We start from the raw sequence: 144,179 nt of genomic DNA, 5'->3' as shown, positions 1-144,179 counted from the left end.
TCAGAGTCAAACATATTATTAAACGAAGGAGATAGCTTCTGAATTGTAGAAAGAGGATTTTCCAATGATTGAGTCTATGTAAAATGTTGGAATTGATTCCTTCAATAATGCCTTAGTTGTAAAATTGTCCCGTAGCTACCACCTAAATCATTGTCTTAGGACGCCCTGGCTGCAGAGATATCAAGGAGGTTTGTTCCGGGATTTAGAGAAAATGATGTTTTTTGGAAGGTTTTGCCTTGTAACTCCCTTTCTTTGCTTCTATCTTAGCAGTGCAGTATTAACTTATAGACACAAAATATTAAGCAGTGTGCTCTAACAGGAGCAGTCAAAGGGTTTATTAGGCTCTGCTTCATGATGGAAGGGATCTTTAAGCTCTATGATTCATCTAAGGCAGAAAATCCACCTAAGAAGTTAGAAATAAAAGTTAGAATGCCAAAATGTTTGATTGTGTTGTATGTCTTTGTGCACCTCTTGCATGAATTTGTAGCAACCAAGGATAGTATAGAAGATATTTGCATACCAGGTCTTAGAATTGTCTTTACTTCTCCTTTAAAGAAGAAAGGTGACATACTGCATACACGTGAAGCACATATTGCTTCATTGCTTCAGTCCCTATTTTGGCTGTCATAAATCTGTCACATAGACACTTTCTAGATTAGGACATTCATAAAATTATTTTCTTGTATTATTTATGTTGAAAAGAAAATTCAAATGTACTCATTATGTATGTAATGTTTAAAAAATCCCTGTTCATAATATCACTAATAATTTGATAGTTGATAAAATGTCCTTCAATGCATTTTCTTACTTATTTATATTAATATCCCTACAGGATGGAGTTGTATGGATAAATTCAGGGCTAAAACTTTAGTCGTTCTATTCAAACATGTTTCCAAGTTAGCAGACTACTCCATATTTATAATCTACTAGTCAATTGCCATTTTTAAGGTATTAAAAACATATTCTCAGACATTTAAGTGCAAAAGTCAAACCTATATAAGATTCATTAGCTATTACAGTAAATAGAGAGAAGAGAGGCGAATAATGTTTGTGTGTGTATATGTATATGTGTGTGTGACTGAGACCAGGTGAATGTCAGCCTAGAAATAAAATGAGAAAAAACAGAAGTCTTAAATGAATACCTATGCTCTAAGGTAATTTTCTAGTTTGATTTATTTTATCTTCATTTCCTTGATCCACTATTTATCTCATATTTATTAAATATTAGCAAACCATAAAAGTCATATCAATGCCAGGTGAAGATGGAAGGGCAACATCCTATCAGCTCCCAAATTTGAGTGATTATATTATTGCAATAGGATAAAATAAAATAATTTCTAGTTTTGATATTACATAACAAGACCTCTATAAATACTAGTGTACAGATTTTTGTGTTAACATACATTTTTATTTCTTTTGGGAAAATATAGAGATGTAGAATTACTGGGTAGCATGGTAAGTTTATGATTATATCTCCTAGAAACTGCCAGACTATTTGCCTAAGTGCTGGCCCTGTTTTGCTGTCCACCAGTCATGCAAGGTAGTTCAATTTCTAAGCATCTTTACTAGCACTCCGTATTTTACTATTACTACTACCACCACTACTACTACTGCCTCTGCTACTATTATTTTGTATCCAAGGCACTATAATAGGTGTGTAGTGATATCACATTGTAGTTTTAATTTGCATTTCTCCAATGACCAACGATGTTTAGTTCCCTCATATGTGTTTATTTGCCACCAGTATAATTCTTGGTGATTTGTCTATTCAAATTTTTTGACTTGTAAAAATTATGTTATTTCTCAAAATTGAAGGTTTAAGAAGTTTTCATGTATTCATAAGTGCTTTATCAGATATATATATATTATAAATATGTCTCCTAATATATGTCTTTTCAATTTCTTAAGAATGTCATTTTAAGACCAAATGGTTTTAATTTTTTTTAAGTTCAGTTTATCAAATTTTCTTCCATGGAGTATGCATTTGGTGTCATACCTAAGCCATGTTTTGCCTATTCCAAAGTCACATTGCTAAATATTTCTCCTATATTTTCTGCTCTTCCACTTCCTCTTATACCTTCCCCTCTTATCTCTCCTTTAGTTTTAGATTTTTCATTTTAGATTTATGATCTATTTAGAATTAATTTACATTTATCATGCAATAAATTATAAGCAAAAAATACAAAAAAGTCAAACTTTTTAAAAATGTGTATATCCAAATATCCTATCATTATTAATTTAGAAAAAAATTATTTCTTAATGGATTTACCTATGTATCTTTGTTGAAAATCAATTGACCAAATGTGTGCACCATGATTTCTAGACTCTATTCTGTTCATTTGTTCTATGTCTAGTCTTTTGCTAGTACCACACTGTTTGATTACTGCAAGCTTACAGTAAACTCTTAAAGAAAAGTACCTTCCAGCTTTTTTCTTTCTTTGTTGTTGAAAATTGTTTTACTGTTTTTTGTTGTTTTATTTTTGAATATGAGTGTTAAAATCTGTTTGCTAATTTCTAGAAATTCCTGCTAGAAATGTGATTGGAGTTGTGTTGAATCTATAGGCAAATCAGAGCAAATTGATTTTTTTAAACTATTGAGTGTTTAATCTATGAAAATAGTATGTTTATTAATTTTTTAGGTTTATTTTGATTTATTTCATCTATGTTTAATACTTTTAACTATATCTATCTTGTCCACAAATATTTTAATATTTCTGTTACATATTTTCATATATATGTTACAAATATATAAAATATATATCCCCATACAATTACAAAAACAAATTCAAATTTGTAAATATAATTTTATATATTTACTTTGTATCTTGCAAACTGCTAAACTTATTTATTAGTCTTGATAACATTTTTGTAATTTTTAGTATTTATTTTAGATGGACAAATAATATGCAAATAGATACAATTTTATTATTTTTAAAAAATCTCTATGACATTGATTGCTTTTTCTTATCTTATTGCACTGACTAGGGCCTTCAGTACAATAGTAAATAGATATGTTTTTGTTCCCTGTGTAAGAGAAAACCTTTTAGTCTTTCTACATTAAATATTTTAGACATAAGCTTAATGTGAGTTTCTCAGCCTTTATCAAGTAGAGGAAGTGCTACTTTCTTCTCAGTTTGCTGAGAGTCCGCCTGTCTCTGTGTGTGCGTGTGTGTGTTTATGTGAGGATGTAAAAATTTGCTAAATTTACTTTCTACAATGTACTTTTGTGTCTGTGGAGATGAATATATGGTTATTCTTTTTTTTTAATTTATTTATTATTATTATTATTATACTTTAAGTTCTAGGGTACATGTGCATAATGTGCAGGTTTGTTACATATGTATACTTGTGCCATGTTGCTGTGTGGCACCCATCAACTCGTCAGCATCCATCAACTCATCATTTACATCAGGTATAACTCCCAATGACATCCCTTCCCCCTCCCCCCCCTCCCCATGATAGGTCCTGGTGTGTGATGTCCCCCTTCCCGAGTCCAAGTGATCTCATTGTTCAGTTCCCACCTATGAGTGAGAACATGCGGTGTTTGGTTTTCTGTTCTTGTGATAGTTTGCTAAGAATGATGGTTTCCAGCTGCATCCATGTCCCTACAAAGGACACAAACTCATCCTGTTTTATGGCTGCATAGTATTCCATGGTGTATATGTGCCACATTTTCTTAATCCAATCTGTCACTGATGGACATTTGGGTTGATTCCAAGTCTTTGCTATTGTGTATAATGCCACAGTGAACATACGTGTGCATGTGTCTTTATAGGAGCATGATTCATAATCCTTTGGGTATATACCCAGTAATGGGATGGCTGGGACATATGGTACATCTAGTTCTAGATCCTTGAGGAATCACCATACTGTTTTCCATATTGGCTGAACTAGTTTACAATCCCACCAACAGTGTAAAAGTGTTCCTATTTCTCCACATCCTCTCCAGCACCTGTTGTTTCCTGACTTTTTAATGATCGCCATTCTAACTGGTGTGAGATGGTATCTCATTGTGGTTTTGATTTGCATTTCTCTGATGGCCAGTGATGATGAGCATTTTTTCATGTGTCTGTTGGCTGTATGAATGTCTTCTTTTGAGAAATGTCTGTTCATATCCTTTGCCCACTTTTTGATGGAGTTGTTTGTTTTTTTCTTGTAAATTTGTTTGAGTTCTTTGTAGGTTCTGGATATTAGCCCTTTGTCTGATGAGTAGATTGCAAAAGGTTTCTCCCATTCTGTAGGTTGCCTGTTCACTCTGATGGTAGTTTCTTTTGCTGTGCAGAAGCTCTTTAGTTTAATGAGATCCCATTTGTCAATTTTGGCTTTTGTTGCCGTTGCTTTTGGTGTTTTAGACATGAAGTCCTTGCCCATGCCTATGTCCTGAATGGTATTACCTAGGTTTTCTTCTAGAGTTTTTATGGTATTAAGTCTAACATTTAAGTCTCTAATCCATCTTGAATTAATTTTCATATAAGGAGTAAGGAAAGGATCCAGTTTCAGCTTTCTACTAATGGCTAGCCAATTTTCCCAGCACCATATATTAAATAGGGAATCCTTTCCCCATTTCTTGTTTCTCTCAGGTTTGTCAAAGACCAGATAATTGTAGATGTGTGGTATTATTTCTGAGGACTCTGTTCTGTTCCATTGGTCTATATCTCTGTTTTGTTACCAGTACCATGCTGTTTTGGTTACTGTAGCCTTGTAGTATAGTTTGAAGTCAAGTAGCGTGATGCCTCCAGCTTTGTTCTTTTGACTTACGATTGTCTTTGATATGCGGGCTCTTTTTTGGTTCCATATGAACTTCAAAGCAGTTTTTTCCAATTCTGTGAAGAAACTCATTGGTAGCTTGAAGGGGATGGCATTGAATCTATAAATTACCTTGGGCAGTATGGCCATTTTCACGATATTGATTCTTTCTATCCATGAGCATGGTATATTCTTCCATTTGTTTGTGTCCTCTTTTATTTCACTGAACAATGGTTTGTAGTTCTCCTTGAAGAGGTCCTTTACATCCCTTGTAAGTTGGATTCCTAGGTATTTTATTCTCTTTGAAGCAATTGTGAATGGAAGTTCATTCATGATTTGGCTCTGTGTTTGTCTGTTACTGGTGTATAAGAATGCTTGTGATTTTTGCACATTAATTTTGTATCCTGAGACTTTGCTGAAGTTTCTTATCAGCTTAAGGAGATTTTGGGCTGAGACAATGGGGTTTTCTAAATATACAATCATGTCATCTGCAAACAGGGACAATTTGACTTCTTCTCTTCCTAACTGAACACCCTTTATTTCTTTCTCTTGCCTGATTGCCCTAGCCAGAACTTCCAACACTATGTTGAATAAGAGTGATGAGAGAGGGCATCCCTGTCTTGTGCCAGTTTTCAAAGGGAATTTTTTCAGTTTTTGCCCATTCAGTATGATATTGGCTGTGGGTTTGTCATAAATAGCTCTTATTATTTTGAGGTACTTTCCATCAATAGCGAATTTATTGAGCGTTTTTATCATGAAGGGCTGTTGAATTTTGTCAAAGGACTTTCCTGCATCTATTGAGATAATCATGTGGTTTTTGTCTTTGGTTCTGTTTATAAGCTGGATTATCTTTATTGATTTGCGTATGTTAAGCAGCCTTGCATCCCAGGGATGAAGCCAACTTGATCATGGTGGATAAGCTTTTTGATGTGCTGCTGGATCCGGTTTGCCAGTATTTTATTGAGGATTTTTGCATCAATGTTCATCAGGGATATTGGTCTAAAATTCTCTTTTTTTTGCTGTGTCTCTGACTGACTTTGGTATCAGGATGATGTTGGCCTCATAAAATAAGTTAGGGAGGATTCCCTCTTTTTCTATTGATTGGAATAGTTTCAGAAGGAATGGTAACAGCTCCTCCTTGTATCACTGGTAGAATTCAGCTGTGAATCCATCTGGTCCTGGACTTTTTTTGGTTGGTAGGCTATTAATTATTGCCTCAATTTCAGAGCCTGCTATTGGTCTATTCAGGAATTCAGCTTCTTCCTGGTTTAGTCTTGGGAGAGTGTAAGTGTCCAGGAAATTATCCATTTCTTCTAGATTTTCCAGTTTATTTGCATAGAGGTGTTTATAGTATTCTCTGATGGTAGTTTGTATTTCTGTGGGGTCGGTGGTGATATCCCCTTTATCATTTTTTATTGCATCGATTTGATTCTTCTCTCTTTTCTTCTTTATTAGTCTTGCTAATGGTCTGTCAATTTTGTTGATCTTTTCAAAAAACCAACTCCTGGATTCATCGATTTTTTGGAGGGCTTTTTGTGTCTCTATCTCCTTCAGTTCTGCTCTGATCTTAGTTATTTCTTGCCTTCAGCTAGCTTTTGAATGTGTTTGCTCTTGCTTCTCTAGTTCTTTTAATTGTGATGTTAGAGTGTCAATTTTAGATCTTTCCAGCTTTCTCTTGTGGGCATTTAGTGCTATAAATTTATCTCTACACACTGCTTTAAATGTGTCCCAGAGATTCTGGTATGTTGTATCTTTGTTCTCATTGGTTTCAAAGAACATCTTTATATCTGCCTTCATTTCGTTATGTATCCAGTAGTCATTCAGGAGCAGGTTATTCAGTTTCCATGTAGTTGAGTGGTTTTGATTGAGTTTCTTAGTCCTGAGTTCTAGTTTGATTGCACTGTGTTCTGAGAGACAGTTTGTTATAATTTCTGTTCTTTTACATTGGCTGAGGGGTGCCTTACTTCCAATTATGTGATCAATTTTGAAATAAGTGTGATGTGGTGCTGAGTAGAATGTATATTCTGTTGATTTGGGGTGGAGAGTTCTGTGGATGTCTGTTAGGTCTGCTTGCTGCAGAGTTGAGTTCAATTCCTGGATAGCCTTGTTAACTTTCTGTCTCGTAGATCTGTCTAATGTTAACAGTGGGGTGTTGAAATCTCCCATTATTATTGTGTAGGAGTCTAAGTCTCTTTGTAAGTCTCTAAGGACTTGCTTTATGAATCTGGGTGCTACTGTATTGAGTGTATATATATTTCAGAAAATTAGCTCTTCCTGTTGAATTGATACCTTTACCATTATGTAATGGCCTTCTTTGTCTCTTTTGATCTTTGATGGTAAAGTCTGTTTTATTAGAGACTAGGATTGCAACCCCTGCTTTTTTTTTCTTCTCCATTTGCTTGTAGATCTTCCTCCATCCCTTTATTTTGAGCCTATTTATGTCTCTGCATGTGAGATGGGTCTCCTGAATACAGCAAACTGATATGTCTTGACTCTTTATCCAGTTTGCCAGTCTGTGTCTTTTAATTGGAGCATTTAGTCCATTTACATTTAAGGTTAAGATTGTTATGTGTAAACTTGATCCTGCCATTATGATATTAACTGGTTATTTTGCTCGTTAGTTGATGCAGTTTCTTCCTAGCCTCGATGGTCTTTACATTTTGGCATGTTTTTGCAATTGCTGGTACTGGTTGTTCATTTCCATGTTTAGTGCTTCCTTCAGGGCCTCTTGTAAGGCAGGCCTGGTGGTGACAAAATCTCTAAGCATTTGCTTATCTGTAAAGGATTGTATTTCTCCTTCACTTATGAAAGTTAGTTTGGCTGGATATGAAATTCTGTGTTGAAAATTCGTTTCTTTAAGAATGTTGAATATTGGCCCCCACTCTCTTCTGGCTTGGAGAGTTTCTGCCGAGAGATCTGCTGTTAGTCTGATGGGCTTCCCTTTGTGGGTAACCCGACCTTTCTCTCTGGCTGCCCTTAAGATTTTTTCCTTCATTTCAACTTTGGTGAATCTGGCAATTATGTGTCTTGGAGTTGCTCTTCTCGAGGAGTATCTTTGTGGCGTTCTCTGTATCTCCTGGATTTGAATGTTGGCCTGCCCTACTAGGTTGGGGAAGTTCTCCTGGCTGATATCCTGCAGAGTGCTTTCCAACTTGGTTCCATTTTCCCCCTCACTTTCAGGCACCCCAATCAGCCGTAGATTTGGTCTTTTTACATAATCCCATACTTCTTGCAGGCTTTGTTCATTTCTTTTTCTTCTTTTTTCTTTTGGTTTCTCTTCTCGCTTCATTTCATTCATTTGATCCTCAATCGCTGATACTCTTTCTTCCAGTTGATTGAGTCGGTTACTGAAGCTTGTGCATTTGTCACGTATTTCTCGTGTCATGGTTTTCATCTCTGTCCATTCGTTTATGACCTTCTCTGCATTAATTACTCTAGCTATCAATTCTTCCACTCTTTTTTCAAGATTTTTAGTTTCTTTGCACTGGGTACGTAATTCCTCCTTTAGCTCTGAGAAGTTTGATGGACTGAAACCTTCTTCTCTCATCTCGTCAAAGTCATTCTCCGTCCAGCTTTGATCCGTTGCTGGCGATGAGCTGCACTCCTTTGCCAGGGGAGATGCGCTCTTATTTTTTGAATTTCCAGCTATTCTGCCCTGCTTTTTCCCCATCTTTGTGGTTTTATCTGCCTCTGGTCTTTGATGATGGTGATGTACTGATGGGGTTTTGGTGTGGGTGTCCTTCCTGTTTGTTAGTTTTCCTTCTAACAATCAGGACCCTCAGCTGTAGGTCTATTGGAGATTGTTTTAGGTCCACTCCAGACCCTGTTTGCCTGGGTATCATCAGCAGAGGTTGTAGAAGATAGAATATTTCTGAACAGCGAGTGTACCTGTCTGATTCTTGCTTTGGAAGCTTCCTCTCAGGGGTGTACTCCACCCTGTGAGGTGTGGGGTGTCAGACTGCCCCTAGTGGGGGATGTCTCCCAGTTAGGCTACTCAGGGGTGAGGGACCCACTTGAGCAGGCAGTCTGTCCATTCTCAGATCTCAACCTCCATGTTGGGAGATCCACTGCTCTCTTCAAAGCTGTCAGACAGAGTCGTTTGCATCTGCAGAGGTTTCAGCTGCTTTTTTTTTTTTTTTTTTTTTTTTTGGTTGTTGTTGTTGTTATTTAGCTGTGCCCTGTCCCCAGGAGTGGAGTCTACAGAGACAGGCCGGCCTCCTTGAGCTGCTGTGAGCTCCACCCAGTTCGAGCTTCCCAGTGGCTTTGTTTACCTACTTAATCCTCAGCAATGGTGGGCACCCCTCCCCCAGCCTCGCTGCTGCCTTGCTGGTAGATCACAGACTGCTGTGCTAGCAATGAGGGAGGCTCCATGGGCGTGGGACCCTCCCAGCCAGGTGTGGGATATAATCTCCTGGTGTGCCCGTTTGCTAACACCCCTAAAGCACAGTATTGGGGTGGGAGGTACCCAATTTTCCAGGTGTTGTGTGTCTCAGTTCCCCTGGCTAGGAAAAGGGATTCCCTTCCCCCTTGGGCTTCCCAGGTGAGGCGATGCCTCGCCCTGCTTCAGCTCTTGCTGGATGGGCTGCAGCAGCTGACCGGCACCCATTGTCCCGCACTCCCTAGTGAGATGAACCTAGTACCTCAGTTGAAAATGCAGAAATCACCTGTCTTCTGTGTTGCTGGAGCTGGGAGTTGGAGACTGGAGCTGTTCCTATTGGGCCATCTTGCTCCGCCCCCCCCAACCTTACATTTTTAAAATAAAGCATACTTGGTTGTAATATCTTGTCCTTTTCTTAATTTATTGGATTGATTTGCAAATATTTTGTTGAGGATTTTTGCATATACATTCATAAGGAACATTGATCTGTAGTTTTATATTTTTAATAACTTGTTTTCCAATTTTGGTACCAGGGAAATGTTGCAATATCATATTATAACAAGTTTTGTCTCATAAACTAAAATATTTACTTAGTATTTAGAAATTTGAAATCTAAAGTAAGATATGATAAACTTATACGGAAATAAATAGCTGATATTGAGACTTTTTTAAATAAAGGACAAAAGTGGAGAACATATAATACTAGATATTAAGATATGTGCTTTAAAGTTTTAGGAATAAACACAAGGTGCTGTTAAAGTAGGAACATCCAAGAACTCTGGATCCTCTATTACAATGATTTACTCAAATAATGTATTTGTAAAAAAAAAAAAAAAAAAAAAAAAAACTGTGAGCTTTGCTTCTGCTTTTCCTTTGTCTGAAATTATTTTTTCGTAAATAACCATGTGGAGATTATTCTCTACTCTTTTAGCTTCTGTTCAAATATAACCTTTTTTCACTTTCCTTTATAAATTATCACCCATCGCTATCTTGCTGTATGTTTCCTGTGCATATTTTGTTCTCATTGCACGTATAGTCACCTTCCATACTTTAAGTTAATGTATTTGATGATTGTCCATACCCCCAAAAATAGGTAAGCTCCATTGAGAAAAGTGATTTTATATTATTTATTTAGTATGTTAGTTAACTAGTTTTTATTACTTTTAATTTCTATACCCTAAATGCCTACATTTTGGCCTGTTCAAAAAACTATAAAGTCAATAAATTTATTAATAATGAACAAACTATAACCCGTAGGGAAAAATGTCAACTAATTTGATATGAAAAGAAAATACAATTCTATACAAGTTTGGAAGATAATATTTGCAATTTCTAAAACTAATTATACATTAATATAATATATTTTTAATCCTGAAAAAAACTAAGAAAAATAGTAAATATATTAGAAAAATGTTCAAAGGACGTAAATGGCCAGTACATAAAAGGTAAACAGGTATAAAATATGTCTGACAATATTCTTAGGGTAATAAGCAACACAAATATGAGCAATACTAACATAACACTTTAGCCTGATAGGATTCAAAGAAGTAAAATTTTGGTAATGCCAAATAATGACAATGATATACGTATTTGACAACACTTTCCTTTTCCTGTTATGAGCAGATGACCTTGATATTAATGTAAATTCTCTACATACTTACTATCTCAAAATTGTATTTATATGCTTAAATTTAGTAACAGATCATTTTAGGAATAGATATTGATATATTCTTGATAGTAATAAGAGGGGTGGCAGAAATTTAGATACAAAGTCTATTAGTGGGAGCATGAATAAAAGTAAAGTGTGCTAGGTATGTAAAATTGAATACTGTGATGCAGGCAAGCACAACTAACTGGATGTGTATAGAAAAATAAAAAGGGTAAAATTTAATTTTATGTTAAAATATGATTCATAAAAATACTGGTTTTGAAAATAAAATATAATTTAATTCTATACCTTCAGAAGATATTTATATATATAAAACTATGTCTTATTTTAAATAGAGCAAAGTAGGTGTCTATATATGGAAGGGGATGGGAATTGGGTTTTTGAATGAATATCAAGGGTTTTTGCAGGAACAAATGAGAATGAATAATTCAACTATTTGCATATGTGATCTACAACTTTAAAAGAGAGTTTAAATATCCAAGGCAAAGAGAGACAAGCTCATGATGATATCGTATGTCTAGAGTGATTTAGTTGGGAGCCTGTCACGGCCTATGTGTTTAGTAATTGTGTTAGAAAGATCGGTATAGTGAAGATGAACATATCAGTACATGTCAGCCTTATAATACAAGTCATCAATCTACTTTGAATTAGTTACATTGATAATCATTGAGAAAAATTCAGATTGTAATTGGCAATTCAATTAGGTTGGAATATAGTAGCAGGAAATACTGAGTGAGCACAAATATCTTGTTTGCTTATTACATTTCTTTTTAAAAAATAAATGTGAAATTTATGTTTTAAGTACATGTGTTTCTTATTGAGGTAGTTTCCATGAGCGGACTTGGGAAGCTGTTTTTCTATTACTGAAATAATAACTGATTTTCCAGGATTGCAATGGTAAACAACAGACCCTGGAGTTTGGGGACAACACCAAGGTCCTGCCATCCTCGGGGAGGAGCTGGCTTTTCTCAGGTGAGATACCCCTCCGTTTCAACATTTCTGTTCCATCTAGGATACCATTTCCTCTTTAGGTTGTAAGGTTAAGGTAGGAATCATAAAAAATTAATTATTAATATCTTAATTAATATTTTAAAATGGTGATTATTGAGATACACATTAACACCATAGTAGCCATTTTACATCTCATCAAAGAAGGCGTGTTAAAAAGGTAAAAACTGGAAAAAATGACAGAGGAAATATTATTTTTCCAAAAACCAATAATTTTTTTGTACAAAACTTGCATTTTACAGAGGTTGCAGTGAGCCGAGATTGCACCACTGCAATCCAGTGTGGTGACAGAACAAGACTAAAGTCTAAGAAACAAAAAATAAAACAAACAAACAAAAAATCCTTGCCTATTCATTTACCTCTATATAAGGATTACTACACTCCACATTTCCTCATCTCACATGAAAATGTGTATATACTTGTATCATTTTAGCTTTAGAAAAATATTTCAAAAGTGGATTGTTTGGAGTAATCTAAAAATCGATAAGTTGTAATATTTATAAACTGGTGGTTTTAGTTTGTTTGTGCCATGTAAGTATTTTGTATTGTCTGCTGAAAAATATTTGGACTAGCACTTAAAAATTAGCATTCAGACATTTGAAATAAAACAGTTCGATATGCATGCAAATAAGAAATTTGCTGTATTAGTCCAAATTCTTGCATGGTAACAATTTCAGAAGACCGTTTTTGGAAGGAGTATTTACTCTTTAGTTTGCTAAAATTGTCACCTGATACATTTAATTAACATAAATTATCTATTACATCTCTGTGGGTATTTGAATCTGTGTCTCATAGTCAGACTAATTGTTTAATTTCACAGGTGAGAAATTAGAGTTTAATTATAGTCAGAGATAGGTGACCTCACTGAAGATGATGGTGATGAAAATTGGTTAGAACAGAATAAATCTTTAAGTTTGATTTATGTTTCTATCATACAGTAGTAATTCATCCATTCTTACAGTTTGAAAATTTTAAGCAATGTCTTTTGATTATTCTAACAGATACCCATATTTTAAAAATATAAAGTTAATTGTCAATCACTCTTAAGAGTAATTGTCATTCTTAAGAGGTACCTTGGCTAGGATACACGTTAATTTATTTAAATAATTTAATGAGAAACAGAGTAACATTGTGGATTTGTGAACTTTACTTCAATTTTCTAATACTAATACAGTGAGAAGGTATAAATTCTTACAGTGTTTAATGATTGGTGAATTTTTAAAGGTATAATTCAGCATGTAAGAATATATCAATAAAGTATAGAGAATAGGTTTTATATTGTATAGTTTTGCAGATAGGAGAATACTCTGTTTTAGGACATTAATTTAATTTTTTAATAATAATAACAATTTGTATTAGAGCCTTACTGCCCAGAAAAGGGTGAAAAATGGTCTTCACCAAAACACAATATTTTTGAACTTACTTTCAATGGGAGCAGCCCTCCATTCTAAAGCTATACACCGTTTTAGTTTATCGACAAGGCAAATCTAAATTACAGACAATTTACTATTTTGCTCAAGTTCACAAAGCAATTTCAAGTACAAGAAGCAAATACAAACTAAAACCTCTGTCTCATAAAGCTCGCAGCCATGGCTCCTAGAGTTCCCAGTAATTTTGTTCCTTATCCTTCCTCTGGAATCTCCTACCACCCAGTTGAAATACGTGTCTCCTAAACCTTTCTTTTTTCTGATTTGTAGATAAGTTAATCTCTCTCTTTGCTCTTATGTATTAGGTCATTAAATGAGATAATATTAAATCTATAATGATTTCACTTAACTTTGAAATGTGTTTTGAGATGAATTTTGCATAAAAAAATGTTGTAGAAAGTAACACTTTATTGTATTGCATTATGACCAGTCATTAGGTTTGGTGAATTGATTCTTCTTGTTCATGTTTGTGTTAAATTAAAAACACTAAATTGAGATAATCATGCATGAATCCTGCATGAGGCATTAACAATTTAATGCTGGAAGCAAAACTGATATCTATTGCACTATAACTAGTCAAAGGGGAAGGAAAAGTTAATGCTGCAAACATTGTATGATACTTTCAGCTCCTCTGGAAAGAAAAAAAATAGTATTATTTCAATTCCAACAATATTAATATGGTACAGTGTAATTAGGAAAAATATAAAGGTAAGTAACTACATTCAGGTAAGCCAAAAACAAGTATGTTTCTGTAGAATTACTATTTCCAAGTAATGAAAGATCTGTTAACTACCAAGGTTTGCTACTTCAATTTTTTTTTAAATAGAAAAGTTTTTTTAAAAAGTAAGAATTAGCCCACAGCAGCTTAATCACATGGCATGCTCCTAATAAATACAAATCTACTAATAATGTATTTGCCCTTGGGAGCTTTGCAAAGGCTTACAGTACTTGCTCATTCTAACAGAGTCATTTCATTCATCTGTTACCGTTTGGGTTGTTTTCCTGTCTACTGACTTTCAATCATTGAGATTGTATACTGCACCCACTCCCATCTCTGCAAACATTGACCCTTAGCTTTGGTGGCACTTGCCATCTGGAACCGTCTGCCCTCCTCTCTTCACGTCACTGGAGACCTAATTCACTGTTTGCTAAAGTACAAAACTCCCATTTAGCTCGGTGGGAGTTTGAAAAAAGATGACTGGTAGATTGAACACTGATGATCTCCTGCCCAGTTTTGAAATGCAGCCAAAATATCTATACTTCTCTAAAATAGGGACCTATTTTCCATGTCAGGAATGAGCATATTTTTAAAGAAAATATGACATCAAAAATAGTAGTTGATCAATCATATTCATCTTAGTCATTTGGAAACATATCAAGCACAAATTACAATGCTTTTATTTCTGTGATTGAGGCAGTTGAAGAAGTAACCATCACATCATGAAGTTAAATACTATAAATCACATATGTCAATTAGGTGAGCCCTTGTGATTTATAAGTCACCAATACTTTTGTCTTTATTCGAAAAAGAGAGAGATTCATGATTATCTCAATTGATTCAGAACAAGCCTTTGATAAAATTTAACACCCCTTTATCCTAAAAACTCTCAATAAACTAGGTATTGATGGAACACATCTCAAAATAATAAGAGCTATTTATGACAAACCCACAGCCAATATCGTACTGAATAGGCAAAAGCTGGAAGTAGTCCCATTGAAAACTGGCACAAGACAAGGATGCCCTCTCTCACCACTCCTATTCAACACAGTATTGGAAGCTCTGGCCAGAGCAATCAGGTAAAAGAAAGAAATAAAGGTATTCAAATAAGAAGAGAGGAAGTCAAATTGTTTCTGTTTGCAGATGACATGATGGTATATTTAGAAAACCCTGTTGTTTCAGCCCAAAATCTCCTTAGGCTGATAAGTAACTTTGCCAAGTCTCAGGATACAAATTCAATGTGCAAAAATCACACACATTACTATACACCAATAATAGACAAACAGAGAGCCAATTGTGAACTCCCATTCACAACTACAACAAAGAGAATAAAATGCCTAGGAATATATCTTACAAGGGATGTGAAGGATTCCTTCAAGGAGAACTACAAATCAATGCTCAAGGAAATAAGAAAGGACACAAACAAATGGAAAAACATTCCGTGCTCATGGATAGAAATAATCAGTATCATGAAAATGACCATACTGCCCAAATTCTCATCAAGCTACCACTGACTTTCTTCACAGAATTAAAAAAAAAAAAAAACTAAATTTCATATAGAATTTTTAAAATACAATTAAGAGCCCATATAGCCAAGACAATCTTAAGCAAAAAGAACAAAGCCAGAGGCATCATGCTATCTGCCTTCAAACTATACTGCCAGGCTACAGTAATAAAAACAGCATGGTACTGATACCAAAGCAGATATATAGATCAATGGAACAAAACAAAGGCCTCAGAAATAATGCCACACATCTACAACCATCTCTTCTTTGACAAACCTATCAAAGCAATGGGGAAAGGATTTCTTCTTTAATAAATAGTGGTGGAAAAACTGGCTAACCATTTGCAGAAAACTGAAACTGGACCCCTTCCTTACACCTTATACAAAAATTAACTCAAGATGGATTAAAGACTTAAGTGTAAGACTAAAACCATAAAAACCATAGAAGAAAACTAGACAGTACAATTCAGGACATAGGCAAGGGCAAAGACTTCATGACTAAAACATCAAAATCAATAGCAACAAAAGCCAACATTGACAAATTGAATCTAATTAAAATAAAGAGCTTCTGCACAGCAAAAGAAACTGTCATCAGAGTGAATTGGCAACCTACAGAATGAGAGAAAAATTTTGCCATCTATCCAACTGACAAACAGCTAATATCCAGGATCTACAAGGAACTTAAACAAATTTACAAGAAAAAGAACAAACAACCCCATTAAAAAGTGGTTGAAGGCTATGAACAGACACTTCTCAAATGAATACATTTATGAGGCCAACAAACATATGAAAAAAAGCTCATCATCACCATCATCACTGGTAGTTACTGAAACAGGAATCAAAACCACAATGAGATCCCAACTCACTCCAGTTAGAATGGCAACCACAAAAGTCAGGAAGCAACAGATGCTGGAGAGGATGTGGAGAAATAGGAACACTTTTACACTGTTGGTGAGAGTGTAAATTAGTTCAACCATTGTGGCAGACAGTGTGGTGATTCCTCAAGGATCTAGAACCAGAAATACCATTTGACCTAGCAATCCCATTACTGGGTATATACCGAAAAGACCATAAAGCATTCTACTACAAAGACGTAAGTACACATATGTTTATTGCAACACTATTCATGATAACAAAGACTTGGAACCAACCCAAATGTCCATCGATGATAGACTGGGTAAAGAAAATGTGGCACAAATACACCATAGAATACTATGCAGCCATATTAAAAGGATGAGTTAATGTCCTTTGCAGGGACATGGATGAAACTGGAAACCATAATTCTCAGCAAACTAACACAGGAACAGAAAAACCAACACTGCATGTTCTCACTCATAAGTGGGAATTGATCAATGAGAACATGGACACAGGGAGGGGAACATCACACACTGAGGTCTGTCAGGGGGTGGGGAGCTAGGGGAGGAATAGCATTAGCAGAAATACCTAATGTAGATGACCACCATGGCACATGTATACCTATGTAACAAATCACACATTCTGCACGTGTACCCCAGAACTTATAGTATAATTTAGAAAAAGAGAGATACTCTGACATAATCTCAAGTAACAACAGTTTTATCACTATATACAAATCAATTCTTACTATACAACTTGGTCTTTCAATAACCCAGAATAATCAATAAAATTAGGCTTCAGGGGAATAAGGAAAAAAAATAGAGCTATCAGATAATATATCTTAATCAGTATCTAAAATTCACAACAATCTCACCATCTCAGTTTTAATCCCAGCACAAAATATTTTGTTCATTATTAATGATTATAAAATAAACTAATTTCATCAGATACACTCTATTCTCTGTGTGTGTGTTTGTGTGTGTGTGTGTGTGTGTGCACGCACGTACTGATCCTAGGTTGTGAGGACCCAGTACAAATATTTTTTTTCCGGGGTGTCTTTCCATATCTGTGTGCTCATGGAGGTATATCAATTTGTCAATGAAAATGTTACTGTTTCAAGCTTTGTTACTTGTTTTTATTGATAATAGCACAAATTTAAGTTTTACCTAGAGTGTGCTTGAAAATGTGGATGATTATTTATTTTCTGGTTATGTTATATTTACCACTGGAATATTTCTAGCATAAATGTAGAACAGTATATCCTCCAACTATTTATTCCATTAGCTTGTTTCTAGTTTATCTTCCTGGATATTCAGTTTTTCCTTATAGACCTCAATAAGCTCAGAAATGTCACTTCATAGATTCTACAAAAAGAGTGTTTTGAACCTGGTGAATCAAAACACAGGTTCAATTCTTTGATATAAAACAGCACATCACGAAGCACTTTCACAGATAGCTTGAAATATGCAAACTGTAACCACTGCCTTTTATATGGATTATATAATATATTTTTATAATATATTTTAATATTGATGGCATCATGATTCTGGCACCATATGAGGAAAATGGAAGGGATTCATGAAGAAAGCAAAAGAATAGCTCCATTTGTGCAAAAATGTACATCTCTTAGCCAGTTCAGATGAAGATCTTCCCAGGGTAGTATAGCATGATCACAGGCAAAAGTAAGCATCACTGGAAGTTATCTGTCTAGTGATTTTGTAAACCAAAGCTTTTGAAAGTCTTTGAGGAAACAGGCATGACCTCTTACAGAGGATAACCTGAACGAATGTAGAGTCTGTGATGGGGTTAGGGTAAGTTCTCTGGGTGTCCACAGAAGGTCCCTCCAGTACCCTCTAGAGGGTAGAGACAGCCAAGAAGGCTTTCCATCACCTCTGCCCTTCTTGCCAGCCATGTAGTGGAGGCAGCATTGCAACCACAACACAGATGGAAAGTCAATCCGTACCATCTCACACACAACTACGCAACTCAAGTTCAAGAACTGATAGCAGACTATTGGACATCCAGGCTAATGTCCTCCTTTTGACCTCTTCCTTAGAGAACAATATTGTAGGTTGGGGAATCTCTCCCACATTGATGGCCATTTTATTTTTATTTTTTTACGTTTTTCAGATTTATTAAGGCACAATTGGCAATTAAAAATTATATATATATTTAAGCTGAATAACTTGATAATTTGCTATACCTATGCATTGTGAAATAATCACCAGATTTGTGAATAAGGCTACTGTTTTATGATACACTGGAGAAGTGATAGTATGGATGTATTTCATTACAAGTTTATATATGGAAACTGAAATTTAACTTCATACAATTATCAAAAAAATATTATTTCTTTCATTTATTTTCAGACTTTAAAAGTACAAAGCTATTAGCTTGCAGGTCATTTCAAAAATAGGAGGTGAACCAGATTTAGCATACAAGCTGTGGTTTGCAATTCTTGAGCTAAGCCAAAGGAAACCAAATATACATAGCTTAATTTAATTTAATTTAAAATAGTTTTAAATTACATAAAACACAAAATTAAAGCATTATAACATATTACATATAGATAATAACATTATCAAATAATGTAAAATTAAAAATAAAATTACTCTTTCTATATTCCCTGAAATAGATGGCATCACTTTATTTGTTGTTGTTTTTTTTTTTTTAAATCCTATCAATGTACATGCACACATATTAGTTTTTAAATTATAGTACAAATAGTATTGTAATCAAAAGCAGCAAATCAAACACCAATGTCTCATCATTGAATCGCCCTTTACTATTCTTCTTATTCATTGTTCTATCTTAGAAGAAATATTATTGTGATATGGGAACTTCAAAACACCATGTTCTAATTTTTTTTTTTTATCATTTTTTAACTACCTTTTGAGAGCTGAACTTGGCAGTCTTTCAAAGTATCCAGTTCAAACATCCTCATTTTCAGTACTTCAGATAATCGTGTATGTCAAAATAACATGATTAAATTATTTTTTGATTTATCAACTTTCCTGTGCTCTATATTCAACCTCTCATCAAAGTATCATCTTTTCATTTATTCATTAAATGAACTTTGAAACTTTGTGATATTTTAAAATTTTTAGTTCATATTCTATTAAATATGAATAATTCTTTTCTTCATAGCCAACATGTTTTTATGACAATCATAGATGCTCTACTATACAAAACAAAAAGTATAGTGTCAAAGTAGGATATGTGTTTTATTTATTATTATTACCAAATTGCTGTTAGCAATTATTTTAATGTTTATCATTTCTGCTAAGATTATAACACAGAAGAATTAAATAAAAGATATAATAGTTAATAAATCAAATATCAGTGCTTTATTTCTGTGCAACTTTTCATTTTCCAGGCTGCTACATAACAAAAATCCTTTGTAGTGGCAGTAGGCAGGTTTGGGCTTTTGGTGTGTCATGTGTATGCTGCTGATATATGTTTATAGCTGAACTTCTCCAGTGTATCACTCAATGAATCAGTGGCCTGCAAGGGTCATCCAGGAATCAACCTCTTGTTCTAATCTGGATGCTTTGATATCTATGATTGAAGCACAACTGCAACCTTGGAATTTCTCTAATCTGCTTTCATTTGTTATGGCTACTGTTTTATGAACCTCGCATCTTCTTGTTTTAATTTATTTCCTTGAATTGTTAGAAAGCATCTTCTGGTAGCTTCCTATGAAAGTATGCATAAGAGGTAGATTTTTTTGAATCATATCCTGTCTTTATTTTATATTTACCTTTGGAGTGTGTAACTAGACATAAATGGTACACTAAAAATCATTTTCCCAATGTGTTAGTCCATTTTCACGCTGCTGATAAAGACATATAAAAGACTGGCAATTTACAAAAGAAAGAAGTTTAATTGGACTTACAGTTCCATATTGCTGGGGAAGCCTCACAATCATAGCAGAAGGCAAAGAGGAACAAGTCATCTTACATGGATGGCAGCAGGCAAAGACAGAATGAGGAAGACGCAAAAGCAGAAACCTCTGATAAAACCATCACATCTTGTGAGACTTATTCACTACCAAGAAAACAGTATGGGGAAGCCATCCCCATGATTCAAATTATCTCCCACCGGGTCTGCCCACAACACATGGTAAATATGGGAGTAAAATTCAAGATGAGCTTTGGGTGGGGACACAGAGCCAAACCATATTATTCCACCTCTGACCCCTCCAAATCTAATGCCCTCACATTTTAAAATCAATCATGCCTTCCCAGCAGTTCCCGAAGGTCTTATGTCATTTCAGCATTAACCCCCAAATCCACAATCCAAAGTCTCATCTGAGACAAGGCAAGTCCCTTCCACCTATCAGCCTGTAAAATCAAAAGCAAGTTGGTTACTTCCTTGGTACAATGAGGGTACAGGCATTAGGTAAATACAGCCTTTCCAAATGGGCAAAAATGTCCAAAACAAAGGGACTACCAGCCTTATGCAAGTCCGAAATCCAGCAGAGCAGTCAAATCTTAAAGTTCCAACATGTTCTACTTTGATGCCATGTCTTGCATCTGGGTCATGCTGATGCAAAAGGTGGGTTCCCATGGTCTTGGGCAGCTCCCTCCACTGTAGCTCTGTAGGGTATAGCCTCCCTCCTGGCTGTTTTCAAGGTCTGGTGTTGAGTGCCTGTGGCTTTTCCAAGCACATGGTGCAAGCTGTTAGTGGATCTATCATTCTGGGGTCTACAGGATGGTGGCCCTCTTCTCACGGCTCCAGTAGGCAGTGCCACAGCAGTGACTCTGTGTGGGATCTCCAACCTCATTTTTTCCTTCCACAGTGCCCTAGCAGAGGTTGTCAGTGAGACCCCCATCCCTGCAGCAAACTTCTTCCTGGGCATCCAGGCATTTCTCTACATACTCTGAAACCTAGGCAGAGGTTCCCAAACCCCAGTTCTTGACTTCTGTGCACTGTCAGGCTCAACACCAGTTGGAAGCTGCTAAGGCATGGGACTTGCACCCTCTGAAGACATGCCCGAGCTCTATGTTGACCCCTTTTTGTCATGGGAAGAGCAGCTGGGACACAGGGCATCAAGTCCCTAGGCTGCCCACACACAGCACAGGGGCCCTAGACCCAGACCATGAAACCGCATTTTCCTTCCAGGCCTCTGGAGCTGTGATGGGAGGGACTGTCATGAAGACCTCTGACATGCCCTGGAGATATTTTCCCCATTGTCTTGGGGATTAACATTCAGCTCTTCATTACTTATGCAAATTTCTGTGGCAGGCTTGGATTTCTCCTCAGAAAATTAAATTTTCTTTTCTATTGCATTGTCAGGCTGCAAATTTTCTGAACTTTTATACTGTTTTCCTTACTAAACTGAATACCTTTAATAGCGCCCAATTCACCTCTTGAATGCTTTGCTGCTTAGAAATTTCTTCCAGCAGTTCCTCTAAATCATCTTTTTGAAGTTGTAAGTTTCACATATCTCTAAGGCAGGGGCAAAATGCCACCAGTCTCTTTGCTAAAACATCACAAGGGTCATCTTTTCTTCAGTTCCCAAAAAGTTCCCCATCTCCATCTGAGACCACCTCAGCCTGAAACTTATTGTCCATATCACTATCAACATTTTTGTCAAAGTCATTTAACAAGTTTCTAGGAAGTTCCAAATTTTCCCACATTTTCCTGTCTTCTTCTGAGCCCACCAAATTGTTTCAACCTCTGCCTGTTACTCAGTCCTGAAGTCACTGCCACATTTTTGGGGTATTTTTTCAGCCATGCCCCATTCTACTGGTACCAATTTGCTGTATTATTCTATTTTCAAACTGCTGATAAAGACATACTTGAGACTGGGCAACTTACTGAAAAAAGAGGTTTAATTTGACTCACAGTTCCATGTTGCTGGGGAAGCCTCACAATCATGGCAGAAGGCAAGGAGGAGCAAATCCCATCTTACATGGATAGCAGCAGGCAAAGAGAGAATAAGGAAAATGCCAAAGCGGAAACCCCTTTTAAAACGGTCAGATCTCACTAGACTTATTCACTATGAAGAGCACAGTATAGAGAAAACCACCCCATGATTCAAATTATCTCCCACCGGGTCCCTCTCACAACAAGCAGAAATTATGGGAATATAAATCAAGATGAGATTTGGGTGGGGACACAGAGCTAAACCGTACCATCCAGCATGCCCCCTTTGTATCCTATTTTCTAGAGTGGAACTTTTTTTTCTGTAAGACACATGTTCTTCAGTCTTCAGGAAATTTTATTATACTATTTTAATATATTAATCTTCTCCTTCTTATTCATTGTTCTTAGAAGAAATATTATTGTGATATGAGAACTCCACAAAATCATTTTCTAATTGTCATATTTTCATTTTGTCATTTTTTTACTACCTTTTGAGAGCTTAACTTGGCATAATCTTTTAAATCTTCTATTGAGAAATTCCTTTTTAAATTGTAATATTAGTTTTCTTTCTTAAGAACATCTTTTCATTTTGTATTTGTTTTGCTTGTTTTGTTTTGTTTTTTGCAGAATCCTGAATCTATTCTTAAATTCATGGTGCACATCTTTCTTTGCCATCCTTAGAGTCTAGTTTTATTTTAAAATAAGATCTCTTTTTCTTTCAAAATACATTGCTACCTCTAAATTATTTTATTCCTCATCTTGTAGACTGTCGTGTTTGGATATTTGCTCTCATAACTTCTGATTCTTGATTATCTCTTTCTACTAAAAAGAGGAAAGTACTAAACTAATGAGAAATTTATGGCTGTGCATAGGGACAGTCAGCTTGTAGGATTCACTGCATTACAATTGCTGCAGAGTAAACTACTTTAATGAGGTATCCCCCAGATTTTAGAAGATGGAAGTCTTTTCTTTATACTTTTTGCTTTCTTCTTATAACATCCATTTGTTAAGTTGCTTTAGAAAGAGCTACTTTAGTGTCTGTGTTCTGCATAAGGTGGAGGAATCTAATTATTCAATATGTTTTCTTTTAAATTGGTGTTTAATGTACATGCAATAAAGTACATGAATATTTGCCATATGGCTCAATTAATTTTATGTATCAATATTATTTACAGTCACCATATACATTAGGATAGATTAGTATCCAAGAAGGCTCTAGCACATCACCCTATAGACAATATGTCACTTAAATTAACCACTTACCTGACCTCTACAACCATAGATCAATTCTTTCTATATTTGAATGTAATACAAATACAATCTCACGACATATGGTCTTTTATGTTGTCTTCTCTCATTCAGCATTATTTCTGCAAAATTCATCCATGCTGCTGTTTCACCAGTGGTCTATCCTTTTTTACTGATATGTAGTATGACGTTGTGTAAATGTACCAAAACATACTTTTTTTTTCCTTTTTTAAAAATTTCTGTGGGTTGTTTCTAGGTTGGAATTTTAGGAATAAAACTGGTATAAAAGTTTGCTGCACTTGTTTGTATGTTTGTATTTTGGTGAACTTGTAGTTTCATGTCTTTTGGATATATAGCTATGATAAAAATTGTGTGTCACTGTGTAAGTACACATTTTATTAGAGTCTGATAAAGAGTTTTCTAGAATGGCTGTAGCAATTTATAACCACAACAAATCTATGAGAGTTTCAGTAGTTTCAGTACCTTTTGGCTGATCTAATTTGAAATTGAAACACAGTATTTTGACTAGTGTTAGATTTTGTTTAGTAATTTGGTATGCCATTATTCCTAGGATGCAGATTGGAAGATTCAATATTGCTAAGATGCCAATTCTTCTCCAAATCATCTATAAATCCAATGGAGTTTCAAATATTATTCCAGCATTCTTTTCATTACTGATGTTGAAATTTCCAAGCTGATGATAAAATTTATGTGGAAAATAAATGGGGCTTTATAATATCCAAATTTATCTTGAAAAAAGAAAAACTTCCTAAGACTCACTGCCTTACTCCAAAACTTATTAAAAAGACCCAAGAATAGACTTAATATGACTAAATAACATTGTCAAAGTTAATAAGACAACACAAGTTAAAACCATAACATATTTAATAGACAATACAGTAAAATACTCCCATGACGACAACCCTTTTGTACACTGGTAACAGAAAGCAGCAAATATAAAGAAAAATGTGATAAAATGGAATTGAACAAAATTAAAAATTTCTACTCAGCAGAAGATGCAGATGCAGTTAGAAAAATAAATATGCAGATTTGGGAAAATATTAATATAATATATATCTGAAAAAAGACTGGTGTTAAGGATATTAAGAACCCGTGCAAGTCAGTTATGAAAGGCAAGGAAAGTCAGAATAATTCAAAAGTAGTTGGATAAGTGGAACTACTTACTCTAAGTGCTTGGAGAAATGGAAAGTTTTTAATCATCTAACAAGGAGGAATAAGAAAAGTTTACTTTAGGTCAAATACTTTTATAGCTAAAAGCAAATCTTAGACTAATGATTTTTGATAAAAATGTATCCTATTATTTAAGTTAAAGAAGATTTCTCAACTTATGTTTATATTTTATGATTTTAGCATTTATTTTAGATTTGGGGGCATATTTGCAGGTTTGTTACATGGATATATTACATGATGCTGAGGTTTGGGATATGAATTATCCCATTAACCAGATAATGAAACTGGTACCCAGTGGTTAGTTTTTCAGTCTTTGCCCCTCTTTCTGCCTCCCTGCTCTAATAGTCCCCAGTGTCTATTGTTGCAAACTTTATATCCATGAGTACCCAAAGTTTATCTCTCACTTGTAAGTAATAACATACAGTATTTTGTTTCCTGTTCTTGTGTTAATTCCCTTAAGATAATGGCATCCATCTGCTTCCATGTTGCTACAACGGGCAAACTTTTGTACTTTCTTATGGCTACATAATATTCCATGGTGTATATGTACCACATTTTCTTTATCCAATCCACCACTGATGGACACCTAGGTTGGTTCCATGTATTTGGTATTGTGGGTAATGCTACAGTGAACATACTAATGCACGTGGCTTTTTTGTAGAACAATTTATTTTCTTTCAGAAATACACCCACTAATGGGGTTGCTGGGTGAAATGGTAGTTCTAAGTTCTGTGAGAAATCTCCAAATTGCTTTCCACAATGGCTGACATAGTATACATTTTCACCTATATTACATAAGTGTTCTCTTGTCTATGAAGCCTCACTACTATCTGCTGGTTTTTGACTTTTTAAAAATAGCAATTCTGACTGGTGTGAGATGGTATCTCATTGTGGTTTTGATTTGCATTTCTCTGGTTATTAGTGATGTTTAATATTTTTTCATATGTTTATTGGCTGCTTCTATGTCTCCTTTTGACAAGTGTCTGTTTATGTATTTTGCTCACTTTTTAATGACTTTTTTTTTTTTTTTGCTTAATTGTTTAAGTTCTTTGTAGATTCTGGATATTAGATCTTTGTTGGATGCATGGTTTGTGAATATTTTTTCTCTTCCTGTAGGTTGTCTGTTTAGTCTGTTGGTAGCCTCTTTTGCTGTGCAAAAACTCTTTAGTTTAATGAAATCCCTTTTGTCAATTTTTTTGTTACAATTGCTTTTAAAGACTTAGTCATAAATTCTTTGTCAAGGCTTATGTATAGTATGGTGTTTCCTAGGTTTTCTTCTAGAATTCTTACAGTTTGATATTTTACTTGTAAATATTCAATCCGTCTTGAGTTAATGTTTGTATATAGTGAAAGGTATGGGTCCAGAGTCATTCTTCCTCATATAGCTAGCCAACGATCCCACCACATCTGTTGAATAGCAAGTCCTTTCTCCATTAGTTATTTTTGTCAATGTTATTGAAGATCAGATGGCTCTGGATGTGCAGCTTTATTTCTGGGTTCTCTGTTAAATAAGATTTTTGAAATTTGAAGGGCTTGATTATTTTTCAAATAGTTTTCTTTACATACCAATTATAAAGGAATTAGAATATGATGAAATCTACAAGAAAAGCTATATTTTTAAATAATCGGGGCAAATTTTGCAGTATTTGAAAGTTTAGTGAAAAAAATGGGAATCTATTGATATAGAGATTCTAAACTAGGTATGGAAAATTCAAATGTCTGTTGTGGCTACACTGAAAACATAATTATAAAACATTGTGAGAGTACTGCATAAAGAAGTGGTAGTCTGTAGTTAGAGTAAACTGTAATCCCAGTTTAGAGGTATTAAAAGTATTCTTTGTAACCATTGACGAGAATTAAACACTTGGCCAAATTTCCAAAAGCTTTCCTACATTAGCACACACTGCATAGTTACTAGATGTATTAGTCAGGGTTCTTTAGAGAAACTGAACTAATAGGATAAATTTATATATAAAGGGGAGTTTATGAAGGAGTACTGACTCACACAATCACAAGGTCAGGTCCCACAACAGGCTGTCTACGAGCTGAGGAGCAAGGAAGCCAGTCTGAATCCCAAAGCTAAAGAACTTAGGGTACGATGTTGGAGGGCAGGAAGCATCCAGAATGAAAGAAAGGTGTAGGCCAGAAGACAAAACCAGACTAATCTTTCCACAGTCTTCTATCTGCTTTTATTCTGGCCCCACTGACAGCTGATTAGATTGTGCCCACCCAGATTAAGGGTGTGTTTGCCTTTCCCAGCCCACTGACTCAAATGTTAATCTCCTTTGGCAACATCGTCACAGACACACCCAGGAACAATACTTTGTATCCTTCCATCCAATCAAGTTGACACTCAATCTTAACCCTCACACTAGATTTTTAGCTGCCAAAATTATAATTCAAACTTTCAGTTCTATCGTATTGAAATACTTCCCAAACCAACATAGTATATTCTTTCTCTACCAGAATAGAAGTTTATGAAGCAAGTGCATGTATACACACACACACACACACACACACACACACACACACACACACAAAATGAGGTTTTAGTGTGTCCCAAACTATCAGGAAAAAACAAACAAACAAACAAACAAAAAAACAAGAAATGTTGTTGATTATGAGCACATCATTATGGCATATTAAGAAAACACAAAGGGAGATTGCAAGAGTAGTTCTGTTCCAGAAGCTACATAATATGTCTATAACCTGTATTACATGTAAATTTTCAGAAATATTAGATTTTTAACTAAACTTCAGAGTATCTCTCTATGTAAAACACTTTAACTTGTTATTAAAGTGCAAATATTTTTAAATATCAGTGGACTATCATGAAATAACACATCAATGTTGAAAATACTTTTTCAACTTAACAAATTAAGAATGCTAATTCTAAGAACATTTTCTAGGAAATTAAAATGGCCAATAAGAGTTTCAGGATACATTTATGCACTATTAACAAAATAAAATATAATAATAATTTTTAAGTTTAAAGAATATAAATAAATCTAAAGGATAAAATAGCATTTTAAAAATGAACTTAGTTAGACATATTTTTTCTTACAAACAAATCCCTAAAAGTGTCACTATCATCATAAATAAGAAACCTATAAAATAAGACCTAACAGTATTCAAAGTATGTAAAATGTGAATATATTTTATCAAATAATATAAATTAAAATACATGTATAAATTCAAAACAAATATAATATTTATGTTTCAAATATGTATTTTTCTTCTAAAAACAAAATTTATCTTTACAATTAAAAGAAAACATGCAAATACATTATAGTACTTGAATGTCAAATGTCCAAATCAAAATTATTTAAATAAAATTATTTTAGAAAAATAAAAAATATTTACATAGTACTAGGGTAAATTATAAATAAAGTTTAATAGTATAAAACTCTTGTATGTTATGATCCTCAACTCATTATTTTTATTGCTTTCAATTTTTTTATAAAGATGAAAGACTCAAAGAAAAGCCACTGAGAAGCCTTAACGAAAATATACTATCTTTACTTCAAACCAAAAATGTTCAAATATACAAATAAAACTTACAACCCCTCTATTCCAAAACAGAATCGTTTAGCACAATATTTCTGTTAATGATGTCATCATTCTGTTATGACTTAAAAAATATATATTTTTTGAATTTTCTGTCTTTCTTCCCAACATGCTGTTTGTAGCTACGAGATTTAGATTTACTAAATAATCTAAGGCATTTCCCTGAGAATCTCTGTGTTTCAGTGTTCTGACAATTTACATCATTAAAATCATGTTTGTGTTAAAATTCTATGCATTACCAAATTTGAAAATGTTTTTAACTATTAAATGATGTCAGGTATTGTTATTCTCATAGGAAACACACACTGTACTTTCTTTCTTTAAGGGATATGTAAGGACTTAGGACAATGTTAGCTAGAAAGTTTACCTTTCAGCTCATTGCCTGATTGTTTAATTCTTAAAATCACATTCCCCTGTAGAGAGCCTGAATGTTTTATGATGCATAAAGAAAATATTATTCCAAATGATTTGATGTATTATTAAAAGTTTTAGGTTTATTGTCATATTGGGAGAAGTGGCACAATTTAGAAATAATATGGTTGTAGTTTTGAAAGCCATAGAATTTAATTTGAAAAATATAATATTTACTGTATAAAATCTAAAGGTAATTAGAAAAAATAAGTGAAAGAGATGAATATTTCTTGCTTAAAAATAAGATCTAGAATTTACTCATGATTTAATATATACTAGGAACTTGGCTAAGTGCTGTATTAGCCACATTATCTCTGTAAAACTCTATTATCACCTTCACTTTACAGATAAATTGAGATATTGAGACAATAAGTAACTTGCTCAAAATCACACAGGTAATAAAAGTTGAAAATAGGGTAACATTTCAATATTGGTGATGATAAACCTAACACTTTTAAATATTACACCTAATTTTTTCAGAAGTGTCGTCTTTCAACCACCAATACCATAACTAACTGGAGTGCTTCTTAAAAATTCCCATTTCTAGGTCCCACACAAAATTTTAACTAAACTTACATATTGAGGGAGAGAGCCAGGGAATCAGTATTTTAAAGGTGATCTTAAGATTGTACACATTTGAGAGTGAGATTAGTATACTATACTCTGTAAATTAGCACATCATAAGTATTAAAAACTCATAGTGTGAAATACATAATGTGTGACAAAAATATATATTCAAATTTTACTGTTATGTAAAAATAGGAGAGTTTGATTTTGTACTTTCAGGTAACTTAATTAGGTTAAAGCATCTAAGTAGAGAAGATATAACCTGGAATACAGTTTATCTTTTCATAAACTTCATATTGTTTCCTTAGAAAGAAAAATAGATATAAAACAAATGATCATACACCAAATATAACTTAAATTGGTAATAGATGATAGATAGATAGATAGATAGATAGATAGATGATAGATAGATAGAACTAAAATAAAAGAGAAAGTAAGGCAATAAAACGTCAATCTAATGGGTATAAAGAAGTAATTTTATGGTGGAGAAACCTGACAAATGTTACCTAAATCAAGGTCCACTTCTACAATAAGTCAGGCTTAGTATGATCTCATGGAAATGAAAATTTACCTCTGTAGTCTTCTTATCCAACACCTATCACAAAAAATGTAATCAAAACAAAAACATCAGACAAATACCAATAAAGGAACATTGCACAACATTTTGGTCAGTGCTAGTAGAAGAAATTGTCTAGGTAATCCAAAAGAAAAGGAAAGAAAGAAAAGGAAGAAAATAAGATAGGAACGGATAAAAGAAAGGAGAAGATAGGAGAGGAGAAGAGAGGGGAGGAAAGGAAAGGGAAAAAGAAAGAGGAAAGGAAAGAGGAAAGGAAAAATGAAAGAGGAAAAGAAAACTGAAAGGAAAAAGAAAAGAAAAGGAGATAAAGAAGAAAGAAAATGAAAGAAGGAAGGAAGAAAGAGGAAGAGAAAGAAAGATGAAAGAGAGAAGAAAGAAAGAAAGAGAGAAAGAAAGAAAGAAAGAAAGAAAAAGAAAGAAAGAAAGAAAGAAAGAAAGAAAGAAAGAAAGAAAGAAAGAAAGAAAGAGAAAGAAAAAAGGGAAAGGAAGGAAGAAAAGAAGGAAGGAAGGAAAAGGAGGGAAGGAAGGAAGGAAAGAAGGAAGGGAGGGAGGGAGGGAAAGGGGAATGGGAGAAAGAGAGAAAGAGACATAGAAAAAGGAAGAAGTCTTTAGAAATTAACAGGAGACATAACACCTAAATATACTGTCTTTCCCTGGATAGTATACTCAAACACAAAAGTGGCATTAGGTACAAACTAAGAAAATATGAAAAAACATTGACTTTAGTTAATAATAATATATCGATATTGGTTCATTAATTCCATGTATCATACTGATGTAAAACTGATTGTAAAAACACTTGGAGATAATCTAGAACTTTTATTTTCGCTTCTCAGATTAAAATACTGAATTCCATTGAGGTTATGTGACATTTCTGAAGTCTTATTGTTAGTTGTTAGCAAAATTGTGTGGAATCCAGGCTTCTGGCTATATTCTCACTAAAATATGAGGTTATTTGTAGCCCATACATAATCTGGTAAATATCTTGTATATTTAGAAACATTTTACTTTCATGTTTAAGTTAACCAATAGAAGAAAATCTGTTAAAAGTAAAACAGAAATTTTTGTGTGCTCTTCCTGCAAGTGATCTAACAGAGAACAGAAAATAACCATGGGCAGGCCAGGGGAGCAGAAATTCTCCCTAACATTATTTAGGGAGTGAAAGAATAAAGGAAATGTAGTGAAATTTCAGCAGAAAATGTAAAATAAGCTAATTATTAAAATAAAATATGATTAATAATTTATTTAGATAGTAAAACAAATATGGGATATAATAAACCAGTTTTTATTTATTGAACTATATTGAAGATACTGCAGGAAATTATCTTTTAACTTAAACATGTGAACAGAAACAATGTTGTTAAAAATACTATATAAACTTCAAGCAACTTTTATCCTCTAAGCAGCTTAAATAATTTAGCATCATTGTCACCAAACCACCACACACTCACGAATACATTTTGAGGACTGCTCTGTTCACTGTGGAAATTTAAAGTAATAGAACCAGAGAGAGTAATATAAACATTAACTTATGATAAATGAAGATTTTCATAAGAATAACTCAGTAAGTAATCCATTCAAGAACACATAGAAATCTTAATGAACAAGTAGAACATTTTGTAAAACTTGAATAAATTACTTCTCGGGTCAAACATAAATCAGATGGGATTAAGGAAAAGGCATACTTGACATGGTTTCATTACTGAGAAGAAAGAAAATCCTAAACTTGAACTTTTATATTCCTCATAACTTTCCCATAAACTTGAGATACATTCCCTAACAAACAAACATAATATGTAAAAGTTGAAAATGTGTGTGCGTTCTCCCATTTATCTCAGCTTGTCAGTACAGATTACAAAATCTAAGCAAATGTTTCTAAGTCTATTGCAAACATCTATGAAATTCTGCTGTTCATGGCCTCCTAACAGTTATTTTCTGATCTCTGTCAGATCATTTACAGAAAGTATGCATACAAATTTCTCCTTGGTGTTTTTTAACCCAAGCCTATCATCTAACAGAAAAAGCACATTGGTTATACATTTTTTTTTCTCTCATTTTGCCATCATGAGGTGTTCTACTGACACTCATACAGTCCAGTTCTCTATCAGTTAAATGTCTCTTTTCCCATTTAGCCAGCTAGAATCAGATACTTGTTTTGAGTTTTCAATTCCTTGGTACCACAGTTACACCATGAACTAGAAAATGTATGGTTTTGGAACAAAAGGGGCTACAAGCAATATCATTTAATATAAAGAAAATAATGAAGGAAGAGTTGAATCAACAATAAAATATTAGTGTAAACAATATATGATTCAGATCATAAGTATTACCCAAAGTATTATACTAAAGAAAATTAACCAATAACAACATTTTAGACATATAACATCTTTTCAAATATTAAAAATACTTTAACATAATTTAATGTAATGAATCACATGCTGCCAGGTATGTGAAATGAACCCATGAATACAATGGGTTCAAGAATGCTTGTTCCATTTACTCATAAATGAAGCACAAATATAATAATGTTTTAATGTCTATAAAGAATTGTGAAATTTTTGAAACTGTTTGATTTACAAGAGAAAGTTTATTTACTTAATAGCTTACAGCATCTTGTTTTCTAATAAGTAATGATGGAAGCATATATGTTTATTTTAGCATATAATAGACAAATGTTCCAATGAATGGCAGACATTTCTAATATATTATAATATTATCTGTTCACATATTTGAGTCACATGGGTAACTGCATGTTTTAATTTCACGTAGCTGAAAGTGGTAATATGACTAACAAAAACCAGTAGTTTGTGATCAGAAGTAATACATATTGCTTCTCAGCCAAACCATATAATTGCCAATTTGGGAGCCTCTGTAATTGTGTAACCATTTCAATATGATGCAGTGATAAGATAATGAAGGCTTTCTTGGGCTCCATAATTTCTTTATGGAAAGCAAATGTCTAATGATTTGACTAAAATGTTATAAACAAGAAATAGTAATGTGCTATATCAGTAAGATTGCTGTATTATTGAATATCAAGTTATATCGTATCTAACCCAATGAATAAAATTGACAAATAATTCAATTAATATGTTTTTTAGTCAATTTTATTGATACAGTTAGGCTGTGTTCCCATGCAAGTCTCATTTTGAATTTTAGTTCCCATAATCCCCATGTGTTGTGGGAGGGATCCAGTAGGAGGTCACTGAATCATGGGAGAGGTTACCTCCATGTTGTACTCATGATAGTGAGTTCTCCTGAGATCTGATGGTTTTGTAAGGAGCTCCCCCACCCACAAATCACTCTGCACTTCTCCCTCTTGCCATTGTGTGAAGAAGGGCATGTGTGCTTCCCTTTCCACCATGATTGTAAGTTTCCTGAGACATCCCCAGTCCTGTGGAACTGTGAATCAATTAAACCTATTTCCGTTATAAATTACCCAGTCTCAGAGAGTTCTTTATAGCAAAGTGAGAACACACTAATACAGTAAATTTGTACCACAGAGAGTGTGGTGCTGTTACAAGGCTACCCAAAAATGTGAAAGCAACTTTGAAACTGGGTGACAAGCAGAGGCTGGAACAGTTTAGAGGGCTCAGAAGAAAACAGAAATGTGTGGGAAAGTTTGGAACTTCTTAGAGACTTGTTGAATAGCATTGACCAAAATGTTGATACTGATATGGACAATGAAGTCCAGGTTGAGATGGTCTCAGACAAAGATGAGGAACTTATTCGGAACTGTAGTAAAGGTCACTCTTGCTTTGCTTTAGCAAAAACCCTGACAGCATACCTTAGAGATCTGTGGAACTTTTCCCCTACCTTAGAGATCTCTGGAACTTTGAACTTGAGAGAGTTAATTTAGGATATCTGGCAGAATAAATTTCTAAGCAGAAAAGCGTTCAGGAAGTGACAGAGTATAAAAGTTTGGAAAATATGCAGCCTGATAATGCAGTAGAACAGGAAAACCCATTTTCTGGGGAGAAATTCAAGCCTGCTATAAAAATTTGCGTAAGTGATGAGGACCAGAATCACCAAGACAATAAAGAAAATGTCTCCAGGACATGACAGAGACCTTTGTGGAAGTCCCTATCATCACTGGCCCAGAGCCCTAGGAGAAAAAAAAAAAAAAAAATGCTTTTGTGGGCAAAGTCCAAGTCCCCCTGCTGTGTGCAGCCTAGAGACTTGCTACCCTGCATCCTAGCCACTCTAGCCCTGGCTAAAAGGGGCCAAGGTACAGCTCAGACCATGGCTTCAGAGGGTGCAAGCCCTAAGCCTTGACAGCTTCCACGTGGTGTTGAGCCTGCTGGTGCAGTCTGGAATTGAGGACTGAGAACCTCTGCCTAGGTTTCAGAGGATGTATGGAAATACCCGAATGTGCAGGCAGAAGTTTGCTGCAGGGGTGGAGTCCGCATGGAGTACCTCTGGTAGGGCAGAGCGGAAGGGAAATGTGGAGTTGGAACCCCAAAGATAGTCCCTACTTGTGAAGCTGGGAGGAGAGGGCCACCATCCTCTAGACACGAGAATGGTAGATTCACTAACAGCTGACACTGTGCGCCTGGAAAAGCCACAGGCACTGAACACCGGCCCATGAAGGCAGCTCAGAGGGGGCTGTACCCAGAAAACCCACAGAGGCGGGGCTGCCCAAGGTCATGGGAGCCCACCTCTTGTATAAGCATGACCTGGATGTGAAACATTGAGTCAAGGGAGATCATTTTGTAACTTTAAGGTTTAATGACTGACCTATTGGATTTGGGATTATCCCCTTTGTTTTGGCAAGTTTCTCTTATTTGAAATGGGTGAATTCGCCTAACGCCTGTACACCCACTATATCTAGGAAGTAAATAACATGTTTTTGATTTTACAGGCTCATAGGAGGAAGGAACTTGCCTTGTCTCAGATGAGAATTTGGACTGTGGACTTTTGATTTAATGCTGAAATGAGTTAAGACTTTGGGAGAATGTTGGGAAGACATGATTGTGTTTTGAAATGTGAGGAGTTGAGATTTGGGAGGGGCCACGTGTGAAACGATATGATTTGACTGTTACCCCACCCAAATCTCATCTTGAATAGTAGTTCCCATTATCCCCACGTGTTGTGGGAGGCACTAGGTAGGAAATCATTAAATCATAAGGGATGTTACCTCCATGCTGTTCTCATGACAGTGAGTAAGTTCTCCTGAGATCTGATGGCTTTTATAAGAGGTTCTCCCACAACCCTTTCAGTCTACACTTCTCCTTTCTGACATCATGTGAAGAAGGACATGTTTGCTTACCCTTCTGCCATGATTGTAAGTTTTCTGAGGCCTCCTAAGCCATGCAGAACTGTGAGTCAATTAAACCTTTTTCCTCTATAAACTACCCAGTTTCAGGCAGTTATTTACAGCAGCATGAGAATGGACTAATGTAGCAATGGTATCGTAAACACAAATCGATTTACAATAATTTAATTAAACATCCTGGATTTTGAATATTACTGTCATGAATATACCATGTGGTAAAAGAAAACTTACATTTGATAAAACTTGTTTAAAATACACGTTATACTATCATCACAAAATGACTTATGCAAAAAAAAAAAGTAAAATGCAAATGCTCTTCTTTCATATCCTAATGAGAATGTAAAATATCCAAATAGCATTCAGAAGAAAAAAATAATATTTAAAATATTTTAATGACACAAAATATTTCAAAGTCTGTGATATTTTTGCTAAAAAACCTTCAGAACTTTAATCAAAAGAGAATGTGAATCCTAGTAATATTGATTTAAAATGTAACATGAATGGAAAGTTTAACTGTGAGTTTTGAGCACTCAGGATAACTGTTATTTGTTCCCGTGAGATTACTTGATACCATAAACCACGATGGCACAAATATTGTTCATTTATGTCACTATAAAGTGAGATTTACTGTGGAACAATCAGTACTACTTCTTATAATATCTAGGTTTAACATTACTAATTGCATCACTATAAACCAATTTTATGGTGATATAAACATTAGAGATAATGCTGTCAGGCTCTGGTATTAATGCCTCAAAAAACACACTAATATATTGTCTGATTATATCTCCTACAAACTGATATGCAAAGACCAAGTAGTCAAAAGAAAGCCAGAATATTCTGCTATAAGTCCCAACAAAACAATGTAAAATCAATGGGTATATCTTTAAGCATTTAGTGTCACTTCTTTTAACAAATATATGAATTTGTTTAACATGAAATGACAAACGCAATCAAAGCATTATTTCCCAGAAATAGAGAAAAGGTATATATCTTCCTCTGAGTCAATATTTACTTGATGGGGGGGGAACATAATTACTTATTGATTTAAAAATTATTTAGAGTAATCCTTTTAAAAATCTTTGTCAAAAGAGAACATAGGCATTCAACATACTTTCCAATGCCTGCACACTTTTCTAAGATACACTCCACATTGATATAAAATTATTTTCAAGATGCATGCATGAGTATCTGCCACACCTTGGCCATTTATATTAAATAAATCTTATCTGTAATGTAAAAGTTGCTTTTATTTTTATTCATCTTTTCTATCATTTGTGAGATGCAGTTATATTTCAATTGTATCTGTAATATGGAAAGGAATGCTCTTCCATGCTACTTAGCTTGCTTTCTTGACAAATTTATGAAAAGGAAATTAAAATGACCCCATAATATCATGGCAAGTTTTGCTTAATACTGGGTGTTAACAGGGAAAGTCATGGTAACCACCATAACAATATAGAATAAAATGCTATTAAAAAGTGAGACATAGTTCCACAAGATAAAGTCTACTAAAGAAAGAAACTAGGCACACCCAAGATGGCTGAATAGGAACAGCTCCAGCCTCCAGCTTCCAGCGTGAGTGACCCAGAAGACGGGTGATTTCTGCATTTTCAACTGAGGTACCCATTTCATCTCACTGAGGAGTGCCAAACAATCGGTGCTGGTCAGCTGGTGCAGTCCGACCAACGAGAGCTGAAGCAGGATGAGGCATTGCCTCACCAAGGGTCTTAGCAAACTGCAGACCAGGAGATTATATCCCACACCTGGCCCAGAGGGTCCCATGCCCACGCAGCCTCCCTCATTGCTAGCACAGCAGTCTGAGATCTAACTGCAACCACAGCTCAAGGAGGCTGGCCTGCCTCTGTAGACTCCTCCTCTGGGGACAGGGCATAGCTAAACAAAAAGCAACAGAAACCTCAGCAAAGGTAAATGCCCCTGTCTGATAGCTATGAAGAGAGCAGTTGATCTCCCAGCAAGGAGGTTGAGATCTCAAAACAGACATAGTGCCTGCTCAAGTGGGTCCCTGATCCCTGGGTAGCTCAACTGGGAGACATCCCCCACTAGGTGCAGACCGACACCTCACACCTCACATGGCAGGGTACACCCCTGAGACGAAGCTTGCAGAGCAAGAATCAGACAGCAAAACTCGCTGTTCAGAATATTCTATCTTCTGCAGCTTCTGGTGCTGATACCCAGGCAAACAGGGTCCGGAGTGGACCTCAAGCAAACTCCAACAGACCTACAGCTGAGAGTCCTGACTGTTAGGAGGAAAACTAACAAACAGAAAGGACACCCACACCAAAACCCCATTAGTATGTCACCATCACCAAAGACTAAACGTAGATAAAACCACAAAAATGGGGAAAAAGCAGTGCAGAAAAGCTGGAAATTCAAAAAATCAGAGCGCATCTCACCCTCCAAAGGAATGCAGCTCATCGCCAGCAATGGAACAAAGCTGGACGGAGAATGACTTTGACGAGTTGAGAGAAGAAAGCTTCAGTCGATCAAACTTCTCAGAGCTAAAGGAGGAACTACGTAACCAGTGCAAAGAAATTAAAAACCTTGAAAAAAGAATGGATGAATGGATAACTAGCATAATCAAGCAGACAAGACCTTAAAAGAACTGATAGAGATGAAAACAATAACATGAGAACTAGGTGACAAATGCACAAGCTTCAGTAACCGACTCGATCAACTGGAAGAAAGAGTATCAGCAATTGAAGATCAAATGAATGAAATGAAGCGAGAAGAGAAATGTGGAGAAAAAAACAGTCAAAAGAAATGAACAAAGCCTCCAAGAAATATGGGATTATGTGAAAAGACCAAATCTATGTCTGATTGGTGTGCCTGAAAGTGACAGGGAAAATGGAACCAAGTTGGAAAACACTCTGCAGGATATCATCCAGAAGAACTTCCCCAACCTAGTAAGGCAGGCCAACATTCAAATTCAGGAAATACAGAGAATGCCACAGAGATAATCCTTGAGAAGAGCAACTCCAAGACACATAATTATCAGAGTCACCAAAGTTGAAATGAAGGAAAAAATGTTAAGGGCAGCCAGAGAGAAAGGTCGGGTTACACACAAAGGGAAACCCAACAGACTAACAGCAGATCTCTCGGCAGAAACTCTCTAAGCCAGAAGAGAATTGGGGCCAATATTCCACATTCTTAAAGAAAAGAATTTTCAACCCAGAATTTCATATCCAGCCAAACTAAGTTTAATCAGTGAAAGAGAAATAAAATCCTTTACAGACAAGCAAATGCTTAGAGATTTGGCACCACCAGGCCTGCCCTACAAGAGATCCAGAAGGAAGCACTAAACATGGAAAGGAACAACAAGTACCAACCATTGCAAAAACATGTCAAAATGTAAAGTTCATCGATGCTAGGAAGAAACCGTATCAACTAGCGAGCAAAATAACGAGCTAATATCATAATGACAGGATCAAGTTCACACATAACAATATTAACTTTGAATGTAAATGGACTAAATGGTCCAATTAGAAGACACAGACTGGCAAATTGGATAAAGAGTCAAGACCCATCAGTTCGCTATATTCAGGAGACCCATCTCACATGCAGAGACACACATAGGCTCAAAAAAAAGGGATGGAGGAAGATCTACCAAGCAAATGGAAAACAAAATAAGCAGGGGTTGCAATCCTAGTCTCTGATAAAACAGACTTTAAACCATTAAAGACCAAAAGAGACAAAGAAGGCCATTACATTATGGTAAAGGGATCAATTCATCAGGAAGAGCTAATTTTCCGAAATATATATACACCCAATACAGGAGCACCCAGATTCATAAAGCAAGTCCTTAGAGACTTACAAAGAGACTTAGACTCCCATAAAATAATAATGGGAGACTTCAACACCACACTGTCAACATTAGACAGATCAACAAGACACAAAGTTAACAAGGATATCCAGGAATTGAACTTAACTCTGCACCACGCGGACCTAATAGACATCTACAGAACTCTCCACCCCAGATCAAGAGAATATACATTTTTCAGCACCACATTGCACTTATTCCAAAATTGACCACCTAGTTGGAAGTAAAGCACACCTCAGCAAATGTACAAGAACAGAAATTATAACAAACTGTCTCTCAGACCACAGTGCAATCAAACTAGAACTCAGGACTAAGAAACTCATTCAAAACTACTCAACTACATGGAAACTGAACAAATTGCTCCTGAATGACTACAGGGTACATAACGAAATGAAGGCAGAAATAAAGATGTTCTTTGAAACCAGTGAGAACAAAGATACAACATACCAGAATCTCTGGGACACATTCAAAGCAGTGTGTAGAGGGAAATTTATAGCACTAAATGCCCACAAGAGAAAGCAGAAAAGATCTAAAATCTACACCCTAATATCACAATTAAAAGAACTAGAGAAGGAAGAACAAACACATTCAAAAGCCAGCAGAAGGCAAGAAATAACTAAGATCAGAGCTGAACTGAAGAAGATAGAGACACAAAAAACCCTCCAAAAAATCAATGAATCCAGGAGCTGGTTTTTTGAAAAGATCAACAAAATTGATAGACTGCTAGCAAGACTATTGAAGAAGAAAAGAGAAGAATCAAATAGACACAATAAAAAATGATAAAGGAGATATCACTACTGATCCCACAGAAATACAAACTACCATCAGAGAATACTATAAACACCTCTATGCAAATAAACTAGAAAACCTAGAAGAAATGGATAATTTCCTGGACACTTACACTCTCCCAAGACTAAAGCAGGAAGAAGTTGAATCCCTGAATAGACCAATAGAAGGCTCTGAAATTGAGGCAATAATTAATAGCCTATCAATGAAAAAAAGTCCAGGACCAGATGGATTCACAGCCAAGTTCTACGAGAGGTACAAGGAAGAGTTGGTACCATTCCTTCTGAAACTATTCAAACAATAGAAAAAGAGGGAATCCTCCCTAACTTATTTTATGAGGCCAACATCATCCTGATACCAAAGCCTGACAGAGATACAACAAAAAAAGATAATTTTAGGCCAACATCCCTGATGAACATTGATGCAAAAATCCTCAACAAAATACTGGCAAACCCAGTCCAGCAGCACATCAAAAAGCTTATCCACCATGATAAAGTGGGCTTCATCCCTGGGATGCAAGGCTGGTTCAACATATGTAAATCAATAAATGTAATCCAGCATATAAACAGAACCAAAGACAAAAACCACATGATTATCTCAATAGATGCAGAAAAGGCCTTCAACAAAATTCAACAGTCCTTCATGCTAAAAACTCTCAATAAATTTGGTATTGATGGAATGTATGTCAAAATAATAAGAGCTATTTATGACAAACCCCCAGCCAATATCATACTGAATGGGCAAAAACTGGAAGCATTCCCTTTGAAAACTGGCACAAGACAGGGATGCCCTCTCTCACCACTTCTATTCAACACAGTGTTAGACGTCCTGACTAGGGCAATCAGATAAGGGAAAGAAATAAAGGTATTCAGTTAGGAAAAGAAAAAGTCATATTATCCCTGTTTGCAGATGATATGATTGTATATTTAGAAAACCCCATCATCTCAGCTCTAAATCTCCTTAAGCTGATAAGCAACTTCAGCAGTCTCAGGATACAAAATCAATGTGCAAAAACCACATGCATTCTTATACACCAGTAACAGACAAACAGAGAGCCAAATCATGAATGAACTCCCATTCACAATAGCTTCAAAGAGAATAAAATACCTAGGAATCCAAGTTACAAGGGATGTAAACGACCTCTTCAAGGAGAACTACAAACCACTGCTCAGTGAAATAAAAGAGGACACAAACAAATGGAAGAACATATCATGATCATGGATAGGAAGAATTAATATCATGAAAATGTCCATGCTGCCCAAGGTAATTTATAGATTCAATGCCATCCCTATTAAGCCACCAATGACTTTCTTCACAGAATTGGAAAAAACTGCTTTAAAGTTCATATGAAACCAAAAAAGACCCCTCATTGCCAAGACAATCCTAAGCTAAAAGAACAAAGCTGGAGGGATCACATTACCTGACTTCAAACTATACTACAAGATTACAGTAACCAAAACAGCATGGTACTGCTACCAAAACAGAGATATAGACCAATGGAACATAACAGAGTCCTCAGAAATAATACCACACATCTACAATTATCTGATCTTTGACAAACCTGACAAAAACAAGAAATGGGGAAATGATTCCCTATTCAATAAATGGTGCTGGGATAATTGGGTAGCCATAAGTAGAAAGCTGAAACTGGATCCTTTCCTTATTCCTTATACAAAAATTAATTCAAGATGGATTAGAGACTTAAATGTTAGACCTAATACCATAAAAACCCTAGAAGAACACCTAGGTAATACCATTCAGGACATAGGCATGGGCAAGGACTTCATGACTAAAACACCAAAAGCAACGACAACAAAAGCCAAAATTGACAAATGGGATCTAATTAAACTAAAGAGCTTCTGCACAGCAAAAGAAACTGCCATCAGAGTGAACAGGCAACCTACAGAATGGGAGAAAATTTTTGCAATCTACTCATCTGACAAAGGGCTAATATCCAGAACCTATAAGGAACTCAATCAAATTTACAAGAAAAAAACAAATAACCCCGTCAAAAAGTGGGAAAAGGATATGAACAGACATTTCTCAAAAGAAGACATTCACACAGCCAACAGACACATGAAAAAATGCTCATCATCACTCGCCATCAGAGGAATGCAAATCAAAACCTCAATAAGATACCATCTCACACCAGTTAGAATGGCAATCATTAAAAGTCAGGAAACAACAGGTGCTGGAGAGGATGTGGAGAAATAGGAACACTTTTACTCTGTTGTTGGGACTGTAAACTAGTTCAACCATTGTGGAAAACAGTGTGGCGATTCCTCAAGGATCTAGAACTAGAAATACCATTTGACCTAGCCATCCCATTACTGGGTATATACCCAAAGGATTATGAATCATGCTGCTATAAAGACACACGCACACGTATGTTTATTGTGGCACTATTCACAATAGCAAAGACTTGGAATCAACCCAAATGTCCATCAGTGACATACTGGATTAAGAAAATGTGGCACATATACACCATGGAATACCATGTAGCCAAAAAAAGGATGAGTTTGTGTCCTTTGTAGGGACATGGATGCAGCTGAAAATCATCATTCTCAGCAAACTATGGCAAGAACAGAAAACCAAATACTGCATGTTCTCACTCATAAGTGGGAATTGAACAATGAGATCACTTGGACACAGGAAGGCGAGCGTCACACACCAGGTCCTATTTTGAGGAGAGGGTAGGGAAGAGGGACAGCATTAGGAGATATACCTAATGTAAAGGACGAGTTAATGGGTGCAGCACACCAACATGGCATGTGTATACATATGTAACAAACTTGCACATTGTGCACATGTACCCTAGAACTTAAAGTATCATAAAGAAAAAGAAACTAAAAAAAGCAAGATATGTTACATAAGAGCCTTAATGTGTTACTTTGATATTCATCATGCATTCTCACTTTAAAATGCATGTTTTATGTAAAACCCAAATACTCATTACAAAAACATATCACGTGATGAGAAATGAACCAAATTTTTCAGTCAGAAAAATTGAATGACATCTCTAATAGTCACTTAGAATAGTTTTGCTAAAATATATTCATTCTTTATCAATGATATGCTATAATTCATATAACTAGAAAGTGTGAGATGCAACTGAGTTGACATACTTTCTGTGGATAGAGAAGATAACTTATTTGTAGGTCCAACTACTGTAAGAGAAACAAAGTGGAACATAATCTTTATTACCATGGAATTCACAGTGTAAGAGGGAAGGCTGACCACATTGAACAATTATATCAGGAAACCTAACTCAATTTCGTGTTCAGAGAAAGCCTTCCTGAGTGTGTGACATTCAAGCTGAGACTTTAGGAACATGTAAGATTTAATCTGCAAAAGAGTGTACAGAATTGCTCTCAGGCAGAATACAAGAAATCTGTATAAAATATCTATCTGAAATAGCTGAATTTCCTAAAAAGGAAATATCAATATGGTTGCAGCTCTGTGACAAATGGGATGAGTGACACTAGATGAGGCTAAAGGGGGAATCAGGGACTGGATAACACCGAACACTATAGGGCACAGCTATTTTATTTCAATGAATACCCACCAAAGAGTTTTGCACTAGAGAATAGCATTATGTACTTTACATTTTATAAAGGCCTTTCTAGTAGAAAATGTGAAAGATAGATTGAACACAAGGGGAATGGGGTCAGGAACAGCTATTGCTATTATAGACTATTCCCAAAACAGTACTCAGAGTAATTCTACTGACAGATTAAGTCAGATTACACCAATTCTCTGCTCATAAGCCTTCAACGACTTTCTATGTCACTTAGAGAAAAAGTCAAAACTGTTCAAATAAAATTATACACCCTATTACCGCTCTGCCCTGTTACTTCTCTTGAACTCTTCTCCTTCTCCCTTGTTGTTGCTTATTCTTTACTGGGCTATTGATTAAATTTACTGAATATATTTCTACCTTAGAGCCTTGGAAACTGGCCATCTTCTCTGTGCAGAATTCTTATCTCCCAGACAACCTTATGACAGAGTCTCTTGACTCCTTTGTTAATCTTTGTTAAAATGTCACTTTCCCAATAAAGCTGTCCACAATTTTAAAAATTGCAACTTAATTTTAAAATTTAAAACTGCTTCACACCCCAACCTTCATTTCTCCTGCTCTGCATTATTTGTCATTGCAGTGTCTAGCTCTCAACAACAACAAAAAAATAGCAACTTATTGTTAAGTTTCCTGTTTATTGTCTAAATCCTTCAACTAGTATCCATAAGAGAAGTTATTTGTTTCCTTAGTTGCCTCAAGTACCCAAGATCCCAGAGTAGTACTTGGCATATATACTAACTAAATAAATATTACTAGAATAAATGAATGAATGAATGAACCCCCTGAGAAGATCCTGTGAAATGGATTCTCCCTTACAGCCTTCGGAAGGGAATGTAGACCTGCTAACACCTTTATTTTAACCCAGTGGGACCTCTATGGGTTAAACCTAAACAAATCTAAGATAAAATCTAACCTACACAAATCTAAGATAAAAATTCGTGTTTTAGACCACAAAGTTTCTGGTAATTGCCTACAGCAGCAGTAGAAAACTAATATACTAATTTTGCAATAGTGACAAAAATCCACTAAGTCATAGTATATAATTTGTTTCATATGTTGCTAGATTTAATTTGCTAACGTTTTGTTGAAAGTTTTTGTGTCTATATCCGTAAGGGACCTTGGCCCATAGTGTTCTATTCCTATGAAAATCTTTGTTTTTAGTTCTTAGGATTTTACTGCATCAAATAATGGATTGGGAAGTACTGTCTTCTCCTACTGTTTGAAAATGTCTGTGAAAGATTAGTAAAAAGGCTTTTTATGAATTTTTGTTTGTTAGATACACCAGTTTAGCTATCTGGATCTGGGCTTTCTGTGTGTGTGTATGTGAGGATGAAAGAAGTTTCTAAATTTCTAACTTAATCTTTCTGCTTCTTATAGGTCTATTCATATATATATATATTTGCTCTTGAGTCAGTTTCCATACTTTTTAGAAATAGGTTCATTTTGCTCATGATATCTGATTTGTTGCCATGCATTTGTTCCTAATATTATCTTATATATTTTTAATTTCTTTAAATTTGTTAGTTGTATCTCCTCTTTCAGTCCCGGTTTTACTAACTCAGTTTTTTTTTTCTTTTTTCTTTTTGCTTTGTCAGTCTAGCTAAACCATTATCAATTTTTGCTGATTATTTCAAATAACAAACTTTCGGTTTTGTTGATTCTCCTCGTTTTTCTATTTTTTATTTCATATATTTGACTTTTAATTTCATTATTCCTTTTTCCTTGCTTTGAGTATAGTTTGTTATTTATTTTCTAGTTTCTTAAGTTGGAAACTTTAGTTATTAGAGATATTTCTTCTTTTTTAATATAGGACTTCACAGCTCTAGATACCCTCCTAAGTGTTACCTAGGCCGCATCCCACAAGTTTGGGAATGTTATATTTTCAATTTAACTGACCTCAAAATATTTTCTAATTTTTCTTTTAATTTATTCTTAGACCAATTAATTACTTAGAAATGTTTTGTTAAATTCTCCTGTTATTGTGATTTTCCTACTCTAGTTAATTTGTAATTTTATTAGGTTTGTAATCTTATTATATGATTGAATTCTTTCAAAATTATTGAGATTTGTTTAATGGCCTCAAATATGTCAGCCCTATAAAATGTTCCATGTGCACTTATGAAGAATATACATTTTGCTGCTGTAGAAAAGGAGTGTTAAATAGAAGCCTGTTAGGTCTAATTGTTTTACAGTATTATGTAGTATAATACTGTGTGTTATGAGTTACTTCTCTCAGAATATTAAAGATCCTTTCTTTGTATTCAGCTTTTGACAGTTTGATAATGATGTGCCTATGAGTGTATGTCATTGAGTTTATACCATTTAAAGTTTGTTGAGTTTCCCAGATGTGTAAATTAATAGCTTTCATCAAATTTGAGAAAATTTTGGTAATTATTGTTTCATTTATTTTTTATATTTCTTTCTCTATTTTCTCTCCTTGAAATTTCATTGTGCAAATATTAAGCCACTTGTTCATCCTACATGTCCTGATGCTCTTAATTTACTTTATTCTTTGTCTTTCTGTTTCTCAGATTGGATAATGTTAATTAATCCTTTTTTTAATTCACCAATTCTTCTTCCAGCTTAAATTTGGTGTTGAGCCTCTCCAGTAAATTTTTGTTTCAGTTGCTGTACTTTGCAATTCCAGAATTTATATTTGTTTTGTTTTTAATAATTTCTACCTTTGTATTGATACTCTTTATTTGACAAAACACCATTCTCATAATTTCCTTTGCTGATTTAGGGACACGTAGCATAGATGACAACTCTAGAAGCCACATTCCAGCGTTCTGTGTTGTTGCTGCTGTTTCTTGCCATTGCTGTTTGTTATTTGTATATTGATTTTCCTGAATGAATTCTGTAAAGTCTGTACTATGATATGTATAATCATCAAAGCTCTGCTTATTAGTTAGTTGTCACTGATGATTAGAGATTTTTCTTAAATACCTGAAACTATTGAGTTGCCCAGCCTTTGAAAATGGGCTTCCTTTGCATGTTGAATCATATCTTCAAATGCTCCAACAGGCAGCTTACGATTATGACTTCACTGCTTGCTTGTGACGTATCTCGAAGTTAGTCAGTTGCAAGAAATTAGGGACTTCTCATGTATTTCGTGGGTTTGCCCACAGCCCTGGATATGTTTGTGTCTTTCTAGATTGCCAGAAATATATGATGCTATTTAAAGCTCTCTATGGACATGTGAATCCTCAGGTTTTACTTTTCAGTTTTTTAGCCATCTTTATGTTTTTTCTACCTGGTATCACTGCCTCAGGTAGCTGCAACTTTAGCAATTATCACTAATCATTTCTGAAATATACCATTGGAAAAAATTTTTTGCAGCTCATAAGCTCTGCACCAGGTCAAATAAAAACAAGAAGAGTTTCAAGGGAACTGCTATAGAGGTCATAATAATAATTTCCTGGGAATGGGGCTTTTGGACAAATCTAAATCTATTCTACTCCTGCTATGAGCTGATAGGCTACTGATTTACATGACTACTGTGGCTGTTAGATTGTTGGTTTTGGAAGGGGGCTGTTTTGTTTTGTTTATTTTTTAGATTGAGTCTTACTCTATTGCCCAATCTGGAGGGCAGTGGTGCATTCATGGCTCACTGCAGACTTTACCTCCTGGGCTCAAGTGATACTCCCATATCAACCTCCTGAGTAACTGAGACTAGTGCCACCATGCCTGGCTAGTTACTGTTATTATTATTTATTTTTTGTAGAGACAGGGTCTTCCTAAGTTGCCCAGGCTAGTCTTGAACTCCGGGCCCAAGTGATCCACCTGACTCCTCCTTCCAAGGTGTTTGTATTACAGGCATAAGCCACAATACCCACTGGATTGTTGGGCTTTAAGACTACAATGGAGCAAAAACGTTTGGAATGGAAATACAGCAAGTTAAAATGTAAAAATACTCACTATATTTTATTGAGATTCGGTGACTTTTTTTGACTAAATGCTTCTTAGATTGCTAAAAGATCTTAGCAAATTTCAGAGTTTTAAAAGTTGACTTTGGCAATGTTTAGTAGTATTCTTAATGACTTAATGGAGGAGAGGATTTTGGGAGATTTTTATTCAACCATATCTGTTGACATGACTTTCTGCTCTTTTTCTAAGTATGTAATGGATAATGGATAAACCACACACAAGATGTGCCAAGGACTTTTACATAAATCATGATGAACCTAAGGAATTAGCAAGTTATCCATTTACAACAAGAATTCTGAAAAGTCTAGATTTACTGTATTAAAAGACTCATTTTTGTCATCATGTGACAAACCTCAAACCATGCCATTTAAATTAGAAAATTAATGTATCATTTCTGTACAGTCCATCAATTATGCCAAATTTTATTATTTTAATCTACTTTCTATATAATATTTTCTCAACATTATTTGAAATATTAATACGTATTCTTTTTCTGTTGCAATAAAATTTATTTTTTCCTTCAGGAGGGTCACTCAGCCTTTTGGACACTTTCATAAGAGTTCTGTCACAGTGTCTACAGAAAGAGTTGAGTTATTCGTTATACATGCCATGTGTAAAAGAGTTGAGCTTTTACACGTGACATGTATAAATGTAATTTTCTTTCATGTTTGAATTGGTAGCAAAAAATTTCTTCTTTATAACAATAAAGTCATCTTATTGCTTTGAAATTAAATATTTTAAAGTCACACACACAAAAAACAAAGTATCACAAGATAATTTTTCTAGTTAGCACCCAGAGCCTTCTTCCACTGTGTTATATTATTTCTTTCTTTCATCATAATACCCTTCTACCCTGATTTATTATTTCTTTGTCCAGGTAAATTTCCTACTCATGCTCCTTTGCACATAGATTTTGATAATAAAATTTGCTTCTCACAATATCTTCTCTTAGCTAAAATTCCTGTATTTCACTCAATGTTCGTTTCTATTTCACCCTCTCTGAAGCCTCTCTTAATTTCCCTGGGGCACAAGTGAGCACTCACTTCAAAATTTCCACAATCCTTTTTTACTCCTGAGACTTGTTATTTTAAAAAGAAGGAGAAAACAGATCTGAGGAATTAAAATTAAATTTAATTTCAACTTGAGAAAACCGTGTAACTCCTATCTTTCTTACTGGAAAATGGTTATATTAATGACTACATCATAAGGCTGTCAAATATGCAAAATGGAAGTATGCATATAAATGTGACTTTTTAAAACAATTTATCAATATAAGTTAGTAATGGAATGTTGTGCATTATCTATCCAACAATATTTTTTAATTCTGTACCTGCCATACTTATACTGTACTGTGATTTATGTATGTATTAATTTATTGTATGGAAAGAATAATTTTTATAAATAAAAAAATAAAATATTCCCAAATTTCAATATAGATTAACTCCTTTAGATCTTATTAAATACAGATATATTATATATATATATACACACTCAATATGTGAATTTATTATTTTAAATCATCTACCTTATATCAAGTTTTCAAAAGTATGAATGACTTTGGGTTGTATAAGTCTATATAATGTTTTTATATTTACAGTATACTAATTGCTATTTAAAGATATGCGTTTTCACTGCATTCAAGTCAACAATGAAAAATTTTAGTCATAAGATTATTTTGATGAAAAAAACTTGAAAATTAATTTTAAAAATGTTCATTAGATCTCAGTGATAAAAAAGTTACTGAAGTATTTCATGTCCGAAGTGAGTAACATAATGGGCATTATAAAGAATACAAAGATACAAGTAATAAACCTTTGCCATAATCATATGGCGTTTTTTGTTTGTGTGTTTTTTGTTTTTTGTTTTTGTTTTGTTTTGTTTTGTTTAGTCTGAGTCTCACTCTGTTGCCCAGGTTGGAGTGTGGTGGAGCTGTTCTTCTGTCTCACCCTCCGGAGTAGCTGAGATTTCAGGCGTGTGCCACCATGCCTGGCTTTTTTTTTTTTTTTTTTTTTTTTTTTTTTTTTTTTGGTAGAGATGAGGTTTCACCATGTTGACTACTGGTCTGGAACTCCTAACCTCAAGTGACCCACCCACCTAGGCCTCCCAAAGTGCTGGGATTACAGGCGTGCGCCACTGCTCCCAGCCTTATATGGGGATTTTTAGTTAACTGGATTTGCAGTGTCATGTTTTTAACAAGAATATAAAATGTTACCACATCTCCACACAACTAATCTTTCAATACAGACTAAGACACTCAGAAACTCTATGCTTACAGTCAGGCTACAAATGACTTCCTTGATTTTCTATATAATGTACTCGCTCAAATTATTTTTAACACTCTTTTCAGATACTAGTCACTCTATTATCTCTGCAGTCATTACAGGTATTGTAGGTAAATCCAGGACAATTTTCTTAAAATATGGCCATATTTTATCTTTTCTGCATAAATTTATAAAATAGTCATTATGCCAGACACAATCAGTTGAATTCTATCTCCAAAACATTTCCAAAATGTTGTGGAATACATGTAATAAGTCAATAAAATGCTGTAGTCTTGTCTTATTTTAGAAATGGTTTGGTTAGTGTATTTGGAATGAGTATACTGACAAGAAGACATGCTCTTGGGTTTCTTCAGATACTCTGTTACTCGAGTGAGAATAAGATAAGATGAAGGAGGAGAAATCCAATAATATGACTCTGTCAAGGCTTTCCTGGCTCTGATCCTTCAAGACAAAATGAGATCTGGAGAAACTGACTCAAAATTGTTTTCTCAAGAAGACACTGTTGTCTTCTACACAGATATAAGCCAACATTCTTAGTTGCTTTTAGACCAGTTTGAATATCAGTATATTTTGACTATTAGTGCTAAAGAATTCCTTTCTACTAAGTTATTGTAAACTTAGTTAAAATGGAAAATATTTCCCCCAATTTCCCTTTTCTGTATGATTACAGTATACAGTTGCCAAAAGAGGAACTGTACAATATTAGAAGATTAAAGTGAATCGATGGTCAGTACTCTCAAAGGTAAGACAAGTGGTCAATACATTCAGAGGTTCCTAGCGGTTACTACCTCCTCCTCATTCTTCCACATCATGCATATCTCATCTTAACAGCTGCTATGCCTAGTATCCAAAACAGACTCAGTTTCACAACTAGACACTTGGATGTAGACCTCAGAAGTGATAGTTACACAGAGGCAACACTTTCCCAGGATTCTTGACTGCCACATCTGCTCCTTACACACACCTCAGGGGCTGGATGTGCTTGGGTTCTCAAATTCTCATGAAAGTCCTAACTTGCCCACACAGGTAGATACTTTTGGTAAACTGATTAAATGATTCCAGTCTCTAATTAGCCTCCACCTTCAGAACTTCACTTTCCCAGTTTTTGCCACATTGTTTAGGAAATACTGTAGTTTACTCACACATTTATCTTGTGGCTTTGCTTCTCTCAAACCCTAAATTTTCTTTTTATATAAACTACTTGTTTAGTTAGTTGGTTGTTAAGAATACAAATTTTTTTCCTCAAGATTTTAAAACATTCTTTAGATCATTATTCTTTTTCTTTTTCTTTTCTTTTCTTTTTTTTTTTTTTGAGAAGGCGTCTAGCTCTGTCGCCCAGGCTGGAGTGCAGTGGTGCGATCTCGGCTCACTGCAAGCTCGACCTCCCAGGTTCACACCATTCTCCTGCCTCAGCCTCCCCAGTAGCTGGGACTACAGGCGCCTGCCACCACGCCCGGCTATTTTTTTTTATATTTTCTAGTAGAGAAGGGGTTTCATTGTATTAGCCAGGATGGTCTCGATCTCTTGACCTTGTGATCCATCCTCGTTGGCCTCCCAGAGTGCTGGGATTACAGGCATGAGCCACCGCACCCAGCCTAGATCATTATTCTTTTATTGGCTGGTCCACTGTATATAATCTTGATACTCAGTTTGAGATTTTTGTTTTTTGTTTTTTGTTTTGTCTATAATTCCTACAGTTCATATTACTGTAAGTTCTATTGCTCAGATATTCAGCCTCCTGGATGGACCCTCTTTTTTGTTTTTGTTAATTCCTGAGATTCAACCTTTCTCTTTCCTAGTCTCACATCAGATTTTAAAGATTTATTTTTTTCAAGCTTATAGTCCCTCCTTTTTTTAAAATGAGGTCTTTTATTTTCATTTAACAGCTTTTGCTTACTCTTCATATTTCACTTTTTAAAAAATTCTTGACACTGGAAATGTGTTTGGCCCATCAATTATTAATAATCACATCACTAGTGTGCTTAACAGAAATGCAAAATTTTAGGACCCTCCCCCAAACTAATACATCAGAATCTACATTCTAAGCAAGATGCTCAAGTGAGTTTATATCCACATTAAACATTGAGAAACATAGGTCCAGATCAAATTTCATATGTATTCAGTTAAAACTGAAACTGTAAGCTTTCTTCAGTAAATGGGTTTTCCATTCTCTATTAAATCTTTTTATGCTGACCATTAAAAAATCATGTGAAGAGTCCATTCCTGTTTTTCTGGCTGTTTCTGATTGGCTGTCAATACTGTGTATCTGGTAGAAATTTAAATGTTGGTTCCTTACGGGGCCCACTTGTGAATTCTTTGTAGATTCTATGGTATCTCTTCCATACACAGTTCTGTAAAATTATATTTTTAACTGTGGTTTGACATTGTCCAATTTTTCACCTTCTTCCCTCGTGATAAAATGCGGAGTGATGAAACAGTTTATTCTCACTTTCTCTTTGTATCTGCTTTGTCCATGGATTCCTAACTCATCTCTGACAAATCAAAATATAAGCAGTTACACTGTTATGCCTTTTCCCCTCCTAATATCTTTTTCAAATGTTTTCCAAGGCTCTGATAAAACACAGGGAAGCAAGCCTGTTACCTAATCAGTATCCAAATGGGAAATAAAATGTAGATGCATATCCAGTAGCCATTCCTAATTTTAAAGAAAAAAGAGACTCCTTGGGAGCATCCCATCTAACTTAGTAAGCTAGAGGACAGAGGAAGTAATCTCCCACCAAAGCAACTACAATTTAATTAGATGATTCATTCACATATGAGTCTTCAAGGACAGGAGATCTGAGCCAAATTTTGAGGCGAACATACATGCTGAAAAAATGAGCATAGAATAATTTATATAAATTATTTGAGAAAACAGCTTTTTGAGGCTTAAATTATAGAGACAATATTTAAATATAATATGACATAGTAACTATCATAATTTTTCTGTTTGTATTAGTAATATTATTTATACTGATCGTGAGGGTATGGTTGATAATGGACTATTTCTGAGGAATAAATTTTCAACAAGTATTTTTTAATACATTTAGTCATACCCTTTGTCCCTAAAAATCTAATCAAAATTTATGCTAAGAAATAAGAAAGGATGGTCAGAAGTTTTGTAATAAAATTTGTAACAGCATAAATGTCCAACAGTAGTTGATTGATTGAATGGTTCAGGATGACTTATACGATAAATGCTTTTAGAACTTAAAAACGCTACTAAACTCTTTACAGAAGCAACGCAATACATAAAGTACTATTGCAGACACAGTATGTCAGCAGACATCTCTACCCCAATTTAGCTCTACTACCTTCTAGTAGATAACATAAATGACAGAAATTTGAATTTGCTGTCACCTGTATTGCTATAGGTGGTCCTATTTCAAATTCAGTGTGGTAAAACGGGGAAGACATCCTATAATCTTGTGAACAGGTTTCCTTCATTGACATAAGAAAAGAAGAGAGGAGCTGCTGGTACAATTTTTTGCGATTTTTACTCCTTTGAAAATGGAAATGAAACCTGGAGCTATGATACCCGTTTTTCAAACATGAGGTTACACATGTAAAACGAGGAAAAGAAAAAGAAATGTTTAGTGGCATCGAACAAGAGACAGAATCTGGATTATTGATGATATTGTAAAACTACTACCAAACCAGAAAGTATCCACCTCAATATATCCTGCAAGAATTAATTAGATATATAGTTTATTGACACTACTGTGGTTTTATATATATATATATTTTTTTATTATTATTATTATTATACTTTAAGTTCTAGGGTACATGTGCATAACGTGCAGGTTTGTTACATATGTATACTTGTGCCATGTTGCTGTGCTGCACCCATCAACTCGTCAGCACCCAACTACTCGTCATTTACATCAGGTATAACTCCCAATGCAATCCCTCTCCCCTCCCCCCTCCCCATAATAGGCCCCGGTGTGTGATGTTCCCCTTCCCGAGTCCAAGTGATCTCATTGTTCAGTTCCCACCTATGAGTGAGAACATGCGGTGTTTGGTTTTCTGTTCTTGTGATAGTTTGCTAAGAATGATGGTTTCCAGCTGCATCCATGTCCCTACAAAGGACACAAACTCATCCTTTTTGATGGCTGCATAGTATTCCATGGTGTATATGTGCCACATTTTCTTAATCCAGTCTGTCACTGATGGACATTTGGGTTGATTCCAAGTCTTTGCTATTGTGAATAGTGCTGCAATAAACATACGTGTGCATGTGTCTTTATAGCAGCATGATTTATAATCCTTTGGGTATATACCCAGTAATGGGATGGCTGGGTCATATGGTACATCTAGTTCTAGATCCTTGAGGAATCGCCATACTGTTTTCCATAATGGTTGAACTAGTTTACAATCCCACCAACAGTGTAAAAGTGTTCCTATTTCTCCACATCCTCTCCAGCACCTGTTGTTTCCTGACTTTTTAATGATTGCCATTCTAACTGGTGTGAGATGGTATCTCATTGTGGTTTTGATTTGCATTTCTCTGATGGCCAGTGATGATGAGCATTTTTTCATGTGTCTGTTGGCTGTATGAATGTCTTCTTTTGAGAAATGTCTGTTCATATCCTTTGCCCACTTTTTGATGGGGTTGTTTGTTTTTTTCTTGTAAATTTGTTTGAGTTCTTTGTAGGTTCTGGATATTAGCCCTTTGTCAGATGAGGAGATTGCAAAAATTTTCTCCCATTCTGTAGGTTGCCTGTTCACTCTGATGGTATCAGGACATAGGCATGGGCAAAGACTTCATGTCTAAAACACCAAAAGCAACGGCAGCAAAAGCCAAAATTGACAAATGGGATCTCATTAAACTAAAAAGGTTTTATATATTTATTTATTTATTTTGAGATATGCTTTGCTCTGTCTCCCAGGCTGGCGTGCAGTGGGGCTATCTTGGCTCACTGCAATCTCTGCCTCCTGGGTTCAAGAAATCTTTTCACCTCAGCCTCCTGAGTACTTGGGACCACAGGCACATGACACCATCCCCAGCCATTTTTTTTGTTTTTCTATTTTTGTAGAAATACTGTTTCACTATGTTGCCCAGGCTGGTCTCAAACTCCTGAACTCAAGCAATCAGCCTGACTCGGCCTCCCAAAGTGCTGGGAAAAAAGGCATGAGCCACTACACCCAGCCTGCCATTGTCATTGTGTTACATATAGTTGAAAACATTTCTTATAGATGCAAGGTCTATCACAATAAATCAAACTGAACAATTATACTATCATATGTTATGTTCAATTTACAGCTAAGTACAATTTCCAGAGATTACATTGGGCTGGTTGAATGATCTAAGGAATGTATTTCATATGAGGTGAACTCTAATGTCAAACTAATAACCCTAATCATTAGGGGGATATATTTTGAAAAGATTAAACACAATGGTGGGTACGAAGACTGTATACATGATTGTTTAAACCAGAGCACTTACGGACTGAAGATATCCTTTTAATAATTATATAGTGTTGCAAGTGTCTCAAACTGTCTTGGGCAAACCACAATGTGTGGTCTCACCAGTCTGGGGCCAGGGTGGTTATTCTGCAAGGTTATCTAAAATTTTTTTTAAAAAATGGATTGGCCTATGGGAGGTAACTAAGGCTTTTTGTAATCTGGCAAGTTAATAAGGTTTTTTTTTTTTTAAAAAATCAGGCATATGAGGAAACGAAAGGCTTCTGCAAAGCTCCCTGTACCGAGTCCATCTCTTTTGTTCTTGCCTGTCATCAACTTGTAGTCCAGAGGCATCTTGTTCATTTCTGCCATGAATATATTAAATATATCTTTGTTATGCTAAAGATTTGGGTCATTATGACTTTCATGTTCATAGGTGGATACCGCTCTCTTGCCAATTGAGGAAAGTTAATGTTTCCTAAAAAAAATCATAAAAGAAAAGAAAACCATTAAACAGTTGACAATTATGGGCAATTCAGTAACTTTATATAAGGGACACCCATTAACCAAATGTTGTACTTTCATATTTAAATGTCACATGGAAAATAAAACACAAGTAAAAAACAAATGGTTGCTAGAGCTCATGTTGACTGCTCAGCTGATTCAGCACAGACTGACAAGTCTAAACAGTACTAAATAATAATTGAAGGCAATCTTGCCAAAAATGTACATTCACCCCAAATTTAATTGGTTATGCGTTTTAACTTTCATTTTATTATTCTGAGATATGCCACTGGAGTCTTAGAAATTAGGTAAAAAGTAAATAATTCTTTCAAATGCTTTAGGAAAGAATGCATACATATGATTAGTGCTGTCCACAAAGTAGTACTCATTCCGTAAATCAAATATGGAACTGTCTTACTTTATTGTTTCCATATCTTCAATATCCCAGCAGGTTTCTATAATATAAATGGGACACGTAAAACTTTCCAAGCTAGATCTTGTAAACTAAGTCTTAATTTTTTTTTCCCCACCAATTTTGGAAAGCCTCTTTGCATTAATTTATTACTCCAATTTTAAAAATGCATTGAATACACGTTCTTGATTTTCATAAATCTAAAATGTTCAGGTTTTATCTATTTGTATTACAGCTATTGATCTTGTTTCCAAAACAATGCAAACACTTTAAAAAGGTCAATTTTTCTATTTCTAAAATTAAAGGACTTGCACTCTTATATTTTTTGGAAATGGTGGTTATTGGAGGGAGTTGTATTTATTTTCCTATTAAAAAGACATATTTTGATCAAGCAGGGATGAATGGACTGATTTATATCGGACTTTGAAGTGTTTATCAACAGTCTTGTCACATTAAGATAAGCTTATTACAGCTACTTCAGCTGGTTTCCGTGATAAGAGTTTGTTTAAATGTGTTGGCAATCCTATTTTTTCAAAAGAGCATACTTCTCTTTTATTTTATTTTTTATGAGTACATAGTGGGTACATATGTTTATTCGGTGTATGAGATATTTTGATACAGGCATACAATGTGCAATAATCACTTTGGGGCAAATGGGGTATCCACTACCCTAAGCATTTACTATTTCTTTGTGTCACAAACATTTTTCTGTCTGTTCAGAAGCCTTGGTACTCTTTGTCACTTACAAGTGCAACAAAGCATTTATTCCAGAGTTACTTGTCTCAATGCCTGAATTACCTGTGGCTTTAATCCAACACATGTAAGAAACTTCTAGCTTATATGTAGCTATGAAGACAAAACTATCTAACCGTTTGGTATGTGCGGAGTTTAAACAGAAAAACCTTTATAGGTCATATACGTATAATCATTGGGAAATTCTATGATGTAGGCATGCACACCATAGGATTCAAAGGCATTATCTGGGCCTCTGTATCAGCTTACAGTCAAGTGTGCTGTCTGAGGCACTGGTCACTTCCATAAAGTCGTTTGGGGATAATAAATACAAATTTTACTCATAAAATATCTAAGAAGTTAAATAGAAAAACATATTAAATGTCATAACTCATCATAATTTTAAATTTTACATGTTTACTTTTACAATTATAGCTAAATAGTTTATTAATAAAATGTCTCCATGAAAGAGCAAAAAAATTGGCATTTATTCATATTTTTGCTTTTTAGAGACAGAGTTTCATTCTGTGCAGTGGTATGATCATAGCTCCTGGCTAATTTAAAAAAAAATTGTAGAGATGGGGTCTTGTTATGTTGCCCAGTTTGGTCTTGAACTCCTGGCTTCAAGAAATCATGCAGCCTTCGCTTCCCAAAGCACTAAGATTAACAGAGTGAGCTACTGTGTCTGGCTACAGTCTGGCATTTATTATTCTCCCTTGGCACTACGTGGTTATAACTTTATCACAACAGCTTTCTTTTCAATTGTGTCTCAGTGCTGAAATGAAAAGCCCTTAATTTTGTTGTTGTCACTGTTCTTGCCATCCCTAACAAGCTGCCATACCATGTGTGACACACTCCTAGAGACAGATCATAAACAACTGACGGTAAGTTTGTTGGAACTGTTAAGTTTGGTGAAACAACAGCTCTCTTGCATAGGCATCTTTATATTTTACTCATTATAACCCTCAAAGGGTTAGACTATAATCTGCCCTTCAGCTATCTTTAACTGTATTTTTCACTAATTCACCTTTTTAATATTATGTCATTTGTATTCTTCAAATGAGCCAGACTTCTGATTACCTGATGACCTAGTACCAGGTCTTAGAATTCAGACTGTATATTCAAACGTCTCTAATTTCTGCAGCTTTTCCTTCCAATAAAAGACTTATCCCACATATTTGCAATAATCCCATTCCTGTTATCTAAAGTCAGTGTCACTTGCAACTTGAGTTAATATAAAAACTGGTATTTAAGTTTGAATGACGTCATAAGTGACCTTTAACTTTGAAACTGAGCGAATTGAGAGAGAAAGGTAGATAATGAGGATTTCTTCACTCTGGGAAGTGAGAACAACCATTCTTATGATGTAATGGCAATGAAACTAGTTAAATGATTGCTACAGTGAAAGCTTTAGGGCAGGACTTACTTTTGAAAAAAAAAAAATCGCATGTGTAGACAATTATATTTTCTTATCTCACTAAATAAACATTTGATCCTAAAGAAGCCCAGAGGCTTGCCCAGAGGTTCCCATAGTCTTTGTTTCCACCATATCAACTCAGGATTGAGGGAATAAATACACCACACACATGTCCTGATGGGGAGCTTTGTTGTGAGGGACCTGATATGAAAGCTCAGAATACTGGATACATGGCTGCTTCTTGCAACCTGTGGTAAGATGTTTCAACAAAAGGAGCTGCTTTCCAAGCTGACCTATCTGGAAACAGAAAGGAATAGCAAAGAGAACCATCCATGTAATTGGTTTTGTTAAAAATGCCCTTTCTGCTACAACCAGTTATTTATGAATGCGGAGTTGAGGGAATCGTGCATCTTTAAGATTATAAAGCTAAATCATGCGCCTCATACTGAAGTCACATGAAAAATGACAGGAATATGGAAAACTCAGTAGGAGATAAGATGAGCACACAGGAGGAGACGGAGAAATGGGGCAAGGATGAATTTTCCTGGCCCTTCAAATTAATATTCTAGACAATCATGTCTCCCTCATTGTCCCAAAACAAAATTGTTAATAGTCTTTCCTGGAAAGCATTATTTATGAAAATGTATCCTGGTGAAAAGCAAAGAGCTTTTTAAATTAATCATCATGGCAAAGTCCATTCAGTACCCTGTAACTGAGGTTGTAGAAACCCCAACTGCTTTCTAAAATAGAAATCCCCAAGGCAGGGCTAAGATACAAATAAATCAATAAACAACTGTTTTCATGGTGTTGCATTGTGCCTGCAACTCTAAAACAATAAAAGGGAGTTTTGTGATTGTTCTGTACTAGAGCAAATTTCAGGCTATCATAAACATGACCAAAGTAATTTGGACCACTAAAGTCATGTAGTACCCATTTGGGAAATGCTCCCCAGTACCCCATGCTGATATGTCCACCAAGTGTACAAAGGAAACATGAAGGAACTCACTCATTCAGCAAATAGAAGAAACCTACAAAAATCTTGTTTAGAAAACTATGGCATTTGCTTTGACCTCTAGACTGTAAAATAAAATTCCCTCATGTTTTTTCCTCCATCTGTGCTCACAGTTTCTGGGGTTCATATGTTGATGTATATTTTTGCAATAAGTTGCAGAATGAAGAGAGGCCACTTCTATAATTAATAAAAGGAATTCACATTGAGATACCGATTTGATGTTCAACACAGATTTTAGATATTACTGTGGGCATTATTTTTTGGAATTATTTAAGATTGTATGTGAATAGTTGCAATAAAGTTGGGGACATTCTGAAAATTAAAGGAAATATGCATGTTTATGTGTGTAATCATGTATGTTGGACAACCAAGAAGTAACTTGTGACTATTGACCTTTTCTGCCAGCATCTCTACCCTTCAGTTTCTATTCATAGACCTTACTTTCCTGACCATTGAGAGTTGACTATGTGGCTGATGCTGGGAGACCATGGTCAGAGAAGTACCTGTGCCTTAAGTCTCTTTCTTTTGTTTTCTTTTTGTTTGCTTGTTTGTTTGTTTTTTTGAGACAGAGTCACACTCTCTCACCTAGCCTGGAGTGCAGTTGTACGATCATAACTCACTGCAGTCTTGAGTTCCTGGGCTTGTGCCTTCAGCCTTAGTAACTATACTTCATCTTTGGGATTTTCCTTCTTGAGTTCCTGGGAAATGTATTCTTCTTCCTCTTTGGCATAAGGCTCTTTGGTATTATCTTAAGATAATAGCTCAAGAATTACCTGAAACCCTGCTGAAGCACACAAGATAAAACATGAGAAAAAACAAACAAAAACCCACTGCGACATCAAGAATGAAAACAGAGAAGAGAGATACACATGGTATCCTGAGTGTCCAGTCCCTGAGAGACCTAGAGCTGGCTCATTTCCCGAAGTGCCACTCTGAATTCACAGTTACCCCCGTTCTCTTCAAATAATTTGTGTGTGAGTGTGTGTGTTTAATCATTCTTTCTTAGGTCATGTTGACTTGGGTTTCTATCACTTACAAGTGAAGAGTCCTGAATGATGCAATTGACTTTCAACTCTGACATTCTTAGATACTAAGATATTAAGTCTATCATCAGGAATACACCCAAGACTGTTTAAGTATTTGATAAATATGAAAAAATCACTAATCAAAGCAGTCCTTCCCTGATTAAGTTTGTCACTGGTCTTTCAGCCTGTATTGTACGGCAATAATTCAATCCTCACAACCACCTTAGAGAGCGATCTGTAAAAATGAAAGGCAGTGAGAACACTTAAGGAGAATTATTTCCTACATTTATTCATCTCCTTTAATCCACTTAAAATAGTTTATGAGATTGAGTTTCATTGAAATAATATAATTAAATATAATACTAATTTTCACTAAACTAATTTTTATAAGGAACAAGAAGACCACATCTGTTTTGTTGAACTCTGTATCATATAAAAGACACTGTGTTAATATTTACAGACCTCTAAAATGATTATTTTTCACTAAGCTACTTGTTTTCTTGTGATCCTGGGCTGCTGACCTCTGTGAGTCTCAATTTACTCATCTATAAAAGTGGATATATGACAGTGACCAACATAGGTATTCAATTAATGTTTTAATCTCAGAATACAATTGGTAGAGTCAAGCAAATAAGGATCGATCTACCACCGAATACATGACCTAGAACAAGTTACTTGACCTTATCTGTGCTTTTTAAGAAAGTTTTAATTATGTGCAGTGATTCTATCCTATGTCTCCCTTCTTCATAAGTCTTGACATCTATGAACTGTTTCCTTGTCCTATTTGTTTCTTCAAAAAATTAGTTGCAAGTTGTGAGTATGATTGCAAAGCAGATCAGTTTAAATCACTCTAATATCCTGTGCAAACTCTTTTTAAAAAATAGCTTAAAAACTGCAGCCGTATGGTTCTATATTATAAATTAATATTTGTAAAATTAGTTATTTCTTACTTTTTAAAATCTTACATAATGTAGAGGTGAAAGTAAAATACCAGTGAAACAAATATAAGATTGATAAGGAATATCTTTGAATAAATGTTTAAGAGCGTGGAAATTAGATGGTATAAGTAAATCAGAACCACCTTTTTTTTTTTTAAATAAAACAAGATAAATGTGGGCTTTTAAAATTACTATTTCAAAAGAGGTAAATATAATCAGAATTCAATTCCTGGCTAATCTATGTACTGCAGATATCTGAAAACTGGAGCACGGAATGGATTATTACTCAGTAACCAAGAACTTATGGTAGTAGATCAAGAAGAGCTGAAGAAATTTTTTTTTCTGTATCTTTAATTTCTCAGTTAAGAACAAATTGTAGAAAGATAAGATTGGAAATAGAGACAATTAGTGAAGGCCTTACATTTCTCTAGGTAGTAATGTGAAAATCTTAGAAGTAGAAGGTAAGAAAGGAGGTGTTGAGAAGTAAATAAATATGTGGTTTAGAAGCATATTTTCAAGATAGATGAAAAAGGAATTTGTGGAATTATATGTTAGGGATGATAGAAAAAGAAGAAAATTAAGTGATTCTAGGACTGTGTCTTTACCAAATATGTGCAAAGGAGAGATAAGTGGTGAGAGAAGGAATTAAGATCTTTTGAGGCATCCTCTAGATGAATAATTCAAGTAAAGTGATCCAGTATATTAAGTTTGGGATGAGGGCAAGATGAGAGCTGAGATATGAATTTGGATGTTTTCTGTACATTATAAATGGTATTTTTAGCCCAGGGTCAAATGATATCAGCTAATGAAAGAGCACAAAACGAGAGAGTGTCAAGGTTTAATCTCTGGGTTATACCATCACCAAGAGATCTGCAAAGAAAAAGAATCTCCTAAGAGGAGTTCAGGTGGTCAGGGAGATCAGAGAAAAATAATGATCATGGTTTATGCTAGAAATCAAATGAATAAATTGTACTATGTACAGTATGTTCAAAAATATCAAAATCTGATAGAAGTGAAGTCATGACTCAATGACATGTTTTAATTGACCAGTGAATTTAGAAAGAAATCCTTGGAAAAGTGTACAAGAATGTTTTTGACAGTATATTGTGAGCTATATTCTTATTGAAGGAGTAAAAAAGGGAATAATATATAAGGGAAATCAGATATTGAAAATTTTCTTAAGACATTTTCTTATAAAATGGATGATGTAAATAGGATGGTAGTATCATGCATGTAAAAAGGTTTTCTTTTTAATTTTAATACTTGGTGAGCAAATTAAAACAGGGAAAAACATCAGGAAAATATCTTTGAGATGGCAAGATGGCAAGACGAGATGCATCCAATGTACAATCATCAGTGCTTCTACCTTGACAGCAAGATAAATCTCTCTTTGCAACCTAAAATAAGGCAAATAGATTATAGCATACAAATCAAGTCCTATTTTGAGGCTTTCCTAAAGTAAACAACCAAAAATTCATGTCTTAAATAATACACACAAATAGTTTTTCTAAGGGTTATGTAAAATGTTCAGCAAACTGTTTCACTTCTAAATGTAACATATTATAAGTAAACAGAGTAACAACTAACTAGGCACTTTATAGGATCTTGTTGTTTTCTCCTCATGACATTTGCTCTAAATTAGCTCTGAATACCATATGCTATTATATTTCTTAAGAAAATATGGTTAATATGCTGTGGACAAAAATATAAAGTATATGAAAATATTTACTTGATCAAAACAATGACAGCAACACTCTTCCTTGGGCGAATTTAATGGATGCTAAATACATTCATATGTTGTATGCATACAGTCCTAAGAAAAGCCTTTCATTCATCTTGTGTCCTCTTCAATTCTGAGAATAAAATTATCATTGACTTCAGTGAGTTTTCATGTTTACTGAATATATTGACAAAATAGGTCCATATACTAAAACTTATTATGCAGAAGCATAATTTTTAACTTAAATATGTTATGCTCATAAAATGATTCATACCTGGTAAAATTATTATGGGAAATTTGTTATGAGTAGTAAAAAGTTTGCATGGAAATTTTGTTTTAAGTGGAAATTTAATTATCATTTAAGTTTTTAAAATTCTATTAGCAATACAATATCTTAGCTGAAAGCACAAATTAATTGAGTTGACCTAAATATTGGCATCTAAATCCATAACTTTCTGTGTTTTTTTTTTTGTTTGTTTCTCTTGTTCTGCTCGTACAATACAAATAATTACAAGTTCAAGAGGATTTTATTCCTCAGTTTGATGACTTCATCACTGTTTATACGACCTCATCACTGATCTATATGAAAAATGTGTGTCTTTGTCATATAGGGGATGAGTAGTGATCATCAGTTTATTGCACAAAATGAATTCCGTTTTCTAAGAAAAAGGGGGGAAAACCTCTTCCCAAATCTACAATCTATTTAGTCCAATGTCCATTGGGAGAGAAAACAATCTAAGCAAAAACAGTTCAATTTCTACGTCCACTTAAATCTGGAACATTGTGAGAAATGGTTTTAAGAAATAGCAATAAAGAGCAAATACTGTTTTCTCTCTCTGATATTTTGTTTAGATACTATCTCTGCATTAAAGTAAAAATTACAAAGTTACTAACAACTTCATTTTCCTTGAGACTGTTGAACATGTACATTTTTATTTTGGGATCTGCTTTGCCAAAGAGATTATCCCGTGCTAGGAATTTTCCCAAAAGACATCTATAAAAACTTAAAATTAAAATTATACTTTATGGTAAAAGACTAAAAGCTATCCTTCAAGATTGAGAATAAAAAAAGAATAATACCTCTAAGCACTTCTACTCAATGTAGAACTGAAAGTTCTATCCAGTGCAGTAAGTAAATATAAATAAAAGTAACCAGATTAAAAAGATGAAGTAATATTCTTTTATTTGCAGATGCTGTAATCTTACATGTAGCAAATCCTAAGAAATCTACAAAAAATACTGAAAGTAATAAATGAGTTCAGCAAATTGGCAGAATTTAAAATCAATACATACAAATGAAGTTTTAGTCTATACACTAGCAATTAACTCTACAAAAATTAGTTATGAAACACTTTCAAAGTTTCATCAGAAAAATATGTTAGAAATGAAATTAACAAAGAATTTTAAGACCTGCACAATAAAAATCAGGAAGCATTACACAAATAAACTGAAGGCCATCTAAATAAATGGATAGTCACTGCAATTTCATGACTTTAATGACTCAATTTTATTAAAATGACAATTTAACCCAAATAGATAAATACATTCAATGTATTTATACCTATCAATAATCAGATAAATACCTATCAATAATCAAAGAATTTAAAGAATCATAGTAATTTACAAACTGATGTTAAAATTTACTCAGATATGTAAAGGAATTAAAATACCCATAATGATATAGTCTGGCTGTGTTCCCACCCAAATCTCAACTTGAATAGTATCTCCCAGAGTTCCCACATGTTGTGGGAGAGACTCTATGGGAGGTAATTGAATCATAGGGGCCAGTCTTTCCCATGCTATTCTTGTGATGATGAATAAGTCTCATGAGGTCTAGAGAGTTTATCAGGGATTTCCGCTTTTGCTTCTTCGTCATTCTCTCTTACTGCCACCATGTAAGAAGTGCCTTTTACCCTCCACCACAATTACGAGACCTCTCCAGTCATACGGAACTGTAAATCAAATTAAACTTCCTTTTTTCCCCAGTCTCAGGTATGTCTTTATCAGCAGCATGAAAATGGACTAATACATCTAGGAAGTTTAAAAATAAGAAAAAGTAGTTAGAGGATTTAATGATACTCAATTTCAAAATTTGCTATGATTGCGCAGTAATTAAGACACGGTCGGATTGATATATGAGGAGACACATAAACCAATGAAACAGAATAGAAAGTTCAGAAAGATAGTGTGTAATTATTTTTGTTTCTGAATTTTCTTTTTTTCTAAATTTAGTTAAGGACTTTCAATTTTATCCTTATAAAATATATTTGTAGTTTTCTTGTCTTGTTGTGACTGTCTGGCTTTAGTAAAACATTAATAATAGACTCAAAGATGAACAGGTAAATAATTTCCCCTCATATTTTCTGTAAAAGTATTCTGTAAAATCACTATTTTTACTCTTTAAACACTTGATAGAATTCACCTAGTAAAGGCATCTGGGTCTGGGGAAGTTTTTAATTACTGAATCAATTTATTTACTTACTGTAAGTATATTCAGATTTTTCATATATTCTAGAATCAATTTGACAAGAAGTGTTTTATTATTAGTATGTTGACTCAGTGTAAGTTGTCTAATTATAAAGGATACATTTATTTATAATATTCCTTTATTATATCATCACTTTGATTCTTGATTACTGTATTTGCTTTTCCTCTCTTAATTTGCTTCTCTTCTTCTCTTGCTTCTCTTTATGTCAACCTCGCTAAAAGTTGATCAATTATTTCATTCTTTCCAAGAATGAATTTTTGTTTCATTGGGTTTTCCAGTTGCTTCTCTCTTTTTGTTATATTTATTTTCTCTCTGATATTTATTATTTATTTTTTCAGCTTCTTTTTTGCTTAATTTCTTCTTCTTTTCCAGTTTTTAGGATAAAACCTCAACTGTTATTTCTTTTTTTATAATATAGGCATTTAAACTAGTAATTTCACTTTAAATATCGCATCACATAAATTTTGTGCTAGTTTTCATCTAGTTTGAAACATTTTCTAATTTCCCTTGTCAATTATGTTTTGACTAATTGTTAATTATTATATGGTTTAATTTCTAAATATCTGGAAATTTCTTTTAATATCTTTGTGCTGATAATTTTAAGTTAATTTTATTGGTTCAGAAAACATACCTTTGAATATTTCAGTGTTTATAAATGTGCTGAGATTTGTTATACAGCCTCTTTTATGGTCTATAATAATGTCCAACGTGTGCTTGAAAAGACTAAAAGAATATTTATTTCTGTTGTTAGACTAAGTCTTCTCTCTCTATATATATATTCATATACATATGTATTATACATAGAAATATATGTAAACATATATATACACACCAATTATAGATTTTTGTATCAGTTGATTCAAGTGAGTTGATAGTGTTATTTCAGTCTTGAATATGTTTATGGATATTTTTGTCTAGTTATTCCGTCAAGTCTCAAGAATGAGGTATTGTCATTACAAATCATAATCACTAAGTTATCTATTTTTCAAACATGACAGCTTTCACCTTATGTAATATGAAATTTTATTTTAGATGAATATATGATTACAATTGTCATACCTTCTAAATGTATTAATCTTTTATTATTATAAAACATTCTATTCTATAGCAATTTTTCTTATTTTGATATCTATTTTGTATTATTAATTAATATAACGATTCCTGCTTATTTACCATTATTTTTCGTAATATATTTTTCCTTTTTAAAAAATAGCATATTTAGAAATATAGTTGGATCTCATATTTTATCTGACTATTTTTCGTAATATATTTTTCCTTTTTAAAAAATAGCATATTTAGAAATATAGTTGGATCTCATATTTTATCTGACAATATCTGAAGTTTTATGGGAATTTTAGTTCATTCTCATTCAATAAAATCATCCTTGTAGTCTATTTATGCCTTTTTTTGTTTTCTATATGGATCATATTTATTTTGTGCCCTGTGTTGATCCTTTACTGTGTTATCTTTTGGTAAATAAATATTTCTGGTATGCCATTTAAATTCTTAAATTTAAATGTTGATATATTTTATGTGTACTTCTAAGTTATTTTCTTAGTTTATCAAGAAATTACAAGTGGCTATCACAAACTACTTCAGGTTAATATTGAATGTTTTTTTTTTTTTTTGGAAAATATAGCAAGCTTCTGCAAATACTACCATCTTCTTCCCTTATTTTGTTTCATTATCATAAAAATTATCGATTTCAACTGTAAGACTAACAAAACAGTGCTAGAATTATTGATTTACACAGTCTTACATAATTTTTATAAAGTAAGTAAAGAAAGATAAAATATTTAGGGGGTTTTCAAATATTTTCCAATACCTTACCATTGCCTTTGCTCTTTATTTTTTTCTATGGATTTGAGTTACAGTCTAGTGACACTTTCTTTTAGCCTGAAGGAATTTTTTGGCGTTTATCATACAACAGATCTTCTAGAAATAGATCCTCACAGGATTATTGTATTTTAAAATTCTTTCTGTGTATTTACTTTGCTTGTATTTCTAAAGCATATTTTTGACTAAGATAGAACTCTTTGATAACAGTTATTTTCTTTCACCATATAAAATATATCATTTGATTGGCTTCTGGCTTCATTTGTTTAAGATGAGACATCCACTATAAATTGTATCGAGTCAGCTGTAGATTGTATGGATGCTCCCTTAAATATGATGTCATTTTGTTGCGTTGCTATTAAGAGATCTCTGTGGCTTTGGATTTTGGTAATTTGACAATTATTTGTTTAGAAGTGGATCTTTTTCATGTTCATCTTTTTTGAGATTTAGTAAGTTTTTAAAATTTGTAGATTTTTTAAATCAAGTTTGTTTTAGTCATTATGTTTTCTAAGCTGTTATTTTTTTCTTTTTTTACTCTCTTCTTGGACTATGTTAGTGTGCTTAATGTCTTCCCACAGATCTGATACTTTGCTCATTTGTCTTCAAATGTCATTTCATCTTGGTTTTCTAGGGTTTATAATTTATATTGAATAAACTTCAACTTTTCTGATTCTTTCACTTGCTATTTTAAAAGTGTCCACCATTATTAATATTTGCTATAATCATTTGGAAGGTACTTGCATTAAGTTAAAACAGGGTATATGGTTAGTTTGAACAATAATAAGCATAATCACAGCAAGGTTTAAGTTAAAAAATGTAGCTTTCTCAAAAATTCAAAAATGTAATGCCCTAATTTTCCAATGTTGGCTGAGAAGTTGGAATTTTTCTTACAATAGAATTATGTTTTTATTTTAAACATACTTTTAAATGCAAATAACACCTATTATTGGGGAATTTTATGCATAAATCTATAATTTAATAAACATTTCCCAGTGAGTATATACAGTTTAGAAAGAAATATATTCTCTTATTTGTTGAACAATCTTGATTTTACTTTTTTTAAAGATAAAAGCTTGAGGAATCTTCAAAAGTTAGGTATTTGGGCTCTGACTAAAAATTTCTGGTAGCAAGAGCTGCCTCATAGAACAATCAATCTGATTGTTGACATGAAATGTTTATTCTAAAGATTCAAAATGAACACAAGTCCAATTTCATGTTTCTAGAAATGTGTATTATGGCATCTTGTATACAGTTTTAGAATTGCTTTTGTATTGTTGCATGAATTAGTAGTGACATAAATTGTCTTTCCATCTGTGTTGCTTCCTAAGTTTTCAATTGTTTAGATAAATGCATAGATGGAAGTTTATTCAAGCACAAAATTATAATAAGGAACTGCAAAGTTAACCATTCTACAATTTATCTAAAATGTAATTACAGGTTTTTAAAAGGACTAGTTCATATAAAAGAAAAAAAAATAAAAGAAGATATGTACAGAGCACATCAGAGTGTTGGCAAACATACCCATTGTGTTGGCTATCCACCCTCTCTGTTCACTGCCAACATTTTTCAGATTAACGTCTGACCTTAGTCCTCTTTTAAGTATATTTCTTTAAAAATTAACAAAAATATATTGTTTAAAATTTTCAAGGGATATAAATCAGCACTGTTTGAAATATGGTAATTTATTTTGAGATATTCCAGATTTCTTCTACATTCCGTTTATATTTCTACTTAGGTTAATTTAGTATTTTATTATCCATAGTTTGATTTCTGCCAATTTGACTTCCACCAAAGTATTCACTGTCTACACTGACTACATATATATGTGTGTTTGCATGTATACAGATACATATAGTATAAATACATATAGTATAAATATGCTATAGTATAAATACATATAGTATAAATATGCTATACACCTGAAAAAATGTAAACTTGTTTTAAAAGGGGCATTTCTCTAAAACTGGCTAGCAGAATTTCACTGTTTTAAATACTAACCAAATACTGTCATTATTTACAACAACCCTAGACGTAGACACTGTAGTTATTCCTATCTTCTAGTTGGAGAAACTGAAGCCTTCGAAGGTCATACATTTACTAAATGACAGAATTGGGTTTGGAATAAATGGGAATTGATTCCAGAGCCTGTGTTCTTAACCACGTTCCTCCAGAAAAACTTGTACTACTATTCTATATAATCAATCAGGCTTTAAAAATAAAGTAAACACATCCAGTGGTATCTTTGGATCAAAAGTTATTTTTTTTTAACTTAATCACTGGATCACTTAATAAAGAGGAGAAGCGCTTTCCTATGTTTAATCGGTCTACAAGCAATTCCTGGCTTAAGCAATTCCTGGCTTTAAAATGAATTTATATAATAAATCCTCCTTTATTGCTGAGGATAAAGATGCAGAAAATAACTTAGAACTGCTTTGACAAACAAGTTCATATAATTATGTAATGTCATGTAAAATAAAAATGAATGTATTTTAGTCTCCATGGAACAGAGAAAATACTAAAAACAAGAAAGGGGGAAATGTCCTTAATTATATACACCAAAGTATTAAATTGGCCATATAGGACATAGTTGGGTGGGAGCAAGGAATAAAGACTTTCTCTTTTTAATTTTCAATTCTCAAATTTATTTAAAATTATTACACCGGGCCTCTATTTAATATAAAATTAATATTTTAAATCAATAAACATAAAAGATTCCAAAAGACATGTTAAATGCATATAATATCTAGGGAGTATAAATATATTTATCATGCTGAATGTCTCTAAGCATGTGATATCTCTTTCCATTTCTTAATATGTATTTTTGTGAATTGCAACGTTTTTTAAAAAAATGACTAATTTTGTTTAAATATTTCAAGTCAACAGATACAGGACAAATAAAGCGATATTATGTAAAAGCTATATAAAATAATACTTTTAAAACATTTTGCAGTTATCTTTTGCAAATATTTTCACCCAGTCTGTGGCTTGTCTTATCATTCTCTTGAAAGTGGTTTTTGAAGAGGAGAAGTTTTTAATTTTAATGAAATCCATCTTATTTCTTTTTAGTGAATAGTGCCCTTAAAGTTCTCTGTAAAAGTCATTGTCATACCCAAGATAATACGGGTTTTTTTTCTACATTGTCTTCTAGGAGTTTTAGAGTTTTGTATGTTACATTTAGTTCTATGAGCCATTTTAAGGAAATATTTCTGAGGAGTGTAAGGTCTGTATTTATACTCATTTTTTTTTTGCATGTGAATGCCCCATTGTTCCAGCATCATTTATTGAAATGTTATCTTTGTTTCATCATATTTCCTTTGCTCCTTTATCAAAGATTGCTTGACTATATGTAGGAATATTTCTAAGCTCTCTACTCTGTTCCACTGGTTTATTAGTCTTTTATTTTGCTAATACCACACTGCCTTTATTACAGAAGCCTTATAATAAGTCTCAAAATCATACAGTGTCAGTCTTCTCACTTTGTTCTTTTCCTTCAGTATTGAGTTGGTTATTCTCGGTATTTTACCTCTTCATATAAATTTTAGGATCAGTTTGTCTACATACACAAAATAATTTGCTGGGAGTTTAATCAGAATTGTATTGAAACTATAGATCTAAATCTTGGGAAGAACTGATAAGATATATAAGTCTTCTTATCTATGGACATGGCATATCATTCCATTTATTTAGTTCTTCTTTGATATTAGTTCATTTCTAGAAGGCCTTTTAGTTGGAATTATAGAGTATGTAGCATTTTCAGACTGGCTTCATTAACTTAGCAATATGCTGTATGTTTTCTCCATGTCTTAAAGCTCATTTCTAAATAATATTCAAATATATGTTTATCACTGACTAAAACATTTAAGTTCCATGCCAGTTCATGGAATTTTTAAAATCCTGTATAAACAGAGGGGATATTCTATCCTATTAGTACTATAAAGCCTGTCTCCAAAAGTCTCCGATAGCTCATTCTGGACAGAGCTGCCCAGTGTCTTATGACATGCACTTGGACATCCTCATGAACTAGGATGCTAATCCCTCTTTTACTAACAGATGAGGTCAACAGAAGTTTAAAGTCAGATGTATTCACAGCCTGGGAGAGAAGGAATATCACATGCCAGTCAGGGCCATATGAAGGTTCATTCAGGATCAGAGTGAGCTATCGGAGACTTTTGGAGACAGGCTTTACAGTACTAATAGGATAGAATATCCCCTCTGTTTATACAGGATTTAAAAAATTCCTTGGGCTGACAGGGAACTTAAATGTGCTAGTCAGTGATAAACATACAGTTGAATGTTATTTAGAATGTAAGATGATTGCAAAAAGTTGATAAGATTTTAATGGATACCTTTATTCATATTATTCTGAAAATAAGCATGACATTTGTGGGACAGAAATAAATACATTAATATTATTATGCTCATCCTCAGCAATAACTGATCTTCCCTTTACCTCATTTGTTTTCTCCCGGGGTGATGTGATGATAGCTTATCCTATACATTCTGGGGTTAGAATTATAGGTAAAGAACCACGTTTGGTTAATTTCAGGAAAGTTTTTTTCAATTATATTTTGAATTGTTTTTCTTTGGGTTTTCACTGCCAACCCCAATTATGTATATTTTAGGTTTGCCTTTTCCTATAATTCATATCTATAATTTTTCACTTTAATATACTTTTTTCTTTCTTTATATTTGTATCATTGTATTCACATTTTTCTATTCTCTATGTTCTCGTTACGCTTTGTGTCATGTCTATTTTTTTCAATCTTTATTAATTATTCATAATTTTAAAAAATTATAAAGATTTTTCAGAACCTATTTTACATTTCATTGTACTTTACTTATCATGTTGCATTTACCGTTTAACTATTACTGGAACTCCTTTGTATCTATCTTTAGTATTACTTCATAAATCTAATTGCTTATTTTTTTTTAAGTTTATATTGGAATTTGGTTATCACTTTTTAAAAAATCATTGTTAAAACATTTTTCTGGTGAGATTTTATTATTATAAATGGTATGTTGATTATTTTATTATTCAAGTCTACTTCTATGAATCTTCGAGTATTCCTTTTCTGGCATTTGTGTTGGAATGAATTAATTTTTCTGACTAACAGCAGAAGGTTTTGTGGACTGGAGAAAAGGACTAGCTTGTGAGGCTTCGCATTTTAAGGTCTCCCACCTCTGTTATTACAGTGGTGGACTGTTTTCTTAATTCATGCCACCTGTGTGTGGCCACACTTCCCGTGACCCTCAGAACCTTATCTATTTCATAAGGACTTCTACTAATGGCCTGTGTTTTCTTTCATTTCTGTACAGTCCGCTGTTTCCAAGAGACAGAGTCCTTTTCTTTAAATGTGAAGCAGTCACTTTTAAAAGTTGTATTTGGAAGGGACTTCATGAGATCAGTCACCTCTGGGTATCCCCACACACTTTTGTGCCTTCTTTCTTCTCAATTCACAGTGATAATATTGTACTTACTACAGATTCTTATCAGGATGGATTTTTTTTTTTTTTATTCTAGGAGTGGATAGATGTTAGAGGTACTTGAAATACACAACCACAAGACGACTTTCCTCCCAAGGCTTCTTCCCATGTGGGCTTACTGACTGGCTTAGCCCTTTGGCCACATTTACAACAGATAAGGAATTTGCAAGATTTTCTGTCTCCTAATTTAGATGAAAATGTAGTTTTTATTTTTTAAAAAATAGTTTTGGTGCTCTGGTTGATTTTCTGAATGACAAGTAAAAAATTAAATTATATGTAATAAAAATAAACATTTTATCTTAAAAATTTCTGTTAAATATAAATTTAATATTTGGTGTGTGCTTTCACTTGGTTTCAATCCAATTCATTTGGTTACAACCAAGTTATTTCAAAGAAAACTTGCTATATCCTTTACATTGCAATGATCTAGATAAAAATGAAACCAAAGGCTAAAGATAAATCCTAATTTTTTCAACAGTCTATTACAATGCATGTGTCTATGTGTATAAGAAAAAAAAAAAACTACTGAAAATGTAATATTTAACCTGGTTCATATTTATAGTACTGTTAACAGTAAAAAATAGAACATTCAATTAAAATTTGTAGTATTGGAAAATAAAAATGAAAAGTACACAGTACAATAAAGAGAGAAATTTTGTTATGCACTTAATTTTAGAATGTAGGGAATATTGAGATTTTTAAAAATTTGACTCACAATAAGTATTTGAATTCTATTAACCTGACCCTAACTTGTTTTACGATTATCCTAATAATTTATCTTATTGGGGATGCCTTTTTTCACTTAAAGCTAGTCTCTCTTACTCCCTTTCATTTTCAGTCTTTCTCATACTACTATTCCAATTAATGTAGCATCTCTTATAGATCCCAACAATTCTCTCTCTCTCTCTGTCTCTCTCTCTCTCTCTGTTTTTCTCATGTTAACATTGTACTTGACGTGGCTTCAGTTGTAAAGCCCAATAATTATCTCCACATTTCAATACCATTATGTTATATAAAATGTTGCCTAAAATTCAAATATGTTATTATTGAAGTTATTCATTGGAAAGTTAAGAGATACTGGTAAAAATATGTAAAAATTATGTAACCATAATTACTTTTTCCAAATTGGTATCGTTGTTACCAAAATCAATAGCTGGGAAAATATTCAACTTATTTTTTGGAAAAAAAATAGGATAATGGTATCTTGAGAGGTAGTTGATAAAATATATTTCATTATTAGTGACACTAGAACTAAATAGTATATATATAATTATTATAAATAAAAACTTGCAAAAATAGTAAGATAATCCTAAAATCTCATACTTCTTTCTGCTGTGTAATTTTAGTTCTCAGGATTCTGAGGTCAATTCTCAATGCTACATGCTTTTCTCCCCACAATATTTTAAAAGAAGTTACTGTTCATTCGGAAGGCTGTAAAATGCTATTTAAAAGCTAATGCTGTTAGTATGTTTACCAAATGTAAAGCAGAGTTATTTAAATTATCAATAGCACAAATTCCATTCTGTATATTGCCTAAGATGACAAGACAAAAAATGCTACCATTTAAGTTTGTACTAAGAGAATTTCTATTAAAAAAGTATCTGTCATCTATGTAAAAACTGTCTATCAATGCAGGAGTGAGGCTTAAGGAAGATATGAGGGAGGCCTATGAACAGATGAAGAATATTGAAATCTCTCCCAGGCCGGGCGCGGTGGCTCAAGCCTGTAATCCCAGCACTTTGGGAGGCCGAGACGGGCGGATCACGAGGTCAGGAGATCGAGACCATCCTGGCTAACACGGTGAAACCCCGTCTCTACTAAAAAATACAAAAAAAAAAAAAAAAAAAAAAAAAAAACTAGCCGGGCGAGGTGGCGGGCGCCTGTAGTCCCAGCTACTCGGGAGGCTGAGGCAGGAGAATGGCGTAAACCCGGGAGGCGGAGCTTGCAGTGAGCTGAGATCCGACCACTGCACTCCAGTCTGGGCAACAGAGCAAAACTCCATCTCAAAAAAAAAAAAAAAAGAAATCTTTCCTGGTGGATGCCTGGATCTAATTAGGGGGGATAAAGAATCACAGTAGTCCAAATGTAAAGTTCCAAATTTTTTTTTTTCCACGTAAGTCCATGAAGAACATCATTCATGTCTATTTATCTCCTTACAAACTTAAGAACTGGTTATACCTTGGTCTTGGGAGCCATGGATATCTCCTTCATACCTGACCATGTTGCATATATGGTGTTTGGAAGACACTTCACAGTTTGTTGTTGTTGTTGTTGTTGTTGTTGTTTTCAGATTCTCTCTGTCACCTGGGCTGGAGTATGCAGTGGCATGATCTCAGCTCACCACAAACTCCACCTCTGAGGCTCAAGTGAATCTCCTGCCTCAGCCTCCTGAGTAGCTAGGATTACAGGTGTGTGCCATCACAGCCAGCTAATTTTTGTATTTTTAGTAGAGGTGGAATTTCACCATGTGGGCCAGGTTGGTCTCAAACTCCTGACTTCAAAATTATCCACAAGCCTCAGCATCCCAAAGTGCTGGGATTACAGGCGTGAGCCATTACACTCAACCTCATGTTTTTTATATCTCCTGTAATAGTCAGGACTCTGGGTTCTGCAGAGAAAGAGAACATATCTATCAATATCTCCATCCCTCTTTATCTATCTACCTGTCTCTCTATCTATCTGTCTATCTATCTACATACCTATATCTATCTAATCTATCAATCATCTATATATCTATATACAGACACACATACAGGCACACTTCAAATATACTGCAGCTCCAGTTGCAGAACACTGCAATAAAACAAGTCACACATTTTTTTTTGTTTTTTTTGTTTTCCAGTATATATAGAAGATATTTTTATGCTATACTGTAGACTGTTAAATGAGTAATAGCATTATGTCTAAAACAATCAATGTACATACCTTAATTAAAAATATTTATTGCTAAAAAATACTGACACTACCAAAGTCTTCGGTGAGAGGTACTCTTTTTGCTAATGGAAGGTCTTGCCTGAATGTTGATGGCTGCTAACTGATCAAGGTGGTGATAGCTGAATATTGGGGAGGCTGTAGCATGTTCTTAAACAAAAAGACAACAACAAAGTTTGTTGCATGGATTGGTTCTTACTTCTATGAAATATTTTGTATAGTATACTCTGCTGTTTGATAGAATTCTACCCACAGTAGAAATTTCTTTCAAAATTGGAGTCAATCCTCTTGGATCCAGCCACTGTTTTATCAGCCAATTTTATGTAATTTTTTTTTTTTTTTTTTTTTTTTTTTTTGAGACGGAGTCTCGCTCTGTCGCCCAGGCTGGAGTGCTGTGGCCGGATCTCAGCTCACTGCAAGCTCCGCCTCCCGGGTTTACGCCATTCTCCTGCCTCAGCCCCCCCAGTAGCTGGGACTACAGGCGCCCGCCACCTCGCCCGGCTAGTTTTTTGTATTTTTTAGTAGAGACGGGGTTTCACCGGGTTAGCCAGGATGGTCTCGATCTCCTGACCTTGTGATCCGCTCGTCTCGGCCTCCCAAAGTGCTGGGATTACAGGCTTGAGCCACCGCGCCCGGCCTTTATGTAATATTTAAAATCCTTGCTTGTCATTTCAACAATGTATATAACATCTTTACCAGAAGTGGATTCCGTCTCCAGAAACCACTTTGTTTGCACATCCATAAGAAGCAACTCTTCATCCATCCAAGTTTTATCGTGAGATTGTGGCAATTCAACCACATCATGATGCTCCACTTGTAATTTGAATTCTCTCACTATTTCCACCTCATCTGCAGTGACTGCCTCCACTGAAGTCTTCAGTGTCTCAAAGGTATTCATACATTTTGGAATCCACTTCTAAAGTGCTGTTAATGTTGATATTTTGACTTACTTCCATAAATCACAAATGCCTTTAGTGACATCTAGAATGCTGAATTCTTTCCAGGAGGTTGTCAATTTGCTTTGCCCATATCCATCAGAGGAATCAGTATCTATGGCAGCTATAGCGTCACAAAATTTATTTTAAAAATTAAAAAAACTTGAAAGTCAAAATTATGTCTTGAGTCATGGGCCAAAGGATGTTTTTTGTTAGCAGACATTAAAACAACATTAATCTTATTGTACACCTATCTCTTTGGTGTACAAAATATATTGTTTTCCGAATAAGATATACACATATCTCCATTCTAGCTTTTGAATATTAACGAATGGTTTATTAAATATTTGGCATGCTACATTATGGTAACTATGTAACAACTGTCAAATACACTACTAATACATAACTACTGATGAGAGACCAAGGTGACCACATTGGGAAGCTTTGGAGTGACTGGATGCATTATTAATAAGCAGTAATATTTTGAAATAAATCTTTTGTTCTGAGCAGTAGCCCTCAACAGTGAGTTTAAAATATCCCATAAACCATGTTGTAAAAAGATATGCTCAATGGGCAGGCTTTATTGTTCCATTTATAGAACAAAGGCAGAGTAGAGTCACTATAACTCTGAAAGTGCCCATGATTTTTAGAGTGGTACGTGAGCACTGGCTTAAACTTGAAGTCAACAGCTGCATGTGCCTCTGACAACAGAGTTGGTCTGTCCTTTGAAGCTTTGAAGCCAGGCATTGACCTCTCTTCTCTAGCTGTGAAAGTCCTAGATGGCTTCTGCTTTCAATAGAAGGCTGTTTTATCTACATCGAAAAATCTGTTGTTTAATGTAGCCACCTTTATCAACTATCTTAGATCTTCTGGGTAACTTGCTGCAGCTTCTATAGCCCCACTTGCTGCTTCATTTTGTACTTTTTTTTTAGGGACATGTCTTATTTTGTAAATATCATAAACCAAGTTTTTCTCACTTCAAACTTTTCTTCTACAGCTTCCTCACCTTTCTCAGCTTTCACAGAATTGAAGAGAAATAGAGCATTGCTCTGGATTAGGCTTTGATTTAAGGGAACATTGTGGCTGGAACAATCTATCTAAGCTACAGAAATTTTGTCCGTATCAGCATAAGGCTGTTTTGCTTTCTTATCATTCATGTGTTCACTGGAGCAGCACTTTTTATTTATTTCAAGAACTTTTTCTTTTCATTCACAACTTGGCTGTTTTAGGCAAGAGACATAGCTTTCAGCGTATCTCAAGTTTTTGACATGTCTTCTTCACTAAGCTTGAACATTTCTAGCTTTTGATGAAAAGTGAGTGGCGTGCCACTCTTCCTTTCACTTGAACACTTAGAGGCCATTGTAAGACTATTAGTCTAATTTCAATATTGTTGGGTCTCAGGGAATAGGGAGGCTTGAGGAATGGGAGCATGACTAAAAATAGCTGTTTAGTGGAGCAGATAGAACACACACAACATTTATGGATTAATTTTATCACCTTACATGAGCATGGCTTATGGCAGCCCAAAAGAGTGACAATAGTACCATCAAAGATCACTAATAAGGATCACTAATCACATATCACCATAACAGTTATAATAATAACGAAGGAGTTTGAAATGTTGTAAGAATCACCTAATTGTAACAGAGAGACACAACGTGATCACATGCTGTTGGAAAAATGGTGCCGACTTCCCTAACCCAGGGTTGCCACAATCTTTCCATTTGTAAAAATCTCAATATCTTTGAAGAACAATGAAGAGGTATTAAAAAAAAAGACACAAGATATGCTCATATATTTGTACAAATATATGAAATTAAAAATAAGACTTAATAAAGGAAGTGGCTTATACCATTACGGAGGCTACGAAGTTCTGTAATCTGCCATCTACAAGCAGGATACCCAAGAAAGTCAGTAATGTATTTCGAAGTCCTGAGAGCCTTACAGTCAGAGATCCAATGGTATAGATTCCAATCTGAGTCTAAAGTTCTGAGAACCAGGATCGCAAATAGAAGATGATGTCCCAGCTTAGCAGTCATTGCTGACAGTGATTTCAACTTTCCCCTGCCATTGTGTTCTATTCAGCCCCTCAATGGTTTGGATAATGCCTGTCTATGCACATTGGGGAGGGCCATCTGCTTTACTCAGTCCACTAAGTGAATTGTCAGTCTCTTCCTAAAACATCCTTACAGACACACTAAGAAATTATATTTAACCAGATATATGGCATCTGATGGTTTAGTCAAGTTAACACATAAAACTGGCCATAACATTCTCCATTTAAACATTATTTGTTCGACATATCAACTTAGAGGAAATAAAGAAACTACAATACACTTTTTTAAAGGGAAATTCTGAGATTTTTTTCTAAGTTTATTCAAAAAATAATATTAGAGAAAAACTCAGTTACTGAAAATAGAAGTATATTTAGATTTGAAATAAAAAGCCACACAAAAATTTCTGAAGTTATTTAATATTCATAAGCATACCGTATTATTTTATTTTGTAAGATTAGGATAGGCATTGTTCAGGAGAGAACACAGGTTCCCAGAGATTGATGACCCGCCCACCACTACATGTGTACAGTCAAAAAATAACTGAAAATAGAGCTTTGATTTCATAATTCTACTTCAGGATTCAGATCACCTCAGGGTTTCATGAGATCATATCACTATAATGTATGATTTATTTTTTGGACACTATTAAGTACCATTATCCTAATGAGAATATGTCCACTGTGTTTGTACAAATTATATACAGGCCATAAATTGTCCAAGAGTATCGTGTTTATCTCACATATCAAATAACTGGTCTTACATATAATCTTTAGATAATTCACAAGTGCCTATTATTAGGTTGGTGCAAAAGTAATTGTGTTTTTTGCCATTGCTTTTAATGGCAATACCGCAATTACTTTTGCACCAATCTAATAGCTACCTCTGTCTTGTAGTAAAGTATTAGTACCAACACATTTTCACACCCCTCACAAAAAAATCACAGCCTCTCTTCCTTCTTTCTTTAGAATTGTCTGGAGTGTAGAGGTGCATAGTTGATAGTTGTATAGACCTTTTAAAAATTTGTCACATCTGACATAATCATATTGGTAGATATTGTAGTGGAGTGATTCAGATTTCATTATTATTACAGCTTTTTTATCTCTTTTGCAAAGTTGTACTTCTCTCTAGTTTAGAGTTCATGGAGTGAGAAAAGGTTGAGATTTTAGTTCAGAAAGCACAGGGCTATTATGTGATTGCCTCCAATGTAAACTTCAATAACAATTTTTAAGAATATCTACCAACTCTTTGTCTGCCGTATCTTTTTCTCAAAAACTGTGGGGGAAATGAAAATATTTATAATATCATTGTCATATTTGTCATGTTTTCATCATAAGAAACATCTTTGAAAACATATCTCACAATGTCAGCTCAGAGGAGAGTTAATGACAAAGTATTTTAATTTAGAAAAGATCTCAGAAAATCTAGGTAAACTCACCTACAGGTTGAATGGTTTTTCTAAAGTTTTACAATTAATTAGTGAGAGGGTTCTGAAAGAAATTCCGGTCTTGTGACTTTAATTAAGTTTTTTAAAATTGTCCAGCAATCTGGTAATCTATTAGTTACCATTTTTAAAAATTTGAGACAACCATGAACAGAAAAGAGAAAAATAGGTTAATGACAAGGATTTTTAACTTTAAGATAAAAAAACAGGTAGGAAAGAAATCCGTGTTGGTAAAAATTCTCTAAGATGATTTCAGACTGTAACCTATGGATGGCAAAAGATTGATTGTAATAATATTGTAATTAAAAATATTTCTATAGATTGTATAAAATAGAGCTTTGTTATGTACAAGAAACCTCTTCTCAAATTAACGAAGTTTCAAAACGGAATTTCCCTTGAATGGTGGGTAAATAAAATTAATTATTACGTGAATGAGCTGAGTAACATGTAAATCTATCTTATTTTTCATCATCAAGTGCTAACGTTCCTATGTGGTAACTTGTAAATAGTAAAATAAGTGTTCTATGTAAAGCATATTAAATTTGGAGTTTTTGAGTCTACTTACTAATATGTGTCCATTACGGGTGACTTAATGAAAGCAAAAGCAAAAGCAAAAATTGAGAAATTTCGAATCCATACTATATTTGTAGTAGTCTACATAATAAAAATGTTGGACTATTTAAATACAATTTCTTATTTCTAATACAATTTCCAATTCCTTTTCATGAAACCATTGAACATCCTAAAAAAATGTGTTTTTGATTTTTCAAATTCTGCTGAATCTTTCTTGCCTACCATCATCACCTTCCATTCCAGTCTCTGCTTGGATGTTGCTTTATTTTTTAAAGGTCTTATACTCCATTTCCTATAGTTTAATCAAGTTGTTTATAATCAAGATTTTTTTTTTTATGTTGGTTGGTATGTACAGAAGTTTATTCCCTCCAAGAACAAGTTTGCAGCTAATGCAACTAGTTTTACTTTTTCCACAGTTCTGGTTTGCCTCTGTTGTACGGGTACAAATGGGAGTGATTGAGAGTTTTATCATATTTGATTCAAAATTAGTTCCTCTTTCCTGAGAAAAGCAAGAATCACATTTATTTAGCAGATTATAGAGATCAAGAAGTTACCACAGTGAAGGGATTTCAGAAACAGGAATGTGAAAATAAAAATTAAAGAGCTGGAAGATGGAAATATAGGAAGAAGAAAGAAGAAAAATTGCCCACAATATGTTTTGTAGCTTACTTATTTGTTTTGTAACTTATTTATTTGTTTATGTTTTTAATCCAGTGAAGATAAGCTTCCTTGTTTTTAACTCAGTTTAAGATACTGGGGAAATATTAAAAAACAATTGGAAATTAGGGCAATAGAGAAAGCTTTTTTTTTAAATCTGTGGTCTGGCTTGAAATTTTCTACATTGGGCAGAAATATCCTCAATATATTGTTTTCCGAATAAAGATAAACACATATCTCCATTCTAGCTTTTGAACATTAACGAATGGTTTATTAAATATTTGACATGCTACATAATGGTAACTATGTAACAACTGTCAAATACACTACTAATACATAACAACTGATGAGAGACCAAGGTGACCACATTGGGAAGGTTAATTATAACAACTATCATTTTGAGTCTTATGTGCTAAGTATTGTTTTAATCATTGCTGTGAGACTGGCGTGTCATAAAATATGCCATGTGTGTAAGCATATGTGTAAGCAAATGGTGAATTTTATGACATGCCATTCTCATACTTCAGAAGTTCACATACCTTCTGAACTAGGTGCTATGAATATTCTAATTCTATAGAAACTTAAACAGAAATATAAGGAAAAATGTCTGGAACATTAAAACCCAAAAGAATTCGTAAGAACAGAGCATTTGTACAAGACTCAAAATATGGGACTGGGCTCAGCACGTTGGGAGGCTGAGGTGGGTGGATCACGAGGTCAAGAGATTGAGACCATCCTGGCCAACATGGTGAAGCCCCATCTCTACTAAAAATACAAAAATTAGCTGGGTGTGGTGGTATGCACCTGTAGTCCCACCTACTTGGGAGGCTGAGGCAGGAGAATTGCTTGAATCCGGGAGGTGGAGGTTGCAGTAAGCTGAGATCATGCCACTGCACTCCAGCCTGATGACAGAGTTAGTCTCTTTCTCTCTCTCTCTCTCTCTCTCTCTCTCTCTCTATATATATATATATATATATATATATATAAACACTGAAATGCAAAGGCTTTCATTTCACTCATCACAAATATTGAACCTATTACAAATCTCCTATGGCCTCAGAACTTGTGTAAACAAGTATACAATGGTTGTCATGGAAACTATTCGCTCATAATAAGCTTTGAATTCTACTAAATTTCAGAATTTTAGAGATGAAAAGATGAATGACTGTTAGAGATGGAAATAACCCAGAGAGCCTCTGAACTGCTTTCTAAATTCACAGATTGAAAATCTAAAACCCAGAGAGTTCAAAGACCTTACTCAATGACAAAGAGCTAGTTGGTGGTCAAGTTTATATTAATTCTAGATTTGGCAATCCAGGGTGATGGATTCTGCATTCTACCATCGAAGGTTAAAATTCGACTGGAAGAATACTCTAGATGTTAAATCAAAAGCTAAAAGTTAAAATTTGGATGAAATAATTCATGAATTCTATTTCCATTATTTCAATTGAAAATTATTTGCAAAATAAATGTGCATGTACATTATAAATTTGATTGGCAATACTGATTTAAAATGGGGGTTATCACTATTTTTTTAAGTACCAAATGTCAGAATTGTATTGAACGTCTAAAAGAATAAAGCCAAAACAAATTTTAAAATATTACTAAAATTTGATATTAAAATCATAGAAAAAGAGTAATAGAACCTTGGATTGAGAATAAAAATGACTGTATTCTGCCTTAGAATGTACTCTTTTAAATGAACAGTAAATCCCTGAAGAAGTCTCTTTGCATATCTAAATTTAATTTTCTTCATTTCACACTAAGGTATTTGAATTTAATAATATCTATGATTCTTCCTAACACTACATTCCCATACCTGTTTGATCTTTAATTACCTCAGTACTATTGAAATTTTTCTCTAACAGTAAACCTATTTCTCTGTTTATCTTATTCTAAATTATTTTACTGTCTATTGTCATATTCACTTTCCTAAACATTGTCATGATAACAGCATTCATCCAGAATTTTTAATGACTGTTCATTCCATCCTAAATAAAACTCAAATGCATTATCTTGAAATTTAGGACATTTTTCTTTCTTTTTTTCAATAGTGGGCTCATAAACATACTTTCAACCTGTATTCACCACTTCATTTAGTTTAGCAAGATTTAAAAACTATCTATGGATATCAATAGTCATAAATCCATAGGATAAAACTACTCTCTTTTTCCTTTAATGAAAACAAATCATTCATACAAATGTATTTTTCCTTATTAAAAACACATACTTTTTGCATATTTTATATACTGAGTTGTTTTCTTCATTCACACTTATTGTTTCTAGTTTAGTTATATATATGTGTGTATATATGTATATATATTATATACACATATATTAATGTATATAATATATATTATACACATATGTACACATATATTATATTTTTAACCATTAATAACGTCATTTTACAGAGAAACCAGGAAGTAGAAAATTGTCATTTACCAGCATTCTGTAACAGAGTAACAAATTTAGGAATATACGATTTATAATTATAGAGGTATATACATTTATAAAGTATAATTTTTAGATGGCATAAAACTGTTTATTAACAGATCATATATAATCATAGTCTCTGTATTCTATAAGATGTCAAAAGTATATAATCTTAAACATATGTTAGTAATTACATTTCTGTAGTTTGCTTTATTTAGAAATGGCCCAGACATTTAATAAATATCTATTACTTAACTTGGCATAACTTTAGTTAAAATTTATTTTAAAAATTATCCTTAGGCAGATATATGATAACATTAAACATGGCTAACTATCATCTCAAGTTATTTCCCTGTTAAGTATTTCATAGCACATACATGGTATGCAAAGCATCACAAAAGCATAAACCTAAAAAGTTGAATACATGAAGTTTTGTTTATTTTTATTTCTGTGCTTGATATACATGAAGTAATGTATTTCAAGCAGTTCGTTTTTATTGCATCTTTACTTGTACATTTGTTCTTAGGTTGAATTTTTATTTTTAATAATCTTAAACATCTAATAGAAATAAAAACCTTAATTAACTAGTAAATCCAGCTAGAATAAAAATGTATGCCAATATTATAATTAATGATGAAATACCAATTTTTATTAAACTAACAATATTGAACTAATTTTATTTATCAAAAGAAGTTTACCCAAGTCATGTGAACATGTAGAGCATTTGGATTAGTTTCTACATTCCTGGAAGGCTTAGAAATATTTAATTTAGAGCCTGGTTTGGTGGCACGCACTTGTATTTCCAGCAACTGGGAAGGCCGAAGCAGCAGAAGCACCTGAGCTAAGGAATTTGAGGCTGTAGTGTGCTATGCTATCATCACACTTGTGAAGAGCCACTGCACTCCAGTCTCTAAAATATATGTAAGAAATCTTGGTGGATTTTTTAACGATTAAGGACATGATAAAAATGAACATAACACATGGGATATTAATTTGATAAGACACAAGATCATGGTTTCCTAGGCAGATTATTGAAAAGGTAAAGAAAAGTATTTTATTATCTCTTATTAAAAACAGACTAATAATCTTAGTCTGTTCAGCTTCTGATAGTTGCTTTTGGAGATCAATGAATCGCTTGAGAATCTCTGATTGGGCAAAAGGCCAAAGTGTCTGTAAGAAGCTGAGGCGCTGGAGCGGGAGCAGAAAGGTCCGCAGGGTGAATGGAGGTGAGGAAGAGGCAGAGGACTGAAGGAGAATATAGCAATGGATGCCAAAAAGCCAAATGGAAGATCGAAGGTGGTAAAAAGGAAAGGTGGAAAAGCAGAGGTAATGGTAAGAGAGAGGTGGTCTAAGAGGATTTAGTTTGGGGAGATGTTAAGTTTTCCAAAGGTGCTAAACTAGTCCCAAATACTCTTTAGTAAAATTATGCCAACAACAACAACAAGAAAAACAAGCGGACAGAGTTGGCAGGGCATATAGTTAGCAAGGATCTGAGAAGGTGATTTCAGTGGATTGAGAAGTTCCATCAGCGAAGCAGGATTAAATAGAGACATCAGAGGGAAAGTCCCCCACCACAAAAAAATACTGTTTTCCAGCCCAGAAGTCAGGGAGTGAACCCACCTCAAAACAAGGAGCCAGGCAGAACAACTTGCAGCCCAGGAGGTATCTTTCAAAAGAAGCCTGGGACTCTAACCCAGTTTTCAAGGATCTACTCCAAATCCTAAGGATCCAAATCTGTCCCTACCATTCTTCAACAAACTGTTGCCCAAACACTGACTCGGGAATTAGATGTCCTAGTGGACCCCAGATAAATCAATCAGAAATGAAGAAGAAATCTTCAAAGATACACACTTGGGGTTCTGAGTGAGAGCTCCAGGGGTCCAATGATGTGTCTGATTCTCTCTGAATCACTGTACCATAACTATAAAAAATTTATTCATAGCCCTTGTTAAATATGGCAACGAGGAATTTATTTAAGAGGGACTACTACAGTTAAGTTTTTCCATAGAGGAGAGATATTAGGTTCACCTCCAAAAATAACGAGAACAAATGGAGATTTATAGCTAAGAAGGTGGGTAGAGGTCACAGAATAGAAAATTACTAAGATATCATAATGTATAAGGATAATTTTGACTAAACCTACTTGACAGGAATTTTGCTGAAGACAGGGCAGAGTGATAAGATATCAGGGGTGGGCAATGAGGATTTAATCAGATATCAAGAGTGGATGATTTTTCCCAAACTGACCTGAAAAATTCTTGCTAAAACTGGACTAAACAAGCCACGGACAGAGCTCAAGGTTGGAGCTTTAAGGGTTTAGAGGAATCTCACTAACATTATGTCAAGGAGAGTCTTTGTGTATACACACACACACACACACACACACCACATACTATGTGATACATATAAACATAAATACACATACATACATGTGTATTTCCTTAACAATGTTTGGGAAAAGAGGAACTCTCATAGATTTTTGGAGAAATCATTAGAAGATTTAAGTGAGTAATAAGTGGGTAGAGGAACATCAGTAGAATTCCAGATGGGATCAGACAAAGACTGTATAGACGTAGAGGTGAGAGAGGTAAAATGAAAGCAGGAGACATGTAGGAGATAGGGCTCACCCTGAGATAAGGAGATAGAAGGACTCGTGAGACAAATACGGGTGAATCAAATTGGAGCAACTTATAAGTCATTGTCTCCTCCAAACTCATCCTTTTTGAACACCTGGGAAAAGTGGGATTTATCCACATCATAAAGAAGAAAATATAGATATTTGGACCCAAGAGGTTAAAAAAGTCAATGGATGACAAAGTGCCACTATTGTCTGAAGATAAGCTACAAGTATATCCCTTTGAACCTTATGTGCCATAATTTTGAGTAGTCAGAAAATTCAAGCGTATACTTTTCATTAGAAAGACTGCCTGACACTTACAGAAAATAACATCAAGAATGAGAACCTACAAAAATAAAACCTAAAAAAACTTATTACTCGAAGAAATAATCCATAGGAGTGTTAGGCATGCATGTTTGTGGCCCTCAAAACTTATGTGCTGAAATACTAGCTACAGTGTGATTGTATTATTAGGAGGCAGGGTTTTTTTTTGGAAGGTAAGTAAGTTAGTAGGGTAAAATCTCATGAGTAGGATCGATGCTATTACAAGAAGAGACACAAGAATTTTTTTTTTTTTTTTTTGATCTCTGCCATATGAGAATACTAAATGTCCATCTGTAAACCAGGAAGTAGACCCTCACAAAACACACTGGATCCGACATCTTGATATTCAATTTTCTGGCCTCCAGAACTATGAGATATACATATTTATTGTTAAGCCATTCAGTCTAAGGTAATTTGTTATAGCAGCTCAAACTGAGTATGAAAATAGGGAAAACAGAAGTTTTAGAATGGCTTTATTTAATATTTTCAAGATATTTTACAATATGTTATATACAACCAATAAATATCTATAGTACTTTTAATTTGAAAAGTATATTTTAAGAATAAAAGTTTAATTCACAGACCAAAGAGCAGAATGAACAGAGCTGAGGAATGCATTGTTGAAGTAGAAGAATGGGCTGGGAAAGGTCCAGAAAGACTAAAATAATATTCTTAACAGAAGAAAAAACAGAGATAGAAAAGGTATGTGGAAAAATACTAAGTGGAATGCTTGACTATAGGCTCTGGAGCCAGATTGCCAGGGATTAACCCTGGCTGTCCCTTAATACCTGTGTCAACTCAGGCAAATAATTTAGCTTCCCTGTTTCTTTCTCACTTTTAGAATAGAGATAATAATAATATTAATAATAACCATTCTATAGTGTTATTATGTGAATAAGTCATTTAATACATGTAAAGTCCTTAGTAATGTGTTTGACATTAATAATTATTTGGTAAATGTTAGTTAGCATCACTATTGTAAGGACAAACTTATAAAATTTTTTCCCATACCCTTCAGTGTGTCTCCTTGAAAACATCATAAACTTCAAAATTGGCCTGTTCTATTGTGTTTTTTCTTAAAAAATTCCTTAGTTTTACCGAAGTATAATTGACAAATAAAAATTACATATATTTAGAGCCTACAACATGATATCTTTATATACGTATGTCCTGTGAAAAAATTACCAAAGTCAAGCGAATTCCCATTTTTAAAAGATGCCCATCCAGGACCTGATGGCTTCACTGGGGAATTTTACCAAACATTTTAAAAAGATACAATTATTTAAGAATAATACTTCTCAAACTCTTATGAAAACTAAGGAGGAATCCAAACTCATTGTATGAGGCCAGCATTACCCTGATACCTGAGCCATAGAAGGATACTACAAGAAAAGAAAATCACAGGCTAATATCCTTGATGAACACAGATGCAAGAATCCTCAACAAAATACTAGCAAACCAAATTCAACATCACATTAACAGTATCACACATGAGCAACTGGAATTTATCCCTGGGATGGAAGGATGGTTCAACACTGGCCTATTGTTTTTAAGGCTTTCTGACCCTTGGAACTGTAAACTCTTGCCTCCAAAATGACCTCAGGAGTCTCCCAGGAATTTCAGGAGACTATTCCAAGATGCAATAATTTGTCTCTCAAAGAGATAAAGGTTTAATTTTAATTTTTCTTTCTTGTGCTTTACCGAATTAATTTATGAAAATTCTATCTAGATTTTATAGTCTCTTTTGCAGACTGCTTATAATATGCAGTGTATTCTAGATATGCTTATTCAGTAGTTAAACTCCTTCTTTTATTACGTCTTGTGGAGAGGGCTCCCTCTATCATTTTTTGTTTTCTCAACACTATATAGTTAATATTTACTAAGAGAAGTTCTGAAAGAAAAATACTGAAAGAGGAGGAAAATAATAAAAGAAACAATAAGAACAATACAACATAAATGCCTATAGCCAAACAACAAAAGGAGTTTTCACATTTAAAGGGCCTTATGAGTATCTCATTAAATGAGTGAAAAACCACCTATACTTAATTTAATTGTTGTGAAATCTCAGAACACTAAGATTTAATATTAAAATCTAAATATTGCCAGAGAGAAAACACACTACAGAGGAACTAGAATCAGAAAATTATCACAATGTAGAAAATACTACTTGAGAATAATAGAAATAGATCCAATGGAAGAATAAATAAGTAATAAATGCATATAAAATGGCATCCTGAATTGACTTATCAAATCTTTGTTTCCTAAAAACTAGCAAATTTGTTCTTTACAAGTTTGAGAAATTTCTTGACCTTAGTATGGTCTCAATTTTTCATCTATTTTGTTCTATGTCTGCTTAAATATTTCAACTATTTCCATCTTTCACATCGCTTATTCAATCCACACAGCTCTAGGATGAATTTTTTCTTTCTTAAATCATAACATTCATTATTAATTAAAAAATAAGACTCTAAAATTGGGCAAAGATAAAATTAAAAAAAAAACTGCATTAATTGATTGCTAAGACGCCTTTACTTTCTTCCTTTATAAAAATATCCATCTAGAGTGTTTTACTTCCTACCAGACAGTGGTTTCCATTTCTATTTGTGCTGTGCTGTAGTAGTTTTTTCTATGTGTCTCTTGATCATTTGTCATTATATTCTGCCTGTTGAAATAATAAACAATGTTTTTCCAGATTGTCTTTCAGTGAGGAGAATAAACTTAAGATAGTTCAGAGCTGAAAATAGATTCCTAATTATGTAGAAATATGGGCGCCACCATATCTGCCAGAAATTATCACATTTTTCTTTCAGTTGGAAAAGTTCTGGACAACCTTTAATCACTTCAGAGGCATTTTTATGTCACCACCACATGTAATTTTAGTGGATACATGTGTCTAGGTCAATGTCCCTTTCTTTAGGGACTCACCCTTCCTGAATTCCTTAAGGTCAAAGTGGATGTGTCAATGGTCATCTCTATCCTTCTCAAAAGGGACACATCTCCAAGATCACATGATTAATTCAGAAAAAAAAAATGACTAAAGCTAAGTCAGCTACATAATTTTCTCCTAAGATTAGAGGAGTAGATGCTCTTCTTCCCATAGGTTGCTAGGTAGGGAGGATTCTAATCTTCGACTGTCAATATCAACTTCCTTGTTGCAACTAATAAATGTGATAAAAGTGTTAAATCTACATACAGAAGAAGGGCATAATATAAAGGAAGAAGTTAACAGAAACTTGACTACGTTGTTTGAACTCTCAGTATCCAGTTACATCTGAAGCTATTATATCTATAGATTTTTAAAATTAATTCAGATACTTTTTTTTTTTTACTTGCACCTGAAAGATTCTCAACTAATGCAGAGATGTTTTCTCAATTTGACATAAGAAGAGACTAAGGTTGCCGGGCGCGGTGGCTCAAGCCTGTAATCCCAGCACTTTGGGAGGCCGAGACGGGCGGATCACGAGGTCAGGAGATCAAGACCATCCTGGTTAACACGGTGAAACCCCGTCTCTACTAAAAAATACAAAAAACTAGCAGGGTGAAGTGACGGGCGCCTGTAGTCCCAGCTACTCGCTACTCGGGAGGCTGAGGCAGGAGAATGGCGTAAACCCGGGAGGCGGAGCTTGCAGTGAGCTGAGATCCGGCCACTGCACTCCAGCCTGGGCGACAGAACAAGACTCCCTCTCAAAAAAAAAAAAAAAAAAAAAAAAAAAAAATATACAATCATGTCATCTGCAGAGAGAACTTCCAACACTATGAGAGAGAGAAGAGACTAAGGTTAAGAATTTAAATAACTTTCTCAATGTACATATATGCACATATGCACATGCATACACTTGTATTTATTCAACAGCAGCATTCATAATCCGAAAAATGAAAATTGCAGAACATATTGTAAAACAGACATCTTCCTAGGCACATATTTCATGATCCAATTTTCTTTCACAAAACAAACATGTAAATAAGTGAATACATATTGTATACAAGCTAAAATTATGGAAATACAATCAAGAGATCATTTGGAATAAATTATTTGCCTTTTCTGTAAAAATCATTTGGTCATTAAGATCATCTGAAAACATTAGTGTCTTAAGATATAATGTGGTGGGTTGGATTTCGTTGGATGGTTTCTGAATGGAGTTACTCTGCCACTTATTTTACCATTTATGACACCAGCCCAATTCCTTAAAATACTGGTTAATCTCTATCATATTTTGGAATATCAATGAAAATTTATGCAATATAGAATTAAAGAGGCAAAACATCCAGAAATTCACTTAATGCCTAACTCAGATAATTTTGGGATAATTTGATGTGTTTCCTCAGAAGACATGCATATATATATATATATGTCACATATATATCTGCTCAGATACATCTACTAGGAAAATATAAACCTTCATTTCTTACTCGCTGGTTCCTCAGGGTAGGGTCTTTAAATATGTGTTTTTGATTTATGAGTTTCAGCTGCTAAGTTCCATGGCTAGTCATCCCCTATATGTTTTCAGAAGTAGCCAACTATTTACCTCCCAGTTTCCTTAACAAAGATATGTAATCCCTTTCCCCAGTGTATTTACTAAGACTGATGCTGTTAAACTGTCTGTAGTCAGTATTACAGATTTTTCTACAGTTTGTATACATAATCTTGAGTGGAAAGTAATGATTTTTTTTTTCCCCCAAATTGGCTCCTACATTTTACGGATGAGATGAGATTCTTGAAGAATCCACAATTATATGCAGTAGTGGGTAATGTCACGTAGAGAACCCCTAAGTTTTCAGATCTATTTACCTCCCAGTTTCCTTAACAAAGATATGTAATCCCTTTCCCCAGGTATTTACTAAGACTGATGCTGTTAAACTGTCTGTGAGATTTTTCTAGCTTTGGAAAGTAATGATTTTTTTTTTTTTCCCCCAAATACATTTTACGGATGAGATGAGATTCTTGAAGAATCACAATTATTTCACGTTATCTATTTCTGGATGTGAGAGCTTTTGAAATTACGTTCACAAATTTTTCTGCAATATGTTTTTGTATTTGTTCAAAAATATCCATGCCCCTCCTTGATTTTATACTTACAGGGTCTCTCCCTAGAGGAGGAGCACACTTCTCACCACAGCGACCTTTGGGATTGGACATGTGGCTTGCTTTAGAGAAGGAAATATGCACAGGAGTGATATAAGCCACATCTGGGTAAAACTTCCAAGAGGCAAAATTAGAAGTTTTCCTTTGATTGGGACCCTAAAAGATAAAGGTGTTGATATGGTTTTACTGCGTCCTGCCTAAATCTCATTTTGAGTAGTAGTTTCCATGCTCCCCACATGTCATGGGAGGGACCTAGTGGGAAGTAATTGAATCATGAGGGTGGTTACCTCCATGATGCTGTTCTCATGATAGTGAGTGAGTTCGCATGAGATCTAATGGTTTTAAAAGGGGCTTTTCACCCTTTAACTTGGCACATCTCCTTGCTGCCACCATGTAAAGAAGGATGTGTTTGTTTCCTCTTCCAACATGATTGTAATTTTCCTGAGGCCTCCCCAGCCACGCTGAACTGTGAGTCAATTAAATCTGTTTTCTTTATAAGTTACCCATTGTCAGGTGTGTCTTCATTAGCAGCAGGAGAACAGACAGGTGGTAAGCTGGGCCACATTTGACCATGGCAACATATATATGACCAAGAAATAAAACTTTAATATCGTTGTATTAAGGGATTATTACTGTAGAATAACTACAGAAAGCTCACTAATATGTTCACATTATAATTCTAAGCACCTTATTTTAGATGTCTGATGCTTACTTTGGAAATCTCTTAGCCATTATTACTTTCAATATTTTCTTCATAGCTTTATAAGTAATTATCCTATTGTGAAACTTTTAATTCTTCTGGTAATGAAAATTTGGGCTAATTTTAAAAATTGTTGCCATTAAAAGAATCTGGCTGTGATATTCCCTATGATTCCTTTAATGTCTCTTTGAACCTATCCACTTTAATTAAATATTAGAATTAGAAAAATAGTTTTGTAGGCGTCTTCTCATATGGATTGTGTTAAGTACCCTTATAATTTAGACTAAGTTCCAACTAAAATATGCTGAAATTTAATGTAGTTTTACCTCTCATATTTTTTCTCAGCTATAGATTGTCAAATGATGGTTTAAGTAAACTTCCTCATAAACATATAGATATATGGTTAGTAATTTCCTCAGAAATGTTATTCAAATTGAAGCTAAGATAGTCAAGACAGTTCCTTAGAAAATAAATTTCTTCCATTTTATTTTAGTTGTCTCTATATTTTCCTCTTTGAAGACTATTTTTATTTGTAATGTCATGAGATTATGAAATTTATAAATCTACATTTTTCTTAAAATTTTTGATAGCTACTTACTGAGCATTTTCTCTTTCTCAAGGATTGTACTTGTTCGTGGATTTTCAAAAAGATTCCTGGGCAGTATGAAAAATAACATGATTTAGTGATTAACATATTATAATATTCAGAGGGCAACAAAATCTGTGAAAGTATCAAGAGGTACCTTAATCATGATGCATCATGTCATCTTTGGCAAGTCACTTAATCTCTAAGTAGCTCAGTTTTGTCAAACAGTAATAAAAATATAATATTTCAGCTTTTTTTCCCACAGAGCTGTAAAGCAAAAGCACGTGAATATACCTATTATACATTCTAACATATGAAAACTGCAAAACAAATACAAATCATGAAATTAAATATTTTTTTCCTCTGGACATTTTTATAGTAACTTATAAAAGATATTATGTATTACTTCATTCTTTTTGAAATACTATTCCAATACAAAGTATTATGGAGAAAGTGGAAACTAGATTATGAAAATGGTTTAAAATCCTGTGTGCATATGTACTCTGACACACACAATTATTTTTAGTCTTCAAAGCATTAGCTTTCTAGAAACTGCCTTAATATATTCACAACCCTCATTATCAAATCATGAGAACTAGCACAGCTGTTCATGTCAGCATTAAAATGATTAGGTTCAAATGGGTTTTGCATATGTGAAAAGTAAGAGATTTTTCTCTCATATTTTCCAAGTTTCTCACTAATCTACCTTCATTTTGTTTGAACTATGTCCATGTAAAGCCATAAAAGGTAAAACTACAAGTTTAATTTTCAACTGCTTGTCCACATATAATGATTAGAAAAATGTGAAACGAGTTTCAATTTGTCTTGGGTTTGCAATATACCCTGATACAAATGATATGAATATTTTAATATACAGCTGATAGATTTAATCACTCTGTATGCATATATGTTTAATATATATTTATTATAGATGCACATTTATGCATAAATGCATGCACATATAAACATGGCTATTATATGTGCATAATACAAGAATATGCACATGCATAAATTACAACTGCAGGTTAACTTTTACTCATAGATATATTGTTGTGCAAAACCCATTTTTCCCAAGTAAGAAGTTTTTCCTTCTTTCACATATGCCAACAAAAGTTTTTCTCAGAACACATTACTTTTTCATTTCTTCCAGAAAGGATTAATAGGCGACCTGCCTAATTGGGAGCTTGTATATATCAAAGCTACCTTTAATTCTACAGTACTGCTCTGTGTTCTCAACATTGCTTCAATATTGTTTGTCATTCTCTGGTAGGGTTGAATGACAAGTGCAAAAGCCACCATTTTTAATTTTGTATGAAAAGAGAAAAAGACAGAAAAACTTGTAAATAATTTTTCTTGGTTTCTGTAATAAAGGGGTGCATGCATTTGTGCGGCTCAGTCAAAATCTGTAATTACAGATTAGAATGACATGGACGCATCAAGGAGGATTTAGCAAACACCAAGAAGCTGCTAAGTGTAGCCGAAAGCGTTATGAATACCAAATTGTTACCCACTATGGTGCCACCTTTAAAGTCACATTTACTGGGGAAATGTAAACTTGCTGAATGCTATTGAGAAAGAAAACACTATTTCATGCTCCAGGAACTGAAAGTACAGAGCATTAATAACCATCTATTTCCAGCTTTAATCCATGCAATTAAAAAGGTCAGAAGTGTTAATGTTGATAAAAGTCTTTTAGAAAGAGAAGTACTAGATGAGAACCTAATTATTCATCATCATCAAGCAAAGTTCTGACAGCAATTACCACACCATCATGAAATAAGTATCTCAGAGGATTCCCAAGAGCATAAGCACGTTTTATACAACTAAACACAAATGTTATATTATTAAAGATGCAATGATAAAGGTACATTTTATACATTTAACACCAAAAATTATGCTACAATAGGTAAAATGTGCTATGCAGATTGAATATTTTCAGCCATTATTATGTTAAATAGAAACTCATACAATTTTCTGCTATCAATGTGTCCTCTCAAAAAACGCTCTCTGCTCAGAGAACAATATTTGCCCCAGCAGATATTTGATTTTAGCTCATTATTATGATAATATTTTGGAGATTAACTGAAAGACTCAGGGTTAATGTAGAATTTTGGCTCCAAATAAATATCTAATTTAGAAAAGGAAAGTAAATACTGAAATGTTAAAATAAAAAATCTAACCCAGAGATGGTAAATGAATCTAGAAAAGTTAGAATTATGTAATATCCTTTAAAGCTACTTATTAGCAATTTCACAGTTTGAAAAGTTCAATAGAAAAAGATATTTAGTGATAAACATATTCATTGATTCATCTGTCCAGGGAGTTTTTATTAAGGGTCAGTAAGTGTATTAGCCAGTAAGTGTACTGTTATTGATAATTTTATATAGTGTATTAACAGCTATATAAAAATATTGTGTAAACTCTTATTAGTTTATTTTACTATTTTACTATTTACTAGTTTACTATTAAACAAATATTTACATTACCCTTTGTGATAACTTCCAGTGATAACAATAAAGACAAATTCTGTGCTATTGAGTAACTCTAGTTCAAGTACATTGCAATATATTAATTGCTTTGTCAGAGTTATATTGAAGATATTATGAAAGTCTAGAGGCTACCTTACCCTAACTGATCAAAGAATGGCTGTAGAGGTAGAAACAGTCAACATGATTCTGAAGAATTAAATAGGAAACCTCCAGCATACAGATGACTAATGCACTTCAAGTGAAGGGAAAACCAAGCCAAAGGTGTCAAAGTTTATGGACTAGTCAGACGTATAGGGAGTATGATGTCTATAGAGTTTAAGTTTAATGTCTCATGACTGAGGTCATGGAAGATGAAATCATAGAGGTCAGACAGGTTAAGTTAGTATAAAACTGTCAGATTTGTGTTAACTTAAGAGATTAAAGTGTAATTTATATGCAGCAAAATGTATCTAAGTATATAATTTAAGAATATTCAGTAAATTTAAAGATTTATGCAATCATCATTAAAATCAGGTTTTAGACCATTTTCACCATGCTCAAAAGTATTTCTGTGTTCCTTTGCATTTAAGTCCTATTTCCACCCAGCCTAAGCAAACATTGACAGACTTTCTTTTTCTCTGTTTTGGATAGATATTCTGTCTCTATAAATCTAACTTTTAAGAAAATTTCAAATAAATTACATCACATATTAGGTAGTTTTTTAATCAGGCTCTTTTCACAAAGCCATTTTTGAGATTTTTCTATGTTGTAGCATCTGTCAGTTTGTTCTTTATTGCTCTATAGAATTCTATTGCATGAATGTATGGATTTTATTTATCCAGTTACTTTTTGATGAACATTTGGATTGCTACAAATTTTTGTCAAGACAAGATGAATAATTTCTTCAGAGAAGTGGAAACTTACAGTTCCACTGTAAGTGAAATCGAACTGAATTGCTAAAAATAAGGCAAGAAAACTATGAACATAATTAAATAATTATTTTAATGAAACCATTAATAAATTCAACATAGTTGAATAAATAATCAGTAATTTGAATATAGGTAAATAAAAATTACCCCACATGCAATGCATATAGAAAGTTTCTTTAAAAATTCCAAAAAGAATGACACAATATAAAAAGGATTATTATATGTGTAATTGAAACTGGGAAAAGGCAGGAAAAATGTGGAAGAAGAAACATTTAAAGACATGTACACGTATGTTTATTGCGGCACTATTCACAATAGCAAAGACTTGGAATCAACCCAAATGTCCATCAGTGACAGACTGGATTAAGAAAATGTGGCACATATACACCATGGAATACTATGCAGCTATAAAAAAGGATGAGTTTGTGTCCTTTGTAGGGACATGGATGCAGCTGGAAACCATCATTCTTAGCAAACTATCACAAGAACAGAAAACCAAACACCGCATGTTCTCACTCATAGGTGGGAACTGAACAATGAGATCACTTGGACTCGGGAAGGGGAACATCACACACCGGGGCCTATCATGGGGAGGGGGGAGGGGGGAGGAATTGCACTGGGAGTTATACCTGATGTAAATGACGAGTTGATGGGTGCTGACGAGTTGATGGGTGCAGCACAGCAACATGGCACAAGTATACATATGTAACAAACCTGCACGTTATGCACATGTACCCTAGAACTTAAAGTATAATAATACTAAAAAATAAATTAAAAAAAAAGAAATAACAGCCAAGAAATTTCTAAACTTAGTATCAGTTGATTATAAGACATTTTCCCTAATGAGTATTACCTAATATGATGCAAGGAAAATAGAATTTCCGTTGTATTCTCCCCGAAAATTCTAACTCCAACATCGTCTTAAGAAATTGTTAGATAGAAGCATATTTAGGGACATTCTGTAAAATGCTCAATGACTAATTCTTCAAAACTAATGAATTTATAAAAAATAAAGACTGAGAAATTAATATGTGTTGGAGAACTAAAGGGACATGACAACTAAACGCAATGTAATATTCAGGATTAAGTCTTGGCACAATCATAAAAACCCTGGAAGGCATCCTCGGCAATACCGTTCATAACATAGGCATGGGCAAAGATTTCATAACGAAGATGCCAAAAGCAATTGAAACAGAAACAAAACATTGACAAATAGGACCCAATTAAAAGAGGAACTTCTGCACAACAAAAGAAGCTATCAACAGAGTAAACGGACAAGTTATGGAATGGAAGAAAATGTTTGCAAACTATGTATCCAACAAAGGTCTAATGTCCAGCATCTATAAGAAACAAACCTGCACGTTATGCACATGTACCCTAGAACTTAAAGTATAATAATAATAAAAAATAAATTAAAAAAAATTGAAAAGAAAAACACAACCCCATTAAAAAGTGGGCAAAGGGTCAGGCGCGGTGGCTCACACCTGTAATCCCAGCACTTCGGGAGGCCGAGGTGGGTGGATCACGAGGTCAGGAGATCAAGACAATCCCGGCTAACACGGTGAAATCCCTTCTCTACTAAAGATACAAAAAATTAGCCTGGCGCAGTGGTGGGAGCCTGTAGTTCCAGCTACTCAGGAGGCTGAGACAGGAAAATGGCGTGATCCCGGGAGGCGAAGGTTGCAGTGAGCCGAGATTGCACCACTGCACTCCAACCTGGGCGACAGAGCGAAACTGTCTCAAAAAAAAAAAAAAAAAAAAAAGAAAAAAAAAAAAAAAAAGAAAAAAAAAAAGTGGGCAAAGGACATGAACGGAAACTTTTCCAAAGAAAACATACATGCAGCCAACATTCATTATGATTCATATGAAAACAAAATCAACACTAATGATCATTAAGGATGTGCAAATCAAAATCACCATCAGATACCATCTCACAACAGTCAGAATGGCTATTATGAAAAAGTCAAAAAATAACAGATGCTGGCTAGGTTGTGGAGAAAAAGGAATGCTTAATACTGTTTGTGGGAGTGTAAATTAGTTCCACTATTATGGAAGACAGTGTGGCAATTTCTCGAAGACCTAAAAGTAAAACTATCATTTGACCCAGCAATCCCATTACTGTGTATATATCCAAAGGAATATAAATCATTCTATTATAAAGAAAGACACATGCATACATATATTCAGTAGAGCATATTCACAACAGCAAGGATGGAATCAATCTAAATGCCCATCCGTGATAGACTGGATTTAAAAAATGTAGTGCATTTACACCGTGGAATACTATTCAGCCATAAGGAAGAATGAGATCATGTCCTTTGCAGGGACATGGATGGAGCTGGAGGCAATTATCCTTAGCAAACTTATGCAGGAACAGAAAATCAAAAACTGCAGACTCTTACTTATAACCCAGAGCTAAATGATGCGAACACATAGACACAGAGGAGAACAACACACACTGGGGCCTATTGGAGGATGGAAAGTGGGAGGAGGAAGAGGATCAGGAAAAATAACTCATGGGTACAAGACTTAATACCTGGATGATGAAGTAACCTGTGCAACAAACCAGCATGATACAAGTTTACCTGTGTAACAAACCTCCATATGTACCCTGAGCTTAAAATAAAAGTTAAAAGACAGAAAAAACAATGAAAACACTGGGAAAATTTGAATAAAATCTTTAGCCAGTAGCATTTCACTAATGTTAATTTCTTAATTGTGATAAATACACCATGATTATGTCAGATGATAATCTCTGGGAAAACTGGTTGAAAGGTATAATAAATCTCCCTATACTGTCTTTGCAACATTTTTTAAATCTAAAATTGCTCCAAAATAAAATATTAAGAAGAAGAGTATTAAAAAATAAACTTGGATATAAAAATATACAACCATACCTAAAACAGAAGTGCAAGAAATATGTAATTCTGTAAGCTATATATATTTTGAAAATTCATACTTTATTTTTATACTTTTCTGTTCTAATGGATGATACTTATAAAATATAATTCATTTAAATTGAAAATACTTTTTGTGTAGATTTTTATTTAACATTCATGATGACACTAAGGTAAGTGTGAATCAACCTAGGTTCATCAATGATGGATTGGGTAAAGAAAATATATACACAGACACCATGGAATACCACACATCCATGAAAAAGAGTGAAATCATGCCCTTTGCAGCAACATGGATGTAGCTGGAAACTATTCTCTTAAACAAATTAATGCAGGGAAAGGAAACCAAATACTAAATGTTCTCATTTCTAAGTGGGAGCTGAACATTGTGTACTCACGAACATAAGAATGGCAGTAATAGACACTGGGGACTTCTAGAGGGAGAACAGAGGGGCTAAGTTTGGAAAGCTAACTATTGGGTACTACACTAACTACTTGGGTACAGGATCATATTTACCTCAATCCTCAGCAACATACAATATACCCATGTAACAAACCTGCATGTGTACCTCCAAAATCTGAAATAAAAGTTGAAGTTATTTTTAAAAAGAGTGCATCAAAAGCTATTGTCATTATTATAAAACATATCAAAATTGTTTAAAATGATTTGGTTAGATACTAAATAGTTAGAAGTTTAATAAATGGATTATCATATGGAAAAAGTTAAAAATATAAGTGAATTACCATTTGAGAATATATTGTGATATTATACATATTACTTTATTTATGTTAAATAAATATTTTAATTATACTAGCAAAATACTTTCTGATTAGTCAAATGGAATGATACAATTTTATCACACCTATACATATCCTCAATAAATACTACAAAAATATATTTAAATAACAAAAAGATTTATTGAACAGAAAAATAGTTACAAAAATCTGTTAACTAAAAATGCTTATCTAGAACAATTAATGTAAATATAATTTTACATTTATATGTGTATAAATAAAACCCTATATCAATACTAATTTTTATTTAATAGTAAAGACATTTTGAATGTCAAAATAACATTTACTTTGAGTACATCCTTAGGTTTAGTTCTCATTTGTAGTTTTCTATGCACAATTTGTTTTTGTGCATGTGTAATATTTTAAATAATTTTTATGTATCATAGATTATATTACGTTGACATATTCTTAAACTGTTCTCTCTGCTCTCTTCTTTCTACCACATCATACTGTAAAAAATAATTTTTTTTTTCAAAGAAATTCAGCAGGACGTATGTGAATGGACAGATATATTGAATGCTTGGAGAAAAAAATTATAAAGCTGATAAGTGAAATGTGCATTTGTCCAAATACTCCTCACATTCACTGCTTCATATTTAGCCTTTTTAAATTTATTGAAAAAAAGACAATTGCAGTATACCAGGAAATAAGTAACAAAGTTTATTCATCAAGCAGGAGTATCCCATTGCACTTCTTTGTAACAAAACTCTTTGGATACCTCTCTTCTAAATCCGAATATGAAAGTAATTCCATCATCTGTCCTTTCCATCTATCCAGTTTTAAAAGATTTTTTAAAATCACACACATACACACATATTTCTCCATAGCTTTCTGAGATTACAGCACCCATGGTCTCTGCTCTTCATATTGTAGCAATTTGTAATATTTCTTTTGCTGAAACTTTATATTTTATTATTGTTGTTTTGGTTTCCCTGTGATCTTGCCTCCACACAGCACTATTAACAGTATACTAGCTCAAAATATATTTCTGTGGTGGAGTGAAAATATCATTTAAGGCCCAAGTAGTTGCTGCAGAATATATAACACAATGCAATACTGTTAATTAGAATGTGATGCCCATGTGCACATTGTTGGTGATTATAGTATATGCCAACTATGAAAAGCGTAATCAGTTAATAAAGAAAAATTGTTTGCATGCCATTGCAAAACATTGACAAGATTTTAGCAATAACGCAATGCTAGCATTTTTGGACCTTATCCTTTTTTCCGCATACCTGAAATTTTATTTACACCATTCAGCATTCAGGAATTATTTGGTTGGCACAAAATTAATAGTGCTTTTGCCATTAAAGTATGACAAAAACTTCAGTAACTTTTGCGTGAACTTAATATCTTCATTAGAATGTTTCTTCCAAAAATACATGATGGAGAAGCATAAAATACAGTCTTCTCATTCCAGCTCTAATATGTAAGAAGTATTCACTATCATCCTTATAACAAGAAAAAAGCTGAACAAACTGAAAATTCATAACTTTATTTGGACCATCAGAGAACTGAGTTTGCAGGATAGATTGCCATCTGAATTGCAAAGAGGTAAATTTAAAGCGTCCCAGCTAAAAATTGCTTTACTTGAGCAGAGGTCACTAGAGCCATAAACTCTTAGAAACACGTAAATGGTAAAGTTGATGAATTACTGGAGGCTGGATATAGACTGGCATAAGAGTGAGGAAATTCTGAGTGTGACTGTCATAGGGGAGCCCTCACATTTTCACAGATTTTACCTGTAAGAGCCCTACTAGGTTCTCATGATAAAGAGCCGAGAAATACACCCTCATGCCTCTATGTGAGCAAGGAAAAAAATTAAACATGATCAAATATGTCTAGAGTGTTCTCCATAAGAAAGAATTATGTTTTAGGGGAAAAAAGTATTTATTAGAGCCTTCTATCAGCTTAGAGAAGAGAAATGCCCCCACTGCAGACCCCTTACCTTTATGCTTCACTTACAGAGGAAACTAAGGTAAGCAATATCTGTAAATGTCACAGCCGAAGGGCAGGAATCCACTAAAGGCCTGAGATTTAATTATATACCCCATCCCCGCTTCACTGCCATAGCAATAAGAGCTCCAGCATAATAATAGTGAATTCCAGGTGAAATAGCTTCAAAAGGCAGACGCTATCTGAGTAACAATTCTTGAGAAACTCCAAAGACAACAGAAGATACAAAAACAAGGAAACCAGAGAAATGTTCAGCCTCCAGGAGCTACAACAACAACAAACATTGAACACTTCTCGACTCCAAGATGGATTAACATAAAACCTGACACTGAAGGCCTATTGACTTCACTTTCTGTTCCCTGAGACACCATGTCTGACTTTCCAGAAAAAAATTGCAAGGCATGCTAAAATGTGTAATAATAACATAAAGGGTAAAAACATGCCTCAGGACTGGGCTCAAATATTATCACAATTTGGAATTATAAGACAAATAATTCTAAATAACTACCATTAATATGTTAAGGACTCTAATAAAAATGGTAAACAACGTGCAAGAACAAATAGGTAAAATAAGCTGAGAGATAGAAGCCCTAAAAAGTAGGAATTACAGGGAAAAAAACAAGCAAAAAACTGCAAAAGAAATAAATAATGTTATTGATGGACCCCTTAGTCGACTGGCACAGCTAAAGAAAAAATTAGAAACCTTGAAGTTAGAGCAATAGAAACTCCTTGAGTTGAAATGCAGATAAGATTAATAGTAATAATAAAAACCCAGAAAATCATAGAATTGTAGTACTAGATTCAATAGATAACAGTCAATAGGCAGAAAACCAAAGGAGAAAATCTTGACTATAGCAGAGAGAAGTGTAAAAAAAAAAAGTGCAGAGGTCTTGGGTAACATGAACATGAATAACATATAAAAGTTCTTGAAAAACCTAAATGCAGTCAAAGAAATTGCCAAATCAATATTGTTAGAGAAAATCAGAGATAGATATATGTCTGGGCTACCCTTGCTCTGTTTAATTCAGCAATAAATCAAATGACCAGTTTTAAATGTTACCGTCTCCAATATCAGAAATCAAAAGACTACAGCAGCATTCTCAGTGCCAAGCTATGCCTTTTTGTTATTGATTTCAGGAATATCCTGAAAGATTCGACCTATATTGTAATGTTATTCTTGCATCCCAGACATTATCATCAAAAACAGAAAATCTGTAAGTCATGTTATAGATGACATATATTAAATAAAACCAGAAGACTTTATTCTAAATTACCATTTAACCATTAATAAATAAATAAATGATTACAGGTTTGCTAAATTTATATGTGAAAAAAAGAATATGTTGGACTCTATTTTGTGGTCTATTCTGGACTCTGTGATAAAATAAATGCATATCTGCTTTAATAGCACAGGTATCATGAATATGTCATCTAATTCACTGCATCAAGATGAGAAGAAATAATAAATACTACTGTTGAGAGCTATAAATTTCTAGCATGCTTTGTGAGCAATTATGAAGAGTCTCGAATAAAATTCTTCCCTGTTAGAATTATTATTTTGGGCTCTTCAACTTTAATGCTTGAATTTTTTTGGACAATATGCTTTGAATTCTGAGTACAAATTTCTTCCAGGGTCCAATTTACTATTTCTGATAGGTAGTTCTCATGTATACATCTATTGACTAAGCAGTCCTCATTAACCAAGCAGTAGTTTATTATTTTATGTAATTTTTCCATGCTATCTTGAGAGGAAATTGAATGAATTCGATAATATATTTGTAGTTTCTCTGGAAAATGTATGTGAAAGTACAGTTTCTATATAAGTCCCTTTCATTGGAATTTAAACCCAGTAAGTAGCCATGATAAATACACTTTTATTCTCACACTGACTGAGAAACCACAAATATATGATTCACTAATTGAATACATACTGAAGAGCCTCATCCATAAACGATTCATTTCAATAAGAAGTTTTGGGTTCATTTACGTTGCCACATATTGCAGGGTTTCATTCTTTTTTAAGATTGAATAGCATGTCATCGCATGTTCATACTACATTATATTTACGCCTTCTTCTGTAGCTGGTCCTTGATGTTTCTGTAGCTTGGCTATTGTGATAGCACTGCAATAAACATGCTAAACTAGTCACATAAGTACAAATACTGCATGAAGTCACTTAAATGCGGTATCTAAAATAGTCAAATTCATGGAAGTGAGAATAAAATGGTGGTTTGGGGAAATGGGGAGATGCTAATCAACACGTATAACATTTCATTATGAAGATGAATAATTTCTAGAGATCTAATGTGCAACATTGTGCCTATAGATAAAAATACTGTATTGTACACTTAAAAATCTAAGAATGTGGATATGTTAAGTGCTCTTACAAAATTTTTATTAAAGTTTGAGCAATATACAGTAATAAATATTATACTGAAATAACAGATTTTAAGCAGAAACAACAAATTTTGGAACTGTGTCTGTGTGTGTTATGTGTGTATATCTATATTGATATATAGACATACTGACCTTAATTAATATTACTACATTTAATTATATTAATAAATCAATAATTAGGATTATTAACAGAAAGAGAAAGTAGATGAGCGCTTTCCAGAGAATAAAGGGAGAAAAGGTGAGACACAGTGTTCTTTGGAGTGGTAAAAATGTTTTGAAACTAGAAAGGTGCTGGCTGCAATACATCTTAAATGAATTAGATCCTACTTAAGTGCACACCTTAAAATGGTTAACGCATTTTATATGCATTTCACCTAGTTAAAATTATTTATAGGCAGTAAAATTTAAATTTCATACAAGTTGAAGTACAGTGGTGCAATCTCGGCTCACTGCAACTTCTGCCTCCCGGGTTCAGGTGATTCTCCTGCCTCAGCTTCTCAAGTAGCTGGGACTACAGGCGTGCACTACCACATTCGGGTAATTTTTGTATTTTTAGTAGAGACGGGTTTTACCATGTTGGTCCGGCTGGTCTTGAACTCCTGACCTCAAGTGATCTACCCTCCTTGGCCTCCCAAAGTGCTGGGATTACAGGTGTGAACCACTATGCCTCGTCTATTCTTCTTTTCATCTTTTTTCAAATATCTAGTATGTAACGTTCATTCTTAGCTGAAAGCTCCTATAAAAACAGGCTGTGGGCTAGATTTGTCCTGCAGGTTCTATTTGGTTGGGCCCTGGTCTAGAGACAAAACATTTCTACTTTCCTGAAAATAAACTCTTGCCCTCAGGCAGGTCACTGACTCCCCTGCATTCTTTATTCACTGAAGTTTATCATGTTGAGAAAAATAAGTAAATCAGTATAATTTCTACTGAGCCAGTGTAGCTACAAATCAATGAATAAAGATTTTGCTTGTGTTACTGAATTTTCAAATAGTTCCTTTAAAAATAAGGAAAGCAATGAGTTTACAAATATTTATCTTTAAATAATTATTATTATTACTATTTTTTGAGACGGACTCTCACTCTGTCACCCACGCTGGAGTGCAGTGTCACTATCTCAGCTGACAGCAACCTCCGCCTCCCGGGTTCAAGCAATTCTTCTGCCTCAGCCTCCTGAGTAGCTGGGATTACAGGTGTGCACCACCACGCCCAGCTAATTTTCTTGTACTTTTAGTAGAGACGAGGTTTCACCATATTGGCCAGGCTGGTCTTGAACTCCTGACCTTATGATCCGCCAGCCTCAGCCTCCCAAAGTGCTGGGATTACAGGTGTGAGCCACCACAACCACCACATGTTAAAATATTAAGTAAGCATTTTCAAAGGATTTACCAATTCATTTGTACAAATGTAATTTGATATTTTCCCACAACTGGATTATACTGAAAATGTGAAAATAGTTTTAGTCATTCAAACCTAACCACCTTTCCATACCTCCTCCCCCAAATAATTATTACTTTAGATTTTTTATATGCATATTGATAATTATCACTTATAATAAAGAAATACTGAATTACAACAATGCTTTATATATTAATTTACAACTTACTTTTTATATGTAAAGCAAATTGTACTTCCCTCAGTAAACATTTTATATAGTGTATAATTACAGTAGATGGGTGGTTGTTTGAATTAATGTCCGTCTCACTCACTTAACTGTATTATCTATGCACACAATATTGATAACTGTATGGTATAGTGCTTTACACTTTTATTTAGGCTTCATTTTATTTTATGTATGCACAACCTTTTATATATATGCAGTTGGGTTTTATATATCACTTTTAACTGAAATGCAATTGGGTTATATGAACAGTTTTACCACATACAATGATGTAAGGAATATTGTAGTAAAGATGCAGGATTTTTTCTGCTCCCTAGCTCAGCTAGACCTGAGTTCTTGTCTCACAACCAGGAAGAATTAGGCATGTGGACACTGGAGAGTGAGTGGAGTAGAATGTATTAAGCAAAAGGAAAGGTGTCAGCAAATAGGGGATGTCAGCAGTGTTCCCATACCCCAAAGCAGGAAAGTCCCTGCCAATATGGCTGAGCCTGGGGCTTTTAATGGCTCAGTATAGGGAGTGCATGCTGATTGATTTGTGGTTATGCAAAAATGTTAAAGAGAAGACACCACCCAAAGGTGGGGATAACCATGTAGAAAACCAGTTAGGAAAGGGGGTGGGGATCAATCAGAAGAAAGGACGCCGAAAAGGAAGGCAAGTTCTCAATCTGGTCTGAGGTTTTAACTGTTAGCTTGGCTTTTGGGTTTTAAACTGTTTTTGGCTTGGAGGTGGGGTTTCTCTGGGGACCTGCTCCTATCTTCCCAGACATTTGGCTGCCTCATGTTGCTATCGGTAGAGTAGGCGTATGTTATAATAATCCCACTAGCAGACTTTTCTTGTCGATATTGTTTTGACAATGCATAAATAATTCCTCAATAGAACCTAACATATAAGGCGTTTGCCATTATATGTCTCTCTGCCTTCTCTCTGGAGCCTTTACATTGATGAGGAAGACATAATTTAAACATAGTGGGCATTATGCTTTAGAGTTTTGGAGGATTATACAAATTTGCATAAGACTCAGAAAAAATTGCTAAATCAAAACAAAATATTATTTGAAAACAAACTTCACTGCATAATGCAACATTGTTTCTTTAAAAAGAAGCTTGAAATCCAAATACAGTAGAGAATATTTAACAGGCTTCTGGCAGAGTGCTTTGACAGATGGTTCTTTGTTAAAACACCTAGAGTTTTTCAGGATGAAATATTTCTTTACCAAAGTTAAATAAAATCACAATGGTCACAGTGAGATATGTGTCACAGCTAGAGAGTCTAGATTCAAAGCCAGGTGGTATTCTCTGAGGAAAATACAACCAAAATGCCTATGCTCATTGAAAAACAGCTAAGCAAGACAAATTATTCAAATTGGTGACCACAGACAAGAAACTGACATGTCTCCACCCACTGGATTTCTACTGAGAGCTTGTGAAGGATGTGTTTTCATTTGTGGGTTTTTATTTGTCTTAGAAAAATTCAGAAAATGTGTCTCTATGTTTCGAATATATATAACAGGGTCTTTTACTAACTATATCACAAAACGCAATGATAGGTGTCTAAGAGTTAACTGACTTTGGCTATATGACATATCACATTGTCAGAAGTGCATCTTATTAAAATTAAAATGTACATTTCCAACTAAAACTTGAGTAGAAATTACAAGTATTTGAATAAAATGTCATATTGTGACCATAAAGTGGAAAAGTATATGTTTCACTTGGTTTAGACCTAAATGAAAAGGTTCAGAAACATTGTGAATACCAGAAGTTACACATATAATAGAACTTCAAGGACACTTTATGTAACAAGTCATTTCTGTTCAATAAAGCTCACTTATCTATAGTCAAGTCTTTTGTTATATTCTGTAATGGAGCATTCATAATGTGGCTGAAACCATTAACACACCCAGCTCAGATTAGAATGTGTGCACAATGATTCAAAAAGCTTACTGAACTGTGTGCTGATTGTGAATCTCATCATTATAAATAATCAAGTATATTTCAGTTTATTCATGATTTAATATGAACTTTTTAGCCTTTTAGCATAATACTTCGTAGATTTGGGATTCATGTTTCAAAAAAATACTTAATACCTTTTTTGATATGGTTGCTAAATAAATTTAAACTATTTGTAGATAATCTTTTAAATAATAATAAAATGACTGTAAAATATATTTATTTTATATTTTTTCTTCACAGATGAAGTTCGTTTTGTGAAAAGATGTATCTGGCCGGGCATGGTGGCTCACACCTGTAATCCCAGCACTTTGAGAGGCCAAACTGGGTGGATCACCTGAGGTTGGGAGTTCAAGTCCAGCCTGACCAACATGGAGAAACTCCATCTCTACTAAAAATACAAAATCAGCCAGGCATGGTGGCACATGCCTGTAATCCCAGCTCCTCAGGAGGCTGAGGCAGGAGAATGGCTTGAACCCAGGAAGCGGAGATTCCAGTGGGCCGAGATCACGCCATTGCACTCCAGCATGGGTAACAGGAGCAAGACTCTATCTCAAAAAAAAAAAAAAAAAAAAAAAAAAAAAAAAAAAACCTGCTGTTGCTAAAATGGGAAAATTTGGACATTTCTTTTAAGTTAGGTTTTATGAATGTATAAAATCTGAACTTTAGTGCAAAAAGATATGTTATTGGTTATTGTATTTTTAAAAATTTTAAGACCAATTATGTTATAATTAATATAAGAAATGTTTAAAACGTTTTACAGTTTTTATAATAAAAGCATCACTTTACAATTTGTTGTAAAATTCCAGAAAATTATAAGAAAAAAATAAACAAAAGTGATCTCATTGTGTGAAGGTAACCACTTTCTTTAATGATTTTTTATTTGTAATTGACCCACCCCATTGTTATCATTGTGAAAATGCTGAAAGACTTAGTGTGTCTTATTTTTTAAATAATAAACCCCAAATCATAATATATTGAACCCTCTATCCATATTAACTTGACATAATATTGTACACCTCTTTTCATATTAACAAAAATAAATGATCGTATTATTTCTTATTGGATTGTATTCTTACTTTAAACATGTATTAATCAAAATTCTTCTGTCTCAATATGACAACCATTCATCTGGATGATGCAAATGTAAAGAATAATTTATTAATTCAGTCAAATCCCTAGAAAATCATCAGGGACAGCTGTTTCTCAGGATCACTGCAATTTGGTGTGTGACTGCTTTCCAGGACTTTTTGTCCAAGTCTTCTCTGGGATATCTTCCGCATATATTCATGTCTTACTGGACTCAATGCATGAAAAGGTTATCATACTCAGCAACTTCACAGCCCTGCTATGACTGACATCATCAACCGGATGAGTACAATTTAAGCAGAAGAGATATGTCCCCCGCAAGAAGGTCATGCTGCTTTCATGAAATGTTGGTGTGACCAAACTAACAAGTGTTACCTTTTTTTCTTTAGCAATGATCACCTTTTGCCTACAATTGAAAACTCTCTTAGCTAATATCCCTTTTCTAATCTTCACCCTCCTCCAGGCTAAATTCCCCTCAAACAAACCATAGTTGACTTCCTAGAGTATGAATCAAATTGCACCACTTCTCAAAATCACCCAACAGCTTTCGTTTGAAACAAAAATCTGAATTTCTTACCATTATCTACATGGTTAGAAATAATCTGCTCCTACTTACATCTCTGACCTCATGTGCTGTTACACCTCACTTCTCACTCTCTCATGTTACTCAGCTAAATAATCTTGTGTCCATTCCTTAAATGCATTAAGCTAATTATCAGCATTGCTGATTTTAAATTATGGTCTGCCAAACCCTGGAGGTCACCAAGACATGTTCAAGGGGTCCACAAATCAACCTATTTTTTATAGTAACAATAAGAAGACTTTATATGCTTGGTAGTCTCAAACTTTCACAAATATATAGTGGCATTTTCCAGAGTCTACATAAACTACGATACCAAACAGATTGAAGGCAGAACCAAATATAGGAATGAAGACATCTGTTGTTAAAGTATTTTGTACCAATAAACCATAATAGCATTCCTCTCCATCTTTTTGTCGTTATTATTGTCTTGGATAATATCATCATTAAATTAAAATGTCATTTATGTAAACATGTAAGGGGTTTATTGTATTTAAATGCATTGCTAAACTACTATATTTTAAAATTATCCATTTTAATTTCTAATATGCCAAATATTAATACAGATTGGTATCCCTTATCCAACATGCTTGGAATCAGAAGTGTTTTGAATTTTTATATTAAAATATTTTCATGTACATAATCAAGTATCTTGGGGAGGAGACCCCAGTCTAAACACCAAACCTTATACACAGAGCCTAAAGGTAATTTTATATCATATTTTACATAATTTTTCACAGGAAACAAAGTTTTTACTGCATTTTGCAGCCCATCATATGAGGCCAGGTGTGGAATTTTCTATTTGTGACATCATGTTTGTACTCAAAAAGTTTGGGATTTTGGCACATTTCAGATTTTGAATTTTCTGATTAAGGATACTCAACATGTAAAAATAGCCCACAAACCAAAAGTTCTTTGAGGTCTTCAGTAGTTGTAGTGTAAAGGATATTTTAAACCAAACAATTAGACACCACTGGAACAGACCTCAGAGTTCGCTTTTCCTTCTGTTTAAAATCTTTCTCAAAATTTTCACAAGGCTCTTTAACATGCTCTCTCTATGACCTCTTTGTTAATATTCAGATCCTTACGCAAATGTCAACTCCTCTCAGAAGCCTTTCTTGATCAAACTAGCTAAAGTAGTTCTCTATTTCACATTGTTATCTTCTACTATATTGCTCTCTTTTAATTTTATTAGCACTTCAAAGTGTTTGTTGGAAGTTTTATTATTTCTTAATTTGTCTATAAATTTTTAGCTCTTCCATTGAAAGAGAAACACACTTTCGTTTATAAAAATTGTTTTGTTCACCCTTGAACTAACACAAAGGAACAGATTTCCAAATCAGACTTATATAAATCAAATATAACACCTAGTGTCAATGACAGAAGAAATTAACTTATGAGCAAATCAAAAGAAGATGTGGGACTTTGATGGTGGCTCCCTGGGTTCTTGATTTTCATGTGATAAACACTTTCTCTGACTCAGAGTGATAAATCAGTCCTCTAAGTGAAGTTCGTGGGTTACCTCTTACAGGAACCATTCTGTTAATAACACCAAGTTATATACCAAACCATTATTTGTGTAGCTAACCTGACATTTTCCAGAAATCCATGTTGACACATTTAGAGGTTCTCGGTTTGTTTATTATGAACAATCTTATCTGGGGACAACCTGCTAAAATAATTCTATATAAGTTTTCATTTCATAGCAATTCTTTTTAGTTTATTTATTAAGGAGTCTGCTTATCAACGTATTTACAAGATTAGACTGGGTCACTGACTTTCTTTTGGGGCTTCGCTCCAGTAATCAGGAGAGAAAATGAGACCAGCTAATTTAATATCTTTATTCCAACCAGAAAAACCCCAGTTCTCAGAATAATACCTGTAATTTAAGTAAGTGTTATAAATATGTCTTATAGGACTGACTGGGCATCATTATTTCAACATTCTTTTAATATTTCACTGTGTAATTTGACATAATTTATTCCTTTTTAAAAGACAACATGGGGCTATTTGTACAACGTCATGACGAACATCCTTGCAATCCATCTTTGTACATTTACCTAATTTTTTCCTTAAGTCACATTCTCAGAAGTAAAACTCTGGGTCTAAAGACATCCATATATCTCATTTGCAGGCCTACCATAAAGTTGTCATCAAAAAATTGTGCTAGTATGTATCCCTTATATTACACAAAAATTGTCTACTAAGTGACACTCATCTATATTTTCTAACAATACATTTTAAAGATTGTTAATCTTATTAACCAAAATAAGTCTAGCTTCTGAAATTTATTATTTATTAGCATTAATAAAATATATTTTATTTTTATTAATCATTTTGAATTTTTATAAATTGACTGTTGATGTCTTTTACTTATTTCTATGTTTGTTTCTATATTTTCTCTGTATTTTTTTATTCTCGTGTTTATATGATTTAACCAGTTTTGTGTGCTTGTGCATATATATGTGTATATATACACTTTAGGTGCATATGTATAAATATATACATGTATGTATATTTTCACCTGGTTAAGTATTAAGCATATCATAATTGTGTAGAAATTCACTGCTTAGTCTACTTTTTTGATATAATGACCATTATTCTACTAAATTTTGACAGTAATTTTACCACAAAATGTGATTTATTATTGATATGTATTGCAGCCACAAGACAGGTATTATATGATTGGAATAAGTCATTATTTAGCTCTGAATTTTCCACTCATAAATTTTAGAAGCCTTTTAGCGACCCAAAGCAAAATCTGGAATATTTTATTTTATTAATGAAAATGTAATTTTTCTGCTAATTTGTAGAAGATAATTTACTGCTCTTCTTCCAGAAGCATAAATCAGAAACAGAAGACATAAAACAAATGCCTCCAGGGAATTGACAGGTAGTTTTAATGTATAGAGAACATAGCAAGGTGTGATGGCAGTGATGGCCAGCTGAAGAATACAAGCTCAATTAAATGCAAATTCATTTTGTAAAATTAATTTTAGTCAATTTAGCAAAACTTGTTTAATACCTGAATCTAGGATCAGTTCCCACAGTTGTCAAACTTTAGACGGTAAGAAATCTAAGTTGGTGGAGACCACGATTCCATGCAAGTTTCATCGAGTAAATTTGTCTTTCCTTTGAACAGACACACACATGCCTGAACTCATACATGAATATGCATTTGCATGCATATGCCTATATGTATATAATATATAATATTCTTATTATCAACTGATAGCAGATATATAGATGGTATTTTTGTCCTAGTGTATATATGTCATATATATATTTTTTTTCCTAGCATATGTGTGTGTGTGTGTGTGTGTATATATATGCTAGAGCTTTTAGATTTACAAAAACAAAACAAAACCAAAAATTATGTATGTAGTAAAACATTTACAATGATAGGTCAGTTGGTATGCAACCCTAAAATTGTTTTTTATGGCATACATTTGTTTACTTGTTTAATATATTTCTCCTTAACTAGAATAATTGAAAGCCGAAAATAACTGAAAAGAACGAATATTGTTACTATCTCTTCATTTTTTCCTAGAACATCTTTCTCCCAATGTTTGATTTTTTTTGCAACCACTTCATTTAATGCAAGACATTTTTTCCATTCATATATTATATTGGTGTTTTAATGCATGTTCTTCAAGGAAGTTATTCAGAAACTATGTATGAAATATCAATTTTAAAGTCTGTTAAGAAATGTGGAAATCTCTAGAGATAACTCTTTTGTACTTTAATGTATACAACTTGTCAGTTAAGTACAATTGAAATGGGAATTCAGCTGCCATCTCTCAAAGAGATTTTCTCTCTTTCCCAGGTATTTAAAAAACTTGCTATAAACTTAAGGTTTTTTACTAATTAATATTTTAAGCAAACTTTTTATAAAGGCAGGAGTTCCCTATATTTTTCATAAAGTCTTCCAGAATTATGTGTTTTCTAACTAAAAAATTGTTATTCTCATTTAGCTTTGGCTTTAATAATAACTATAGGAGTAAATAAAAATATATGTCTTTTTTGATGTGACATTTACCTTTTAAATACAATATCAAATGAGATACACTAAAAACATTTACATTTTGACCGTGTTAAGTACAAAAGTAAATGGAAATACGTACAAACACATGAGGAAACACAACTGTATCCCTGTAACTAAAGCATATGAATAACATGAAACAATAATTCTAAAGAAATTTGATCCATTAAAACTTAGATTGCAATCCTAAAAGCACCAGTTTGTTAACTGTTTATTAAATAAAAATTAAATCATTGATACGCATTTTGTTTCTTCATTCTTTTCATTTTTTTCTTCATATAGTAAAAAAATTTGGTTTATGTTATTGAAGCAGAATTCACTAATCATGTAAAGATTAGTTGATCCTTGAAATGCTGCATATCTAACATTTTTAGAAATTGGTTTCTCTGGGCCAGACAATATCTGAGAAAGAAAGAATTGGGAAGATACTTTCAGTTCTGTACAAAAATAATGAAACAGATTTGGTAAGCTGAAGATCTGAGCATTATTTTGACAGACATGGGAAATGGGGACTGCACCTGCCTATCTCACCTGGTTATCAATGCTTCACTTGCACTGGCTTTTAGCCATTTTCAACCATGTACGAATGAGGTACATAGTTAACATTAAATGACAAGGTCACTACTAATGATGTCCTGGAGGGCAGTCAGCCTAGTCCCAAATCCTGAATTTGCCATGTGGAAAGAAATGAACATGCAACATGAAAAACTGCTGCCTCTAAATTCAAAGATAATAATAGAAGTAATACATAGTTTCTTATGGTTTGCAAAGCACATTAACATACAAAATTTATGGAGACAATCACAACAAAAACTATGAGAAGGAGCAATGTTTCTAGTTATACTTACAAACAATGTAATTCAGTATCAAACGGTATGTTCAGATTCAGATATTAATTAAAAAGGCCATATTTTAAATAAGACAAGAAGCAAAAAAGAAAAAAGAAAGTGATCACTGTTAATCTGAGTTTAAGAATGATACCCAATAAAAATGTCCAAGTAAATCAATACATGTAAAATAATAGTAGTCCAAATCGCAAAAGGAAATAGAAAGCAGATGCATAGATGCCCTTTACAGTCTGTCCAAATGTGTGATTTAGGGAGCCCTTAAATCCTGATTCTTCTTTTTTTCTTCTTTCTTTCTTTTTTTTTTTTGAAAGGAAATAAAAAAGAAGAAGAAATAAACACTCTCTCATACTGTCACTCAGGACCCAGACTGGAGTGCAGTGTGGTGCCATCATAGCTCACTGCGGCACTGACTTCCTGGGGTCAATTAATCCTCTTGCCTCAGCCTCCAGAGTAGCTGAGACTACAAGAGTGCATCAGGCCTAACTTAAAAAAAAAAAAAAAAAAAAAAAAAGAGATGAAGTATCACAATGTTGTCCAGGCCTGTCTCAAACTCCTGGGGTAAAGCAATCCTCCTGTCTTGGCATCCCAAAATGTCAGGATTATAAGCTTGAGCTATTGTACTCAGCCCTGATAGTTCTTAATCATCAATACATTTAGCTCTTATTTGGATCTGTTATTCTCTCTCCATTTTTACCATAGATTTATAAGTTTTTGTGCTAGGAAACCCCAGAAACACTTAAGGCTACTTGCTTCATCTTGAAGATGAGACAGGGGTTAAAACGTTAATACTTACCCTAATCCTGACTTTAATCCTTTGAGAGAGACTGTTCACATCCCAGTCAATATTATGCCATATACAGAATAGCCCTAGAACCTAGATACCTAATTTAAGAATTCATGTCTGATTTTTTCTGAGACAGATGCCTATCCTTTTCCAGATTACGTCAAGTGACATAAAGGTGACTAGTTTAATATCTTACTAAAAAGAGGAAAAAATATATATAATTAAATCCTTCAGAAATAATCATATAAATACAGAAACAAATGCAGAGTCCTCCTTTTGAATATTGAATTGAGTATGTGAGTAAAGAGCACTCTACTCAAAATTTATAAAATATTTTTAAAAACCCAAAATTGATGCTCCAAAATATTGTATAATCATCAGTAGAACCTGTAATCAGTTATTCATATATTTGAAAATAATAATAGCTACATGTGATCAATAAAATATGTAATTTATATCAAGATCTAAAAAATAAATACAAACTATGATCTTTTTTTCATAATACAACTAATGACATTCCATCTATGCCTCTATAATTCAATAAGTTTATGTGTCCACCTGAGACATTCTTGTTCGCGTTGCCACTTCAGTGGATTTCTGTGCCTTGTTATATTCTTCATTGTATCTCTTCGGTTTGGTATTTTGGAGATTGCTGCCTTTTGCTTCTTTCTCATTAACTAATTATTTGAAACTTTGGCCAAAACAAATGTTTCCTTGCCCTATTAAGCAACAAACATAGACATATTTGAATCTATTTCTATGCATCTGGTTTAGCCCACTTATTCCTTTCTTCTTTCATTAATTTCTCCTTTCCTTTCACTTGGTTAGAAATCCAAGTAGCTGTCACATCTGGGTTATCAAGCTCCTGGTAATAAGAAAACTAAGAATGCTACAATGGTATTAAGCAGAAACAGAAAAGAAAAAAAAAAAAAACAACTGTCTCTAGCACCATCCAGCACTCACCTCTCCAAATATTTTATTACACCATGACAATAAGAGAATAAAGTTATACCTCCATATTTCAAGTAATTTATAATACACTAGTAGAAAAATAAATAAAAACATATTATGGTACAAAATGTCTGTAAGTTGTGACCAGCAAGATACAAAGTGTTATTCAATTTAATTTGAACAACACAGAGTGTATTAACAAGCACTGCACTGCAGGCTGGATGGAAAAATGATGTTTTCCTAGCAACTCTCTGTCTAATGAGAGTGACAAGATAGTAAACCAACCATTAGGATACACTGAGAAAAGTGCTATGGTAGAGTAATGTAATAATAGTTCAAAAGAAAGACAGCATATATCCTGCAGACGACTCTGCCATATGCAGTTTTTAAAAAACAGTTCAAAGAAATAGAAAAACTTCCAAAGACCCTCAATCAATAAACTTACATTAGACATTTAGCTAAATCCAGAAAATAATACATGTGTTGGCACACTCCTTCTCTAAAACTTCATACACTTGAGGAGTGGAAACTCAGCCAGAAGTAGTCTCAGAGGCTAGTCATTTTAGATAGCCTCAACTTCTTCCATATTTTCTTCAGTCATCATATTTCTATTAATCCTAACACAGTAGTTTACATGTTTGCCAGGTAATTCTTAAACATTGATAAACTGTAAAGTTATCTGAAATCAAATTAAAAATGTCAGAAGTATAAGCAATGGAAGCAAGAATGTTCAGCATAGCCAGGATTTGATGACACTCATGCATGTCACTTTGGCGTCTCAGAATGTATTTTTAATTTCTAATTACATTACATATAATTCTAATAAGTAACTTTGAAATAAATAAATGAACATTCATAGCTTTTGTTGTTTTGCTTTATTTTTTGGTAACAAGGTCTCACTCTATCACCCAGGCTAGACGGCAGTGGCATGAACATGGATCCCTGCAGCCTCAAACTCCTGGGCTCCAGTGATCCTCTAATCTCAGCCTCCTTGGTAGTAGGTACCGCAGGCATGTAGCACATCAGCTAATTTTTAATTTTTTTTTGCAGAAATTGGGTCTCAATGTGTTGCTCAGGCTGGTATTAAACTCCTGGGCTCAAGTAATCCTCCCACCTTGGCCTCCCAAAGCACTGGGACTACAAGCATGAGCCACCATGCCTGGCCACATTTATAGTTTTAGACTTTCTAGTTTATAAAACAATTTAAGGTAGACTACTTCATCTCAGTATCAGGAATACACCTTGGAATAATCATATTTAGGGTATCAATATTTAGGGTAGTTATCTCTTCATGTTGCATTTATCCCCTTACCATTATGTAATGCCCCTCTTTGCCTATTTTGATCTGTGTTGGTTTAAAGTCTGTTTTATCAGAGACTAGGATTGCAACCCCTGTTGTTGTTGTTGTTGTTGTTGTTGTTGTTGTTTTATTTTTGCTTTCCATTTGCTTGGTGAATATTCCTCAATCCCTTTATTTTGAGCCTATGTGTGTCTTTGCAAGGAGGATGGGCCTACTGAACACAACACACCAATGGGGCTTGAGTCTTTATCCAATTTGCGAGTCTGTGAGAAGCTGTGTCTCTACTAAAAATACAAAAATTAGACCAGTGTGGTGGTAGGCACCTATAATCCCAGCTACTCAGGAGCCTGGGACATGAGAATTGCTTGAACCTGGGAGGCAGAGGTTGCAGTGAGCCGAGGTTACACCACTGCACTCCAGCCTGTGACAGAGTGAGACACAGTCTCAAAAAATACATACATACATACAAACATACATATATACAAATGTTGAATATCCCCCCCCACTCTCTTCTGGCTTGTAGGATTTCTGCAGAGAGATCTGCTGTTAGTCTGATAGGCTTCCCTTTGTGGGTAACCTGACCTTTCCCTCTGGCTACCCTTAAATTTTTTCCTTCATTTCAACCTGAAGACAGAGGCAGAGGGCAAGGAGTAGGTACAGGAAAGTATAGGGGCATTTATCTTCAACAGGCTTGTTAACTTATATTAACCAGGAGCTGATCTTTGATCATCTGCACACCTGACCCATTCTCTGAAAGGGGAACAATAAATGTTAATTACCCACAGACTGTGTTTGCTACAGGCTTTTGGCATTATGCCTTTACTAAATAAAAGCAGGCAGCACCAGCTTCTTGAGGCTGCCTCTCTGGCCACTAGTGCTGGACAGTCCCCTAGCTGCTCTTACACTGCATAACTGTATCTGAGTACTCCTTTCATCTGTCACTTGGCCAGGGTCTGCAGACAGACCTGGCAATAAAGTGCACAATAAATGTAATGTTGGTGAATCATCCTGAAACCATTCACCCCCTTGCTGTCTGTGGAAAACTGTCTTCTGTGACACTGATCCCTGGTGCCAAAAAAGTTGGGAACCACTGCTTTACAACATCTACATAGTCTAAAATTTTGCTTGGTCTGGTGATAATCTTATATCAAAGTTTTCCAATGTAATAGGATATTAAGTTCACAGAGTAACATGAAAGTGGCAATGATCAGTTGTGAATCACATACATAGTATGAAACGTGTATACCTGAAAAAGAATCTGAACACTGTGGAGAAATCACAACACAGAAGAAAGCACTGTTCAAGAGGAAATCATGCATCTCTCAAGGATACATTTTCATGAGTTCTTTCTTTCATAAGAATATCCTTGCTGGTATATATGGCAGTGTTCCATCACAAATTTGGTAACATCCATAAATGCCAAATCCTGAGAATTATCTGCATTGAGAAAGAATATAATTGTTGTGTTTAAATCAAAGAAGACTGATTCTATCATATACAAGTTTCCATAAGCTGGTTAGGTCCAAAAGATTGTGAATCCTGTAAAATCCTCCCATATTTCTATGCACCAAACTCTTTGTTATTTGTTTTGTGAGATTTAAAAGAATCGCATTCAAATATTTAGGAGGAATAATGATGAGAAAATCAATCTGGTTATTCTCATTCAGTAACCAAATAATTGAGCACATTGTGTTATAAGGTATGTTTAGAATTGTGAATACCAGTTATGTACACATTATGGTTACTGAGTAGATATATGTTAACAGTTGTTTCCAGCTCAGTAAATGCCCTTGATTCACTTCATGTCAGATACCAGTCTATAGCTTAAACATGATAATATCTGTTAGTGTAATATGGCATGAGAAGGGTCAATATGCTGAAGAGAAATGGGAACGGAAGTTTGCAGAAAAAAAGTCAGCTCTGGATTAAGGTCTCAGTGGAGGTAGGGGATAGCTCTGACAATCTGTGGTATGTGCCATTTCCTCTGTTTCTGGTAATAGCATTCCAGTTTGATCTTGGAAAGATATTCAATCATTGTATCTTATAGTGGGAGAAATTAGGAGAATCAATTACTCTGTCTCTAGAATTTAAATCTTGACCAAGTTCCAAAACACACAACAAAGCCTTGTAGCTGACTATTCCAGAAATAGAATGTTCATTAGTTTCACCTTCAGATATCCCCAGAACTCTTCTTCCTTAGTTCAGTTATATAGGCTCCCTTTTTCGGTTCTATGACTATAGTTTTCTATTCTTTCAATAAATTCCCCTTTAATTAGAGTTTCCATAGTTAGAACCAAAAATGTAGAGCTTACTTTATTAAATTAATTCTAAATAAGTTTCAATCTTAACTTTGCATGTAGATTTTAGGTTGAAATTTTCAAGTGAACCATTTAATAAATCTAGTGAGCTTTTCAATTTCAACGTGATTATTTTCCACTATATTAAATTGTTTATGTGTTCAAAAAGCCTGTAATTTAAATTAATATAATATTATTAACAATGTTTACAGTGGTTATTGAATTGATCTGAATTTTTTTACTATCTTAATTTTCTAGTATAATAGTGATAATGACAACAGCAATAATAATAACTCACATTTATTGACTACATGACTTCATGTTAGGCATTATTCTATATATGTATTATCTCATTTAATTCTCACAGTGATTCCATAAGTTCTAATATTAAAATTCATTTTCTGTATGTATCATGCTATTCCTTTATTGCTATAAATAAATACCTGAGACTAGGTAATTTACAAATAAAAGAGATTTTTTGGCTTATTATTATTCAGGGTTTACAGGAAGCACGATGCTGGCATATGCTTGGCTTCTAGCAAGGCCTCAGAAAGCTTACACTCATGGCAGAAGGCAAAGGGGAAGCAGATAGGTCACATGGTGAAAGCAGGAGCAGGGAAGAGAGGAATAGTTGGGGATCTGCCCCATTTTCCAAATGCTGCCCGCCAGGACCTATCTCCAGTACTGGGAATTACAATTCAAAGTGAGATTTTGGTAGATATAAATATTCAAACTGTATCAGTGTATGATAAAAGTAAGGCTAAAGAAAATGAATAGTTTACTCTACTTGTCTTCATTTTTAACAGGCAAAACCTGTCCACCAAGTAGATTTTTCTGGTCCCAAATTTTATGCTATGCTATTATATTGGCAAAGACTTAATAAACACAAATATAACGGGACTAAATATAAATAGCCCTGTTTTGTTCCGGTGTAATTTTAAAAATCTCTAAGATAAAGATTGATATTAAGGATTTGATTTTTGTACTTCTTGTTAAAGCCACTGTCATACTAAAGCTGTTTTTTTTTTTTTTTTCAGTGAAAATAGGTAAGCTGAGCAGAACCTGCTATTAACTTGGCAAACATTCACAGTTATTATAGCACGTGTAGTGAGCCTGAATCAATTGCATGGTTCTGCAAAACTGTTTCTTATCGGTTTTATGAACAAGGCTCCATGTTTTTATAATAAGGAAATAAAGCATAAAAACAGAATAGTTGGAGTGAAAAATAAAAATAGATATTATAAATAAAAGTATAGCATTTTAAATTATCTGATCAATTTGACATACTAAAGATATGTTTTTGAATATTCCTGGAAATTACCGACAGTCTCACTTATATTTTTTCCTGAATTGTAGTGCCTAGCTAGCTATGTTACACAATATGGGCACTCCATTTAAATGTAGTAAATGCTAATGTGTTCAGCACTGTATGTTTCTCTTGTAAGAATTATGAGCTAACCTTTGTATTAAATTATTCGTAGAGGCCATTTTTACATAATATATATATAAATTATTAATATGGTAGTTACTGAATTACTACTGTATTAATTCATCTAAAAGCAAAGTGTAACATTATTGCTTTGTGAACTATTGATTGTAAAAAAAGCAGGTTAATGTAAAATAACCATAAAGAGAAAATAATACTTATAGAAATATCACACCGTAGAAGACAGTTCAAGAAATAGTATTAAATAGGCAAAAACATAAGAGGACTGTTATAAAAATAGAGCATTTGTATAAAAGTCATAAAATGGCTTAGGCATTCATGGAATATTAAAAAATAGAACACAGTGGGCGCAGTGGTTAAAGCCTGTAATCCCAGCACTTTGGGAGGCCGAGGCGGGCAGATCATGAGGTCAAGAGATCAAGACCTTCCTGGCCAACATGGTGAAACCTTGTCTCTACAAAAAATGCAAAAATTAGCTGGGTGTGGTGGCATGCGCCTGTAGTCCCAGCTACTCGGGAGGCTGAGGCAGGAGGTTGGCTTGAACCCGGGAGGTGGAGGTTGTAGTGAGCCGAGATAACACTACTGCACTCCACCCTGGTGACAGAGTGAGACTCCATCTCAAAAACAAACAAACAAAACATAGAATATAAATGCATATAATACAACAAGGAGAAAATTCAATAGTGGTATTTCTTTCAACAGTTGCCACTATATACAGGATAGAGTTGATTACTTCTTTGTGGTAAAAATAATTGTTCATAGTTTGGCCACTGTACACTTTTTCTATTTTGTCTATCACCAGCCTTCTCATCCTGCTGTGAGGCCAATCTTCCTGACAAAGTATATATATTCCAAATTCCAATTTTATTAAAATTCAGTATATTGGCAATGGTCCTTCAATAATGTGCCCTTGGACACTCATGCTATTATACATTAATATTCTCTTCCTTAAATACTCTCCTTCCAGTCTCTGCTTTTTTTTTTTTTTTTTTTTTTTTTTTTTTGGTCTCGATTCTACTAGTAATGTTCTTGGCAGAAGGAGTTATGTTTTATTCCTTTCTATATTTCCAAAACAGGTCATATTGAGAGGTCTAAATAAATCAACTAATAAAAATACAAGTGTTCTTTTAAAATAATTGAAAGAGGAAAATGCAAAGTATCAGAGAGATGAAAAATATGCCAATAGATATAAAACAAGATTGGTTCAATTTAAGAAATAATGCATTGTTAACTAAAAAAAGCAATTTTTGTTGAAGTACTTATTGCTATTTGGTAAAGTTCTTAGTGAAGAAACTAGAACAAAATTACGTAATTTTAAAAAAGCACTTAATTGAGAGTAGGTATACTGGAATTTTTCATATCTGCTATTAACTGATTCTCTGATGTGGGGGACAACGTGTCATCTCTACTGTTATGAAAAAATAATTCCCTACATGTTTTTCTTCATTGTGCAGTACTTGAGTTTATATCATATATCATTTAAAATTCGTATTAATTTTTACTATATCATAAATAGTAAGATATGTTACAAATAATGTTTCATAAATGATAATGCAGCTATTAATTTTAAAAAATCCATTATGAACATTTTCCATAATAAAATATGGTAGGCAATAAGATGTGTTGAAACAACAGCATGGGTTGTGGAGGGTATGACTGTCATGGGTTTCCCAGGTGATCAGGCGTTGATATGGTAAATTTGAGATGCTTGTTATATTACGGAGGGGGGTTATGCTGCTCACTGATAAATAGTTTTTACTCTTTCTAGGCATATAGAAGACTGAGCCTGCTGAGTGTCTTGAGTATGGGCGTGTCTAGCACTACCTATAGAGGTAAGAGGGAAAATATCATGTTATTTCCAAGATGTAACATTTAATTCCCAGTGTGATAAACTCCAGGGTGCTCTTTCCCGTGCTACAGTGATTGTGGAAGCACCCGTTGAGATAGATCTTTATCAGCTAGTTCCCTTATAAAACAGGATGAGAAAATAAACTAACACCTCCTCAATCCTGTCAACCAACATAAAATAACTTTTGTTGTCTTAAGCCACTGAAGTTTGGGGACGGTTTAATTCCACAGCATAACCGAGTTTACCAGGACCGGTAGAGGATATGCTTAGTATATGTGAGATTTTGACATAAATAAAAGGCTAAAATAAGTAGCAATAGATTAGGTGTTCAGAGGCACGTAATAGGTAAATGCTACCAACAGCTAGAAAGACAGAGATTGGGGCGGGTTTAATATAAAGTTAGTCAAACTTAGGCTTCATTTTTGCCCACTTTCACAGAGTCCATTTCAAAGCCCCTAGGAGGGAACCTAGTAATATGTTTATATGGATTTTACAAATGGATATATTCACAACATATGCAAACATTGATATTGCATACTCACTTTATTAAAATCACTGTCTTCACTAACTTCCTCTTCATCACATTTTATATTCATGTTAAGTGGAATTAGAATTGCCACACCATTTCTGGCATTTGGCTAAGGGAAAGTTGAGTTGGAGACACATTTAGTTTAAGCTTAATGAAATACAACAATGTGACTCACAATTTATAGCTAAGTTGTTAGCCATGTCATTGCAGAAATGCATCCCAGAATATTTCTACAGCTCTCTGTGCCAATTAACCCAGAGTTATGCAATAGAAATGTGGCCTGTAGCAACTGGCTCCAGAGAATATGGGTTATGGAGAAATAAGAAAATTGATATTTCATGAAGTTAGAAATAAGTATATGAGATTTCATTTTCCAATTATCAAATGTAAAAGTACAAGCAGAGAATTTGTTTCCTCACAGAAGCCTAGTCAACACTGAAATTCTCTCCTGTCTGTAATATAGTAAATAATGTGATGTATATATAAACACAATATATTTTTGTCTTTTTTATGGATGTTATCACTATTACTACTAGCAGTGAGTAGTTCTGTGCATGAAACCATATGTTTTGTGTCCAGCTTGTCAACAATTTTTTTAAGAAAGTCTCCACTATACTAAGAAAGGCAATAATTACTTTTCTACCCTCTGAGAGATGATATTACAAAATTAATGTAAGATTAACTGTAATCAAAGAAAATGCAACAAAAAAGACAGAAAAATAATTTTATAGGCATAGCAGGTAAATATGTTTTTAAATGTATAAAGCTGCTGGTATTTGTTTCCTTTTTTCTATTTGTAATTATTTTATAATTTATTTTCTCATTATAAACAAGTATTTGATTTTGTACCTAATTTTATATTTATAATTTAATGTTGTCTTTTTCTTTTTTCTTTTCTTTTTTTTTTTAAGACAGATTCTTACTCTATTGTCAGGCTGGAGTGCAATGGTGTGATCTTGGCTCACTGCAACCTCCTCCTCCTGGGTTCAAGCGATTTCCCTACCTCAGCCTCCCGAGTAGCTAGGACTACAGGCACGTGCCACCACGCCCAGGTAATTTTTGTATTTTTAATAGTGGTGGGGTTTCAGCATGTTGACCAGGATGATCTTGATCTCTTGACCTCGTGATCTGTCCGCCTTGGCCTCTCAAAGTGCTGAGATTGCAAGTGTGAGCCACCGTGCCCAGTAGTGTTATCTTTTTAGAGAGGACTTCCAATTACATGTTTCTGCTCTGAAAACTTGAACCCACGCCATCATAGTGATTCCCACATTATAATAGTAAAACTTCTGGCAAATCTTGCTTTTGACCATTTGAAACTCAGACAACGTCTAGTAATCTTAAAACTCTGAGGCATTACTAAATGTGTCATTTTATTAATAAAACTGAAGAGCAAGATATTTAGACATAAATATATAAAGCAATCTTATTAACAATAGCTAAAAACTAGAAGTAACCCAAATGTTCATGAATAGGTAAATAAATATAGTCATTTTTGTATCTCCATAAAATAGAATACTGAGGAGTAATAAAAAGAGATGAAAGTCAAAATAATTATACTGAGTGTAACAAACAGAATTCCATGTATGTAAAATTATAGCCAATGTCATAAATCTACCATTATAAAAATATACAGTCATAAAAAGTAGATTGGTTGTTGCCTGGGGGTAAGGGGCAGAAGGGAGGACATAGACATCAAAGAGTTAGAGGAAACTTTTGCAGGTATGCACAGGTGTCGAAACTTAACAAGCTATATACTTTAAATATATGCGGTTGATTGTCAGTTATAACTCAATGAAAGTATAAACTTAATTTATTTGATAAAAGATTCAGTTTGTGGTATGGATCAAATCAGGAATATAATCATCCTATTCATTGCTTAGTGACTCTGAAGGGATGAGTCTGTTACTAAGAGTGTCCTTTTAGTTGGGAGTAGGGGAAGAACATACATTGCAGAGAAATTAGATTGCATATGCAAATTTGTCAATGAAAGTTGAGAAGACAAAGAAACAGAACATGGAATAAAACAAGTCTATATCTAGGACGTTGAAATACCCCTTGGGCTGCAACCTTCCACAAGTCAGCTGCGGGCTGACAAAATATCTTAACTTTTTCCTCTCCGCTCCCCTGCAACCCACCACACAAATAAAGATATTCATGAAAGCAGGTCCTTCAATGTCCTCTTTCTTTGTAGTCAACAATGTTATCCTTTAATAATGTTGTGACCATTTAAAATGTCACAAAAAAATTTCAACAACAACAAAAGCCAAAAACATAATAGGATGATAATACGAAATAATGAAGAGCTCGTTGACTGATGATCTTCATGTAAAGGACAGGCTAGTGAGAATCAGCATCGTAGCAAACAGGATGTCCTCCCATACGTTGAATGAAAGAAGTAAAGAAACAAACTAGATTTTCTTGTTAAGACAGCTTGTTAACTGATTGTTTCTCCTTGCCCATCTTGTCAGTGTAGTAGGAAAAGAATACGGTGGTTCTAAAAGTAAACATTGAGATTAGACATATTCTAGAAATCTCAGATATATATTTGCATGTAATTCTGAAAAAAAGTGAAAATAAAGAAAATTAGAACCAAAGTCCTCTTGCATTTGAACTAACACCAACACTCCTTTATTCCCGTCTATATGTCTTGCTACATACAAGTTCATGAAATATGTGAGTAAATTTCATTCCTCACTTATAAAATATCAACATGTTTTCATTGACATTAAACTACTTTTCATGAATTGGTATAAGACAATATTTATTACTACTACTGAAATTAATAAACATAAACTACGTATTCATAACAAGATATTATGCAATATCACTGGTGTTTAAGATTCCTGCTCTGGCATAACATCAACTATTTTGACATGTAGATTCTTACATTTGCTAGCTGTATGGCTTTGGATAAATCATTTAGCCTTGTAAAACTTTAAGTGTTCGTATCTATAAAAGCAGCACAAAAGTACAGGCCCTCGTTGACTTAGGATAGGGTTACATCTCAACAAATCCATTGTAAATTGGAAATATTATAAGTCAAAAGCATGTAATTCACCTAATCAATGGAACATCATAGATCACCTAACCCACGTTATACATGTTCAGAACACTTAATTTTTTTTTCTTTTTTTTCTTTTTTTTTTTTTTTTTTGAGACCGAGTCTGACTCTGTTCTGCAGGCTGGAGTGCAGTGGCGAGATTTCGGCTCACCGCAAGCTCCGCCTCCCGGGTTCACGTCATTCTCCTGCCTCAGCCTCCCAAATAGCTGGGAGCACAGGCACCAGCCATCACGCCCGGGTAATTTTTTTGTATTTTTAGTGGAAACAGGGTTTCACCGTGTTAGCCAGGATGGTCTCAATCTCTTGACCTCATGATCCGCCCGCCTCGGCCTCCCAAAGTGCTGGGATTACAGGCGTGAGCCACCGGGCCCGGCCAGAATACTTAATTTAAGTCTAGGGCTGGACAGAATAATCTAACAAAATGCCTACTTTATAATAAAGCATCATATATCTCATATAATTTAGAAAAAAAAATGTACTGAAAATGAAAAACAGAATGGTTGCATAAGTACTTGAAGTACAGCTTCTACTTAATGTGCATTGCATTTGCACCATGGTAAATTAAGAAAAAAAAATCTTAAAACCAATCATCATAAATTAGGGACCCTCTGTGTTAGGAACCAAATGTAATCGTCCTGAGGATTAAATGAAATAACCCATTTTATGGGATCACTCTAATGCCTGGCACATAATGAAAACTCAAAACATGGCCATTATTTTTATTACATGAGAAAAAATCTAAGTTGCTTCTTTAAGTCTCAGAAATGAGATAAAATGATCTTTGCCTATGGCCTCCACAAAAAAGTAATAGAATTAAAACTTTTCTTGGGAGAATAACACAGTTGGAAATTTCCGCTTCTCCGTGATTTTTTTTTTTTTTTCATGAAACGAACTGTGATTTGAAGTTTTCATTTTGTATCAATTATTCTGAATCTATCAGGAGAGTGGAGAGCTAATTAAATGAGATTTTCTGTGAAGAAATTTCTCCTTGGCCTAAAGCCAGTATATCGGGGGGTGGGGGGGAATGGAGAAGCAAAGAAGAGAAAATAGTCTGGTGCTGATGAATTCTAATGAACATTGAGGGTTCACAGGTCAGGTTGCAATAGCATGGTATGCCATAAATCATTTTCTTTTTTGTTCAATTGAAGCTGCAGCAACTTTTGCCTTTTTGCTTTCTTCAAATGTAGACATTTGTAGGTTATGAATTACAGGTAGTAAAAAAATGTATCAATTTATATTCTATAATAGGTTGACTAATGATTGGTAACAGAGTATATGTAGCCACAATCTAAGTATTTTTTTCCAGAAACACAAGGATAGGTGGTAGAAGCAATATTACAATAGGTGTACATACAAATGAAGGGGAGAGGAAAACAGGTCAGATACAATAGTGTTGTTAGATGTGGTTAATTTGATTCAAGGAATAATGTTTAGGCTAGTTCAAAGGGACTATTTCCATGTGTTTTCTTAGCTTAATCTTTTAAACATGGTTTTGTAAGGAGAGAACATGTGAATTCCAGACTAAGTTGATCCAACATCTGGATCTGGATTAGAGGAAGCTCATGAACTTCAGCAGCTGTCTTTCTGCTGTTTTCATTCGAGGCTTATTCAGTTTGCTTGGCCCATCTACTTCATGTCTTCTGCTCTGCAACCTGGCGTAGAAAGCCGGGAGTATAGTGTGTTAAAAAAAAAAAAAAAAAAATTGCCTGGCAACTTCATTTCAAATAGAGGGAAGCAATCTTTAAAATAAATATTCTGAGGTGTCAGATATAATTCTCCATTTCTGTGAATTGGTAGGTAGTAATAGAAGTTGTGTTTAAATTAAGAATAGCAAGGTAAGAGGTGGGATCTATCCTTAGGAAGATAGAAAAAGTTCATAGATACAAAGCAATTATTTAAGATTAATAAAACAATTCCTTAGATTTATTTTGGTGAAAACAAACTTGCATCTGGGATAAGATGCTGATAAAAAGATATAGGTGTATCAGTTAGGCAGATAGTACGTCTACGCTCTGTTTAAATTTTGTTCACAACTATTTTCTCAGCAATGTACCTGGGACACCATGGTCCCCATCCCATAACAAACAGCTGATGATTAGCTCTGCGTGTATGCCCGAATTTCCTGTGTAGTCACTGCTTCTGTTCTCTCCTTCTCTCTTTCATAGAAAAAGAACTATTTTGATTTACTGTCTTTGATTTCCCTTTTCCTGTCATCTCTTCAATATACTCCTATTAGGCCTTTATCCTCACCTTTCCACCTCAAAACAAGTTTTTGTCAAAGTTAGCAATGACCTATACTTTGCTCAATTCCACAATTAAATTTCATTTAACATTTTATTTAACCTTTTAGCAGCATTTGACTACATTTATCTTTTCTTCACTCATAAAATAAAGTCTTTGCTTTCATGATTCTACATACTTCTATCTTTAATTTTTCCTCACTGGCTGCTCCTTACCGGTTCTCTTGCTAATTCTTTTTCATTTCTTTGATCTCATTTTGTTAATGTTATAGTGCTTTCTGGTTTATTCTTTAGATACCTTTAGTTTTTCAGTCTACTTACTCTCAATGATCTCATCCATTCTTCTGTCTTTCACATTTATATATTGCTATCCAAAGCTACTCTTCTGAAATTCAGAAATAAACATACATCTCAATATCTGACATTTCAACTTGGATATTTAGTAGGAACTTCACACGTATTCGGAAGTGAACTCCCAGTATTCCCCTGCAAATGTGATGTGCTTATATTACTCTCCATCTCAGATTATTATCCTGTCTTTTTAGTTATTCAGATCCAATAACTTGTCGTCCTCCTGAACTCCTCTTGTTTTCTCACGGTCTTTGTCCAATTTGTTGGTGTATCCTGCCACTTCCGTTTTAAAAATATTCCAGCCCAAATATTTCAACAACTGCATTGCTGCTACCCTGTTTTAAGCCTCAATTATTATTCATCCTGATCTCAGTAAATGTTTCCCTAATCTGTTTGTGCAGTCTGTTGTCAAAAGTCATTTTTGTCTCAGTTAATAGAGTAGGACCTTCCAGAGAATAATGTTTAATAATGTATTCCTTTGCACTGAGAAAAACCCTAGTACAATGATAAATATCACTCTATGTCATAATTTGTAAAAAATTTTCTCTTGGATAATTATTCAAAGTATTTCTAAGTAGAGATTATTCTGAAAGGTGAAAAGAAAGCAGCAACAGCAAAAATGTTTATCTGGCTAAACTGATGTCTAATGATAATCATAAGATTAGTATATTCATTTGTGTAATAGATTCTATGGGTGTCCCACCCATATTTCTTTGGGTTTTACTAGTCTAATGTATGCCAGAAGACTCCCAGTTACTATACATGTATTTTTATTTGTTTTATTTTTTAAATTTTAGTTTGAGGGCCTTCTCTGGTTGCTGAAACTTGTTCTGCCCAAGTGCCAAATGTTGAAGATTTAGTGTACCCAACAAGAAGCCCTCAACTAATGACTCTTGGACGTTTGTGTATAAATGCCCCAACTACTTTGTCCCTTGAGTGGGATAGCTCTAGGAGACATTCGTTAGATTGACTCTCAGAGTTCTTCAGTAGTAGTAAACTCTAACTGCTCACAGTGGTTACTTGGCTGAGAAAACAAAATTCTAGCTGCCTTCCCTTCCTTATCTCACTTTCTTACTCCCTTTGCAGCACTAGGGAATTAATTCTCAAACATATTATTTACCCTCCAATACTTTTATATTATTGTTTTCTACTAAGGGTATACAGGATCAGACATTCTGAGAAGTCTGTTTTATAAACATAATAGTAAAAGTCCAACAAAATGTGGAGTGTACCGGCTAGAATTTTCATGGATAGTCCTGAGTTACTATATTTTAAGGTTAATAATTCTATGTTATTAAATGAAGTGAACATCTATAAACAAATGAGTGCATACCACAAATATCCTATGCAAATATCAGATTAGCAGTAGCAGGAAGGAGATGCATGTTAAAGAAATTAGCAACCTAACTAATGAGCACACAGCAGGCAAGTCTCTTGGATGCTTTCTCCTCTTGTGCTGACCCCTGCTACCTTATTTGTGAAATTCAGTTTAATTATATCATGAAGTGATATGGACATAGGCCAATAAGCCGCAAGGGGTAAATATGCACATTAAAATTTTAACATGTTTCCATTGTAATTAATTCCTTAAACTTTGCTGAAGTCATTTCATATCATTTCTAAATTTCCACAGGTCTGTCTTAAAATATACCCATATTTCCTTTTTTTAATTTCAATTTTACCACAAGTCCACACATATTTCCTTGCCTAGTTTTGGGGTTATCATTGTGTGACTAGTTCCTAGCTATGCCAATTACTAATGAAAGATACTTTCCATTGTCAAGGTCTGTTCAGTTTAAAAATTTTTTAACCTTAATTATTTGCCTTGAGACCATCTCATCTCCAAATGATTTTACTGATGAAAAATAAACCAGCATGTCTATATATATACCAACTAAGGTCATTTTTTCTAATCAATGTATTGTAATTACCATAATATTTGAAGAATATAACACTAATTCCAGGAAGAATATACAGGTATCAGGGGAAATTGTATTTGAGTTAGGTAATTCTTTTCTTCTTTTTCTCCTTTTAGAGTACCACTGCTGAAACTCTACACATAGAAAACAGGTCAATCTTGCACTCATCAATTGAACAGGAAAAAGGAGATAATTAGCAAACATTGCGTCAATTTAGTTTAATGAAAAATAAATTATAGCATAATGGTTTTAGAGACAGTGTTCTCAATTTGTAAAAACATTCAAAGACTAGTAATTCCAAAGACTTTCAAGGAGAAAGAGAAATCCTAGCATTGACAAAGTGCAGTATACTATAAAATATATTGTGACTATAAGATTCATGATGGCCATGAGGCCCACTCAGACAACTCACATGGCCTACAACATGTGTCACTTAGCAGTATGATGCAACCTGGCCAGGGGATTTCCAGGAGAAAAGACCATCTCAGCACAGATACAACTCTCATAAATCTTAAAAAGAAGCTACTGTTACAAGAATAGCTTAAATCCCTTTAACGAAAGAAACATCTGATAACTGACCTGAAATAAGATCTAAGAAAGGGGGAAGGATGTCCCAAACTCTGAGAATAGTCTCCAGATGGTGTCCTGGTAACGACACCGGCCTGCTCCTGCACTCCAGCTCATGCAGCGCGGCCAGAATAAACTGCTTGAAGATCATCCAGTGTCTGAGATTCATCTTTGACATTATGAATCAGACCAAAAGAGAATAGTCAGCCCTGGAGAGCTGAATATCTAGGACCAGCCCAGAGGCCCAAACACAACACCAGTTGAAACTATTTTCTATAAAGTATTTTGATTTTAGCGTCAATTGCTCTAGAATAGCATTTCTAGAATAAGACAAATACGTAAATGAGAATAAATTCAGAATGTTCATATAAAACAAAAATGTATTCTTGAAGGAAAAAAAAACCTCTTTTATTGCAAAATAGCAATGCAGTGAAAAAAAAGAACAGTTAGAAATAGCACAAAAAATTTTATATTAATATTAGATGGATTTTAAATTTTATTGGGTTATTAGAAAAGTAATTGTGGATTTTGCCATTGCTTTCAATACTAATAATACCAAACTAATAATTCTAGACTATATGTAGAAGTCGAAATTGGAGTAGAGATAAATAAAATTAGAAAAGTTAAATGGAAAGATATGATTTTGTTACGACTTTACCCCCAGTGCATATCATTGTTTTCTGATTGAGAAAGCTTATGTCACTGAGCAGTGGTTTGTAGTTCTCCTTGAAGAGGTCCTTTACATCCCTTGTAAGTTGGATTCCTAGGTATTTGATTCTCTTTGAAGCAATTGTGAATGGAAGTTCATTCATGATTTGGCTCTCTGTTTGTGTGTTACTGGTGTATAAGAATGCTTGTATTTTTGCACACTAATTTTGTATCCTGAGACTTTGCTGAAGTTGCTTATCAGCTTAAGGAGATTTTGGGCTGAGACAATGGGATTTTCTAAATATACAATCATGTCATCTGCAAACAGGGACAATTTGACTTCTTCTTTTCCTAACTGAATACCCTTGATTTCTTTCTCTTGCCTGATTGCCCTAGCCAGAACTTCCAACACTATGTTGAATAGGAGTGGTGAGAGAGGGCATCCCTGTCTTGTGCCAGTTTTCAAAGGGAATTTTTCCAGTTTTTGCCCATTCAGTATGATATTGGCTGTGGGTTTGTCATAAATAGCTCTTATTATTTTGAGGTACGTTCCATCAATACTGAATTTATTGAGCGTTTTTAGCATGAAGGGCTGTTGAATTTTGTCAAAAGCCTTTTCTGCATCTATTGAGATAATCATGTGGTTCTTGTCTTTGGTTCTGTTTATATGCTGGATTATGTTTATTGATTTGGGAATGTTGAACCAGCCTTGCATCCCAGGGATGAAGCCCACTTGATCATGGTAGATAAGCTTTTTGATGTGCTGCTGAATCCGGTTTGCCAGTATTTTATTGTGGATTTTTGCATAAAGGAGGAATGTCTTATGAAAAACACAAAGAAAATAACTTAATGGGTGAATTATATTCATTTTACATATGATTTTAAAATTTAAAGTTTGCTTTTTAAACTATATAACATTTTGTATCCCAGAAATAAAGTTCCTCGAAAAATTATCTAATAAAAATGTATCTAATAAAATATCAAATAAAATGCTAAAATATGATATAAACATATTTATTTTACAGAGCTTATGTTTTATAAAAAAGAATATTTCTTCAAATATATTTGTGAAATAATTATAATAATTCATACCAATTTTCTAATTTTAGAATTTTTAAGAGTCATCTGTATGATTTGATATTTGTGATATTTGCCAGAAAGTAGCATAGTGGGTAAAATCTTTCATTTTATTGGAGAACTTTTTCCCCTTCTCTAATTCTAACTACTACTCAACTACCCAAAGACTTTCACATGACTAGTGTTTAATAAAATGCTATAGGAGTTAAAAACATTGTTGATAGAATGACATGACCAGGGTAACATCTTTTTGAAATATAGAGCACCAACATATGTTAGGTGCAAAGAATATATTAAAATTGTGGGAAACCACTACTACCGCAAACACAACAGAGTCAACAACATTCTTTATAAGTGCTGCTTAGAAGTATAGCATGTCACTTTGGAATGGTGGAGAAGTTGTTACCTAATTCTCATCTCTAATTTTGGATATATTTAAAGCAGAGACAGACAATTTGCATGTTGGCATTCATTCAAAGAGTAATATTGATTTTGTAGATAAGTTTACGTCTTAGACTTGTTTATAATGCATGTGTATCAGTATTAATTTCTGAAACATTATCTACTGCTTGGAAATCTAGTAGGAAGTACAATATTTTTGTAGTTATGTATGTGTAGAAATGTTTGTTTAATGTGATTTTTGCTCGGCAGAAAGTTACCGCTCTCCTATGTACATGTTTTACTTCATATACTTCCTTAAAGTTTTGTCCTGTTATGGAAGGCAGAAGGTGTTCCAATAGTGCTGGACAAATAATGAGAAAACACGCCTTTCTACATTAGCTTAACACACACACACACACACACACACACACACACACACAAAATCCAATATTTTAATCTGTGAGAAGAATCATTAGAAAAGAGGCAACTTGTTTTTCATACAGTTCCTAGTATTGCTTGCGTTGTAATTAAATTAGAATCAATGAAATACTATGTAAAATATTTTTATTCTCATTGATAGATTCCCAGATTCTTGTATTTTCATTTATTTATTAATTACTTCATAAAATAAGCACCTATTGACTATGGCAGAATATTCACTTTAAAATTCTTCATTTGTGTATTTATGAGGTATCAACAGGGTATTTCTTATTACGATCTAAGTGGTAGTACCTGATCCAAGTAATGTATTGGCAACTAAATATTTCCTAAGGTTTGCTGAAATCTAAAAATAGACTCTAACTTTGGGGTTTAGGATCACAGATAAATAATTCTTAGCCGGGAGCGGTGGCTCACGCCTGTAATCCAATCACTTTGGGAGGCTGAGGCGGGTGGATCATGAGGTCAGGAGATCCTGGCTAATACGGTGAAACCCCGTCGCTACTAAAAATACAAAAATATTAGCCGGGCGCGGTGGCGGGCACCCCTAGTCCTGGGGTGGTGAGGCAGGAGAATGGCTTGAACCCCGGAAGCGGAGCTTGCAGTAAGTGGAGATAGTGCCACTGCACTCCAGCCTGGGTGACAGAGCAAGACTCTGTCTCAAATAATAATAATAATAATAGTAATAATAATTTTACATGGCTTTCTCTGTCAATGAAGCTGTTCTATTGAGCCAATGGCAAACTTCATGCTTTTTGTCTTATATGAAACAGATCTAACCTCTGGTGACAGGTCTCAGTGTTGACTTTGGTCTCACAATATAAATAACAATAACGTGGATTATGTATTTCAAATAATAATAAAAATGACGCTACATCTCTGATCTAACCTTGAAATCTGTTCCTATTTTGTGAGATCAGGTTTAGTTTGTATCTTCTTTCAGGGTAATTTTTTTAAGCTATCATGTGCCATGTGTTATTGTTTCTTAAAGATGTTTTAGAGAGCTCCATCTGGGGCATTATTTCATGAGTTTTTAGTTTATATAAACTTTGTGTTTTTTTTGACAGGGTCTCACTCTGTCACCCAGGCTGGAGTGCAGTGGCACAATTATGGCTCACTGAAGTTTCAAACTCCTGGGCTCAAGTGATCTTCCTGCTTCAGCCTTCCGAATATCAGGGAACACAGGTGCATCTCAACATACCCAGCTAATTTTTTATTTTGTATTTTGTTGTAGAGACAGGGTCTTACTATATTGCCCAGACTAGTCTTGAACTCCTGGCCTCAAAAGATTATCCTACCTTGACCTCCCAAAGTGCTGAGATTACAGATATGAGCCACTGTGCTCACCCTATACATATTTTCAGTTAGAAAATCATTAAAAATTTACTTTATGCTTCAGATTATAAAAGGAAAAAAATGATCTGTATCTTTGGGTTGCTTATTAAATATTACATTTTTAACACAAAATAATATAAAATTAAGAATATTTAGTGCCCAATTATTTTTAAAAAGGAATGTCTCACATGATCCATATCAAGTGAGTTGATAAACATATTACCGTTCTAGAACATTTGATAGGTTTAATAAAAGTGTGCTTTTATGAGTTAGGTTCAAAAAATTCACCAGTTTTATGTGATTCAAACTATGCTATATTTTCTCTAACACACCTCATTAGTTACATTTCAAATCAATCTTGGTGCAAAAAGAATGAGAACAATAAACATGATGATAAGTAGGGACAGTTTGTTAAATATGCTTTAATGAGGTCCTATTATGAGATGTGTCTTGCGTACAAGCAGAAATCAAGACGAGCATACTGAACAAGAAAAGATAAACAAAACCCATGGCTAGTGAGTAGATACAAGCTTGAAATTGTTTGGTTTAGGAGGACATGTAAAATACAGTTTGGTACATACAGAAAATGTAATTAAATGATAATTGCACTCAAGCACAATGAGTGTGGGATAAACAGCTTGTCAATCAATAAACCATGAGGCAGCAGGCTGAGGTATTTATTGATTTATGATTCATTTAGCTCCGAATTTACTCCATTTCTAATTTAATTGGAACTACTGTATTCATTGTGAGAGCCAGGTAGAAGGATTGTATCATTTTATCTGAGAAAAAGATTGTCTGAGTTAATATGAACTTTAGGTTTGATGTGAATATAGTCCTCTGAGGTTTTCCTATGTATTTACCAAACAGGTTGGTATATAGAACTACAATAAAAAAAATTATTAATATATTAAAGGAAACTTTAGGACAGTTTCTGATGAATAAAAAATTTGTTGTTTCATTACCTTAAGACATAAATATTATCTTGTAATACTCATGATGAGCTTTAAATAAAAAGCATTCTTCTTTTTCTTGAGACAGAGTTTTGCTCTTGTTGCCAGGTTGGAGTGCAATGGCACAATCTCGGCTCACTGCAACCTCTGCCTCCTGGGTTCAGGCAATTCTTCTGCCTCATTAGCCTCCTGAGTAGCTGGGATTACAGACTCCCACCACCACGCCCGGCTAATTTTTTGTATTTTTTGTAGAGACAGCGTTTTACCATGATAGTCAGGCGGTTCTTGAACTCCTGACCTTAGGTGATCCACCTGCCTCGGCCTCCCAAAGTACTGGGATTAGAGGTGTGAGCCACCGTTTCCAGCTTCTTCATTTTTACCTAGAAAAATTGTACATTTTAAATAAACAAGACATCCTTATTGTTGTCAATGATTGTCTTTATTAACTTTTATGTAAATTTTTTTTGTATTTATATTACTAACTTCAAGCACCTTCACAGGCAAATCTTAAGTATTCATTCCCCTTTCACTGATTTCAGGTGGTCCAAAATGCAAAAATTTAGCTTTCCCCTCTAGCAACATAAACAAGCAGCAGTATTAACACCTTAATTAGGACATTTTGGGAGCACCTGTCTCTGAGACTGTATACAGTATGCAAAAAGTATAGCCATTAAATACTCACAACTTGTCACATTTTTTTTTAAATAAATGAAACTGTTATTTTATTCCATCACAGAAAGCTGACAGTTTACAGAGGATCATACTGAAAAAATGAGAAATTTTCTGAGGAAGTCAAGAACTGTACAACTTATACTAGAAGTTGCACCAGTTCAATGTTTCTCAAACTGAGAGAACAATGAAACACAAAGGCTACTCACAAAGAGAATTTTTACAAGTTAATTATCTGCCTTTTACCCAAATTGTAACCTCTACCTTTCATCATGTTATCACTTCTTATATAACATTGATAAAATATTGCTATTGAAAAAAGTGATGATTAAGGTCCTAAAGAAGGCATGTGTCACTTATTCTACTCATATGAAAAGAAATGACTTCTATCTCTATGTCTGTCAATTCATGAATGTATTCATTCAATGGCTTTGTATCAGTCTGGGAATATTTCAGTTCTTCTCTTGATATATTTAAAACCTGTGCTTAAATCCTTTTCTCGCACACACTACTTTAATTTATTTGTCATCAGTCGTAACCTCACTGATCATTCAAATATACCTTTATTGGTTTGGATAACCCTCACAAATGTGAAAGGCATCCATTAAAAAGATGTTCCAGCCAGGTGTGGTGGCTTGCACTTATAATCGCAGCTACTAGGAAGGCTGAGATGGGAGGACTGCTTGAGACCAGGTGTTTGAGACCAGCCTGGGCAACATAGGCAGACCCTATCTCTAAAAATAATAATTAAAATAAATATATGTTATATATTGAATACAGATACCAATTTAAACACTTAGCAACTTATTTCTACACAGTATCTTTCTTGTCACTTTCTAAAATATTTCCTCACTATCTTGCCAACCAAGGAGCCCAAAGCTATTTGTATTTAATGCTGTGGAGTCCTCAGTAGAAACACATTCATCTCCCTCCCACTGGGAAGATTTTCCTCCAAGGGAATAATTTTTGGTTTCATATCAATAGAGTTTACTATGTAGTGATTTCTCAGAGGTGAAAAGTGGACCCATAGGAGTAGAAGACCTTGTTTCAATGCCTTGCTTTATTATATGCAGTTCCCTATACAACACTTATAAATAAAATATTGACTTTTGTTGTTTGGGGTTTTCAAAATTGGTTTTTGAGCCTTGAGCATGGGTTTACACAACATATAACAAAATGCATTATATTTTGGCAGGAAATAAACAGTTGATTTATGAGCATGTGTGGCACAGAGTTTTTATGAACAAATTAGTTTCTCACAATAAAATGTCACTTGAAAAATGATTTGCGTATGTAACCAAACTGGCGACTAGAGTCAACCTATCCCTAATATAAATATGTTTGTCTAAATTGTAAAATCGATGTCTTGTATCAAGCTATAGTGTGTTGAAAGAATTCCTGAGTGTCTTATACTTGCATGGTTTCTGTGACTCAGCCACTGCTCCTTCTGAGCAGTGAATCCTCGTGAATCTTCTCCTCCCCCACACACTCTGTCCCTCTTCTTCTCTGCACATGTTTCAATATAAACCTAAGCCCGTTCTTTGCGTCTATATCCTGAAACAAGTGTGTGCGCGCACACACACACACAGCCATTATTTGTTGAAAAAATTATTAATGACCTAGATATACACAATTATGTTTATACCGTGGTAGATCAAGTAACATAAATGGGAATGTTAAATATCTGCTTCTAAAAACAACACAAAATAATAAGCAATATATAAGCTAGCTTTCATCATCCTTTTCTGAGGAATTCAATGCTTTTCCTCTTTCAACTTCTGTGCTAAAGAGAAATAAAACAACCAATAAGAAAGTCAGCTCATGTTCTTAGGGTAATTCATACATGTTCAATTATCATTATATAGTTCACATTTGTGAGACTTTCTATAGGTAAAGGAAATCTATAGGGTATATGAATCTTGAATTCTGTTGGATATTGACAAATTTCTCACTAGAGCTGGTAGGACAGGTTGCATTCTCAACAGTGTAAGTGCTTCTACATCTTTGCATCCCAATACTAATATCATCTAAAATTCTTATCTTTGTAATGGATGTTGAGTGATACTTTATTATGACATTGCCTAGTAAGGTAAAGATTTTAGTACGTTTTCTGGTCATTCTTTTTTTCTCTTCTGTGAATTTCCACTTCACATCATTTGCAGATGTCATATTAAGTTAGCTTTGTTACTGGCTATGTAAATTTCAAAACTCAAAGAAAATAGGCTGTGTTAATATTGGCAATATATTCTCATGGTGGAGGAGTTTACTTAAAGGATCCCTCAGAAATTTTTGCTGGAAACTCACAGACTTCTCCAAGAATACCAGATTAGTGATCTAATAATGTAACTTTTAAAAATCTATCAGATACTTGTAATGTTTTTATGCAGATCTTCATCTCAGTTATGAATAAAGCTAAACTTGAGGGAATGGGTATATATTTCAAAATGATAACAAAGTGAACTCCCTGAGGGCAACCTCAATAATATCCTTAGAACTCTGAAAGTTCACTTCATTTTACATTAAGCACCCTTATGGGAGGAACTAGGCCTAGATGAAAAATTATATCCTGATATGGGTTATTTCTGCAGCTTTCCATAGATATCATTGAAAATGTAGAACTGAACTCCATTGAATTGAAGCTGACCCATCCTATCCCTGATTCCAAACATACTCACTTGCTTGGTTAATACACTTTGTAATCAGTGATGAAAAGTATATTTGTAAGGTATGGGGATTGCCTCTATATGCCATATCAGTGTAAAAGATAAAACACTGAGGTCTAGAAGAAGGAGAAGCTTCGAAGAGTGTTCTCCCTAGCCTGGCTTATCACTGTGAGAAAAGAGAGTTTGCATACGTCGTATGAATGCTGGAAATGCGTGAGGGAAAGAAGAGTCCAAACGCAGGAGACACTCAAGCACACGCTTAGGAGGGTGAAGCCTGAAGGCCACGTCTTACCTCCTTAGGCTTCTGGAAAGAAGGGAGCTACTTCAGTTAGATGGAAATTATTCATCTTGCTTTATAGTACAATTGGAGTCCAGGATCAATTCATTAGATCTTTCTTTCTCAAAGCCAAATGCCTTCCTCCTGTTTCTGATTTTTCCTTCTAGTGGTATACGGGGAAAGATACTTCAAGAGGAGATTTTTATCCCCTTCAATGCTAAACTTTAACTTTTTTGCCAGACAGTATCTCAGAGGGAATAAGTTTCAATCCCGACGCATAAACTTAACTTCCTAAAGAAATTAGTGAAATGTCAAATTTGGCCACACTATTCTAAAAGGAACATAGCTCTTCTTATGCAACAACCTTGAAGTTTACTGTATATATCTTAAAGAATCAATTTCCAAATTAATTAATCAATGTATGTCCTTGATATGACACTTTCAGAATTTAAAAATATTTTAAGAGATTAATTAATAAATCAATTGAATTTATAACTATCCATATAATATCTATTGTATACCAAGAAAATTGCTATGTGTTGGGGAAACAACAGTGAATAATATTAACTCTGATCTTTACCTTCAAATTGAAGCCTATTTAATGGGGTGGTACAAAAAGAAGCACGTACAAAACCAATTAATAGGATTCCACTAAATTCTGATCTGTCCTAGGAATAGAAATGTACATTAAAATAAATTTTAATTATCAGCTAATTTACTTACATAAAACTGAACAAATATTGCATACATAGTAAGTATACATGAGATTGTAGTATCTAATGTGATTCGATTTCATATCCATGAGGGTTTACAAATATGCATATTCAACATATATATGAGAAAAAGGTAGATTTTTAATGTATTTATGTGATTTGTGGTTATAGAAATGTTAGGGTCGTCTTAAACTTCACATTGTACATTGAGTTATGAGAGCTACTGTGTAGTAAGTATGCTACACTTGTAAAAATATTTCCTTTTAAAAGAGCTTAAACATACTGGGAGATTCCTAGAGAAAGAAATACCTATTACATTTAGAGAGTGAAATGATGAAGCACTCATTTTTTAAAAACTGAATTCACTGTATTTCTCATTTTTTTATTCAAAAAGGAATCGTTCATCATTGAATTTAATATATTTTCTGTCCTACCCTACCTTTAAAAAAAAAAAAAAACACTGTGAAATATTACATTTGTTTCTGTAGTTAGGGATAGGTGGTAGAGTAAATATGACAATAGTGTCAATGACTAAATAAGTACTATGTTATTATTTTACTGTTATAAATGTGCCAGTTTTGATAGACAATCAGTTGCCACTTGGCAAGGTCTACTATTTTACAAGTACTTTCTTAGCTATCATTCACTGTCTGTATTTTCGCATGTAGGTGGCACACATTTTCACATTTAGCCTTGGGCTTTCTTTGCTCTAATTTTTGTTTATTCATGTATAAATTTTATCTTTAAAAGTAACGTTAAATGTTTCATCTCATCAATGTTTTAATCATATTTTTTGTAGTTTATTTAATAACTTTGTTAGCACTTTGGATTTCATACTTCGCAGGAGGCTTTATTGTGTAACATCATTACCTTCAATACATTTAATATTTTCTTGTGACTTAGGAACACAGTGAGAATATTTTTTTCAGGTGAATGAAAAATAAGGGGGAAAAAACCGATGTAGAAGTTACTCCTAAAAGCTTCATATTGACAGGAACAATTGGTATTACATGCAGAATATATACCTAATATTTATCACAGCATGTAACTCACTCTAGCTCAGCAAAGATGCAAGTTCAATGAGTGAATGCATGCTTTACCTAAATTTCAGTGGTCAGAAACCTTGCTGCCATCAAACCTAGCACAATACAGATGATACGATATGTATATTTTTAACCAAAGAATGCTTTTACAATGTGTAATAGATCTCCTTCATCTTTGTCATGATCCACTGACTGTTTTCAGAATTGTAAATACTGAAGTCAATTGAGTTTTACTTCAATTGCTCCCTCTTCCATAAACCAATCAGATAATCTTAGTTTTTATTTGAGGAAAAAGGTAACACTACCGATCATGTTAATATTTCAGTCTGCATACAATATAAAGAGAGATAATTTTTTTTTGTCTTCAGGAGAATTTACACCCCGATTTGCAATTGAAAATAAATAAGCAACTACTTTTGTATAATAATCTGATGCAATGAAAAATACCAAAAATATTAAGTTTAGCTATCTATTAGTTATTTAAATTTAAATTTCAGACAAATTTTTAAAAGGCGATTAATTTTAAAACCATCTCATGTTCTAACATTTATATGTTTTTATTAGTGACATTTGCTAGAATATATTGGTTAGATTTTTACCTTGCTTCTTTTGTGTATTGAGCATAATAACTATCAGTGAGCTATAATCATTGAATAGTAAATTATTAATCTGCATTTTTAAAATAGTACAATTACATAAATTCTAGTAATGTTCCACTGGTTGATTGACTTAATTCAATACATAAAACTAATAGTGCTTCTCATTATCATTATGAATATCTAATTGTTTTTCTTCCTCTTGGCATCTAAATGGCAGTGATTATCAGGAATGTATCCATGCTGAATTTCCATGCATTTTCAATTCTATGTAACTTAATGAGTGAGCTGCTTACAATTCCTTATCTCTTGCATACTTTCTTAATCAAGCTCCAATTTACTATTTCCATCAAATTTTCTGGATTATGCTGTATTATAGAATGTGGGCTTTAAAAAAACCAAAACTGTTCTCTAAGGTATGTAGATCTATGTTTCTCTTCTTTTCTTTTTTTTTTTGAGACAGAGTCTCGCTCTGTCCCAGGCTGGAGTGCAGTGGCCGGATTTCAGCTCACTGCAAGCTCTGCCTCCTGGGTTCACGCCATTCTCCTGCCTCAGCCTCCCGAGTAGCTGGGACTACATGCGCCCGCCACATCGCCCGGCTAGTTTTTTGTATTTTTTTTAGTAGAGACGGGGTTTCACTGTGTTAGCCAGGATGGTCTCGATCTCCTGACCTCGTGATCCGCCCGTCTCGGCCTCCCAAAGTGCTGGGATTACAGGCTTGAGCCACCGCGCCCAGCCATAGATCTATGTTTCTAAACAAGTTGTATGAATTCTCAATTATTACTAATATTTCTGTGCCTCTGATGCCACATCTGTGCAATGGAGACAGACTTAAGGCCTACCTGATGAAATTGTTGTGAGGGTTAAATGCACATTCAGTATCTAGCTCACAACCTGACACATAACTAATATTCTTAAAAATTATTATAAACAATAACAATACTGGACAATTTAAATTGAAATTCTGTCAGTTCACACTAAGCTACTAGATCTGTTTATAAAAAGACAGTTACGTTATTAATTCAATATATGAAAATGCAGTGAAATCGTTGAAGAACTAAAGTCTCTAATCATCTGAATATCTGAATGAAATATCTGAATAATTATGAAACTTTTTAAAAAAGACAATGAAAACTTCTCACAAGCAGGAGATATTGAAACCCCGTAATTATGAAACGGGTGATTTCAAAAGAGCAAAGATCGCGCCACTGAAAACAGCGTACAAATACAAATGTCTTCTTTTAACAATTAATTTCATCAGAATAACAGGAAAAACATGTTTTTAGAAAATACTTCACACTGTTGTAATTGTTTTTGTCTTGTTTGCTTTCCATCGTGCTATTTATCTAGCTCCTGTTTAATAGATGCAATTGGTAATTGACATTAAAAGCTGCCAAATATTTTACAAGCAGAGAAGAAGAAACAGACCAGCTTATATAGCTCCATTGTTTTTACTATTATCTAATGTTACTGATTGAGAAAGAATATCACGAAGAAATCTTTTAAATAATTGAATGTAAATAATCTAATTATAAGTGTTTCTTAATTTTGAATGAAACTTGTCAAAGTAAAAATGACATACTAATTATAATTGTAACTACGTATATATACATGTGAGTATATATGTATATAATAACATGTATGTACATCCATATAACTCTATAATTATTAAGGGTTTTGAATTTGTGTTATGTAGTACAGATTCCTTTCGACTTTGAATTAGACGTCATAGGTCTGCCTATGTATGCTACCACGTGCTTTCTCTCTCCCAGCCTCTCCTGGTTAA

This window comes from Macaca thibetana, chromosome 5 (assembly GCF_024542745.1).
Source record: "Macaca thibetana thibetana isolate TM-01 chromosome 5, ASM2454274v1, whole genome shotgun sequence".
Lineage (NCBI taxonomy): Eukaryota > Metazoa > Chordata > Mammalia > Primates > Cercopithecidae > Macaca > Macaca thibetana.
Note: the sequence above shows the minus strand (reverse complement) of the source record.